Source organism: Brassica napus, chromosome C3, assembly GCF_020379485.1.
Source record: "Brassica napus cultivar Da-Ae chromosome C3, Da-Ae, whole genome shotgun sequence".
Taxonomy (NCBI): Eukaryota; Viridiplantae; Streptophyta; class Magnoliopsida; order Brassicales; family Brassicaceae; genus Brassica; species Brassica napus.
The window spans coordinates 31588975-31730828 of NC_063446.1; the positions used below are offsets into that span (position 1 = coordinate 31588975).

Genomic DNA, 141854 nt, shown 5'->3' on the forward strand with positions numbered 1-141854 from the left:
GCCTTGGTATTAAAGTCTGGTTTCTCTACTTTATGGACTTAAGGTACTTTGTATTTTCCATAACTCATATTGTTTATATGAAACACTGAAATTTTTAATCTAAACGTTCTAATGTGTTCTTTGTTCATATGAACATAGTATAAATATCAATATGTAACATCAAATCTTTCATATTAACCAAATACATGTAACATAAGTATTATATAGTTGTAAATATGTAATTATCAATTTAATATTAATGTTAATGCCCGTACATGCGTGCGGACGGTCCACCTAGTATAAATTAAACTAGGATAAGACCTGCGCCTTGCGCATGGTAAATTTATATGAAAATTATTTAATAAATATCGTATGGAAAATAAAATTTATATTATTGACCGAATTAATATTTTTGGCCCTTAAACAATTTTTTAACACGTTTTTGTTAATTACATAATTTGTTTGCTAATGAAATGATCCCATTTTTAAAAATATTTTAGGTCAAAAAATTATTTATCACATAAAAACCTAACATTTAGGCCGAAGAATCTCATGCCTACTGTTTGGTTACAATGAAACTATGTCAGCTCGATTTTGTATCATGATTTAGCAATTTAAAAGTTGATTATGGTTATGAGAAGTTTACATTCACGTGCCAATCCTATCTATCTACGATATTTTTTTCTTTTTTTTGTGTCATTTTGGTTATTGCCCGATATAAATATTGATTTTTGAGTTCATTCTCATTTCTTTCTTTTATTTTGGCCTGAAATTTAGAAAATGTTTAAGATTCAAAATTATTAAAGAGATACATACTTAGGTTAAGATCTGCGCCTTGTGCAGAATAAATATTTTATATTTATTACTTATTTTTTTTTATTTTTATGCATATTATAAAATAATAAATAATAATTATATATTAAATAACTAAGAAATCATTTACTATTATTTAATAAAGGGTTTTCTGCAAAAAAAACCATCAATGTGGTTTTTTTTTGCAAATTAATCCGCGAACTCAAAAACCCACGGGTCAACCCTCCAAGTGCCAGTCAAACCGCAATATAACCCTCGGCCGTATTTATGTGTATTTGACTGTGTATAATTTTAACATTTTTTTCAATACTAGGTCGTTTTGGCGTTAATTTTTTAATGAAAAAAATTTGTTGAACTCATGGTTTGAAATTTGAACCTTAAATACCATGTGCATGCTATATAACCATCTCGGGCAACAAATATATTTGTTTACTTAACAAACGCAATTATATAGATTTCTAAAACGAAATGACCTTGTTTTTCTCGGACATGGGAGCTTGCGTAAATGCACAATGAAGGTGGGGTTCAACAAATTTTTTTCATTAAAAAAATAGCGCCAAAACGACCTAGTATTGAAAAAATGTTAAAATTATACACAGTCAAATACACATAAATATGGCCGAGGGTTATATTGCGGTTTGACTGGCACTTGGAGGGTTGACCCGTGGATTTTTGAGTTCGCGGATTAATTTGCAAAAAAAAACCACATTGAGGGTTTTTTTGCAGAAAACCCTTTAATAAATTGGCTTGCACATATAAATCAAATGACCGTTCTTATTTATTCGCAATCATTTTAGGATAAATAAATCAAAACAATCAATCTTATCTATAGTATATGATATATAATTAAATTTAAACGATATGAAGTATATATATATATATATATATTAATATAAACACCCATTAAAATAAAATTATTTATTTCTATGATTTTATTATCATTGTATCTTATTATAGAAAAAAATTTAAACATTGATCACAAAAGTTTATGTGAGACTTTTAACAGTTTTAGTAATTTATACTCGTTTTGAAAAATTCAAAATACAACATATACAAAAAAATCTAAATTTTTAATATATGATTAATGTAATCGTGTAGTTTATTTTAATAATAAATAATTAAACAAAAATGATAGAAAGTATACAGATTATTCCGTAGGTTTTATTTAAGAAAATAATATATAATAAATTTCAATTTGTTAAATGAATGGTCCATAATGGACATACTATATAATATAACATTCCCTCGCAATTTAATTTTAGACTAACAAAATTCTCGATTGATTTTCAAGCCGTCACGTAAACAAATTAACATTACAATTACGTGACAACTCAGCATGACATTTTTTTAGTTAGTACAAATTACAGGTTCTAAGCTTTTTAAATGTTCCTCTATTAATATATATGGGATGTTAAACCATTGATCATTAATTTTTAACATAATAATTTTAACAGTTTTAGTAATTTTGTCGTTTTTTAAAATTCAAAATATAACATATACGAAAAAAATATATATTTTAATTATATAGCTAATTTGATTGTTTAATTTATTTTAATAATATAAAATTAAACAAAAACGATGGATGAGATATAAATTGTTATCAAATCTTTATTATTAAAATCATTAATTATCATATATATATATTAGTCATATTTGGTAATTCCGTAGCTTTTATTCAAAGAAAGAAAAGAAAATAATAATTGTACATTTTAATTAATTTTATGATTAATTTAATAAAAAATATAATATATACTTAATTGGACCAACATATGTTTTAAAGATTCTGAATTTTATTCTGGTAATGACACGTGGCTAAACTTAAAAGGTTAATGTTTCTTAGTTAATATATAAGAGATAAATGACTTCAAATATATATAGAAATTCTCAAACAAGACAATTTACTTTTCTAAAATCAAAAACATGCGCGTAACGCACACATATATATTCATCTAGTAAAAAAGATAGCTCAAGTTTCAAAAAAAAAAAAAAAAGATAGCTCATATACCAATTTTGTTTCAAATACATCCTATTATTTAATATAAGGGCAAATCTCCAAAATAACACATTTCTAAGTTTATATCACAAAAATAGCACTCAAAAACTAAAATGACCAAAATAGCATTATATCTTTTAAAAATTTTAATTTTTTTATTTTTCAAAATTTGAAATCTTATCCCAAAACCTCGTTTCTCAACCCTAAACCCTAAACCCTAAACTCTAAACCCTAAACCCTAAACCCTAAACCCTAAACTCTAAACTCTAAACCCTAAACTCTAAACCCTAAACCCTAAACCCTAAATTCTAAACTCCACCCTTTAACTCTAAACCCTAAATTTGTGACTTTTGATAAAACATTAAGTGTTATTTTTGTGACTTTTGACCTTGAGTGCTAGTTTGGGAACAAAAACTTGATTTAGTGCTATTTTTGTTTTTTTCTCTTAATATAACTGCCAAATATTTGAATTTAAATGCCAAAAATGCTTCTTTGTATTTTAGCCAAAAAAAAAAGAGGTTTATTTTGGACAAGAAAGTGTTGAAACAACCCAACACGACAGCATTCAATTCTACCAATGAGTTGTCACTTTTGGCCACCACGCAAACTTCTTGGTCTCCAAGAAAAATATACACCCTTTGCTAATTTACATATATACCCTCAAAGAAAAGTACAAACCTTTCTAGAGACCCCCTCATCATAATAAAGAGCGTGTGACAGACACGACTGCAAAGTAAAAAAGAAAAGTTTCTCTTACAACATTCCTATATTCTTGGATTTCTTGATTCTTTCGATCTTCTCTTTTTTGCGATCTCTATAACGATGATGAGTCGCGGTGGAGCCAAGGTGGTGGCGTCGCTGCTAAAGTCTGCTCGACCACGGTTGTTCTCAACCGCCACTACGAGTACGATCCGATCCATGTCTCACGAGACAAGCCATCTCTTGAAACCTGCGGCTGCAGATCTAGCTGGCGTGAACACTTGGATCTGGAGTGGAGCTGGAGGCGTGAGATTCGCGAGCACGGCTAGTTTAGGAGAGAAAACACCGAGTCAGGATGAGAATCCGAAGAAAACAGAGGACGAATCATCCACCGGAGGTAACAAAGGAATCGCTAGCTATTGGGGTGTTGAACCGAATAAGATCACCAAAGAAGACGGTACTGAATGGAAGTGGAACTGCTTCAGGGTACGTTTTTATATATACAATCGTTACATCTTCATGAATTACTATATGATTTGAGATTTGTTGGGATTATTGGCAGCCATGGGAGACGTATAAAGCTGACTTGACGATAGATCTGTCGAAGCATCATGTACCAACGACGTTTCTTGACAGATTAGCTTATTGGACTGTCAAATCTCTTCGTTGGCCGACCGATCTCTTCTTCCAGGTACAGATTCTTCCTCTCCCATCTTTTTGAAAATGGAGAACATTCCAATCTGATGTCGTCATTGATTGCGTATAGCTTCAAATATTTTATTTGATTTTCTTTATGGCAACTATCAATATTTCATTTCTCTTTTGGAATATTTTTTTAACATTATATCGTGCACTCTGTTAGTGCGTCCATAATGCTTGATTGTAGTAATAAGAAATTAGCGTTGTCATGATCTGTCAGGTGGGTATCGTACCTTTCAAATATTAGTATAATTTTATTATTATATAATTAATTTCAAAACCATTCATAGAGTGAATACATATAATTTGGGTTTGTAACATTTTTGTTCTTCAAAGGGAGGGCGTTTCTCCTTTTTAGAAAAAAATTAGTTTAATCCTTAGTAATTTTGCAAAATACCTTAATGTTTCTCATGTGGAATTTCTCATTTTCTCTAAAAAAATTAATAAATCGTTGAGAAACTCTTTTAATGTTAGTCAGTTTTTCCATAGTTAATATTCTGATATTTAAAAAAAATTGTGAGAAACTTAATAAAAAATTAACTCGTTGATGGTCTAACTTGAATTTTTTTTGGAAGAAATTAGAATAACTGAGAGTAAAATGAAAAAAAAAATATTTAATTTATTTATGTTTTTCCTCTAGTTTTAGCTTTAAATTAATTAAAAAAAAAGTTTTACTTTAAAAGAAGAACAACTTATTAGAGTAAAATGTAGAAACTACTTTTTTCAACTCTGATTTTACTCTTAATTCAAACAAACAATCCAACTCCCACACCGTATATCTTATGCCCACTCGATCCTTCAATTGTGTTGGAGCTCTCATTTCAAATGATATAATCTAATATGATTTTTTTTTCTTTTTTGATAAATCTAATATGAATTGTTGCATTAACATTTGCATCCATTTACGCAGAGGAGATACGGGTGCAGAGCTATGATGCTCGAAACTGTAGCAGCAGTGCCCGGAATGGTTGGAGGAATGTTACTCCATTTCAAATCTCTCAGACGCTTTGAGCAAAGCGGAGGATGGATCAAAGCTCTTCTAGAAGAAGCAGAGAACGAGAGGATGCATCTCATGACATTCATGGAAGTCGCTAAACCCAAATGGTACGAGAGAGCTCTTGTCATCACTGTCCAAGGAGTTTTCTTCAACGCTTATTTCCTCGGTTACCTAATCTCTCCCAAGTTTGCTCACCGTATGGTTGGTTACCTCGAGGAAGAAGCAATCCATTCTTACACTGAGTTCCTCAAGGAGCTTGATAAAGGTAACATTGATAATGTTCCTGCTCCGGCTATTGCTATTGATTACTGGAGGCTTCCTGCTGATGCAACCCTTCGTGACGTTGTTATGGTGGTCCGTGCTGACGAGGCGCATCACCGTGATGTTAACCATTTTGCCTCTGTAAGTGTGGAGTTTTTCTATTCTTTCTTTTTGAAACGTTATATGTTATGTACTGACTGATGATGAAAATTGTCGACTTGCAGGATATTCACTACCAAGGTCGTGAGCTAAAGGAAGCTCCAGCTCCAGTTGGATATCATTGAGTTTAGCTATATCTCGTTGAATAAGAAGACATTGTTTTTCACAAGTTTTAAACTTTGTTATAAAGAAATTTGAAAGGATATATATGGCCTCTTCTTTCACTTGTATATAAGACCACCTCTACTAAAGCCATACTTTGGAATCGATGCATGAATGTTATATTTGCTACAGTGTTCTGTTTTTTTTTTTCACTTGAAAGTTATATTATTGCACGACTTGAGATTTAGTTTATTCGTTTGTAACGTTACATAATGTCTCCGTCCACATTCATGCCCGCAATAGTTATATATTCATCAGCGATAAATTTAATCTTTGCAAGTTGTAATATCCTAGAAATTCTCTATACCTATGAATGTCTTCCGATGAACAATCATTCAGTTCAAGTACTGAGCTGACGCCGCCATGTTGTTCACCACCGTCTTCGTCGTCTTCAACAATAGCTTTCTTATATCTGACCTAGACGTAATGTATGGTTTTACTGTAAACTAGCTGGAAACATCTAAGAAAGCTATTTTAAGATGGTTAGGTATAGTAGTTTCTTGCCAAACTGATGTGGAAATACAGATACTGAAGTATAGGAACACTAACGAATATTTTAGAGTATACGTCTCTGTTTTTTTCCGGACCCCATGCCTCTCAAATATAAAGCAAAATTAAGAGTCTTTATCAAATAGCGGTAAAGAAAAAAACAGTCAGTTATAATAGAGACATTGATCAAACAATTATATTTGGGTGATTATGTGCACTTAACCACTTTCTTTCAAACTTATCATCGACTTTTTCTCTAATGCCACCAAATTAAATATATTGATCTGTCCACTGGAACAAGAGCACCTATCAGGCAGCTCTTTTCGACTGGCAGTTTACGTCAGTATAATAGCAATCACGATAGCCAGTAACCTTAATTGTTTGTTTTCTCCATCAGCAAACACTACAAGAAAACAGCGGTATTCTGACGGACATACCGACGGAAAATGAAATCCTCGGAATTTCCCAAAGAATTTCCGAGGAAACCCAAAATTTGGTTTCCTCGGAATTTCCTCGGAATATACCGACGGAATTCCGAGGAAATATCAATCCGTCGGAATATTCTTATGAAATACCGAAGAAAAATGTGTTCCTCGGAAAAAACCGATGAATTCCGAGGAAATATTATAGCTGTTGGAGAGCCGTTGGGGGATTTTACAAAATTCCGAGGAAATTCCGACGATGATGACTCGGAAACAGACTACAATTGATTTTTTTTTTTTAAAGAAATACCGAGGAAATTCCGAGGAACACTTGATATACTCGATCGATCGATGTGTTTTTGAACATATATCCATCGATCGATCCGTTTATAAAAAAACGTTCGAGATTTTGTTCATTCGATCTATTGAATATCCACATCGATCGATCGGATAATCTAATCGATCGATCACATTGTTACGCTTTGGTCCATCTTAGTGATCGATCGATGCGTTTTTGGACATATATCCATCGATCGATCCGTTTATAAAAAAACGTTCGAGATTTTGTTCATTCGATCTATTGGATATCCACATCGATCGATCACATTGTTACGCTTTGGTCCATCTTAGTGATCGATCGATCCATTTTCATTTTACCGGGCAAATATTTTGCGAAAATTGAAATTAGAATTCCGACGGAATTCCGACGGATAGTATCCGTCGGACCCTAGGTTTTATAACCAGTATCCGTCGGACCCTAGGTTTTATAACCACGAGCCGCTTCTTCTTCCCCATTTCTCTCCTCTTCCTCTGCGCGACTCCTCTCTCCTCTCTAGCGATTTTCCCCTGAATTCTGACGATATCTCCGGCGATCTCCCCCTTCTCTTACACAAATCATGTAAGGACCCTATCCCACTCTCTTAGGTTCTATTTGTTAGGTTTTTGTGTAGTTTTGATAGATTTTTGTTAGGGTGATTGGTTAGGATTGTGATTTGGTTGTATAATAGGTTTAGAATTGTGATTTGGTTGAATAATTTGTTTTGTTGAATTGGTTTAGAATTTTTTTATTATTTTTTTATTTTTTTTGTATTTATAAAATCGATTTTTGTATATAAAATCGATTTTTGTATTTTACAAAACGATTTTTGTATATAAATTCGATTTTTTGGATTTTACAAAATGTTTTTTGTATATAAATTTGATTTTTTGGATTTTACAAAACATTTTTAATATCTATAAAAGTTTTTTTGTGATTAAAAACTATTATTTGAGATTTTTTTTTTAAAAAAAATATATATATATTTATATTATATAAATTTTTTACTTATTAAAACTATTTTTTGTATATTAGAACTATTTTTATATATTTATTAAACATTTTTAATATCTATAAATCTTTTTAGAATGATTAAAAACTATTATTTGAGATTTTTTTATATAAAAAAAATAATTTATATATTTCTATATTTATTAAATATATTTTTTTTAATTTACAGGTCTCATGATGATCAGACCCGGCCTCGACAGCGTCGTGGTCGTGGTGGTACGGGGTCAAACATGGTAAGGATGATCGAATATCTTTGTTGGAGACCCAGATGGCGGCTCAACAGACGGGCTATGAGGCACAGAGGAGGGCTGAACCAGCAAATGATGGAGATGATGCAGAGGATGTACCCGAACGAGGTGTTCCCGGAAGTGCCAGACCCGTAGTTTTTTTTTTCCAAAAACTCGGAATGTTTTATTTTTATTTGTGAAACTTTGAATATTAATTAATATGATTTCAATTTTAATTTTAATTTTATATTTTCGAATTTAAATTTCAAAAATTTTATTTTTTAAAAAAAAATAATATTTTTTACATTCCGAGGAAATGAAATACCGAGGAAATTCCGAGGAACACTTGATATACCGATCGATCGATGCGTTTTTGGACATATAACCATCGATCGATCCGTTTATACCGAGGGACATGTTCCTCGGAATATTCCGAACGTTTTTTTATAAACAGATCGATCAATGGATATATGTCCAAAAACGCATCGATCGACGAAGTTCCGAGGAAATATCCTAACGACGTTCTTCCTTGGTATATTCCGAGGAGTTTCCGACGAACTAGTGGTCTTCGGAATGTCCTCGGAAATTTGTTTCCTCGGAATTCCGTCGGAAAATTCTGAGGGATTTCCGAGGAAAGAAGAAATTCCGAGGAGTTATTTCCGAGGACTTGTTAAGTCGGTATGTCGTCGGAATAACGTTATTCCGACGATATACCGACGATTTTTTCCCTCAATATGTCGCTGTTGAAAATGGTAGAGGAAAAACTAAAGGACTTCCACATACCTATTCCATCATACATTATTAAAACAAATATAATTAATTATAACTAACATCAAACGTTGGCATAAAATATTTTGAATATTTTTGTCTTTTCTTTATCTAGCTCTCCAATTATATGAATAACAAGTTACAAACACGTCTTAATCAGTTGCGTAGCCTCTATCTATCGGCGGTTTCTAATATAAAGTATGTTTTAATACTTCAAAGACTAATCTAGTCTCATAGTATAAACTATAAAGTATCATTATGTGTGACAATGTGTATTCTAGATTTGAATGATATGTAATTATTATATGAAAAAATAGTAATGGTGCCATGTTAGTTGTACATTGTTTTTAAATGCCTCTAATCCTCTATCAATATAATATCCCAAAATATTATAATTACCATTACTATATAGTTTAAGTATATGGTGATATTAAAATACAAAGAGCTGGCATTTTTCAATATAGCCGTCTATTCAACTAAAAATTTTAGATGATTTGTATTAAAATGACAAATTCACTGTTATTCAAACGAATATTTAAAAAATACTTTAAAATCTAGTGTTATTGAACTTGTCATTTTATAAAACATTCCGAAATCTGTTGTTATTTAACAAAATTTAAATTGAATATTTTAAAGTGTTTTAAATGTTTTAAGAGTATTTGAGAGGAGTTTTTTTAGTTATAAAAATAAAAATTAAATCTCATGGTTTTAGATGAGATTCTAGAGTTGTTTAACAAAAATCATATCAAATTATAGTATTAACCTAAAATAATCTAAAAACTCAATACAATCAAATAACTTCAAATTTCAAATTCAGTACATCCTCGTAGTACCTTGATTAAGAGATTTTTTTTACATATATTTTTATATTCGCATACGACACAGATAATAAAATATACTATAATGTACCAAAATTTTGAATATGCTTTTTACGTTAAACCGCTAAATGTTTCTTTTTACTGAAAAACCTAAGAAAAAAGTTTTCAATCCAAGTCTTAAGCATTGGTGGCCGGTGGCCTTTGCCGCTGGTAACCATCTTCTATTTTGTTTTTTGATTTGTAAATTTCTTGTTTTATAGATCGGATAAGTCTTCGCATAGGCGATTCTCTCTTCGCAAGGCGATGTTTTTTGTTGTGTTCTTCAACTCATATCAGAGCAACAGTTCATGTTTTCTTCATCTATCTCTGTTATGAGTTGATCATCCACTCTTTCGCGATCTAATTCAAATCCCGTTTAGCTTGTGATGGGGGATCTACTTTGAAGGATAAACTTTGAATCCTTTTTCATAGAAATCAGACTCAACCGTTTGAATTTCGCCGGAAAATCGGCTATGGTTGAGCTTTCTTGATGGAAAGGAGGAGAAGATGTTGGATTTATCTCAACCGCTCCAAAGTGATTCAGTAGAGTTTGGCGCTCGTGTTGAGCGGTCCAACGAAGAATCTATTTTTGGTCTGTCTGAGCAATCCCAGAAGCAAACATCCGGAGATGTATGTGTTTCCAGTAACTGGCGACGGCGAAAGGCGGAAGAGTTTCTATGGTACCGGCGAAGTGCTCCAAGAAACAATGACGGAAAAAAGATGTGGAGGCGAGATTCTCGCGGCGGAGAAGTTTCATTGACGGCCGAGCTTGCTGTCTCTAGGGTAAAGGACACGTGTGTTCTATGTGTCTCATGATATCACCTTCTTGTGACGTGTGTGCAACCAAATCCGTCTCCTTTGTGCTTTTTTTTTATTAATTTCTTTATGTAATTTTCTATTGTCTGGGTTTGTATTTTTAGAAAATACCATGTAAATGCCCTTTGGGCTTTAATTTGCTTATGAAAGCAAAAGTTGACACACACAAAAAAAAAAAACCTAAGAAAATAATCGCTTTACGTAGTCTAATATTAAGCCGTTTGTCAAAAAAAAATGTTTAATATTCTGATTGAGAAATCTTCCCCTGACGGCCAGGGTTAAGCGAACGATCAAAATAGATGCCACGTTGGCAAAAGGCAATGAAGTCACCACGCACACACTTGTCAATAGTACGAATTTTCTATCTGATATTTTCATCAATGATTTTATCTTTTTTTGGTTCCTTTATATATTTATGTTATCATTCATGATTTTAAAGTGAAATCAATAACTCGAAAAACCGACTAACTTATTTGGCAGGACCAATATTCCAACGTGGCATTTTCAATGCTTTCTATTATTTTTATATTTTCACTCCTAAACTGCTGCATACCACCGGGAATGGTCGTGAGGTTAGCATTTTCTTTTAACTATGTTCTTGATTGTTCTGTAACTACAGGGAGATATTTAAGCGAAAGAGTAACGACAGAAACAAGATCCAAGCCCACGAATATAAGAAAGCGATTTGTCGTGTTTATACTTAATCACGAGGATTTGATCCTAAACAGGTGCTGAATCTGTTATTCACGCGCTTTTAAATGGGTAATTGTAAAATTATGTGAATCTACTGCTTTAGTATAGTTATACTGTTATTAATTAAAAGCATGAATCCTGACCATTGACCAAAAACTTGGTGGTGTTCACTGTTCTTATTACAAAATCTAATATTTTACGTGGGCCCTAATAGACAACAACATTCAATTTAGCTTTTTAAAATATCGGTGAATTTAATACTGGCTAATAAGTACAGATAATATTGTAATTTGAAAATCACGTTATTAGATTGTCAAGTAAAAAGTAAACATTTTCTGTAATTTTAGGCTCATTTTTATTTCCATGTTACTGTATTTTCTGAGAAAATGTCAAAAAGGAGAAAATGTCAAAATATAAACAATGAAAAAAGCTAAATTACGGAATACTTTTTGGTTAGATCCACCAAATAATTCAGTATGCTAAATTAATAATAATATAAATGAAAATTACAAAATAATTAGTATTTTATATTTTAATATCTTGGATAAAATTATCTAAAATCCAAAGTTGTTTTGTATATTTGTAAAAATTATAATTGAGTTTATTTATTTTTAAAATTAAATAGGAAAAATTAAAAATGAAAGTAATTTTAAATCAGTAAAAGAGAAAAAAAAAACTGAGAGTAGCAGGGAAAGAAAATTTGATAAAAAAGAAAAAAGAGGAGCATGCAGTTCAACATTGGCAGCTAACTACGGGCCCTACACTTCTAGGAAGTTCCGTGACCGCGACTTGAGTGAAGAATGTCCCACATGCATTTCTATCTCTTCTCATCTTAACCGTTGAGCGTTTCTCCAATGAACGGATCGGATCAACCGATTGGTGCCAAGTGCCAAGTCAGATTGCGAAAAATATTAAAATAATAAAACAGAACAAATCTAACGACTGAGTGACGACCATTTTGCTATGGCAAGAAATGATCTCAGCCGTCGATTCTCATTAATGGGTTGAATTATATTAGATTTGTGGACCCACTGATTAGTTTATAGTTTATAGTTTATCGTTTTTTGACATGATAGGTTTATTGCTTAAATAACAAATCTAGTGATTACTATACGTTAGCTCGGAGATTTTTATCCGAGATTCGGATTCGATACAAAATTCGATCCGGATTCGATCCAAAATTCGATCCAGATCCGATCTGAAAATCCGGATATCCGGATAGTAAAATATTGGATCCGTCCAGATGCGGATATCTTAATTTTTAAATCCGGATATCCGGAACCGTAAATTTTATTAATAAATATTTCAAAATAGTAATATCTATATATAAAAATTAATTTTATTTAATATATTTTCATTTTTATAATAGTATATATAAATTTTATGTAAATTTTGTAATATTATACATAGAAATAATTAAAGACATTATATATATTTTTATTTTTAAATTATTGTTAATATTTTATATATATATTAATAATATTTTTTATTTATTTAAGGATCCAAATCCGGATCCAGATATCCGCCGGATATTACAATTTTTAGAAAGATATCTGACACTCGGAAATCCGAGAACCCTGGATCCGGATAATGATAGTAAAATTATAGAACCGCCGGATAAAGATCTGAATCCGGATACCTTAAAATTGTCCGGATATCCAATCTGTCCCAAGTCTATTATACGTGACCATATATTTAATTTTTTTGAGATATTTGCAGCAGTTGTCCAAAAAAGAGAGAGAAATTTGCAGTTATGTCATTTTGACTATTTTTTCCATCTAACCTTGGAATGATCAATATATGATTGATATGTTTCTCAACTGGATTTGATTTATGATTGCAAAATATGATAAATAAGATTGTTAGTAATTAAATGAGATATATATTTCCACAAAATGAGATATATGTTAGTATAATTTATTTGAATTTTTTTCATTGATGATCAGGTTCTAAGAATTTAAAGTTCTAAATATAAAACTTAAGCATTTAGTATAGTCTGGTAAATTTATATAGTTAGAATAAAGTCAATTAATTAAGTATTAACAAAACATTTATAATTTGCTTTTTTTTCTAAAATTGTTTTTTTCTCAAACAAAACCAAAACAATTAACAAAAGCAATTTCTAACATTTAATTTGTTATAAGGGCAATTTCTAAAAGTGTTTCAAAAAAAAAAAAGGAACATGATATGATTATTTTTACCGGTTGGATCGGTGTGTGTTGGTGGTCACAGTCTCACAGATAGACGTGGGCATATTAACCGAAATCCGAATTTGAATCTGAACTGATCCGAAAAACCCGAACCGAAAACTGAACCAAAATTAAAAAAAACCCGAACGGGTTAAGGATTCAACCAGTCTGGATATCCGTACCCGATTGATTATATCCGATACCCAAAACAATTACCCGAAGTACCTGAATATATATATTAATAACTCTAAACTTATGAATAGATGGATTTTTTTTACTATTTTCTATTCAAGATAATACAAATAGAAATTACACGAAGAAAAAAAGTACAGACTCGTGTTCCTCAACGTAATAAAAAATCGGAAAAATCATAAATCTTATATTAGGTTGTTCAATCTTCTAACTTCAACAATATTGTTTCTGGTCTCACAAAGTCAAATCAAGGATACATAGATTTTTTTTATTATTTGTTACACAGTTCGGTTATACCCAAAATAACTTGAACCTTAAAAATCCGAACCTGATCCGAAGTATAAAATAATCCGACATGTTCAGTACCTCTCCATCCGAAAACTCAAAAACCCGAAACAACCGATCCGAACCCGATCATGATCCGAATGTCCATGCCTACTCACAGATATAAGATTCCATTATGATAGTAAAATTTGCCTTTACCATGGTCTTTGTCTACCCGGTAATAACCGGTGATACATCTTCTCAGCACATATTTTGGATAAAATTATCATCTTTGTGCGTGTATATGTCAGTATTTTGTTTTTTCTTTTTCTTTTCACACGAGTTATCGCCATTAAACAAAGTAACAAACATTTAATCGAATTATTTTGCTTTTAGTATTAATCTCATCTTTTGTTTGAGACTTTTAAAATATTTCTCGATTCTTTTCATTTTCTAATTGTTGACACAATATAAAGTCACACGGAAGCATGTGATGTCAAACTCTTGACACGTGGCAACTTAATTAGTTTAATACTACTCATTTTGGGTGGGTACTACATTGGATGCTGACAATTAAAATAATAAAAGAATACATTTTCTGCCAATATTAAAATATTTCGGTGGTAAGAAAAACAATAAAAGAGGAAACAATCGGTTATTGATGTGAGATCTTTAAAACGGAGGGCCAAGATGTTGTCACGCTGGCAAAAAGCGAATCGAGACCGTTGGATGTGTACACACCGACGGTGAAGATTACGAGAAGAGTTACACGACAGGAGATATGAGCCGTGGATTTATTCGCTTACTGCTTTTATTATGAGGAGCACAAAAAAAGGATGAGATAATGGGAAGCAAGTAGAGAGAGATAGAAGAAAGAAAGAGAGAGAGAGAGAGAGAGATGGATAGAAATAGAGAAGCTAGAAGAGTACCCTTGGCGGCTGCCGGAAACGGCTTGTCACGGCGGAGGCATAGACCCGGAAGCTTCAGAGATTCTCCAGGTTTTTTTTAAAATTTCTTTCATTTTCTTCAGATCTGGGAGACACCGTTTGGATTCTGATGGTTTTTTTCTTTCAGAGGAGGAAGGTCCGGTGGAGTTACCGGAGGCGGCGAGGCTGAGAGATCGTACGAAGAAGGAACGAGATCGGGAACGTGATAGAGAACGGGAACACAGGGAGAGAGATCGGTTACATAGCCGGAGCAAAAGGAGACGAGGCGAACGTTTGATAATGGTTCACGACGGTGGCGACGACAGCTCGGAAGAGAGTGTCAACGACGATGAAGAATATGACGACGTGAAGACGATTCCTCCGGCGAATAATATCTTCTCTTCGCCTCTTTCAAATCACCACCACCAGAGGAAGAACTTTCCTCCGCCGTCAAAAAATTTCAGATCGCCACCATCTCCGGCGCTGCCGGTGCCGTCGTGGAAGGCGGCGGCGGATGAGATGATCGGCGTAGCCGTTCCTAGAAAAGCACGGTCAGGTAGAGAGGTGGAAACTACGATAATAAGCACATCCTCTCGCCGTGATTCAAATCTCTTTTTCATTTGGTGAATCTAATTCTCTTCATTTCGCAGCTTGTACAAAGAGACCTCATGAATCACGGACGTCAAATGCTTCTCCAGCTAGAGTTGTAGCGTCTCCGGCTCCTACATCTCCTTCTTCATCCAACGTTTCGGCTAGGAAAAAGATTGTTAGTCTTTCTCTAAATCCTACTCGTTTCGTTCTCTTCTCCTCCGTCTTCTCTTTTACTAAAAAGAAAGTTTGCTTCTGATTTTGAAGCCGTTGGGGACAAAACAGAAGCCTCTTCCTCAGAAGGTATCATCTCCCGTTGCTGTTCAAGATGAGATAGAGATTGAAATCGCGGAGGTGTTGTACGGGATGATGAGGATGCCAACATCATCAAAACAAGAAGAGAAAACAACTGTAGATATCAAAGCCAGAGTATCTTCACCAATCTCCATCACACTAGCTGCAAATTCGAGCTCGACTAATGTCTCTGCCATTGGTAAAGTCTTCTCCGCTCACAACGATCTGCTCTCTTGTTGTTGTTTTCTTTTGTTTGCTCATTTCCTCTTTATCTTTATTTGGTCTTAGCTCCTAAGAGAAAGAAGCAGAGGCATGTCAAATACGAAGAGGACGAGAACAGTTCAGGTTTACCATCACGCGTCACTAAATTGGAAGCCGAAGCTCCATTGAAAAGTCAAGTTCCGTTAGGTGGTGAGCTAAAGAGATCAGGATCCGCTGAAGATAACAGCTCAGTTTTGGATTCGACTAGAGAAAGCACCGCAGGGTTAGATTCGAGATCAGCCGAGAAGATTGAAAATAAAGAGGATACGGTATTGCCGAAAGTGGAATCTTCTCCAGGAGTTAGATCCGATGGTGATGGAGCTAAACCGTAAGCACTCAATCTATACATCTTTTTGGTACTTTCTTGCCTTAATTCTGGTGCTGAGAGAAGTTTCTTTGTAATCATGCAGAAGCTCGCCGGAGATGGACAAGTTTGAGATAGATCTGATGGTAAGTTTCTGCTTTTCTTTTTGTTTTAATTGTAAGGTTTTCTTTTCCGCCATTTTAAAAATATTATCTTAATTTTCTTTGTTTTTTTTTATCCTTTTAAAAAAATTATCCCACTTCATTGCTTTCTTCTATTTTTTTTTTTAAAAAATATTATATTAATTTAATTTTTAAAACCGGTTTAGGCGCCACCGCCGGGAAGGTCTTCTTCATCGGAGAGAGTCGGTGAGATGGAATGTGTGGCAGCAGAAGCGGAACCTAAAGTCACGGAAGTGGAAACGGTGAGTGGGACCTACTTTGTGTTTAGTAATATTGTGTCATCCATGATTGCTTTCCCCTTTTCTTTTGCTCTCTTTTCTTTATCTTGTTCCCTTTTGACCCTTTTTAAATTATCTCATGAATCAGGAACCTAAGCCTCTGCTAAAGGAAGATGGAGGTAGTGCTGCGATTGTTGAGTCTGAGGAGAATAAAAAACCTAGGACGGTGGATGAAGCCGAACCTCATACGTCCGAGAGGAGTTGTGAACTTAAACTCGACTTGGATAAATCTGGTCATGCGGGTGTAATGAACAATCAACATGTTCAGAAACAGCCACCACCGCAACAACAACAACATTTTGTTCCGGATAAAATTGGTAAATAAGCTCTTTCATATTTCTTGAGTTCCATTTGTCTTACTCTTGAGCAAGTTTTGGTTTCCTTAATTCTTTTGTTTTTTTCCTCATATTTTCAGCTCAAGCTAACTCTTTGCCTCTACATATGTCAATGCCTGGCTGGCCTGGAGGTCTTCCAACAATGGGGTATGCGTTTTTGTAATTTTATCAAGTCAAACTTTGTAAAGTCTCTTTTTGTTTCAGTTGAATTAATTCTGTGTGGTTAATAAACACTAAACAGATACATGCCGTCTACACAAGGAGTTGTCCCTACAGATACTAGTTCCTTATCATCGGCGGCAATGCAGGTAATTTTGATTGCTTCCTGATCCATTCAAACAATCCTCTCTTCCTTTCTTAACTGGTTTAAAATTTTTTTTTTTCTCTTGTAGCCTCCTCCTCATTTACTTTTTAACCAACCGAGGCCTAAGAGATGTGCAACACACTGCTACATCGCCCGAAATATTCAGTCACATCAGCAATTCACCAAGATGAATCCTTTCTGGCCTGCAGCAATTGGCTCAGCTCCATTGTATGGGACCAGGGACTGCAATCTCAGTCTCATGCCTCCCACAGAACTGCAGGGGACTGTTTTAGGAAGAAGTTCCAATCAAATTCAAGATGAAAACTCTAAATCTACTTCCAAAAGCTCAGATACAGCTCAGAGAAAACAAATATTGCTCCAACAAGCTCTGCCTCCCGGAGCAGCAGCTAATAACATCATGGTTAGTTTGTTTTTTGTCGTCTGTCTAAGCATGCTTCCCATATCAAGATTTTGTCGTCCTTATTACAAGCTGATTGTATGTGTTTTTTTTCTTGTTTCGTTTATTGTAGCATGGTCCTACATTTATTTTCCCGATGGGCCAACAGCCTACAATGGCTGCAGCATCTGTCAGACCTCCTAATAGTGGCAACACAGCTTCTTCTGGTGCGACAGCGTTTGCAAACTCAATGAACGGTTCTGCATCAGCTACTCCAGCTGGTGCTCCAACAATGACCTTCAGTTATCCAGGCATGCCGGGCAATGAAACCCAATACCTGGCCATCATGCAGAACAATGGCTATCCGTTTCAAGTCCCAGCACATGTTGGTGCACCACCTGCTTATAGAGGAGCTCCCGGGCAGCCAATACCATTTTTCAATGGTTCGTTCTATTCCTCCCAAATGATCCAGTCTCCATTTTCCCAGCCACAGAAGCAGCAACAGCAATCTGGTCAAATACTCCAGAGCCATGCTCCGAACAACCAGAATGGAAGTGTCTCCTCGGGTTCCTCAGCAGCACAAAAGCATCTGCAGAACCATCAGCTGAGACCACACGGGAACTCCGACGGATATCCAACTCATAAGGTCCAATCTCAGGTTTTGACTTTTCAGCAGAGGCAGCAACCAAGAGAGAATGCGACTCAACATAGCGACACTGTAGGAGAAAATAGCCCATCAGCCGCTGATAGCCGGGGTTCTCGTTCCAACGTTGCCTATGGCCAAAACTATGGTATGCAGATGCAACCAACGAACTTGGGTTTGATGAGTTCAGCAGCCCCAGGTGGTGGAGTGGTAGTATCGTCCAGCAATCATGGCGAAAAGAAATCGCAACAGCAGGTTTCAAAGGCTGGTGCGGAATCGTTTCAGTCCCAGGGTTATGATATGACCTTTGCTACATTCAATGGAGTGTCATCAATTGCTCAGAATGGCGCTACGTTCCAGAGCCTACCAGAAGCAGCAAGGCAAGGTTATCAAATGATGGCTGCGAATGTTGCAGCCCAGCAGAAAATGAACTACAGTGCTCCTTCAGAAGGAAAATCCGGCTCTAATGCTACTGCTAAGACGATGGAAGAACAAAGAAAAACAGAAGGAGCATCAGGGAAAGCGAGTGGTGTGAATGGTGGACAGTCGATTGCTTTCTCTAGCAAACACGATTTGGGTGATGCATCTGTATCTGCTGTTACGAGTGGTAGCATCGTCGACACGTCCCGTTTGCTCAACCTAGGTTCTGCTCAGCAACAGAGTACCAGTTCTATGCCTCATCATAATCTGCAACAGAAGATGAAGCAGCATATGCAACAGCAGAATCACCACCTGCAGCAGCATATGCAACAGCAGAATCAGCACCTTCAGCAGCATATGCAACGGAGTCAATCTCAGCAACCTTATACCATGTATCTCCAGAAGCAGCAACAGTATGCAACTTCAGTCGCTGCTTCTGCTGCTAAAAACAAAGGGCCTGTGGTGAGTAATGGTACTGGTGTCGCTGATCACAGTATCAGCATATCCCCAGTGGGAACCGCTAAGTTCCCAAATGCCAATTCAGGGTTTCCTCAAAACCTTGTCGAGTCTCCTCAGTGGAAAAGCAATTCACCCAGGACAACAAACACTTCCCAGGCTCAGTCTCCTTCCATACTTTCGCCATCATCATCTGTTGCTGCTTCGTCATCCCCAAGAAACGTATCGCATAAACAGCAAAGCCGCCCCCAGCAGTCGCAGATATCTTTTGCAGCAAACTCAAAGCCTACAGCAACTGCTTCACCAATGCAGCAGGTGCAAGGAGGTACCAACAATCAGGCTCCGTCTTCTCCAATGTTAGTTGGGTCACCCTCTACGTCTTCGGTCTCCAAAACCACCGGCGGGAGTCCAAGAACGTCTTCCTCAGCGGTGAATAAAGCTGGACAAGCTTCCTCTACTACTCACTCGTCATCTCAGCCGTCCAAGAACTTGCAGCCTGCATCCGTGGCTTCTTCTGCCGCCGTTGGAAGGAATAACGGTCCTTCAGTTCTCGGAAACCAAACCACGAGCTCTGGATCCAAGTCTCAACAACAACAGCAACAGTTGCCAAAGCATGGGTTGCAGCAGCAAGCGCAGCTTTTCTTTTCCAATCCTTATATGCAATCTCAACGTCAACAGCAGCAGATCACTATGTCTTCTTCTGGTGGTTATTACATTCAAAGACATCAGCAACAACCGGGTTCTGCAGCTTGTCCTCCAGTTGTTAGCACCACGGGATCCGTTACGGCCACTTCAGATCCAGCGAAAGTCATGGTTGCAGCAGGCAATAACATAAAAGGAGGAGGGAAGACGCAGCAACATCAGCTGGGGCCTCCGGGGTTCGGGCTACCGTATGTTCATGCGGTTCCCTCTGCAGTTCAAGTTAAACCTGTAGATCAGAAGCAACAATCGGGTGAGTGAAAAAGACCCCTAAAAACCATTTATTAACTCAAAAGAAGAAGCTCTGAATGGTTTTGAGAAGTTCGGGTGTATAGCTTGTGCTGGCGAGACGGAAGAGAAGAAACAGACGGAACAGATCACTCTCTAGGGATAGACTAGTGTTGATATTTTCCTGACAGGCGTTTCGATTCCTAGAAAGAAAGAAAAGATTTATTCATTCTTCTTGTGGAGGTTTGAGTGGTGTTGGTGATGATTTTAGTTAGTAAAAAGAAAAGAACAAGAGCTAACGAACGTTGTACTGATGTGTTATTGATTGGCCTGTTTCGTCGGATCATCAGTTAGTTGATTATGTAGTTAGTTATTTACTTTAGTTGATTTTGTATTTATGAAGCATGAAACCGTGTGATGAATTTATTGATTGTTGTTATCTGTGTGACCCAGTAGGGCAACGTAATTATTACGAATGTAACATCTCAAAAGTTGTTAAAATACAGGTTGAAGAAACATTATTTAAAATTACTTTTTTTAATAAGAAAGTATCCATCTAAACATTATTTAAAATTAGACTAGTTTTCTTTATATGTATGTAAAAGTATATTTATGAAAATCAGTGTTAAATCAAGTGCATTTATAACTTTACATTTAGATGGATACTTTCTTATATTTTAAATTCTTTTGGAAAACCAAGATATGCATAAGTTCTCATATTTATAGTGTTGTGAGTTACAAAGCAAGTTTAACAGATTGCGGATGTTTTTGTTATGAGTTTTTTTTTGAGCCGTTGTGACGAGGAGGGATCTTCTCCGTATTGCTTATATTTTCTCTCCACAATGTATAAATTGTAATTAGGAAAGTGTATCTCGTGAACAGCATAACATGATGATTGGCTGGTTTGTGCCTGAACTGGGTACAAAAGAACACACTGAGCTGGAGGAAGACGGGAAAGTGGCGTTCTTGAGACGATCATGCCGCAGTTACAGACTCTGCTTGCTAAAGGGCTGGACATGATTATTTATTAATTGGCTTGTACTCGCTTTAAAAATAAAATTGTCAAGTCAATTTTTTATTATTTTCAAGTTTGAATCAAGTATAAGGTATCATTATTTTTCTTATTATTACACATTACTTATTCCAGAAAATACTTTTTTCTCGCTAGAAAATACTTATAATTCGTTCAAATGTGTTTTTTACTCATCAAAAATTACATATCACTCATTAAGAAACGTAGATCTTAAAATCTACACTAAGTATTTAATAGTGATCAAAAGTTTAATCTGGCGAAGAGATAATGATGTGGGCAACAATATCTTTAGAAGACAACGATGTAATCAGATTCCAGTAGGCAAAGATAGATTTTATTGATGAATAAGACTGAATACAATGAGAGAAACGAGATCCAATATTACAAAGGAGATCGATAAGAGAAAAGACTTAAAGCAAAGTGAAATGAGGTCGGTGTGTGTTAGGCTCTTTCTAGGGTTTTCTCCGTGTCCTTCTTTGTTTCTGACGTTCTCCTTTGATAATCGATCGATCTCGGATTTCACTCAACTTCCCCGCGGTCTTCGGCTCTTCAAATCGATCCGAACTCGCCAGCATGGATTGGACTTTTTCGTAGGTCGCACGACCCGACTCATTCATGCCCAATCAAAGTGTTGACCGAAATTGGGTCCAACAAGAAATACTTGTTTCTCTTCTAGTTAAGAAATATTTGTTTCATGTATTTTTATTTCAAGTACTTGCAAGTAACTAAGTCTTTATAGACAAATATTTGATTTTGGCAAGTAAACAACAAGACATTAATTTTACTTTTAGTTTTTTGCTTAAAATGTAAATGTGATTAGAATGAAACTTAACCTATGAACTTGGCTTGGCAGAAAAAAAAAGGAATAGACTCTCAATATATATTAAGATAAATTCTGTAACATCCTGATTATTGGTATAGAAAGAAAGGGTAAAAATAATTGATTTGACTATCTATGTCACCAAAGTGCATTTACCTTTTAGGCACATATACGTTTAGAACTCTAGAGTTAAGTGTGCTTGAGCTGGAGCAGTGAAAAGATAGGTGACCTATCGGGAAGTGAATCACGATATTGTGCGAATGAGGGCAAAGCACATGGAAATATCATGTGATGATTGTAGGGTTAGTAAATAAGATTATTGAGCCTCTGAAAAGTTAGTGTACCGTCTGTCGAAAGGGATGGAGTCCACGGACCGAGAGAGCGGGCGTGGATCGTCCATTAGCCGCGGTGGGACTTTAAAAATTCATACAAAAATGAAAAATGAACCCTGGCTTTTTTGTCGGCCATATATGGATTAAACAAAGTAAAATTAGTTAAACGTCTCTAAGGAAAATAAAATCTACTCGTGCTAAAATATTACAAATTTACAATATTAAACAAGCGTATATGCACAAAAGGAATGAAGCACAACAATGAAAACTTATAAGGTGGCAATTTCATTCATACAATGTATATATAGAAGTGTGAAGAAAAAACATGAGAGGTGAAATGGGGTTGTTTTTCATGCAAAAGTAAGCTTAAAAAGATAGAGAGAGAAAATGTTTGATAAACGCTTAATACCAAAGAGACCCCATCACAATAAAAAATCAAGTCACAGTCATCATTCTTCCTCGTTATATACTTCATCAAATCTCATGAACAGAAATCTAATAAGATACTACAGTTTATCAAGCTGGGATCCATGGATTCCATGTGTTATGGTTAAAAGTAATGTGCAACTTTTTTTATATAAATTTGTATAGTGAAATATAAAGAAAAGGAGAAAAAGAAAGGAAAGAAAGATGGAGATGGTGCCTTGGGCCATACTTAAAAAAGGAACATACAAAACACGTTGATGTGGCTGCCTTCAGTCTCGATTATCCAAGGTGGAGCACTGTGGTTGGTTGGTGTCTTGATTTGGGTCCATAACTCCATATATGCTATTTAGTAGATCTAACGTCTATATATAAAGATAGTGTAATTAATATTTCATATTTGCAAGAGGCCAAGAGCCTCAGACACTGTAAGAGAAATGGGGTGGCTCAATTCCTTCTTCTCTCCCTTGAAGAAACTATGGTATCGCGTCAATTCTGCTCAAAAGAAGAGTATGCTCTCTCTTTCCCTCTCGCTCTATATACATTAGTTCTATATCTATCTTTGAGCATCATCTATTTATTAATTTGATAACCGAGTAGATCACTTACTCTATTTTTTTTTGTTTGATATATATACTCTTTCTGAAGGAAACTATATATAATAAATAAGTTACGTTTGCGCTATCAACAGATGTCTATATGTGTGTGCGCGCGTTTTGTGTTAACGTAGAAATATGGATAATGATGTGCAGGAAGAGGAATATACGTATTATACGAGGACGTGAAGTCATGTCCATGCGAAGATGTGCATGTTTTGTGGTCTATACTCGTGGAGTCTCACCCACATACTTTGCAACCCAAACAATAAAAATTTCATTTCTTTTGATGTTTAACTCTCTTTTGGTTCAGATGGTTCATATATGTATCGACTGTATATGCGCAAGGACGAGACAAAGGAGAAACTTGTAAGCGACATCATTCATACATATGTTTTCTCTCACTTGTACATAATAATATAAATACACAGAGATATTATCTTTCCCATTGAGGTTCATATTCTCTCTCGCGACTCTATATATGTATGTACGGTTCTCTCTTGAGGTCGTATGTCTATATACTTTATAAATATCGGTATATATAGATTGCATTATTAGGAAAATTATTTAGATATGAGCATGATTGTGAATATGAAAATGTTATATATATGATATGATATGTCAGCGTAACAAAAAAGGAAGTAAATTAAAGATGACCATATGTTTTTATAATTGATAGACATAAAAGTTAAAGATTGATGGGGAAAGGAGAGTGAACAGAAGTTGAACTGTCGTGGGGATTGTTGGCTTGTGTCGGCTGGGTTATGTTGACGTTATTTGGACTTTGGAAAGTTGCGGTTGGTTTCATTTTGCGTTTCTTATTCATTTATACATATAAGCTGAATGTTGAACTAGCATTCTTTAAAGAAAATAATTAAGGACAAGCCCAAAAAGAATGTTATGATCTAGACATTATAGTTTTTGTTTGTTTGGTTGATAACCAAATGAAACCAAACCACTCTTCTGGCAGAAAAGGCCAACATATTAAATGTCTAAGGTGTCGATTACATCAAAACATTCATTCCGGTGGCTAAAATGTCTACGGTTGGAGAATATCTTAAAATTGTTAGTAGTCGCTAACACCGTTTAATGTTTTTTCTTTAAAACAATGCAGCGACAAAACTAGCAAGAATTAGATGTACTTAAGAGAGGTACAATTTAGCAGCCGAGAGATAAATCCGTTTCTAAGAAATAAACACTTAATATATGTAATTATGTGACGATAGAAATTAGATTTAGCTGAGACTTACTTTATGGTTAGAGGCATGCTTTGGTAAATTAATATTCAAAAAAAAGTTTCTAGGATGAGTTTTTTTACACCAAAAACGAGCATGCTTTGGCAGGAGCGTGAAGTCGTTAATTAAAGTTTCCGTATTATCCAAAACTACCCAAAAAATTGAAACCGAACTGGACTTATTTTTTAGATAATAGTCGGTTCTCAACTTTATTACTCAAACTGAACTAAAAAACCAAAATAACCGTACCAAACCGAACCAATATCTATAAATATCTAAACATTTCTCAAATCTCTAGAAACTAAAAACTAAAGTACCCGAACTAGTACCGAACTGAAAACAGAACGCCAGATCTAATACAAACATGAAGATTCTACAAGAACATTCGTTAGCATGTTAATACCAAACATGTGAAAATGTGATATATATATATAAATCTACTCATCCTCTTTCTGGATATTAGATCTTTCTACTAGTTATGATGTCTCTTTCTGATTTGAGTGTGAGTTTTTGGGAGGATAACTCTTATTTCTATATATTTCCTTTCATTTTTACATCATATACGTTCTAAGATTATAACGTACTGTTATGTGTTAAGCTTACACATAAACGAAAGTTTATTTTTAGGAAGATATAAACTTTTAACTTAAGGAATTTTTGCTAACTATAAAATCTGTAAGCATCAAGTACTTATGAAACCAGATGGATTGAAAAACATTACCAGTGTGATATATAGCTTGTATATGGTTCTAACTTTTAAGATATCTTAACCTATATTGATTGTTCAATTTAAAATTGTGTTAGTACCAAGAAAGCAAGATTAGGTCTTAAGTTGGAAAAGATGTATATCTCTAAGACTCTAACTCAGTTGTTGAATTAAGATTTTTTTCCTTTGGTCTTAGAAGATCAAGTTTCCTATAGATTATTTCATTTTTCTGCCAAGAGATCATCCTGACCAATTTTGTTCTTATCGTTGTTTGACTCCGGATGAATTCATAAATTAATATGTATATTTAAAATGTACGTAAATACCGGTAGGCTAATTGATTTGTAATTGTAAATTAAGCTCTCTAGTATGTCTATGGAGTCCTCTTTTCTCACTTTCCTTTTGAAGAATATGGACGATCTTGGTCTGTGAAGTTATTATCTTCAATCGACTGTATTTCACTTTTTATATATTCTTTTTACCAAAGAACTTTATGAATCTAAATTAACGTCCCTTATAAATTACTATGATAAAAGAAAATTTTAGAAGAAACAATAGTTAAAATGACTCGCGGGGGACCAAACTCCAATCTCTTTTAGCGACTATCTTAATGTTATTATTATACTAGCTTTCTTTTTGTTTGTCGGGAACGCACCTCGATGTACTGTTATAACTTTGAATCGACCTAGTTTTTTTTTAATTACTTTCTTATTTAAGGATGATGTACCGTTTGTTTGTCCATGTAATATATGACTGGCGTGACTCACACCGCGAGTTGTATTCATATTTAAGCAGCATTTCATTTACTTGCTGAGGCTCTGTTTCATAATTAGTCAAACGCTTGGTCAAAAAGTGTTTGGTGAATCAGTATGGAATTTGATAGATTTGAAAAAGGCAAGAAAAAGAGAAGCATTCCCAAAGTGTTTTGAAATTCTCCAAAAGATGAATCTGGTTGGAAGAACAGATCCGAACCAAATTTTTTTGGTGAGACATATATGAAGAAAAATGTTGCCTCCAGCATAAGGCCGGATCATCTACTTTGCGTGAGACGTACTGAGTATACTCATGCATGAGTCATTCATCATCCATGTTCAAATCTATAAGAGAACCCTTCACTGGATGCAATGAAGGGGTTGAAGCAGAGTCGTACAAACTTAAAAACAATATCTGCTAGGATGTAGTTAACTTCGCCAAAAACACAACAAAAAATATATGCAAACCTAGCTCTCGTGGACTAAAGAACAACAAATGCACCCGTCCAGAATTTGTGCAATGAGATGCAGTCTATAATATGTTTGACACTGGTAGAATTGGTAGTTTGGTACGTAGTAGCACATGTATTTCTCCGCTAGACATATAGCCGTACCTAATCTTGATTACTTATTTACTTGGTACGAACACAATTTTAAAAGACTATTGAACAAGCAATACAGATTACAACGTCTTCAAAGTTTGAACAATCTAGCTACAACTAACAAGTCATATAATCGTTAAGCTTTTCAATCCATCCGGTTTCATAAGTTGATGATTACAAAGTTCTATATATGCAAAAGAAAATTTCTTTATCAACTCTTTGACGAAAAATGTTTTTATCTTTCTTAAAAGCATTGTTTTAATCATCGGTACTCGTTTATCTTTTCTTCTTAGTTTTAACTAGAAAAACTAAAAATCGTTTTTAAAGTCTTTATTTAAGAACGATTTTTAGTTTTTCTAGTTAAAACTAAGAAGAAAAGATAAACGAGTACCGATGATTAAAACAATGCTTTTTTTTACTTAAAGTCTTTATTTAAGAACCGATTCTTAGTTTTTTTAGTTAAAAATTTTTGCTAAGAACTTTATCATAAGAACCCAGGTTAATAATGCTTTCACTTTAAAAACAATATATTAGGAGCATGTTACGTGAATGTGAAAAATTAATACAAAAAGTAAGTGTTATCATTGGTCCAAATGTATTGTCTTATAAACCATCACAAAAAAAAGGAGACTTGTTTGGGTTGCCGTGATTCACTCCCATGTGCTTCTCTTTCCCCTTTCTCATAATCCGTGACATTAACTGCTCTACTATACGACAGAATCCCTTTACACACAACACAAGGTGTCGATAAACCAACGACTTTATGTTTTTGGCAATTTACTTCCGGTTATTGACCTACCGGTCCGGTTCGTCTATTTTGGAATCATCCGGTTCTTTAAATTTAGCTTATGTGGTCTTAAATTCTCTGTTTAGATTCTTTTTCGTTCACACCTCTCAGGTTGAATAATCTTCCCAAGTTCAAACAAGTTTGAATTTTTTGTTTCTTTCTTTCAACTAGCTGACCAAAAAAACATTAAAGTTCGCCAAATATTTGGATTGAATTGACGAATATTGTATGGTTCGTACTAACGGCTGAGTGCCGTTTTCATAATATTTTCTAACAGTAGTACGATTTGGTACTTGTTAGTTTGTTAAACCGATTTGGAAACTGGATAAAACCGGTTTACTAAAACGTAAACCGAGTCGTGGTGTTGGTAAAAGGTGATTGGGCAAGAAGCCTAACCTGTTGTCTCGGCTCTGTCACTAGGTGGGCAAAAAAAACCACTTGTTTCATTATATTCTTCTTTTAAAAATCAAAATCTTTTCTTCTTCTACCATCTCCACAAACTTCAATATCTCTCGCTCAAGAATAAATAAAACCCACAAAACTAAATTAAATTTGCAGAAAAAAATAAGAAGAAGAAGAGGCATGAATGGTGAAGAAAGCTTCGTTGAAGATTGCTCTGAGTATGTTGAAATTGATCCTTCTGGAAGATATGGAAGAGTATGATTCTTCTGAACTCAAAATGTTCTTTCTTTGTTTGTTTCGATCTTGATTTTGTTTCTTTTTGTTTTTGGTATGGACAGTACGATGAAGTACTTGGCAAAGGTGCTTCGAAGACAGTGTAATCTCATTCATCTTCACTCTTTGTCTTTTCTAACGTCACAACTATTTTAAAAAGTCGTTTTTAATTGTTTAATTAATTATTATTTGTGGTGTTTATTCAGGTACAGAGCGTTTGATGAGTACGAAGGTATAGAAGTGGCATGGAACCAAGTCAAGCTTAGGAACTTCACTAGGAATCCTGAGGAACTAGAGAAATTCTTCAGAGAGATTCATCTGCTCAAGACTTTAAATCATCAAAATATCATGAAGTTCTACACTTCTTGGGTCGATACCAACAATCTTGCAATCAACTTTGTAACTGAACTCTTCACCTCTGGTACTCTCAGACAGTAAGCAACATCTCCCACTATAATTTCACAAATGGTTGAAACTTTAAATTTCAAATCTTTAAAACATATGATGATGTTTTTTGTAATAGGTATAGGTTGAGACATAGGAGAGTGAATATTAAAGCAGTGAAGCAATGGTGCAAACAGATTCTAAAAGGGCTTCTCTATCTCCACAGCTGTTCTCCTCCAATCATCCATAGAGATCTCAAATGTGACAACATCTTCATCAATGGTAACCAAGGTGAAGTCAAGATAGGTGACCTTGGACTCGCTGCCATTCTTCGTAAATCACATGCCGTTCGCTGTGTTGGTTGGTTCCCTCTTTTTAAAAACTTTATTAACAACTTAATAATAATAATAATGTTTTGAAACACTTTGGACCTACACATGTGGTTGTATGTTTATAGGAACCCCTGAGTTCATGGCTCCTGAAGTGTACGATGAAGAATATAATGAGCTGGTTGATGTATATGCTTTTGGAATGTGTGTACTAGAGATGGTCACATTTGATTACCCTTACAGTGAATGCACTCACCCTGCTCAAATCTACAAGAAAGTTACCTCGGTAAATTATTTTGACTCGATATCTTTTGTGAAGTCATGTTTTGTTTTTTTATTAACGTTGGTTACTATACAGGGGAAGAAGCCTGAAGCGTTTTACTTAGTGAAAGACCCTGAGGTACGCGAGTTTGTTGAGAAGTGTTTAGCTACTGTGACGTCTAGACTCACTGCTTTAGAGCTCTTACAAGACCCTTTCTTACAAGATGATGTGGATGAGTTCTACATGAGACCAACTGATTACTACAATGGTTATGATGAGTTCCTTAGACAGCCTCTCATCGACCACCCTCCTCTTTACCATGATGAGTCACAGATATGTGAGATCGATCTTTTCGCTCAAGATGATGAGGAAGAGTCCGACCATGTTGACATTTCGATTAAAGGGAAGAGAAACGGTAGTGATGGGATCTTCTTGAGGCTAAGAATCTCTGATGCAGAAGGTAATAAACGTTCCATGTTTTCGAATAGTTCTAGCTTGTAAGGTCTTGAAAGGGTTTGAACTTTGATGTTGTTCCAGGAAGGGTGAGGAACATTTACTTCCCGTTTGAGACAGATACCGACACTGCGTGGAGTGTAGCAGCTGAGATGGTGTCTGAACTCGACATAACGAATCAAGATGTTGCGAAAATCGCGGAGACGATCGATGCGGAGATTGCTGCATTGGTTCCTGACTGGAAAGTTAATAACAACGTGCGCAACAGCAACAACGAGGCAGGAGAGAAGTCTCACCATTACCATCATCAGTTCGAATGTTCTGACGACAGAAGCTGTTCTTCGGTTCACGGTAGGTTCGAGGAGATAAGTTACCAAGCGGAAGGACAAGAACAAGGAAGTGGTGATGTTGTTGTTGTCTCTGGAGAAGGTAATAACAACAGGATTCATTGCGCGGATATATGGGGTCTGAGAGATTCACGTTCTGATGGTGGAGGAGAAGAAGAGAGCTCGTTGAAGCCAAGGAGGAAGGTGGAAGGGGAGTGGTGGCCGGAGAATGAAATAAGGAGAGAGTTGAGATGGCTTAAGGCAAGGCATAAGAGGGTTAGAGATCATCAAACCATCTGTGAGAAACCAAGTTCAGCTTCGCCGCCTCTTCTTTATAGGGCGTTCTCACTTCCCGTTGACGCCGTGGATATATGAGATTGTAAATTCTAGTTACTATATTTTTATCTTGTAACACTTTTAAATTTTGTTATTAATCTTTGGTTAAATATCCTTCAAACATTGCCTGAACTGGAGGCAGATCAGGAGTCTCTTCATGTTATTAAATCTTCGTTAATATGTGTGGTTTGGGGAAAATCCGGTTCGAAAACCATATTATATAAAACCGGTTCACTGATTGTCCTAAAACCGGATCAATTTTATGTTGTTAAACCCAACCTTGGCTTCTTCTTCCTCACTCTCTGCGCCGCGGTCTCTCTCGAGAAATCCATCTTCGTCTTTAGATCTTTTCCTCCCCCAAGCAAAGCTTCTTCGATCTTCCTCGTGTCTCTAAAAAAGTAAGTTTCCTGTTTTTTTTTTTTTGGTAATTATCTATCCAGTGTCGACAAGTTCTGTGTCTGAATATCGATCTCAAAAGTAAAACATGATCTATAGTTCTAGATTTGTCGGAAAAATTCCAAATCGAACACCTTTTGTCCGGATCAAGCTTCTTCGATGTTCTTTCAGAAAATCAAAGTAGATCATAGTCGACGAAACATCTCATAGTTATTGAATCGTTTCACCTCGGAGTTGAAATCAGTAACATCGAAAACCCTAATTACATCTGCGTTTTGATTTGATTCATTCCAGAAGCAATGGCGAGCTTGAGAGAACCGCCGAACGAGCAAGCCATCCTCAACATCTACGAATCCATGAGATCAGAGCTGAGCCAAATCTACTCCAACATAACCGACCTCGAGATGCAAGTCAGCGAGCACTCTCTCGTCGTCAACGCCATCCAGCCTCTCGACCAGTCCAGGAAATGCTTCCGCATGATCGGAGGCGTTCTGGTGGAGAGAACCATCAAAGAGGTGCTCCCAGCTGTCCACCGCAACAAGGAAGGTCTCGAAGAGGTCGTCAGGAAGCTGTACGAGACGTTGGAGAAGAAGAAGAAAGATATGACGGAGTTTGAAGGTAAGTATAAGATCAGGCTTAGGAAACAGGACGAGTCCAAGGATGAAGGTAGTAATAAAAAGGAAGGTAATGCTCAAGGTGTTCTCGTTGGAGCTGCTAGTGCGAGCCAGTAAACACTCTTTCTTCTGTCGTTTTGCTTGCATCTTTTTTTGCTGGTGATGGTGTTACAATATCAGTAGATTGGAGAACCAAAACATTATCTTTATATTCAACATGAGAGTCTTACATCTTTTGCATCTTTTAACATTATCTTTATACTAAACAAGAAGAAAATAAAACTTAGACGATTGATTCCACATCATAAGTTCCATAGCTTGCAGGATTTGTTTTATATATCCCCTTTAGCGTTAAGCCTAGCTGCGGCGGTAACAGAATCCGCCACACCACCTGGATAAGTTGACAGATTAGGGTTGTTCCTCAGCTCGGCGCTCACCACACCCTCTGCGTCCTGCTTTGTCACGGCTTTATCCTCCTGTAAGCGAGCTTGATTTTATTCTCGTCAAACTCTATAGGAGCGTTGTAATCAGCTGCGGACTGAGCTGAAGCGGCTACTCCACCAGGAGCGATGACGTTGTTGCTAGAAGCTCTAACTTCCGCCGCTTGAATCGCTGCTGCGTCGCTCTGATCCACTGGCTTCTTTCCAGCGGTGTGTACAGTTGCCTCCAACGCTTGTCCTATTGTTATCTTACTTTGCACACTCACCCCCGTTGCCGCTGTCGACACTGGCCTAGGTTCAACATATTGTCCAACGTCCTACACCATAAACAATCTTCATCGTTACAAAAAAAAAAGATGATTATATTGGGGAAATAAATTATGTTGGAAATGACTTGTAACCTGTACACCGATGGTTTCTTTAGTGACGCGTGCACCGGCGACGTCGGTTTGCTCCACAGAGACGCCTCGGTCCGGGTCGAGGTAGGTTGCGACACCTGGTTCGACGAAGCCAGCGCGTCTGTTGGCAGTGGCTGCAGACTGCATAGTGGCGGCTATACCGCCTTTTTGAGTGTGTCCCAAGACACTTGTCTCCTTTGCTTGCATCATCCTAGCATCCTCAGGCGCTATGGGCCTATCGGCGAGTTCGCCGGATACCTCAAAAACGTCGCCGTATTTGACCGGCTCTTGTGGCCTCTTTGGTTGCTCTTGTTGGCTCATATCTCTGTGTTATGGACTGTAGTGTGTGGAGAGATCGAAGTATAAAGAGAGGGACAAGGACTGTGGGACCAACGTTGTGAGATTATGACAGTTGTCAGTGAGAGTGACAGTGACACACGTGGTAGTTTCTAAGTTTAGAGCACGATGAGAAAGCTCGAAGAATGCGACCGACTGAGATGGATCTAATTTTATCCATTTATAAATTTGGTTGCTGTTCTCATGAGTTTTGCCAAGTGTGCCGTGGCAGCACAGGACATGTTTTAAGTTAAAGACGAAAAAAAAAAAATATATATATATATATATAAACTTTGGTTGCTGTTCTCATGAGTTTTGCGATGGGTCGTGCTTCAGGTGGCCGTGAAGAATCAGTGGGGAGGCCACGATTCTCTCAAAAATCTCGAGAACTTGCTCATCTTCTTTTTCATCTCGTCTCTCAGTCAAATGGTTCGGTTTGCCTTGATTTCCCTTGAGAACTTCTTTAGGATCCGGAGAAACTAATATGATATCAGTTAATGTTACATAGTAGTGATCACGGTGGAGGAGATCTTCTACATGAAAGCTTGCCTCTTTCTTTCAACACATAGATTGAAGATTGGCAGCATGGAAGAGGCACTAGTTCATATTCACTATATATGAAATATAGATGGGTTTCTTGTAACCTAAGCTTTGATAATTGGGTAATTTGTTAGGTAGCTGAACGTTTGATGATTGTCCACGAAGAACATTTGCGTGTTTTACCAAAAAGAAAAACATTGTTTGTGTGCTAGTCATTTTCATTTGTCTTTTTCTAAAGAAATGGTATCCATGTACTTGTACCAAGTGCTAACCCAGACTGACCCATATTCAGTAAAAAGTGTTTTTATTTTATTTTCAGTGAAGCTTTAAAGTTATTTTTGTTATGAACATGTCAAAATTTGCCGAATTTGACATGTTACGTAAATATAAATCATGTGGAGCCTACTGTTACTATGCATGCACAATAACTTTACTTTTTCATTTTTATATAAATGGTTTGTAACACACCATCTCTTCTCCTTCTAATAACACATTCTCTCTTGTTATCAGTGTTATCTTTTCTCTACGGGTATAAAATTTAGTCTTATTTAAATTCATGCGATACCATAAAATTCCGGTTTTTTTTATAACACGTTATCAGCACAATCGTTCTTCAATTTGAAATACAAATGGCAAACATCGAGAAACTCCAGTTCCCGGCCCTGAAAATAACTAGCGAAAATTACGTCGGATAGGTCACAAACGTGAAACCATATCTGGTGATGAAAAAGATAACCGAAACAATTGTAATCGGTAACAAATCACCACCCGAACATATAGCCGAAGCGATAATCTTCTTGAAGAAACATTTAGATGAAAATCTAACGCACGACTATGCAAGCATAGAAGACCCAGCTGAATTGTGGCAAGCTTTAAAAGAAAGGTTTGATAACCAGAGACAAGTCAACCTCCCTTACGCTCTAGAAGAGTGGAAAAATCTGAGGTTCCAAGATTTTCAAAAGGTTGAGGATCACAATTCCGCTGTCCTGGGGATAGTTTCACTCCTGAAATATTGTGGTAATCTTATCTCTGAGGCATAAATGATGAATAAAACATACAACACTTTTCACAAACAGCTTCACTTCTTGCCCGAAATTTACAGAAAATGTAGGTACACGAGATTTTCTGAATTGATGGTTGCGCTCATGTTGGCTGAAAAGAACAATGAGCTCTTAATTAAAAACCACAATTCCCAACCTACGGGAGCCAAAGCATTTCCTGAAGTGAATGCTACTGCGGTAAAAAATTCAGAAAGAAGGAACCAGACCAACCGAGGTTATGGTCGCCGTTTCAATAATAAACGTGGAAAAACTTACAATCCCAAATGGAAGGGATCTAACAAGTGGGTTAGATCCGAACAAGTTTCTAAGGGTAAAGAAACTCAAGAGGATACCACCCAGAAGCGTGGGACAGTGTGTTTCAGATGTGGATGTAAAAGACATTGGTCCCGTACCTGTCGTACTCCTCCACATCTCTGTAAGTTATATCAAGAGTCCACGAAAGGCAAAGCTAAAGAAGTGAACCTCACTGAAAACTTTGAAGGGACATCGTACTTCGATGCCTCCGACTTCGCAAATGAGCTGGACTAGATTACTCCTGAAGAGAGCCAAAATGTGTATAATAAGTAGGGCTGTTCAATATGGCAAAACCGAACCGTACCGAACCGAACCAAACCGAAATAGATAATATGGTTTAGATTTGGTATATACCATACAAACCGAATGGATATGATTTTTAAAAAACCGTAGGATTTGGATATGGTTCGGTATATAACCGATAAAACCGAATAAACCGAATAAAACCGATCAAAAAATAGAAACATGTAAATATGTATATATTTTATAACAACATATGAAAATCATAAGTTACTTTTTTTGCTAATAACTATTACCATTTTTTTACAGTAATAAAATAGTCCTGATTTGTAAAACACTTGAACTATAATTAAATAACAATTCATCGCAAACATGCTTCTTATTTTCTTAATCTTCTTTTGATTTTTTTGCTTTAATTTAGCATTGACTAAATTGAAATAAAGATTATAAATTTGATGATAACAATTAGTGGAAATTCTTCACAATTTTTTTTATCTATAAACGAATAGAGTTTCGTGTTTAATAGAAGAAACATGACTTTGATGAACGCTAAATATGAAAGAATATAATAACTTATTTTTTGTGCTTCGTGCTTCTGTTTTATTTTTTGTTTTTTTTTTTATTTTTATTATCAAAATTTTGAGCTTTGATTTTAATTATAGATTTGATTATTTTATTAGATGATAGAAATATTTTTTATTTTTGTTATTTTATTTAAACTTATAATATTTTTTAATAAAATGAATGTATTGACAACAAGACTCTAAAATTCATATAATATGATCCCAAAATAAAGAATTATGTTTTTTTGGTATAAAACTGAATAAACCGAAAACCGATGGTATATAAACCGAACCGAACCGAAGTAAATATGGATTTAGAATGGTAGTTATATTTTACTAACCGAAAAACCGAAACCGAAAAAACCGAACCGAAACCGAACCGATATCCGGATTGAACACCCCTAATAATAAGACTATTGGATAGTTTTCAGTATTGTCATGTATAATTATTACATTTCCTGTTTTAAACAAGTAATGATGTTTTTAACGTCACCTTAATGTATACTTATTGTGTGTTTCCTTATATGATTATTATATGAATGAATTTTATGTTTTTCTTTTATTAATATTTACGACAATTTCAGAAATGGATCAGAATGCTAATGAAGCAAAATTCAAGAAACTGATTCGTGAAATATGCATACCAGATAGTGGAACAACGCACATTATTCTGAGACAAAAGATATATTTCTCCGATATAAAACCGACAAGAATTATCGTCAATACAATATCAGGTCCTGCAGACGTGATTGAAGAAACTGGTAAAGCAAACTTTACGTTGCCGAATAGAACAAAATTTTCTATAAATAATGCTCTATATTCTCTGAGTTCTAAAAGGAATTTGTTGAGTTTTAAAGACATATATCTTCACGGATATGATACTCAGTCTGCAACTGAGGATGAAAAGAAATACATGTATGTAACTTCTGAGAAATGTGGCAGAAAACACATACTGGAAAAGTTTCCAGAACTTCTTTCGGGGCTACATCATACTTATATCGATGAGATCGAATCAAATCTTGTAGTAAAACGGAACCCAGAAGAGTTCACATTATGGCATGACCGCCTTGGCCATCCAGACACTACAATGATGCGTAAAATCATAGAAAGTTCACATGGTCATTCACTGAAAATCATAGAAAGTTCACATGGTCATTCACTGAAAATCCAGGAGATTTCTCAAGGGAATAAAATGACATTTGTTGCATGTTCTCTAGAAAAATTGATCGTAAGGCCATCGCCAACCAAAATCGATAAAGAATCACCAAAGTTCCTTGAAAGAATTCAATGCGATATATGTGGACCTATACATCCACCTTGTGGACCATTCCACTATTTTATGGTATTAATTGACGCATCCAGTAGATGGTCACACGTTTGTCTATTATCATCTCGAAATGTGGCATTTGCGAGATTTCTAACTCAGATAATCAAACTGCGAGCACAGTTTCCTGATTATATTATTAAAAGAGTTAGACTAGACAACGCTGGTGAATTCACATCCCAAACATTCAATGACTATTGTATGGTGATGGGAATTGAAGTTTAACATTCGGTTGCTTATGTTCATACGCAAAATGGTTTGGTTGAATCTTTAATTAAGCGTTTGCAATTGATTGCAAGACCATTGATCATGAGATCAAAACTTCCAACCTCTGTATGAGGACATGCCATTTTGCATGCAGAAGCACTCATTCGGATCAGATCGAGTGCATACCATAAGTATTCCCCACTACAGTTAGCGTTTGGTCGAGAACCAAACATTTCCCACTTTAGAATCTTTGGTTGTGCGGTATATGTGCCTGTAGCATCACCACAACGTAAAAGATGGGACCACAAAGAAGATTGGAAATATATGTTGGTTGTGATTCTCCATCAATTATACGATATCTAGAACCACAGACTGGTGACGTTTTTACGGCACGTTTCGCCGATTGTCATTTTGATGAAAAAGTATTCCCAGTTCTAGGGAGAGAAAACAAAAATGTAGAAAATGATATCAAATGAAGTGTACCTTCGTTACTATATCTTGATCCTCCTACTAAAGAGTCTGAACTATAAGTTCGACGAATCATGCATTTACAGAGTATAGCTAATCAGCTACCTGATGCATTTGCGGATACCAAGACGGTAACTAAATCCCATATACCAGCCGTGAGTGCTCCTGCTTGTATCAAAATATTTAATTAGAAAGGAAAAGTAGACAATACACGGGAGTCTAAAACACGCTTGCAGCGTGGCAGACCTGCTAGTTCTAAGAATAAAAATCCTAGAAAACAGAAGGTTGTCAAGATTGATGACACATCCAAAATAGAAGAAAGTATTTTGGAAGAAACAAATAATGAGGATGCTGAGAAAGTTGAGCATCATGAGTCAGAAAGTAATCATGAAATTTCTATCAACTACATCCATAATAAGAAGATATGAAATAGAAATGAACAAGATGATCTTGATGATGATTTCTCATATATTGTGTCAAGCGAAATAAATGAAGAAATCGATGATCCAGAACCAAAATCTGTCTATGAATGTCAAAAGAGACATGATTGGGAAATATGGAAAGATGCAATACAAGCCAAACTTGATTCGCTTAATAAACGAGAAGTATTTGGATCTATTGTACTCACACCTGAAGATGTGAGACTAGTTGGGTACAAATGGGTTTTCGTTCGAAAGCGAAATTAGAAAAATGAGGTTACGAGATACAAAGCTCGTCTAGTGGCTCAAGGTTTTTCTCAAAGACCTGGAATCTATTATGAAGAAACATATTCTCCAGTTATGGATGCAATCACGTTTAGATTCCTGATGAGTCTAGAGCTGATAAAAATCTAGAGATGCGTCTCATGGATGTTATTACAGCCTATCTATATGGATCATTAGATACTGATATCTACATGAAAGTTCCTGATGGATTTAAAATTCCAGAAGCATTAAGTTCCAAACCTAAAGAGTTATGTGCAATAAAATTGCAAAGATCACTATATTGGTTAAAGCAATCTGGACGTATGTGGTATAATCGTCCAGTGATCATTTAACAAAAGAAGGATATGTGAATGATCCTATATGCCCATGTGTTTTCATCAAGAAAACGATATCCGGATTTGTAATAATCGCGGTATATGTTGATGATCTTAACATTATCGGAACTCAAAAGGAAATACAAAAGACATCAGACTATCTCAAATGAGAATTTGAGATGAAAGATCTTGGACAGACACAGTATTGTCTTGGCCTACAAATAGAACATTCACAAAATGGTATATTTGTGCATCAATCCACATACACTAAAAGAGTGTTGAAACGATTTAACATGGATAAATCAACTCCTCTTAGCACTCCGATGGTCGTTAGGTCACTTAATATTGAAAGTGATCCATTTCGACCACCTGAGGAGAAAGAAGAGATACTTGGTCTGAAAGTACCATATCTAAGTGCAATTAGAGCACTGATGTACCTTGCAAATTGTACACGGCCTGATATATCATTTGCTGTGAATCTTTTGGCAAGATTCAGCTCATCTCCAACTCGAAGACATTGGAATGGGATTAACCATGTTTTTCGTTACCTCCAAGGGACCATTGATTTAGGCTTGTTTTATCCTAAAAGTTCAAAAGGTCAAATGGTTGGTTTTGCAGATGCAGGATATCTTTCAGATCCACACAAAGCCCGATCGCAAACATGATACGTTTTCACGATCGGAGGCACTGCTATATCTTGGCGTTCTCAGAAACAAACGCTCGTGGCTACTTCTTCAAATCATGCTGAGATCATTGCACTCCATGAAGCAAGTAGAGAATGTGTATGGCTAAGATCAATAAGCCGACACATCTGTTCAAGCAGCGGGATTGACGAAAATACAGAGCCAACTATTCTATATGAAGATAATGCAGCATGTGTTGCTCAAACAAAGGACATATATATTAAAAGCGATAGAACAAAGCATATTCATCCGAAGTTCTTCTCATACACTCAAGAGCTCGTGAAAAAGAAAGAGATTGAAGTAAGATATGTCCAATCATGCGACAATGCAACTGACCTCTTCACAAAATCACTTCCGACTTCGGTATTCAGAAAACATGTTCGTAACATTGGAATGCGTCATCAGAAGGATCTATGACTGCTCATTCGAGGGGGAGCTTACGTAGTTGTACTCTTTTTACCTTACTATGGTTTTTTCCATTGGGTTTTTCTTAAAAATGTTTTTAACGAGGCAACATAGACGTTACGCAAGAAGCGATAGTGACACTGGTCTCCAAGGAGGAGTGTTATGAATATGTCAAAATTTTCGGCACCGAATTTGACTTGTTACGTAAATATAAATCATGTGGAGCCCATTGTCACTATGCATGTACAGTAACTTTACTTTTTCATTTCTATATAAACGATCGTTTCGATCGTTTGTAACACACCATCCATTCTTCTTCTAATAACACATTCTCTTTTGTTATTAGTGTTATCTTCTCCCTACGGATATAAAATTTTGCTTTATTTAAATTTCTGTGATACCATAAAATTCCGGTTCTTTTTATAACAATTTTCATTTTCTTTGTGACAAATAAAATAATTGAGCTTCTGTAGAAATGGTTGAAAGGGAAAGACTGATTCGCGTGACAGTAAAAGAAGTAAATCGGTAAACAAAAACTTGAAACTTAACTAAAAACTGGGGGTGCGATTACTCCGATGCCGTTAGATTACATGAAAAGAGCATAGAATAAGTTTTTTTTCTTTTACTTCCCAAAACAGAACAGGGCCACATCAAAGGACATAATGGTCAATTATACTCCTTTGATTCGTTCCACATCAGCTTCAAGAGTAACAACATCTCTCCAGCCAGAGAGTAGTTTGTAGGGTTAAAAAATGAATCAAAGAGGAAACGGAGAAAAGAGATTGAAAAGCCTTTAAGATCTGCCTCTGAAACCGTTCGTTCTGCTTCTCGATCACACAAAGCTTACACTTTTCATGTTCACCCTCGTTGGTTGATTTTCGTTTATGTATTTTAAACATTTTTCTGAACATTTTTGCTGTAATGGGTTGGTGTCTATCTTGTGCAGGTGAATAAGGGTTTGAGACTCAAACTTTGAGTAGAGAGCATGTCATCTCCGTTCTATTCTCCGATCGACATGCAACAAGGGATCAGTCATACTCCTCCTGGGTAAATCATCACTCTGTTAATCTCGTGCTTGTGTGTGGGAATCTTTGCTCTGTATCCTTGCAACAAGTAAATTACTTTTGTGTTATGTCGGAAAAAAATGAGACCACTGTCTTTCTCTTAGATTTGGATTGTAATGTGAGTCATTTAGAGAAGAACAATGTTGTCTTTTTAAAAGGGAACAAGCATGTGGTTTAGGGAGGCTGTGTTTGTTGACAAGGCAAATGTAGTTTTTGTTTGTTTTTGATTCATGTTTTTCTTTTTTTTTAAGTTCTATCACACTTCTCTTCAGCTTTTTAGTGCTAATTTGCATGTCAGGTTTGATAGCGAACCAGTCCCAATCAGTACTTACCGAGACACTGAACCTGTCCCACTCTCAACTTACCGAGAAAACGACAACTTCTGGGAAAAAGGTTTCAACAGGGAACAACAGACCATTGAAGAGCCAGAGCCCAAGGAGAATGGGAAGAGAAGTGTTGACAAGAGCTCCTTCACTCACGGCGAAACCGATCTCAACCAACTCCCAGCGATCCCACCCGCTTCAACTGGTCAAGGCCTGCCGTACGCCCCTGTTGACTGGCCGAGTTTCGGTGATGTCTGGACTTGGAGAGTCGGGAAGAGAGTGACAGCCACTGGCTACCATCACGATAGGTTTCTCATTCTCCCTCAAAGACTTCAGCGAAAGAATGTCCCCAAATCTTTCGCGAGCAAACAAACTCTTCTCCGTTACTTCCAGTCTAACTTCCCCGGCATGGATGCTGACGCCTTCTTCACGTCGTTTAGCTGGAAGGTCCCTGCTCTCTTCCAGCCTGCTAACAAAGGTAAGATATGGTGTAATGATGACTCTGGTGTTTTGGTTTGAGCATTGATGGTTCCTTTTCTTTTGTAGTTGATGCTGCCTCTCTCTTTGAGGAGACACCAAAGGAAGTAAAGACAGAAGGAAACTCCAGATACAGCCAGAGGAAAAGGACACCAATGCCAACACAGACGAATGAGTCTGTTGAAGCTAACGCTAAAGCAACTCAAAGAGGTGGTAGCAGTAGCAACAAGAAGAAGAAAGGAGGAGCCACTGGACCTAAATCATCTAGGCAATCTACTAGAAGAGCTTCGAACCAGCAGAGAGGTGGCGCTGTGGACTTAAACCACCTCAACGAGGAGGAAGGTGAGCCTACCACTGGACCAAACACTAGCGGCAGGAGGAAGAAACGCAGAGTTAACCTTAAGGAAGAAGAAGAAGAAGAAGAAGAAGATGTTTCTATTCCTCACATCTACGTCTCTCCAATGAACGGCGTCCTCGCTGTCTCCCACGAGCCTGTCGATGTTGATCCGGTAGAGTTCGACAGCTACCTGAACTCTCTTGATAGCCTTCTTCACCAAGGTCCAGAAGATGCTTCAGTTCTCGTCACTGCAAGCTCTCCAATGAGAGAGTACGAATGGGCTGAAGCTCGTATGAATATCTCCTCTCTTCTCGAGAAAGACTTCCCTACCTTGTTTACCTCCAAGAACGCTGGAGAGATAGCAGCGTTAGCGACTAAACTGAGGAAAGATCCGAACCTCTCCGCTGAAGAGATGGTGAGGTTGAAGCTTATGGGAGAGATTCCAACGTTCAGCGAAGTGTTTCAGGAGAACAAAGCGGTGATTGAAGAAGCAAACAGGTTCTTCTCTGCGCTGGAGCTTAACAAAGCTAAAGTAGCTTCGCTTAAATACGAATACAGCGACCTGAGGCACAAACTCGGGAGTATTCAGATGGAAGTAGACGAGAAGTCTGAGGGTATACGCCGGATTGATGACCAGATCGCTCAGCTTCAAGCTAGGAGGAATGAGTTGAAGAGGTGCATTGGGAGCAAGGAGAAAGAGAAGGTTGATCTGAGCTATGGACAGAAGATGGTGGCGAATTCGATACCTAAAGTGGTGCAGGACGTTCAGGGAGCTAACTCGAAGAAGCCAGAATGGGAGGGTAAGAAAGAGAATGCTCTTAAGCGTGAAGAAGAGATCCTCTCTAAGTTCACCCCCCTCAGAGGCTTCTTCCTCTGATGAAACCTGGCCTCGTCCTTTAATCCCTTCGACTATTTTACCTTTTAGTCAGTCTTGATGTATTAAGCATAAAAGCAGAGATCCTCTCTGTGTTGCAGATTCATCATGGCTTGGAGTTTTATCTTTAATGGAATGCTTATTAGACTCTTTTAGGTCGGTGGAATACATGAAATGTATTTTTAAAGGAGAACAGACATAACCCCAATGACTCCAACATTACTTTTTTTTTTCTTTCTGTCAAGTGGGTATTTTATCAAAAGGCTAAAGCCCACACGGAACCAAAGCCCAACATACAGAAAAAAAAAACGAAAGACCTAAACAACAGGCCAACTGTACATAAAACTTCTTGGATTGTCAGTCCAAAGAAGCAAAACCCGTTGAGGAAGAAACCGCATCCATTCCACATGTGTTTGATTGCGTCAGCAAGCCAGAGACACGCGTCCAAGCGAGAAGCCGTTTTCTTCCTCCGGAACCAGCAAGGAGACACGACGGATCACCGTCGACGGCGACCTGAGATGAACCGTTCAACATAACAGCTTATTCGAAAGCTCGAGCCGAGAAGTCAAGACTCCAACATTACTAACCCATTATGAGATATTACTTAGTTATTGTTCTAGAGTTTTGCATATAAATTAAAACAACTAGTTAAATATAAATTTCATCTCCTCACAGAGAATCTTCGCCAAAGCTTTCCGACTAAGCTCGCTTCATACTGAACGGCGGAAGCTAAGATCTTCAACCTCCATGTGGTTTGTATTGAGCCAACAGTAGATAAGACTAGCGATTATAAGCAATCCAAAATGTTTATCAACAAATCTTGCGGAGATGAAAGAGAAAGACAAAACGACAAACAAAATCCACAGTTTGATAAACACAACGGCCTGGTAGAACAACATATTACTTTACAATCAAAGAGGAAGCCAGATGATGGAGCCATTATAGTGAAAATAAGATTTATCTCATATACTATTAGGTAATGTAAAGATGATGTTCAAGGGATGAATACTTACCTTTTTATAGGTGAGAATCACCGACTGGAAGTTGGACAAGATTCATTGAATTCTTGATCGTGGTCGTAGTGGTGAGGAATAGTTAAGTTTGGGTTAATGATGCCAATCTATGCGACTTGTAACGATTCTGAGGTAAAGGATAGAAGACAAAACAATCTGAACATAAACCAGCGTTGAGATTACTGAAAGAGCGTCTACGAAAACACAATCTCAGAACTGCCATTGTTAACAGACATAATCGAAGAGTCCTAAAGCGGATGCCCTAAATTTATGACTCGGGAAGAAGATGCAGGTGTCACAGGCAAGCCCATAAACATAATACAAAACAATAGCTAAGCCCGTATAAATTGCGTACTCAAAATTAAATGATACGTTTTGGTTAAGGGGATAGGTGTCGTGTCCAGGATGCTCGAATTGATAATGTGTCGCCTTTAGGTATGAAGAAACTGTATTTTATATATATAGATTTACTAGGTATTTTTCTGCATTATGTACATAAATAAAAGTTTTTAAAATTTAAATTATATTTAAAAATAAAATTCTGTTATATTTTAAATTTTATTATTTACTTACAATATTTAATCTTAAATTTTAATTTAATTATATTGAAAGATTAAGATAAAATAATAATTTTTGTTTAAATTTACATTTAATAATATATATGTATATATTTAAAATTATAATCTTGGAATTTTTTTTACAAAACTCTATTAAATCAAATTCTACAGAAATAAGAGATAATTTTGTTAGTTATATAACTATGAAAACGTAAAACAAATAATATTTTAAAAATTTTGTAGATATTAAAAAGAAACTAATGGTATTGGGATTAGAAAATTATAATTCTAAAAAACTGCATAAAATTTGAAGAATGTTTGGTGACAAAAACATATAATTATAAAAATAGAATTAAATAATATTTCAAAATTTGTAAAATAATATTATATTTCTATTTTTACTATTATATTAGTTATTATTATATTAATGATGATATATGAGTGCTTACCATATTTGAAAAAAAACTTACCAACAAAATAAATCAACAATAAATGTAATTGTCCATATCACAAATTAGCTTCAAATCATGTCATCATTTTTAGTGTACCATGTCATCATTTTTTTTCAAAATAATAGTGGTGATGACTGATGACACATGACAAATCACTTCTCAAATAATTTCTAGGAGATGTTTATCTTAATTTAATTGAGGGTACACGAGATAAATTAGTAAACAAATTGTATTGAAACCATAGAACGACATTTATTTTAGAACGGAAATTTTATGATACAACGATACTTAATATGTAACGGAATGAGTATACTTTTGGGTCGATGAAATCTATGCATTTAAAATAACCCTTGATTCATCTTAAATATTACAAGTTTTGCCACTAGCTTTTCTTTTTCAAAAAATAAATAAATTAGGAAATATTCCATAGAAAAATAAACATATCCTGCACATTTATAAGTAATTCATTAATCTATATCTAACTTATATGCACCATATGTATGGCAACAGAGTATCCCGAATAAATTTTCATGAAATAATACATACTATTATATATTTTCGTGAGATTGTAAACATTTCAATAACTTTTATTTTAAATTTAAATGTATATTTCATTTTATATAAAACCATTACATAAATACATACATACTATTAATCAAATGTATATCTAACTTTATACTTTAATAAATTTCATTTTAATCAAATAAATACATACTATTATATATTTTCGTGAGACTGTAAACATTTCAATAACTTTTATTTTAAATTTAAATGTATATTTCATTTTATATAAAACCATTACATAATTTCAAAAAAAAATTCAGAGTTATCACTAAAAAGTTATTATAATATATATTAATGTAATTTTGGTTTATATAATGAATAAAGATTGGTAAAGCTGAAATTTTAAAATATATAATTAGGTAATATTTATATCATCTTACTATACATGGTCAGGTTATTACAAATATTTTAGATTTATATTTTTGCGGGTTATTCCATCAAACATACAAAATATTTATCAAAGGTGTTGAAAGTATTTAGAGTATCAAAAATATCTTCATATTTTAATAACAAATCTGTTTTCTAATCATATATACTAAAATCCATAAAATTAATGAAAAAAATTAACATAGATATGGTTCTTAGTATAAAATCAAATAAACCAAAAAAACAAAACAAATTAGTAACATGGTTTTCATATGGTAACTAATTCTACAAAGTAAAAAAACTGAAAATGAACCAAAAGCTGAATTTAACGCCCCCAACTCAAACGATGAACATATTTTATATCCCAAAATAAAATTATAGCTTTTATTTAAAAAATTAAGATATAAAAACTAAAATTCTATAATCCAAACATGTATCCTATTTAAGAAAATAATTAAAATAAACCAGATACAAAACATAAATATAAGTTATGTATAAAACTTAAAATCTATAAATTATATATAAAATTATAATTCTTATTAAATAAATTTTTTGACAATAAAAATAATTTTTCGTTTTTAAAACGCGGATCAAAATCTAGTACATTTTAAAATAATATACTCTTTTAGATTTACTTTACTATAGAGTAAACACTGATGAATATTTTTTAATTTTTACTTTGGAAAATGTTACTATTGCGGTATTGGAGATAGTTAAAGGAGTCTTTCATGACTATATCGAAAGATTCAAAAATACAAATTGCTTTACCCAATCGAAAATGCCCAATAGAGTTAGCCCAAGAGGAAGTAAAACTGTATAGATATCGCATAGCCTTGAGTAGTCGAAGAGTCTTCTTCGTTATTAGACCATCTCGAATGGAATATCCATGAGGGTTTTATGTGATGGTTGTAAGTAAATATATGTTGAAAATTAAATCAAAATGAGAGAAAATAGATAGATATGGTTATAAAGATGGAAATTTTAAAACCAATTCTAAATAATATGTATCACTTTGTCATAGGGTAATATTTTAAAGGAAACAAATAAATAAATCAAATTGTTCTTTCTTTCTCTCTCTTTCGCGGATTGAAAGCAACTCTTTTTTTTGTAGACGAAACATAGATCTTCTTTAACAATTTGGTGACTCAGCGGTCAATCCTCTCCATCCTCTATCTACTTCGCTTCTTTCAATCAAGATAACAGGTGAGTTTCACAACAAAAATTCGAATCCTTTTCCTGGATTTTCCATGAAAATTTACTGCCCTTTTGTTGTTCTTGTGGTTGACTGCTCTACAGGAAAGAGTAATAAAAACCTGACGATGTGGGGATCGCGACCGAGCATGCGGAGGATGGAGATCTCGCGGAGAGTGGTGGGAGGAACGCCTTATTCGTCTTCGTGGAGACGAGTCTTCTTCAAAGCGACGATGAGACCAATAGCTTTCTCTCTCGCTCTGTACACTTTGCCGTAAGTGCCTCCCCCTACTTTCTCTAGCTTGTCGAAGGCTTCCATGGCCAATTGATGTGCCTTTTGCTTGTTCAACAAGATTCTGTTGAATCTGTCCAAAAACCTGCAACTTGAACCCATGAAATAATGTACAGGTAAGCTACTTTAGGAGAGGATTATGGTCAGAATAAAAGGTAGTGAATCACGACCAAGTAATATATAGAAAGTTCTACTTGCAGAGAGTTCATAGAATCAATCGGAGTACGCATCAGAGCTATGATCAATTCGTAAATCACCTTCAAAACTGGCCCAAAATCATTTAAATCTGCAGAAACTGTTCTATTGCTGCATTGTTAGGACTCAGTTTGACAAGGTAAATTAATTTTTATTGAGTTGGTATTTGGTATAGATAATCATGAAATATCCGACTTCATAATTAACCGTGATATTTTGAAGTAGACGGTTGGATTAGTAGTTATTCATGTCTTTCTGAATCAGTTTGATGCACTGTAAAACAGAGTGATATGTTTGATGAATTGTCTTGTTTGGTTGGAAAATGAGCTCAGACAGAGTGGTATGTTTAATGTCTTATTCAATAATTACAAGTTTTTTTTTATTATAGAATGAGATGCAAGTAATCTATTATTACAAGTTTTCTAATTTTTGAAACTTAGAACTTTTAATTGGTTCTACCATTGTAGGGGTTAAAACTAAACAAGTATCTAAATTTTTTAATTTGATTATTTTCAATTAAAAAATTGATTTAGAACTCTAACATCATATCTATTGTTAGAGATGGTCTTAACTACGCATGCAGCAGAGAGAGTTCTTTTTTTTTCTTTTTTTTTTGAAAAATGCAGCAGAGAGAGTTGAGAACTTTTGTCAACTATCATCCACTAGCTTCTTCTTCAAAGAACAATTACTGTTATAAGTTCAAATCTCTTTTTGTAAACGATGCAATTTTCTAGCGTAATTAAGATAAATTCCCAACGGATAGTTGAATGTATAAACTGTTCTTTTTAATTTTCATTTTCCCTGTTGCATTGCTTAGGAAACTGGATAAATGGGTACAGTTCATTAGATTTCATATGAAGTTTTTTTTTTGAACACAAATTTCATATAAAGTTATATTTTGCTTTTTTGGTTGAAATTTGGAATGATTTTTTTTTTTTGTTTAAGATTTTATATTTTGCAATGAATAGACGTTTTAACGTAACTTTCACTATGTTTCTGGAAATCACTTGTAACGTTTTATTTCAACTTTTGCTATTAGTCAGCGGCATCGTTTTATTTTATTTTCTCTTGATATGCTTGTTATTTTTCCTTTTTGTTTTTCCTTTGATGACAGTGTTCTTATTTATCTGGAAGAAATCCGACAGAGCCACAGATTTTTACCAAGTGAGCTTTTGTAATTTTTCTTTGTTAATTTATTTGTGAAAAAGCATATCCATCGAAGATGTCGTACATGCAAACCGTCCGTGGTTTCAAGTGTTTCGGGGAGAACTTCATCGTGGAATCATTATTTGTGGAGCTGTTCATCAATATCACATATGTTGCAGGTAGTTGATCATCATATGCAATTAGAAATTATACGATGATGTAATGTGTTACCCAGCGTTAAAAAAATTTATTTGTGAAAAGATGTTGATATATAGGACTTATTTGTTTTTTTATTAATGTTAATGCTTTAATTAGTCTGAGAATCCGGTGAAACACGCCAGTGAATTAGAAGAAAAGGTTTACGAACTTCAGCATCGGCTGATATTTGAACTAAGACGAAATGTGGAAATGCAGCTCAAGAGAAACGTACTAGTGGAAACTCTGCCTAAATTGGCAGATAAGGAAGTTGCAAAACATAATAAGCTTGAAAATGTAAGAGATGGTGTCCGGGGAATTTTATGTCGATAATAAAAAGCTTACTTCTTTTTTTTTGTGTTCAGATCGATGGGAAGTAGTTCTTGTCTAAGCTTGGTCTTAAGTCTTAACTTGATTAAAAATCAGGTAATTCTTAAAGAACGCACAAATATGATAATATTGCAAAATCCTAGTGATTAATTTTCTAAATAATTCTGCATGGTTGCAGACATATCTAATGAATCTATGGCAACATCTTAGCCTAACTCTTGAAAAGGTTGGGATTCACTATTTACCTTGAAAGTTTTCGAAGTCCCTTAAAAGAGACTTCCTTTGTGCTTTTTTCAGATTCTTACTATTATTCATTTACTTCACTTGATACTGATATCTGAGAATTATCCCCCTTGATTTAACAGAAACTAGATACGAACCCGCGCTGTGCGCGGATATTATTTTCGTTGTGTCTTCATAATTTTTTTAATATATAATATTATATGATTATGAAATTTTTGGTTTATACTTTTAAAAATATATTTATTTGGAATATAAACTCGTCTAATCTTGGTGTGTGTTTTAATTTTATAGATAGATTATACATCGTGTTAGTTTTTAAATGTAATGCTCGTATATGTAGTAATTTAGTGGTTTGACTTGGTTTTTAACTGTGAAATTATCTTACTTAAACTAAGGAATTATTCTTTTAAAAAATATATATCTTTTAATTTAATTTATATTAAATAATTTATTTTAATTTTTTGTATATTTAATAATACTAACCATTTTATCTAATTATTAATAATTCGGCTATACATAGGTTTTTAAAATATTTTAATTATTTATGTACATTTTAAAAATACAATAAACCCAAAAAGATATTTGATAAATTGGTAAGATCCGTAAATATTCAATCTAAATTAAATTTATGTGTTTATGGTTCACGTCCGATATAATCATATTTTGATTTGTCCAAAAAAGACTTTAAAGCCCAATAGTAGAACATATTAATTATAAGAAGATTTGTGTATTATATTGATCTTCTAATAATAAATACATAATCGAAGTAGAAGCACTGATGGGCGATGGAGAATATGTTTCAACATTCGACATACCAGATCTTTGGAATATACTGTAAGGATCAGATTGCAGATATGCTTCCCAGACTTCAAGATCACTTATGTTCCACGAGCGCAAAATCAGATTTCTGATTCTTTAGCTAGGACCGCAAAGTCTTTCTGTAGAGAGCTTTGTTTTATTGGTTGTTATATTTCGGTCTAGTTACCCAAACAACCTCAAATTTGAGTAATATAATATTTGTTCATTTAAAAAAAAAATACATAACTGAAGGTTTAGTATAAATCTTCATAAAAATATATTATAAGAAGATATGTGTATTATATTGATATTTACTATAAATTTAATTTGTTATGTTCATAATAAAATGGTCCTACTATCGATCATCATAAATTATTGTACATCTTCACTATATTAAAAATGTTCGTGGTTATTTTGAAAGTGAAACTGAACCGAGTGATCAAAACAACATGTCGATATCAAGGCAACAACATACAGGTTAAATTTAATTATATGGATCGTCATAATTATTGTATAAGAAGAGCGTGTATGTTAAAGGGACCGTATATTAAGGAGAAAACCACCAAAAAAACTCTAAACTTAAAAAAAAAGCCAAAAAAATATCAACTCATAAATGAGCAATTTAAATCCCCAACTTTTGAATATTGGCCTTTTTAATCTTGTTTTTATGTTGACTTGGCCATTTTAACTTAAAAATAGTCCATGTTAACTTTGATTAATAAAAAATAAACATCTGTTAAGTTATGAAACTACGTAGTTTTAGTAATTAAAAGAAATAGTGCAATACGTAAGAAAAAAAGCCGTCGAACCCTAACTCCTTCATCCCCAACTCTTGTGGCGACGGTGACTGTTGTTTTTGGTACAACGAAACTTCTTCGGGACGCAATTGTAAAAGATGGCTAAGATTAGGCAACTTGGTAGTGTTCGTCACACTGGTGGATCGGGTGATGGCGAGGAGAGAGTTGTCGAAAGTGTAAAACAACATGTCAGAGATGATGATCGAGCTGTGGGACAGAATGATGATTGTGAGGTTGTTGAAGACGAGGCTGAAGCTGGTTTTGAGAATGAGGTTGATGAGAATGGAATAGGTGTCGAAGAGGAAATTGTCGGAGACTTACGAGACCAGTTCGGAGATGTTGTCCAAGATGAGGTGGATAATTATGATGGGGACAGTGGAGATAACATTTGGAATGATGATACTATTCCTGATCCATTGTCGTCTGATGATGATGAAGAAGAGTTGGAGCATAGGGAAGAGGTCGCAAATACACAAGGCTGTGAAGAGCTTTTGTATTTGGGGAAAATGTATGGTTGTGCATCTGACTTCAAAGTGGCTCTCCTAAGGTATTCACTAAGAACAAGGTACGATATCAAATTGTACAAATCATGTGCTAGGCAACTTGGTGCAAAGTGCTCTGATGTAGAGTCTAAGTGTCCTTGGAGAATATATTGCTCTTATGAAAGGAGAAGACATAAGATGCAGATTAAAGTTTATGTGAATGAGCATACTTGCTTAAGATCAGGATACTCGAAGATGTTGAAGACATCTTCAATTGCTATGTTGTTTGAAGAAAGGCTAAGACTGAATCCGAAGCTCACAAGGACTGAGATGGCTGATGAGATAAAGAGAGAATATAATCTAATTGTCACAGAGGAACAATGTGGTAAAGCTAAGTCTAAACTTTATAGACAAAGAAAAGCAAGCCATGAAGCTCATTTTTCTCGTATTTGGGACTACCAAGCAGAGATTCTTCACACAAATCCTTACTCGACGATGGAGATTGAAACTGTCCCAGGACCAGTTTTACAGAGCAAACAGAGGTTTGACCGTCTGTACATGTGTTTCGCAGCTCAGAGAGAGACTTGGATTGAGACATGTAGGCCAATCATAGGTTTAGATGGGGCATTTCTGAAATGGGATATCAAAGGACAGTTGTTGGCTGCGATAGGACGAGATGGTGACAACAGGATTGTTCCAATAGCTTGGGCTGTGGTGGAAGTCGAGAACAACATCAATTGGGAGTGGTTTGTTAAGCACTTGAAGGAAGACCTTGGACTACAAGTTGGGGCTAGATTCACCATCATATCAGACAAACAAAAGGTTAATAGTTAATGCTTAGAAGTATTTCGTTCTGTTTTCATTGTTAATATAACTAAAATACTTAATGATATGCAGGGTTTGGTGAATGCTGTTAAAAATGAATTACCTGAAGCTGAACATCGTATGTGTGCAAAACACATTCTATCTAATTGGAAGAGAGATAGTAAGGATCCAGAGTTAGAGCGTATGTTCTGGATCATAGCACACTGCTACACTAAAGGAGAGTATGATGATGCTTTAGAAGCACTTAAGAAGTACAACAAAGGTGCGCATGACACTCTTCTTCTCCAAAATCCTCCAACATGGTCTAGAGCATTCTTTAGACAAGGATCATGCTGCAATGACAACTTGAACAATCTCTGTGAGTCATTCAATAAAACCATAAGGGAAGCAAGGAAAAAACCACTACTCGACATGTTAGAGGATATTAGGAAGTAGTGTATGGTTCGTAATGCGAAGAGGGCTATTATTGCTGGTAGACTGAAGATTAAGTTTACTAAGAGGGCGCATACTGAGATTGAACTGACAAAGGAGAAGGCAAAAGATTGCAGAAGGTACTTAGCGTGTGGAAATTTCCATGAGATTGATCATCATAGTGTTACATATAGTGTGGACATGAACTTGCGAACATGCGGCTGTATGAAATGGCAGGTGACAGGAATTCCTTGTATACATGCTGCATGTGTCATAATTTCAAAGAAGATTAGGTTTGATGATTATGTGGTTGATTACTACACAACAGAAAAGTGGCGACAAACATATAGTCGAGGAATCAAACCTGTCCAAGGCATGAAGTTATGGCCTAGATTAAGTAGGATAGGAGTTCTGCCACCACCATTTAGAGTAGGGAATCGTGGAAGACCAAGTAATCATAATAGGAAGAAAGGTCTTAATGAATTTTCATCTTTGCCCAACAAGAACAAGTTAAGTAGGGACAAACGTATCATGACTTGCTCAAACTGTCGAGAAGAAGGTCATAACATACAGACTTGTGCTAATGAGAGGGTCGAGAATGCGCCCAAAAGACCAAGAGGTCGACCAAGAAAAGAGATTTCGGTATGATGCTCATTGTTTAAATACTAATTAAAAGGATTCTGTTTCGATCAGTTTTAACCACTATGTTATATTTTGCAGGGAGATGTATCTCAAGCACAAGCACCATCTCAGCCCCAAGGGTGATTGTTCCTTTGTTTATTTATTTCACGTGTGTTTGAAATTATTTGTGTGTTTGAACTTAGCTTTGTTTTTCAGTGTTTTAACTCATCTACGGGTATCCATGTTTTAAACTTAATTCTTTTTACTTTTTTGAATGTGTTAAATTTGATATTACTTTTTTGTATCGTCCACCACCCTTTCCACAAAGTAAAAATATACGGTTGCGTGTCTGTGCAAAGACTACACGATGCATCAACTTGAGAGTTCCATCTTAACCCGCTCTCCCGTTGCCATACGTTCATGGACTACAATCCATGTGATGACATAGAATTACGGTATAGCTGCTGAGAACGAGATCGGAAGACCATGGAACCTTTGCTGACCTAGAGTCGTGTTAAGTTCCATGTCTGATTCGAGTTAAAGACTGTTTTGAAACTATCCCTTGTTCCCTTCCACAGGCTCAAGTCAGTCTATGTAGTTAAAAGTCATTAGTTAGCAGGCTCAGCATTTTGTTGTTCTAAATTAACCGTAAAGAGTATATTCTCGTGTTAACAGAGTTTTGCAGAGTGAGAAGAAAATGGCACAGATGCAGTGAGAAGATGATGAATCCACCAGGGCGGATAATAAAGTTTTAGACGGAGGAGAAGAGGTCGGATCTACTGGAGCTCAGGCGTCATGACATCCTTTTTTTTTCATTTTTTTTCATGACATCATATTTACAGAAACTAAAAAAAAATATTGTGTTGATTAATTGATGTAGCTGCACATAATGACGACACAAATAAGACAAACCGACAATGTTTTAGTCTTACGATTCAATTTCTTGACTCACAAGAAACTAACTATTGGTTTCAAATTATATGTTTAGTACCAGCCGAATAAAGACAAGTACGAGTTTATGTGAATGATCAATTTTCGTTAAAGGCATATAAAGTCATTATATCCATATGAAAGTTACGCCATAGATCTTAGTTTTTCTTATTCCTCTGTTTTTAATTACTTAAAACTACGTAACTTTACATATTTTACAGACGTTAAGTGTTTTTTAATTAAAGTTAACAGTTGACTATTGCTAAGTTAAAATGGCTGAGTCAACATAAGAACAAGATTAAAATGGCCAATATTCAAAAATTGGAGATTTAAATTGCTCATATATGAGTTGGAGCTTTTTTTGGCTTTTTTTTTAAAGTTCAGAGTTATTTTGGTGATTTTCCCGTATATTAAGTGATAACATGTTGAATAAGTCCAAAATTAAATATCACATGGTAGAGTTCAATTAGGACTCTATTTTAATAGAGTAGATGGATTCCAAGCATCAAAGACAAAAGTTTGACGTTAACCACTTATCTCGAACCAAAAATTCATTATTTAACAGATAAGTCCATTGAGGTGCTATATACGCCTAAGCAGGTTTTGACACCTGCTCTCATTACAGGATTCGACGTTTCATACTACTATCTTGAGGTTAATATATGGTTCTGCTCTTTTCATTCATTTGTAAGAGATGGTGTCCCGAGAATTTTATGTAGCTAATCAAAAGCTTTGTTACTTTTTTCTTATTGTGTTCAGATCTATGGGAAGTGGTACTTGTCTAAGCTTGGTCATAACCTGAATAAAACTCAGGTAATTCTTAAAGATGGCACAAATATGATATTAACACAATCCTAGTGATTAATTTTCTAAATAAATCCCTTTTTGGATGGTTGCAGACATATCTAATGACTGTATGGCAACATCTTAGTCTAACTTTTGAAAAGGTTGAGATTCACTATTTACCTTGAAAGTTTTCATATTCCCAAAAAGAGACGTCCTAACTCTTATCCTTTCTACTTGAAAGTTTTATTTCAAACTATTGTTCTTTTACTTGATACTGATATCTGAGGATCCTCCCCCTTGATTTAACCGAAATGGATTCCAAGCATCAAAGACGCAAGTGTAACGTTAACCACTTATCTCGAACCAAAATTTCATTATTTAACTGGTAAGTCCATTGAGGTGTTATATTCGGCTAAGCAGGTTTTGACACCTGATCTCATTCAAAGATTCGACGCTTCATACTACTATCTTGATCAGGTTAATATATGTTTCTACTCTCTTTATTCATTTGTATGCTTCCCTTGATTTCACAGAATGGGATTCCAAAAAGACGCAAGTGTAACGTTAACCACTTATCTGGAACCAAAATTTCGTTATCTAACTGACAAGTCCATTGAGGGGTTATATACGGCTAAGCAGGTTTTGACACCTGATCTCATTCAAGGATTCGACGTTTCAAACTACTATCTTGAGGTTAGTATATGTTTCTACTCTCTTTATTCATTTGTATGCTTCTCTTTCGACATTATATAAACCATTGTGGCCACGCATTGTCTTGCTTTTGTAGGTAAACCGAATTATGACCATAGCGAAACTACATCTAAAGAAGAAGGTACAAATTTCCTTTGAGTCTTGTACAAAAAACGTATGGCATGGCTTCAAGAAGTTGGTTAACTTGGGAAGGAAGAAAATAAGGAAAGTCACGCAGAGAGCATTCAGCAGCGGCTAGGGTTTTCTATATTAACTTAGTGTGGAACTCGGAATTGCATCGACTTTTTCTTATGATTTTTCAAGACATTTTAAAATATGATCTTTAATCATAAGTCTCTGAAAAAGAATCATATTTTCTCAAGACATTATTAAAGTATGATCTTTTACTTCATTATCATTTCATGTAGTTCATCATCAGTTCGAAAAATGAACACCGACAGTGATTAGAGATTGCTTACAAAAAAATAGAGAATCAGTTATTTCATCACCCAGGAAAAATTTGCATCATCCAATTTTTCATATTCATTATGGATTTAACATTTTCTCTAAAATCATCAAAAATGTTTGAAGAAAACAATCACATTAAAATAAACGCAAAATGAATTAAAATATGTTTTCTTGTGAAATTGGAGGCCGCAGGCTCACACTTGCTTTGCTTGGCCTTAAGGCCGTCTCTGCGTACACAATGTATTTGATGTAGACCGCAAGAGATGTTGGTACGTAGAATACAATGAACCAGTGCTTTAAAAAGTCGATTGTTAACGAAGCAGAATTAAACCTCAGTTTAATTCGAAGTCTTTTGTCTATTTGAGCAAGAGACGGCTCCAAGAACTTACAAATGAGTTTAAAATCGTTGTCCAACATGATTAATGTGACTTGAATTCAACCCGGCGTTAATAGCTGACCAAAGGTTACGAGTATTCAAAGCCATTAGCTCTTGGTTAATCGGCAACAGAAAAAACTAAAGTAACATGTGCAAAAGAACTAACATGGTTTCCTTTCCAACCTGAAGCGATGAATGAACCTCTAAGGCTCAAAACTTGTTAGATGATGAATTATATTATAGATGTCAGTTTTATTTCAAAAGTATGCATTTATAATAGAGGTTTAATCTTTGAAGAAGAACATAGATGAATAGTACTTTTCTTTAAATATAGAGGTTACACAACATTTTTAATATTTTTTCCTCAAAATTAGCATTTGCCTATTATATAAACACGCGTACCCTAAAGGATAATACAATTTCTCTATTTTAGAAGAAAACTAGATTTTAACCCGCACGTCTGTGCGGATAATTTTTCATTTTATAAATATATTTGATATTATTACAAATGTTTTAAATATACAAATTTCATTTTATTATTATATATTGTGTAACTCATAATTTATTTTTATATTTCTTATTCGACATTATTAACATATAGTGATTTGTTTCATACATTTTACTTTGTTATTTACTAATATATTTTCGAGTTAGGTCCAATAAAATAATAATATAAAATAATCAAATAGATTATCTCTTTTAAAATACGTTTTTTTCTTTTATTTATACATTTTCTATAATATATTTTAAAATTTTATTTATTTATATTATAGAAAAGAAATATGTTTAAGATAATTTATATTTACATGTTGTGTTTAAAAAATGTACTTTAACATATATTATTTTAGTATTTAGCGGGATTTATAAGGAAAAACACTATTTTGTTTAAATAATATAGACCTATTATTTTAGTATATTTTATATATAGTAGCATATAACACATTATTTTAGTAAATTTTATTGATATATGATATTTTGGATGTTATGATATTGAGTTTTCTTTTTATTTTTAATTAAGATTTCAAATTATTAGATTGCTTTAATTTTTACAACATATATAGTTTTTTTTTCTTGTTGCATTTCAAAAAGTTATTCTTTATTATCTATGATTTCATCTTCTGTAAAATTTAAAATATATCATTTTGTGTTTGAATATTTATTTTCAAAATTTTATATTTTGTCAAGAAAATTTTAAAAAATTACACAACTATTTTTCAGTTTGGAAGATTACATGAATTTTGAATTTGTTTTTGTTACTACGTTACTACACTATCTTATAAAAAAATATTTGAATTTTGGTAATATTTTCTATTTTTTTTTCAACATATTTCTTTATAATTAAAATAAAAAATATAATTAAAATTTGATTTGTCATTAATATTTTAAATGAATTACTAAAATTTAATAGTTTTCTAATAACATATTTTTTAAATAGTATACGAACTAAAGATTATTATATACTATTATATTTTTATATAAACATTTTAAACAATATATTGTTGAAAGTTTCAAAATAAATAAAAAGATAATATATAGTTGTAGATATTAAAATTTAACATATTTTAATTTATTTATTTGTATAAAAATATTATATAGTTTACAAATTTTAACCCACTTTAATGATGAGTGATAATTTATTCAGATGATTTTTTAAATTGTTTTTGTTAATTTACCTATTTAATAGAATTTTGTCATATTTAATTCATATAGCACTTCTATTTTTATATAATACAGAATATAATTATAGAATTTATAAAGAATAGTATATAATTTTTATTTTCTTGTTTTATAATAAAAGTATAGTTAACATTGATTTATAACAATATTATATTACTAATTACTAAATTAATTAATATGTTATTGTATAAAAATATTAAAATTTTTAGTAAAAATTTTGTTAGATTTTTTCTCAACAGATTTTGTTATAATTGAAAAAAAATTCAAATTTATAGTTGGTTTATTATTATTGTAAATAATCAAATATGTTATATTATCTAATTCTTTAAGTGGTTCTACTATGACTTGTTAATAGTAGATAAAATAAGATCCTAAATTAATAGATTAGATTATAGATGTGGGCTGGAGATGATTTTGGTAACTGGAAAAGAACTTTCGCATTCTCATGAAAATGTTGAGCTCAATTTAGTAGTTGAAGAGAAGAAATAAAAAGACCTTTGCGATGAATTCAAGATTACGCATTAGTTACGGTTGCCACTTGCCTCACGGATCTCTTAACCAAATTGTTAATAGTTAAAGAGAAGAATCAATGTTTATATAGAGATTAAACTAAATGATTTGACAGGTCTGAATATAATCAATTGATTAGTTATAAGCCTCATCGACCATCGGTTATGACATTAAACAAAAACAAAAAGCATCAAATATTTATTATGCATTAATTAATTAACAAAACAAAAAAAAAGATAATTAACTAGTACAGCTTGGTGGAGTTAGATCTGCCAACTTTCTTGGAAGCAGAGGAAGTCAAGTCGCTGGATCTCCTCCTTAGCATCTGCCTCATACCGTCGGCGACAAGAACCGCCGGATTATCTTTAAACTTCCCACAAAAGGACATGTGAGCCCTAACAGCTTCATCAATGGTAGTCATCTTCCGGCGACTCACTTCCTCTCTCACGGCCTCTGAGCAGAGACCACAGAGCCATTTGTTGTCAAAGTTAGATTTGACTTCACTAATGTACGCTTGTGTGCAGTCTTCCATCAATCCGCAACACTCGCATCTCACAGATTCTATCTCCATAAAAGAAATAAAAAAAAGCTTCAATATAAGAAGCAAGCAACACAATTGTTTTTGGGGTTGATGGTGAATGGTTTGTGTCTACTGAAAGCACCAAAGCTAATTGCTTTATAGTATTATACTTTGTTGCATTCTGTGGCCGGCTCTCAACACTTTCAACCAACCATTAATAATATTTATACTATTTTATTACACCCTAGCGATGTATATTATTGGGCAAATGTAGTAAAAGCAGTCTTACGGTTACATTGGATTTGTATTACTTAATGCACGTATTTTAGTCTAAATCACGTAATTTAGTCTAAATCATTGAATTTCTTTGTAGATTTCTAATCAATCACCGTTGTTGTCAGAGACATTAATCGTGGATTCAGTAACCAGTTACGTAGCCATGTTTTGACATTATAGTATTGTAATAGAGAAAAAACTATTTGGCAAGCAAAGAAATCTGTGGGCGTTCTTTTAAAATAATAAAAGTTCAAAAGCAGCCGACCACCATTTTGTTTTTCTCTAGTAAAAATATAGATTGGTGTTGTGGACTGTGGAGTGTCAGGAGACCAGGAAAATAATTTGTTTCCTGGAAGAACTTTCTTTTTGTAACTTCCATTCTGTGCTTTGGCAGATTATTCGACTAAAAACTACATTACAAACATTATATAATTATAATGTAGCATATTAATTTCGCTATATTGTAACATTTATATAGGAGTTGATTACACTAAGAAACATTTTTTTTACTTTCTATTACTTCTTGAGACAATTCTTACATGTGACACATTTTGTTGTGGGTCAGCTACAGATGGTGGACAATTTTGTCCTTAATAGAAACAATACTTGTGGATGAGTGATTTGTGGACGAGTATGCGTGGTTGGGTGATTTGTGGATGGATGATTTGTGGATGGGTGATGAGTAATGTATGGACATGTAATGTTAATATGTTGATAGTAGATAACGTGGACAAACTCTCTGTTTTGATTCTATAAAATTATACAACAATATGTGGACATGGTCTCATGTTACTAAAATTATACCATAAAATGTGGACACGGACTATATTATCTCCAACACAAGCACTTGGCTTCTTCATCCCAATTGATAAATTATCTGCAATTAAACTTCAATCAAGATGAGAAAGAGACGATATTGTGAGTATAAGCAGAGAAAAATCAAAGAAGCGTTTACCTTATGTCGGAGAGTAATAGATCTTGCATGTCAGAGATTTTTGATCTAAGGAATTTGCGCTTTGTCATGATGTGGATGGATGTAAATTTGATTAGAGTTGAATTTAGATCCTGAGATGATGAATGAAATCGAAGAAATATTGTCCATGTCCACAACTAGTTTATAATTTTGTTAAGATATCAATGTCCACGACTAATTTAGAATTCTGTTATCCACGCTTTGGTGTCCACGTCCACATTTAGTTTTGTTTACACATTAATATATATATATTATATATATATAATATATATAAATATATATAATATGAAAATGGATCTTAAAAGATAGAAAATTTTATATATAGTTTATTATGACAATTATTTTTGTTTAATATATTTTAGAACTTGAAATAAAAGTAAATATAAACATAAAGTAGAATAAGAAAAATAATAAATGAAATAAGAAGAGGAGAGAGGTTTTCTTTAGTTTAGGGTCATAAGAGTCTTTTTGACAAAAGAAAGTGTGTCTCAAGTGATATGTGTTTTGTAGTGTAATTTGAATGTGAGAAAATGTCTCTAGATGTAAAAAATTCTTTATATAGATGTTAGGATTTTTGTTTAACTTTTATTTTTGTGCTGTAGAAAACTATTAGGGTCTAACTGGTGACCATTAAAGGAACATTATGAATGAGTAGGAAAAAAAAATGCAGATGAATAATATTAGAGGAATGAAAAAGAAAATGATTCCTTATTAATTTTACTGAGGAACAATTTTTTTCTATATTCCTCTAAAATAAAAGAAATGAGAAGGAATGCAATGGAAAAACAATTCCGTTTTAGCAAAAAAAAAAAACAATTTCTTGTAAATGGTAATTTTTTTTTAGGAATTGTAAGGAATGCATTATTCTCTTTCATTCCTTTCCTTGGTCACCAATTACACCCTTATATTCCTGGTCGAATAAATAACTAATAATACTTTATATTTAAAGTTCATTTTAGAGCACACAAAAAAACAAGAGAGAGAGAGAGAGAAACTTTTTTCTCGAGAGAGTCTCTCATCACCACCACTCAAACCTTAGCACCGCCGTCATTTTTCTTTCTCCTTCGGTGACTGGCGGTTCCCTACCTCCGGTCGCCCCACTGTCCGTTCTGATGTTTTACTAGGCCTTTCCCCTTAGCTTCCCCTTAGCTTCTCCTTCTCTATCCTCTCCTTCTTGTTGGGTTTTCTGGATTTTCTTTGTATCGAATCTAACCAGAGACACATGTGTATGTCATCTCTCTGGAGCACCTATGAGGAGTGGATCTGTTGGTGAGGCTAAAGAGCCTTCGATTCAGCTTCTACCGGTCTATCAGAGCAGATCTGGGTCAGATCTGATCTTGCCTCCGCCGGCGAGGATGGACTTGCGCCGCGGCCTCTTCCTTTCTCTGTTGGCTCTGTCCTGTACCCGTGTGATTTGGTTCGGCTTGGCTCAAGGTTTCTGTGAGCTTCTCCTCTCCGTCTGGAGAAAAGGCGGTGTCTAGGCCCATCGCTCGGAGGACCTCTTCTATAGTTCAATCGACGATTTCCATGGTGTCAACGGTGGTGCTTTGGTGGCTCATCACTTCGCTTCTTGACATCGGAGACTAGGGTTTTAAGGACGACCCAGTGCGCCGTGTCTTCTGCTGGGAACAGAGTCGTCAAATCGTTATCGTTGTGCCAGCTTTGAGGTGACTCGTGTCTCCTCCTATGCTTCAATCCCTTTTTTTAACTCCGACGAAGTTACCTCGAGTTCCCTTGATGTCGCCTCCGTATGTTTGTGTCGCGTGGCTGGTTTGGGGAGCTATTTACTGACTGCGCTTGACCTGAGTTTGTTCTTCATCATCATCGGGGTCATGTCGGGAATTTTTGGTTTGTCTTCAGTCGAGCTAGCTCTTGTCGGTCTGTTTGTCCTCCTCCTCCTAAGGAGCTCCGGAGCCATTTTCCTGCCATCTCCGTCGATGCCCAAGGGAGCCACTTTCGGGTGAGTGTTCCACTGGAACTTCAAACAACCTGTATGAGCTATACTCTTGATTAACTGGTTCACTGGGAGATCGAGAAGTGTTATATGGGGGAAATATTGTTGTCGTTTGTTTCCAAGTTCTTCATTAGACTAGGACTAATTTGCTTGTTTTTTAAAGACTTTTTTTAATTTTTTTGTGGTCACTAGAAACAGAATGGCTTTCTAGCATATTCTGGTTTCAATATCATTGTAACCAAACCTTCGTTCCAGACATTTGCAATTTAGGAAAAGAAAAAAAGTTGGGAATTTTGATTTACAAAAGGATATCATTTTGTAAATTATCAAAAACAAATTTACAAAAGATCTCTAACATATTATATGTAGAACCATTTGTGAAACTAGTACAATTATCAGTTGACGGATTTTATTTATATTTTTCTCATAATTTATATAACAAAACAAGAATAAAAATTTAAGCAATATAAAAAAAAATTCATTGTTAGATGTTTCAGAACTTATTTGTAAGCAAACATACGTTTGATACTTTCAAGTTTGAACAAAAAATTCAAATATAATATTTTTTTAAAAGTCACGAATAATTAGTAATTAAATTCATGATACTTTCAAGTTTGATAGTTATTAAGTACACAAATAAATTAGATAATTTTACTTTCTGATCATAGTTCTATTGATATAAAATATTCTATTCATTTTAATATGCATAAAAATAGAAACCACATAATATGTTTTGTTTAATGATGCAATTTTTGTTATCATATAGTTAGTGCAAGAACGAGGTCTTTTTAAGTCTATAATAATCAAGTCCTTCAGAATTGACAAGTTACATACTTTGCAAATTTCAAATCATAAACTATGAACGTATTAGTATTACAACTTTGATTAGCATATACATATACACTCAATTATAAGTCTAAATACTTCAAGTTCATGCAGTATATAGCCTCTATGTTTTTTAAGAAAAATATTTTATAATTTTACATTTGTCATTGCATATTAATTATTTCGAAGGAGTAATATTATTGGTTAAAAGTTAAAGTAGTCATTACCAGAAATATATAAAAATAAGGAAAGCTATAAATAATTAAAAGGGAAATAAGAGGGAGGGTACAAAGGAGTCGCCATAATCTGCTCCATGTTCTAAGGGACATGTGAAGGTGAAAATAGAGACAAAGGTGGTTTGGTTTAGGAGGGTCCATCCATCACCTACCAAACTATACCACATTTCTCTATATCTCCCCTAAAGTTGTTACATCCACACAAATATATGCAAACTTATATTTATCTATATATGTATGATAAAAAGAACACAATACATGAAAACAATATCATTGATGCATTAAACCATTTCCAATATATATATATTGAACAGAAACCATTTCCAATATATTTTTCTATCTTATATATTAAAACAGAAGTCACAACCTTGATTCATGTGTGATTTTTTTTAAAAATACACATATTCCTAGAAAGTCGTGTTACATTTAATCTCTAATTTTATCATTTAAATTTTGGACCTACTAGAAATTTTTATTGGGCTATCAATAATTAGATTTAAACAATAGATTGTCCATTGAATTTATAGATAGTATAAATTAAATAGATATAATTTAATGTTGTAATACTATACCTCCATATGTTAATTATTTAAATATTTGTCGATGTTAATTTTTCAAATTATAAAGATTTTTCTCTAAATAAAAAAATCATATTATCTAACAATAGTTAATCTTTACTACCTTAAAACAATGAAAACAAATTTTAAACTATATAGTTTATTTTAAAAATTAAACTAACACTAAATGTTTAATTATTTACTCGATAATATAAATCTATGAAGCGAAAAGTTTAATTTTTTAAAAAATTTCTAAATTTGTGAAATGTTACAATATCTTTGAATATGACAATAAAATAATATTTTACTAATCTTTATATATATAGTTATGATTTTAATAATGAAATAATAATTAAAAAAATATATATATAGAAGAAGATACAAATACATGTGAAAGTTTGAAACAATCTATTTAATGAAAAAAATATACCGTAAACTTATTATGTTTTAAAAATTGATAGACACATATATATTATAATATATACCAATCAAAAATTGAAAAAAATGTTTATATAAAAATAAATGAAAACAAAAATCCGCGCGGTTGCGCGGATCGAGATCTAGTTTTTACTTTAAAATAGAATTTTTTTTATAGTAGAGAAGTGATTTCATTCAATGTATTTCTTTAAAATATGAATCTACAAATATAGAGTAAAAATAGCAATTTCTATTTTAAATGAAAAATACAAGTGGGATGGAGTAGTTTTGCTTTAAAATGATATTATAGATCAGGCAAATATTGAGTTTGTTTCATTATTTATTATTCAAGATAGTATTCATCATGAGCTGGCTCATTCCTATTGAAAGAAAAAGAAATTGTTACATTTATTTTGAAATCTTACAATAGTAAGCTTTATACTAGATAAGTCTCTTAAACCTTAAAAGATGAGTCGAGTTGAGGAGCCAAACACACTCGTCCCCGACCAAATAAACTATAATTAAGGCCTAGTATTCTATAGCCACACAGATATATATGCTAAAATCTATGTACTAGCTAGTATAATTCCTATATCAAAGAAAAGTTAGATAAACTTAATCTGCCTATTTTCTCCCACTTTCCCGAGTTATTATATAAGGCCTGAAAACGTGGGAGCCTACTTTATAATTGTTTTGATGTTTGATCTTTTTTTTGGAACAATAATGTTAAATGAAATTTCCAATCTTAAATTATACTGTGTGATTATTTAAAAATAGAGAAGATGGTCTGCAGTTAAATATTTTGTCTTGGTGTTAATAAAATACTATCTCCGTTTCTAAATAAGTGTCATTTTGATATTTTTCACACAGATTAAGAAAATGACTGAAATATATGTAAATTATTATTAATTATAAATCTCTCACCAATAGTATTTGAGATAAATAAAATTATTTATAAAATCAATGCAAGTTGTAATTAATTTTCAGCTAAAATAAATATAATTTGCATTGAAATTGTAAAGTGACATTTTTTGTGTAACAAGAAAAAAATATTAGAATGATTCTTATTGTAAAACAGAGGGAGTAAAAAATAAGGAAGTAAAAAATAAGGAAACTAATTCTTTTTTTAAAAGCAAAATAATTCAGTTCGATACACTCGAGGCATAAAATATGCGGGGAGTTATAGTTTTTCTGAAGTAGATAAAAAAGAAAAAAAAAAGAAGAGAAATTGCATGCAATGCATTGTAGGTAGGGTTAGTTAATTTCAGTTACTCTATTTGTCATGTCTTTTCTCGACAGTTGCTTGACTTCGCCTGCGACTTATCTTTCAGCCATATAATTCACTAAATTTGCCACGTCATTTATGCATTATTCTTATTATAAGGTACATTTATACACACATCACATATAAGTATCCATATGTTAAATTTTGTTAATTTGCATGGTAATATTAGTAGTAATTCTTAACCTTAAACCTAAAAATCTACTAAGCTACACTGGTATTGTGGGATTGATTAAGCAATTTCATAACAAAAGAGAGTGTTGAATAATTATTTAGGTTCCATGTCAAGTGGGATTTATAAGAACAGGTATATTATATTACATGTTCTTACAAATAATATATTTTCAACTTGGGCAGTTTTTATTCATAAAAAATAAAGCAAATTTGTGAATATGATGCAACAAGCAGAGCTACCCAAACATGAGCATGAGCGTTACTTCCAGTAGTGTCTTGTAACAGTGCTGACAACCTTTCTCCACTGACTGCTTTTCTAAATTTTAGTTCCATAAATGCTTTGTTTCGTTATAAATTATTCTCCTTTTATTTGGAAAATTTTAGTTCCATAAATGCTTTGTCTTGTTATAAATTACTATATTCGTTTCGTGTCGTTTTGGGTTTGTGCACACGGATTAAGAAAATAATTAATTTTTTATATTTTCTATATAAAAACATAATTACATATACATCTAACCATATTTCAACCAAGAGAAAAATAAATTACTTGTTGAAAATGGAAAACGACATTTATTTTGTTACGAAAAAATTTCTCTAGAATGACACTTAATATGAAACGGAAGGAGTATTTGTTCAAACTAAATTTATTTATTTATTATTTTATTTTTCTTTTTCTGAATATATATTGAACCAGTCATATTTTTACATTTTAAATTCTATTTTAATTTTAAAATAAAATGCATTAATTACAATTTCCAACATCAATTTTAAATATAAGGAAAAAGTCTAGAAAATGATTTTTTCTTATAAACAGATCAAATGTGTTTTATAAGTCAAAATCCGTGATATGATTTTCTTTGCTTCTACAAACTTACATTATAAATTTTACTAATTGATTAGATTTTGCACCATGTAATCATTGTTTGCTCCATGCTTAGACTTTCCCGTTTTTCATTGCTTTTTGACAATGATGTTTTCTTACATCACTAAAAGAAAATTATGCCACCATGATTATGAGGATGAACATATTTTACATATTTATAGCCTTGCTTGTGTGGGTTTTGTATCGAGTTATTTTCAAGAATCAAGTCACCAATTGTATTCCAATTTACATAATCATATCGGCTTATAGGAGTTTTACTTCACACGCATTCATTGTTTCATTGTTAAACCAATCATGTATTTCTAATGGTATACGGAGTTTGGGAAACTAAGCGATCCAGGTTTGAAACAACATAAAGACATTAAACATATGTAGTCAAGTAGAAATAAAATCATGCTTTGAGCTTCGTTTAAATATTTGGAGAAAAAATATATCCTGGCAGATGCACGTGGGCCAGAGAGGTGGTAAGTGCCCCCATGAAAATTTTAAAATTTATACAATATATCTAAATTTTAATTATTTTCCTCTACTAAAAATCATTTTTCTAGCTATAACTTTTAAGTTTAGTATGATTTGCCCCCAACAAATTCTCATGAATAATCTACATCTGCCACTGTCCGTAACTCAGTAAGATTTCTTCAAAATCCTTGTATAGTATTTTTTTTAATGACGCCGTAAAAATATCTACGACGGAGGCTTAGTTACAACACTTCTAAGAGAGTATCATTTTCTTTGAAAAAATCTGATTTTTCCTATTCCTACATAAGTAGTACATACAACACGTTTATAGTTTCTTAAAAAAAAACTAGAAGTTAACAATTGAAGAAAATACGTAAGCAGTACCAAATTGTTGTTTTAGTCATTTTATTTAGAAACGCTGAAATACCCTATCCTTGTTGAGAGTACTCTGAACACCATGGTATCATAACATTTAGTTTTGAGTTTTAATATAAGCGGCAGCTATAGATTAAGGAGAACTGAAGTTTAATTAAAGTGTGGGTTTATTCAGCTTTTATGCTAGTCAGAAACGTATAATTATATATAGTTAAATATGACAAGTCAGTCAAATGCACATAACAATTTCAAGATGAAAAGCGTTGGATATATAATCAAAGCAATCTATAATGGGATTGGTTGTAGTGGCAACATAATTCAACTTGGTTGGATCGAGAGTATCTGCCATACAATTTTCTGTATTCCAAAATGCCCCCAACTTTTAATCAGTACATAATTAGGAACATCATTAGTGTTCAGTTGACTAATTAAACCTAATTCAAACTTGACGTATTTAATCAACCACTCAACGTGAGTCATATAGTGATTCTGATCCACTACATTTAATATAGTTGATAGCCTGCATTGGCCAAGTTGTATTTTTGTACATATTAATTCCCCCAAATAATCTCAAACTTAATTATTATTAATTTAAGTAATGAAAATTTTGCAAATGATTATGACTTTGGTCGTTATAGGAAATGATGATCTAGTAAAGTCATACTATTAGTTACATTAACATACAAAAATCAAAATCAGCTCGTAGTATAAGGATTTTACACGCCAAATTATTTTTCAGAAATGAAATCAAGCCAGTGCAAACGTTATCAACATTTAAATCACATAGTCGAGCTAATGTATTTTCATTGTGAATAGATTATGTGCATAGAGTTAGGAGATCGAATATACAAGATTGGAATTTGATTAGAGGGGAAAGCCGGATGATAAATATATCTTGAAATGGATTAGATATGAAATATTGTGACATAAAAGTGAAATATACCATGAATCACAAATATTTCATAAACGACATGGATCTTGTGAATGTGCATTCGGCAATTGTGGCCATGTGCATATGAGACGAACGATATTGTAGTATAAGGGCCATACCTATCTGAATGTGGGGCTGTCTGTTAAATAACCCAAATAAATAAAATAATAATAGAGGATCACCAAAGAGCTGCTAGGGGGAATTATATTGATTCATATTTCGGATATTATGTTCGTGAGATATAACAACAAACTTGGTATACGTAGAAAGTTTGATTTGTAGATAGAAGAACAGGTTTCATATGTCCAAAATGATTGTTTGGTTCAACACCTCTGCTTATGTAGCAATGTGGAAATGCTTTTCCTGCCCATCACATGTCTCATTCATGTGTGTCCTAAAATGATAATAATAAAATTGTGGGATATCTTTATAAAAACGGTAAAGTTATATACTATTTTCTTTTTGTTACATAATTATTACATGTTTAGTCCGAATAAAAAAATAGCTGCGGTGATGAAATTCGGTTATAATTTTTTTTAAAATAGTACTGTGACTACTTTACTAGATAGTATATACCTGCGTATCCCCAAATTTTACAAAAAGTCTATAATAATTTCTTAGTTCGCTTCGGATAATCAGTCAATACGACAACGAAATTTTCGTAAGCAAACAACATGTTTAGTCATTTTCGACACCCAACAACAATAACATTTAAAGAATGCCATGCACATATATAATCCTGAATCGTTAACTTTTTTTTTTCTTTTACGACAAAAGACTGAATCGTTAACTTTGTTATCACCAACAAGTTGCCACAGAACATGTCCAAATTCATAAAAATAAAATGTAAATAAGGAATGCACAATGCTGGCTCTCCCCTGTCATATACATGTTTTGACTGTTTTCCATCACCACATGCAAGGCAGATTAAATTTCAAATCAGTGTTTTCTAGTACAATAAGTTGGAAAAATACACGAAAAGATGAACATCGCTTGCTAGTCTAATCCTCCTCAACGAGGTATGTTTATTTAGGTTTAATAGTTGCGTATAAATGGTAACATCAAATTTGACCCCCCAAAAAGTGGTCAACATCAAACTGTTCAGGCATGCATGCTGTGATTTGATTAATACAATGAACTAATGAAGCTTTGATTGTGACAAAATTACCGGAGTATTAGAGAAGCCTTACTAATTGATAGAGATTGTGTTCATTTTCGTTGATTAAAGTAGTTTTAATTTGTTCCTTTTTGTGAAGATAAATTGAGATAAATTGAGTCACATGTCAAGTAATAGCCAAAAAGTTAATAATTGGTCCTTTTTTTTTATAGAAAATAAAAAGTGAGTAAATCTATATATAATAGCAAACCTTTATTTGATGATTGATGATGTCACCAATTTTTTGTAGGAAAAAAAATTTAAATCCAACCGTCATATTTACTCCTTATTTTTGATCTACGGACACATCTGGCTCTGAATAGCTTAGGTCATAAAAAATTGTAGCATTTAACCGTCTTTCCTCGAATCTGTTTCATCATCAAACAACGGGACCCTTAAATCACACCTCTCTGATGCAATATATGCACTGTATATAGCGTCTTTACCTGAGTCGTTTTATCCTCAAACATCATAACCCTTAAATCACATCTCTCTCTATACATATATATATATGTATATATAGGCTCCTGTTTTACAGATAATGCAAGGTAGTCACTCAGCAGACGTCTCTTCTATGGGACACCTCGCAAACGCCGTCTTCATTTCGTGCAGTTAAGGTAAAGGTAGGAATTTATGGGCAAGTTTTGGGACGTGCGAGTTTACAATCTGACGCCAGAGGACCTAGAATTGTTATGCTTCTATATACCAAATTCGCTGAAGTAGACATCATCAATTAGAGTCTAAGGAAGCAACCTAGGTTTCCTTTATGGAGTGTCTTCTTTTAGTTTTTGTTTAGACGTTTGGTTCGGACAGAAATCGTTTAAATCTTCTTCCTTAAGTATTTTTTTCTTAGTATCAAGCCATACTGTTTGCCTGAGATCTTACGTAGTTTCTTGATTTTGCAAAACCTTGTTCAGGTTAATATAGGAATCCCTGGCAGTGATTACAAAAAGCAGTCAGTCGTGGGTGAGTTTTTTCAAAACAAAACTCAAAGTTTTCTTTAGGTCATTGGCAAGGGCAAGATACTGCAAATTCCCTTAACATCCACGATTTAGTTTTGATCTCATCCGATCCGATCGGATTATCCTTTTTTCATGTATGGGAGCAGCGTACAAGACAGCAAAGACCGGGGTTGGTATGGCATCGATGGGTGTGACGAGACCAGAGCTTGTAATGAAGTCAATTGTTCTGGTGGTTATGGTTGGTGTCTTAGGTATTTACGGTTTTGATCATAGCTGTGATCATCAGTATTGGAATCAACCCAAAGGCAAGTCTTACTATCTATTCGATGGCTATGACCATCTCTCTTCCGGTCTCGCTTGTGGTCTCGTCGGTCTCTCCACCGGTATGGCTATCGGAATCATCGGCGAAGCCGGTGTCAGGTAATTGAGAAAATCCATGTTCTCTTAATGATCATGTTTATGAAGTTGAACAGAAACATTGTTGTGATGTGTGTTGCTTGTCATATGCCACTTAGAGATATGCGTTTGGCTTTGTAATAATGTGATGTGATTTTTGTGTGGTTGGAATGATTCTGATTCCCATCTTTGCTGAAACACTTTTGCTGTACGGTCTTATTGTTGGTATCATCCTCTCTTTTCGTGCTGGTCAGTCTAGAGCCGAGAGAACTCTGAAAGTCTCTTGATGTTTTTGATATTTTTCACTTTCAATATTCGTGGAATTGTGAGCATTGAGTTCTCATGGATAGCAAGCAAAAATATCATTTGATTTTGGTTATAATTGTTTTTAGAAAAATTTGTACACTATATGGAAAACATCAAGTAAGTGATGAAATAAAATGCTTTAGTGATTTGATTCCTTAGACAGAAACAATGGTTTGTTGTTTTTGATGATTCTTCTCTTTCTTGCAAGCTCTCGTAGCTTTGACAAAAAATGGATGGTATTTGTGTGAGAAACTCTTTCAGAAGTAAATGGTGATGACGTTTCAAAAGTATATTGATAGTCAGTGCTCCTGAAACTATTGTGTATTTGTGTGTATCTAATTCGGATATTAAAGAATTAATTTTAGATTTACAGTCTCTAGCTACTAGGTGTTACTTGAATTTGATCACACATATGTGTTTATATACATTTCTATCTTATGTGCAATTCAAGCAAAATGCGTGTAGGACAAAAATCAACATATGAAGAAAATATAAATTTTGTAATTTAATTTGCAGATTTAATATTTTTTGGAGACTTTGGAAGTGTATCAATGCAACCATTTTAAAGTACAAGTGTAAAATGTAAAAGAATATTTGCAACTGATCAAGTGAACCATTGAATTCTTTAATAGCTACTGTAGCCTTTGATGATCAGTTTTTGCAACAGTTGGTAATTAACCATTGCAATAGCATTGTACTTGTGTGTTATTCATAATTTCCAAACCGCTTTTTAGTTATTGCTGAACCACAACTTTATTGTAATAAGCCTTTTTTGTCCACGTCGCCTATTGATTCCTAGATCGGTTCGTGAAAGGTGAACTAACCAAATATTATATCGAACTTAACTTTATTTCAGGTTAACTCAGTAAGATTTATGTTGAACTAAACTACCCGAACCGAATAACCCTAACTAACCAAACTCACATGCCTATTTTCGAACTTATGATTATTTAGACATCTACTAGATAATCTAAGAGTTTTATCCATTAGGTCAACTCCGCATATAAACATGACCGACTTTTCTTATATGTGCATCTGTAGAGGGCGAGCACTTCACAGCTAAAGGCATCAGGATGGAGAACACGGTTGGACCAGAAGGAGGACAGGTGGTGGCATTGAGAACACATCTCTAGACAATAATGTGTCTAGGAACCGGAAAATACCCGCAAAATTTTTTGGTTCTTATTCGGGTTTTTCCGGTTAGTTCGGATAATTCATGTTAAATATCGGATATTTTGGAAAACATATCAAATAATTATAATGATTCAGATAAAATTTTAGGTTATTTAGGAATACTTTGAATATTTTGGATAAAAATATCATGATCCTTTCGGATAGTTTGAATATTTTATAATAAACTAACTTTAAAAAATATTTTTAGATACTTTTAATAGATTTTTAAATTACAAAATATATAGTTATGTTATTTTTAATTGAATACTTCGTTCTCGATTTGGTTCTGGTTCGGTTCAGTAAATTTTGGATATATAAATATATGAACTGTTTGGGTATTTGAGAGTTTTGGTCCAGTTTTGGTTTCGGGTACTTTGGTTTGGTTCCGGTTCGGTTCTCCAGTTCTGTTTTTTATACACCCTAAGGAACACCATAAGATTTTGATTGATAACCAATCAGAGCCTAGAAGAAAAGGAAGAATAGTGTTCGAGAAGTTAGAGTTAGTGAGTCTTCCTCTTAGATCTAACCAAATCGTAGATCTGACTAAATTGTAATAGAAGTAGTGCAATGAAAGAGGTGATTTCTCTTTTCATCATGCTTCTCGTACAACAAATTATTTTGCCCAATCTTGCAGTTTTACATCGCTTCATAACGATAACAATTATTCACATAAAATAATCTCAAATATCATATGATCAAAATCATGAACAAATCATGTGTGGTATATTTTCAATATATAGTATCTATTTTTGGTTGGAGAATTATTCTTTACAAAACTTTATACATTTATGTATTATCTTTGTATTTTCCAAATACACAGGTAAAAACTAAAAGTTAAAAAACTAAGCATAAAATTGAAAAATATATCTCTAAATTGAAAATATATATATTTAGAATTGACCGGTTGTAAGTTGTACTTCTATGCATGCAAATACACGAAATTGATTCTTACAAAAGTCTAATTTAATGGTTTAAATTAATATTACAAATATGATTTTTTTGGTGTAACTATAAATGTGAATTACTTATGTAGGGTTCATACTGGAAATAAAAGTCATCCATTCATTGAAATAATTTTATCTCTTCCAATTGTCAATTTATTTTTTGTTATTCTATAATATAATGTTCTTAAAAACATCTTTTATCTTGGAGAGCTTTATACAACATATATTTGGCACCTCTATTTTCATTACATAATATTTCAATATTTTATGCACCTATCCTTTTTTTATCTGATCTTAATTCAATTTTCTTTATAATTTTTAAGTTAGAATATGGAAGAAGCTCACTTTTTAATTTTCTTAGATCAACATTCTCTATACGAAATTTATAACTAAATGTTTTAGATTAATTGTTTAAATATGAATTACTGACATAGGGTTGAGATTAGAAGGCATCCATTCATTTAAATAGTTACATCTCTTAGGGTATTCATTTCATTCCATTAATTTTTTTTAACAGTTATGTCTTCTGAAATTGATATTTGTTTTGGTATATCTTGATAAACCTAATAACTTGAATAGAAACTCTATACAATTGGTAAGACATTCAGTTATTTGCATTAGACATCTGCTATTTTCTAAAACAAATATGAATATCAATTGATTCGATCCAAAAATGGACAATCGGAACCATGCTTATTGGTTACCCAGAAAGACATTAATAGCTAGGTTACAAATATTTAGACATTATTGGTCAGCTATTTAATATCCGATCAATCTTATATTATAAAGGTAAAGATATATGTTGTAATAAAAAATCTTCATATCTAAGAAGCTTTTTACCCCAGTAATAATAATGTTAAGATTAATTTTATTTATAATTGTAAACTAGGTATTTTGTCCGCACATACGGGCATGACCGTTTTACTAATAATTATTAATATATGTATTATGAATTAAACATCATGATAACTTATTCTTTATATTATTAATTATTTTAATTCTCTTCGATTTTTATTTCGATCTACGTCTTCTTAACACAAAAGAAAGCTATAAAACTATAAGACCAAAAAAGCATAATTACATATCAAATATTTCACACAATAAAGTAAAGTAAGAATGTGAACTTTTAGTCTCTCTTAATCTACTTTGTATTTTTGAACCATAAACATGAATTAACTTACCAAGAAAACATTAAAACACAAAAATCCAAATAAGAACAAAATAAATAAAAGTAAATAAAAATTAAAGTTCGATGATAATTTTGAAGAATGTTTTTGAAAAAAAAAACGAATTGAGATAATGACAATATTTCATTGGTTACTTGATCAATATATGCATTGACTTATCTTAATATTTCATAAGTTTACTTTTAATAAAAGAAACAATATATAATGATAGTTTTATTATTAAAGTTAATTTATTGTTAATTATATAATGATAAATCTAATTATTCTTTAAAAATATATTTACTTTTAGCCATTTTAGAAACTAAACCATTAAAGACATGTTCATAACATGATTACATAGGCAATTCTCTAAATTTAATATCAAAGCATATTTTTCTTATAGATTAAACATAAATAAAACATACACGTGAAATAACTACTGAAGTAATTCAGAATACCTAATTCATAATTCAAAATTCCATGTAACAAAACCGATTTGTTCCTAGTATTTCAGACTCAAAGAAAGAAGAGAAACATAGAACTCCAACTATAAAAAACAAATATCAAAAGTACATAAATATAGATGTCAAAAACTATAATCAAGACAACTTGGAATGAATAAGAAAATTTAAACTATATAGTTTAAAACATCTAACATCATATGATGAAAATAAGAATTGGTCCTAACTTTTTTAAAATAATTATAATTGTAATTCCAATTAGAAAGTTTGAAATAGTTATGTTATTTAAATTAATGATTTAAGCTAAAAACTAATAAAAATCTAGTGAAAGTTAAAATAATTATAATCATAATTCCAATTAGAAATTTCGAAATATTTATATTATTTAAATTAATAAATTAATTAGAAATCTAAATATTTATATTATTTAAATTAATAAATTGATGATTTAATCTAAAAACTAATAAGAATATGACAAATAAGAAAAAAATTAGCTAAAATCACGGAGAATGTGACAAATCAGCAAAATCACTTCATAAATAATAGTATAGATAGTTTGGCTTATAAACTGCTTTTTGTTCTAAATTTTGTTTTGGTATATTATTGAAACAATTCAACGAATTTTTTTTTGTTATTATTTTGAGTTTCTAACATTGTCAATATTTTATCTTAACTGTTCATAAATTCTTTAATTGATAAGTATTTTAATATAAAACAATTTTAAAATAACACAAACTAATCTTGCATATGTGTATAGTATATTTCACAAACTTGTGTATAACAAAAAAAACATAGTTAATAAATGTTGGAGAAAAATGTAACACAAGTAATAATTTTTTTTAAAAAAATACAAAATTGTAAGTAAATATATTTATTAAATAAAATCAAATTTTAGTAAAGAATTCAACGCGCGGGTTTTGTTTCCTAGTTATTATAATAATAATAATTTTTTTCTAAGAAACTTTTATGAGCTCTTTCTGTTAGAGGTCCTCTTATTGGGTCCATTTCTATGAGTGAAGGAGTCTTAATTACCCAAGTGCTTTTTTGTATCTGTGTAATGTGTTAAAGTAATTTTTTTTTCAGCTATTGAAATGCATAATGAAATTACAAACTATTAATTTGAGGTCATGCAGTTCAGTAAAACAGTAGAAGCAATAAAATTAGCTTACAATGAAGCTAATCATAGCTATTGAACTTAATCAAGAAATCAATAAAAGAGCTAGTGAGAATTCTTAAGAGAATCCTAGTTGATATATAGTTCCATGTCTACCGCGGCCTCTTTGATCTCAACTGCGTCGACCATTTACCATAGTCCACTGCATTTCCTGGACTTTTTGAGTTGGTCTTATTGATCTTTCTCCACGAGTCATTTGGACTATTGTAGCACAACTAAGTCAAAACCGGAAAAAACCTCAATGTCAGCAAGAGTTTCTCCACTTCCAATCCCATCTACATCTTCAGCACCCAAAAAAAAGTATGACAATGTCTCTTTTGCTTCCGCCACACTCATGGACGAGGTTTCAACACTGAGATGGTTGATCTCATTAGTGGTTAAAGAAAGTACAGCCTCTTCGGCTATAATTAATGCTGTAACACATTGACAGAAGTTGTGACTTCTTTAGTAATTGGAATATGGCTTGAGTCTAGTATAACATTACTTGTAGTGGAGAAGATAGCAGTTATAGAAGAAGGCTTTGAAAAAGCTGAAACAAGTGGAGAGGCAACCTCATCAATTGCAGTGTCTTCTAAGCTGTGAGAGGAGCATCAACTGAGACAGATTTAGCAAAGGCGGCATGGATTACAATTGTCTTCTACGATTGTACAAAAATATTCGCTTGAGCAGATTTTTGTAGACAACCTGATTCTCTGTGTCCCAAATGGCCACAATTACCACATTTTCTAGGGATCCAAGAATACGCCACATGACCATGGTTGATGGTTGTAGAACCCATTTTATCAATCAAAATGATCTTTTGAGGGAGTGATTTGTCTAAATCATTCTCAACCATAATCTTAGCTTCTCCTAAGAGGGTTGGATCTAGCCATGGTTTGTTTGTGGGCATATAGCCAAACCAGAAGCAATCCGACATATTCTTGACCTTGGATAGAAAAAAATTAGGATATTAATTTTTAAGTCACCCAAGCAAGAACGGTTGCAATCTTTGGAAAAGAAAAACAAGAATTTTTTTTTTTGGGGCGCAAAAAAGATAAATAACTTTCATGACTCCACTCAACAACAAACATTAAGCAATCATCAACATGCCATAAACCTCTCTAAAGTATCAAGAATGTGTTAAGTAACACACACAATACAAAATAATCTATACGTGAGAGTGATACACTAACCCGAAACAAAACTGACGTGCTACCAAACTTGTTAGCGAACCACGTACGTAGCCATTTGATTTGATCGATTTTATGCTCGTTAAACCAAACCGTTTAATATTTGGCCATTTTAGTTTAATGAACAGTTCTACCCAGCATTAGATCAGTTCCAAACTGTAATAATAGTATTTCTAATCTATCTATTTGCCACAACTACATTTATATTTATCAGTTGTTGGTGTTGAGCCCCAAAACATCTATATAGGGTTTAAAACATGAAATGGATTACTTTTGAAGGAGATATGAGATATGTTCACATTTGTGTCTTCTTCTTTTTTCTTGAAACTATGTTTTTACATTTCTGTCTTGAACATCGCAAATCGAATTGCTGCATTAAATATTATTGTGCCCTCTACTAATATCACAGATTTAAGGTAAAAAGTAAAAGATGAAGTATATGATTATGCATGTAGACACATAATACACATAGATACCAGCTCTGCCTCGAGCAAAAAAGCAACTAAGCAAAATTTATTATCTAACATTTTCATCTTAATACTACAGTTATTTATTTTAGTCATTATCATAACATTTTATAATCTCAAAAAAGCTTATTCCTCTAAATGTCATTTTCCTCCGACATCATCTCCAGAGACCTGCATTCGCTGCTACAGAAAGCTCTGTCTCCCCTGCAAATCAACATCATAAATTGCTAATAAGCTATTCAAATTTTTAGTTACAGAAATATCGGATAGTTTTAAATTCATATGTTATATATGATTTACCTATATATGAAAATGTCATCACGAGGACCAAGATTCTTCTTACAGTTACAGCAGGTACTGAGAAAGCTGTCGGGTGGTAAATAATCCGATTCGTGAACCGGGTCGGACCTCCGGAAGAAAACGACGCCGGGTGGACTCTCAACGATACAGTTATCGAATATATGGATCGTTCTCGGGTTAGGCCCATGACACGTCACGCACGTGTAGTCCTCCGATAGTTCCATATCGCTGGTCGGGAAATAGGTCGTGACGATTCGGGCCGACCCGAGACCCGACCCGGTAACCAATTTCTTCGTCTCTTCCGGCGGAGGGGAGATCGGGGAATTCTTCGTTTTGGTCCCGAAATCCGCCGATGATCGTGGATAGTCCGGGACCCGGATCCGGAGCTGTGACCCGAATAGAATGGAGCCGGATCTTGGTCGTGAGAATCCGGGTTCTTCTTGGATGAGAGTATCGACAAGGGCGAGTCCGATTCTTTTGGGTTCGAGCTTGAGCCGGATCTCGGGTTCGTGGATTTTCGGGCTGTCGGGTCCGAAAGGGTTTTTCAAAACAGAGAAAGGTTTGGTGTCGAGGATAGAGGTTGGGCTGGCGACGGCGTCGTTTTCGGTGAAGCTTTTGAAGCTGGTGAAAGCTGTGAATAGCCGCGGAAACGGCGTCGGTTTACTCTGTTTCTGGTTCGTATTCGCCATTAATGTTTGTTTGCTTCTCGATCTCTTCTTCAGCATAATTCACTGAAAAAATCAATACTTTATAACTAAACTGTCTTCATAGTTTCCGTAACTGAGAAGTAACAAGAGAAAATACATCAAAACTAACCTCAACGATCAGAAAGTTTCATTATCTTTGAAAAGACTAACCTTAACGATCAGAAAGTTTCATTATCTTTGAAAAGACGAGAGCTTTATTTGAAGCAGAGAAGAAAAAAAAATCCTTTTTTTTCACTCGCGACTTACTTGCACTTTGTTCGTCAGTGAAACACAAAACGTTATGCTTGAGAGTGAAGGAGGAAGAAAGAAACAAAAACAGGAAAATAATAAAGAAAAATTGATCCGTTTGTTTTTGTTTTCTTTTGCTTTTGAGACTTAGTGGGTTATAGTTTCAATGGACCTGAGAGAACAAAACAGCCCCACCCGATTCTCTCCCATATTCTCAAAAATCGCCATTGTATAGCCGAAACCGAGCATTGAAGAGTAGTAAAGAGCCACTTACTCTCTATGCATGTATCTGTATAATATCTATAACTCTCTGTATAGTATAGTATAAATATATAGAGAGAGGTACAATGGAATCGGTGGGTGGAGAACACAAAGAATCGAAAACCACTCAGAGCTTTAACTTCAGCAGTGGAACTTGCCAAATTCGTTTCATTATGTTTTTTTTTAAAATAATTATATTGTCTTTTAATCTTTTATAAATTTATGATATTTTCATTTAGGTGTGGTAAGGAACCACTCACGTCGTTTTCTACTTACCCTTTTGTCTTTTATCATTTCTTTTAAGGGTTGTATTCAATTTAAAATTTGAGGTGATTTGATTTTTAATGAAGTTTTATATGATTTTAAGGAATTGCAGAGAATAAAATGATTTTTGTTAAACCACTCTGGAATATTACCTAAAACTATGGAATTTGAGTTTTAATTTTTTTAACTAAGAAACTCCACTCAAACACTCTAAAATCACTTGAAAACTTTAAAATTCTACAACTTAAAATATTTTCAATAACAGTGGATTTCAGAGTACTTTATAAAATGTCAAGTTCAATAACACTGGATTTTAAATGAGTTTTTAAAATTCATGTTTCAATAACAATGGATTTGTCATTTTAACACAAATCACCTAAAACTCTCGGTTGAATAGACACAAATCACCTAAAACTCTTAGTTCTCTTTCCATATTCTTTTCTGTTTTTAAATTTGTAAAAGTGAACTTTAAGAAATTAATAAAAAGAAGTTGGAATTGTCGTGTTCCATACTTCGTAGGAGTTACGAGTAATCCATCGATGGAATATACGTTCCAAGGGATGGTATAAGAAAACAGATATGAAAATATAAGTATTAACTTTGATTAGGGATTTCACTATATTCACTACAAGAAAACATCAAGGATTCTGAGGGAAAAAATCGTCGGAATTTCGTCGGAATATCGTTATTCCGACGCAATTCCGACGAAACACGTCGTCGGAAATAATTCCTCGGAATTTCTTTTTTCCTCTGAAATTCCTCGGAATTTTCCGACGGAATTCCGAGGATCCCTTGTTTGTCGGAAAAGTCCTCGGAATATACCGAGGTAGAACTTCGTCGGGATAATTCCTCGGAAGTTCATCGATCGATGCGTGTTTGGACATATATACATCGATCGATAGGAGTATACCGACAGACTTTTTCCTCGGTTTATTCCGAGGAACTGTTCCCTCGGTATATTCCGAGGGATCCGTTCCTCGGAATTTTCCGAGGGAGTTGTCCCTCGGAAAATTCCGAGGGAAATGTCCCTCGCTATATTTTAAAAAAAAAACGGATCGATCGATGCGTTTTTGTTCAAAAACGCATCGATCGATGTAGTGAAAAATATAATTAATTTCCTCGGAATGTAAAAAATATTAATTTTTTTGAAAAAATAAAATTTCTGAAATTTAAATTCGAAAATATGAAATTAAAAGTAAAATTGAAATCATACTAATTAATATTCAAAGTTTCACAAATAAAAATAAAACATTCCGAGATTGGGGAAAAAAAAAACTACGGGTCTGGCACGTCCGGGAACACCTCGTTCGGGTACATCCTCTGCATCATCTCCATCATTTGCTGGTTCAGCCTTCTCTGTGCCTCATAGCCCGCCTGTTGAGCCGCCATCTGGGTCTCCAACAAAGATATTCGATCATCTTTGTCCTTCAACTGAGCCGTAAGTACTTCTGGATCAACAAAGGGCGGTGGTGCAGAAGAAGGAGGAACCGACCGGGTGCGACGACCCAAACCGAACAAACGTCCCTTCTTCTTTGGAACCGACTGAATAGAAAAAAGCCAAATTTAGAAATTTAAACCAAGAAATAAATGAATTGAACTTAAAAAAAAAAGAACTTACGGATTCAACGATTTCGTTGATTCGAAACCGGGACAAGTTGGTCGAAGCCGTCGAAGCGTCATCCTCGGTTTGAAGCTAAGACACTTCGTCTACCACCTGAGTTTGGACCAGGTCGACCACGTCCCTCACAAGACCGTCATCAATCTGGCCGGTCTTCTTGTTGGTATAAGCCCTCCTCATTAGGGCGAGATCATCGACCGGCTCGCCATCATTTTCTTCCGCCTTGAAAAAAAACATAAAATTAAAGAAACATTAGAAATTAGAAGAAATGCACAATAAATTTAAATTCTGAAACTCAAATAATTGAAGAAAAAGCGGTTGAACTTACCATGCGATCTCCGAGAGTGGCAATAGATTGAGCACCCAAGTTATGCTTGTAGATGCCCTTCCCTTTACGGTCGCTCCTGCGGTTGGTGGAGTTGGTGGAAGAAGTTTCTTTCGTCTCCTCCTTATCCCAATGCGCACACAACTCCTTCCAGACCGTGTCGTTCATCGACTTTGGGACCTTTTAATTACAAAAAAAAGAAAAAGTTTAATAAATTAAAAATAGTTTAATAAATTAAAAAATTGTTTAATAAATTAAATCGAACCTTATTGATTTCCCACTTCTTCTTCCACTCGTGGATCTGCTTCCCATAGTTGTCCATTACTTTATGGACGAAGTGGTGATAGATAAAGAGCGTCTCATCGGAATTCCAGTTGAACTCTTGCTGAAAAAAAAACACAATTAGTAGAAAATTTATATTAAAGATTAAAAATATAAGTAAAAAATTAGAATACTTACCGCAAACTGACGAAACCACAGAACCTGCTTGTCGGTTGGGAAGTGAGTGAAAGTCGGATGTCCACTGTCGAGGGCCGAGTACATCATACGGTTGATCCATGCGCTGATCCCGTTCCCGGATCGGTTGAACCTTATTAAAAGAACAAACGGTTAATAATGAATCCAAATTTAAAGAAAAAAAATGTTTAATTACCATGTTTGACCCCGTCCATGTGGATACGGAGTGAGATACGGAAGATGGTCACGACCGGGCTGTTGAACCAACTCCGCAACCCTCATCACTCCCGGAGGACCCGGAGGAACAGGAGCGGATGCAGCAGCGGGAGCGAGAGGAGCATGAGCGGGTGCAGCAGAGGGAGATGTATGGTTGGAGCTGTGGGGCGAAGGGGAATCCTGAAAATGGCTGGAATCCCGAGACTGGCTCCCCGTACCACCACGACCACGACGCTGTCGAGGCCGGGTCTGATCATCATGAGACCTGTAAATTAAAAAAATATATTTAATAAATACAGAAATATATAAATTAATTTTTTTATTAAAAAAAATCCCAAATAATTTAATCACAGAAAAAGATTTATATATATTAAATTTTTTTAATAAATATATAAAAATAGTTCTAATAAACAAAAAATAGTTTTAATAAATAAAAATTGTTTAATAATTAAAATGTTTTGTAAAATCCAAAAAATCGAATTTATATAGAAATTTTTTTTTGTAAAATCCAAAAAATCGAATTTATATAGAAAAATCGTTTTGTAAAATACAAAAATCGATTTTATATACAAAAATCGATTTTATAAATACAAAAAATAAAAAAATTATAAAAAAATTCTAAATCAATTCAACAAAACAAATTATTCAACCAAATCACAATTCTAAACCTATTATACAACCAAATCACAATCCTAACCAATCACCCTAACAAAAATCTATCAAAACTACACAAAAACCTAACAAATAGAACCTAAGAGAGTGGGATAGGGTCCTTACATGATTTGTGTAAGAGAAGAGGGAGATCGCCGGAGATATCGTCGGATTTCAGGGGGAAATCGCCGGAGAGAAAGAGAGGAGTCGCGCAGAGGAAGAAGAGAGAAATGGGGAAGAAGAAGGGGCTCGTGGTTATAAAACCTAGGGTCCGACGGACATTATCCGTCGGAATTCCGTCGGAATTCTAATTTCAATTTTCGCGAAATATTTGCCCGGTAAAATGAAAATATTCCGAGGAAATTCCGACAGATAGTAAAATATCCGTCGGAATTTCCTCGGAATATTCCGAGGAAATACCGAGGAAATACCGAGGAACTAGTGTTTGGGGTTTCAAAACATCAATTTTTTTTGCCGTATTTCATTTCTTATACAATTGTAATGCATACCATTGAGGATTCTTTGTATACATGAGCATAAACCATGAAATAACAAATTTCAAAACTAATTGAAAGTATTCCCTTTACCGTTCGTTAAAAGGTATAAGTGTTTCTCTTATGTTGCGAGATTTCGTTCATACAATCGGAAAAGTGTTAATTATACGGTAAGGAACAAATTTTTGACTTCATAATGAACGTAAGACACTTAATAAGGGTTATATAGGTGTTATTCAAACGGCAAAACGTTGTTTTCGGTTTAAAAACCCTATTTCCTCGGAATTTCCTCGGATTATTCCGAGGGAACTCCGACGAAACCCTCTTCTTCCTCGAAATTTCCTCGGAATATTCCGAGGAAATTCCGACGAACTAGTGTTTGGGGTTTCAAAACGTAATTTTTTTTAAAAAAACGCATCGATCGATGCGTTTTTGAACAAAAACAAATCGATCGATTACTAAGATGGCCCGGGCCGTAAGATTGTGATCGATCGATGAGAGTATCCCATCGATCTATCGACAATCTGAATTGTTCCTCGGAATTTCCTCGGAAAATCTTGTATGTTTTTTTAAAAATGCATCGATCGATGCGTTATAGAACAAAAACGCATCGATCGATTACTAGGATGGACCGGGCCGTAAGATTGTGATCGATCGATGAGATTAACCCATCGATCTATCGACAATCTGAATTGTTCCTCGGAATTTCATCGGAAAATCTTGTATGTTTTTTTTAAAATGCATCGATCGATGCGTTATAGAACAAAAACGCATCGATCGATTACTAGGATGGACGGGGCCGTAAGATTGTGATCGATCGATGAGAGTAACCCATCGATCTATCGACAATCTGAATTGTTCCTCGGAATTTCCTCGGAAAATCTTGTATGTTTTTTTAAAAATGCATCGATCGATGCGTTATAGAACAAAAACGCATCGATCGATTACTAGGATGGACCGGGCCGTAAGATTGTGATCGATCGATGAGAGTATCCCATCGATCGATCGACAATCTGAATTGTTCCTCGGAATTTCCTCGGAAAATCTTGTATGTTTTTTTAAAAACGCATCGATCGATGCGTTATAGAACAAAAACGCATCGATCGATTACCAAGATGGCCCGGGCCGTAAGAATGTGATCGATCGATGCGTTATAGAAACAAAACGCATCGATCGATGCGTGTTCGAAAACAGAATTATAAGGCAAAACCCGACCTTTTTTGGATCTAAACCTTAGAACTCTCATCCCCTCCGATTTCCCCTATAATTCGCCCCCCCCTTTCTCTCTCTATAATCATCCGATTTGAACAATTTTGGGCTCTATTCCACTTGATTTTTCGAGCTCTACCTGATTCCTACACTCGTCTTCACCCTAAGACAGGTATACTCCGCGAATCTCCACATTCTGAAATCGTGTTCTTGAGCAATTTTTTGGGTTTTGTGAATTTCTTATTTCCGTGTTGATTCCTTGATCAAATATGCATGAAACAGATGTTTAAACATGGAATAGAACACAATTGTCTGTGATCAACGAGTTTGGAACATGATTTGAGATGATTTAGGGATAGAGAATTTTTTTCAATTTCGTTTTTTTTTATCACAACTCGATTTCGCTTTTCATTTTCATGTTCAGCTTTGCCTTCTTAATTGATTATAACCATGTTGAGAGCAATGATTCTATTTTGTAGAGAATGAAGCGCACGAAAACATCAGCAAAGAAAAACACACAAGAAGCGGGTTCGTCACAGCTGGAGAAGCAAAGGCCAAAGAAGTGGGATAAGTCTGATACCACCCACTACAACAACATGAAGAAGGTAGCCGTTCCGGCTACACAACTAGCATGTCCTGAGACGATGACAATATTGGGAATCAAAGCAGACATTGAAGGACTGTTCCAGAACATGGGTCTAGGCCAACTATGCAACCTCAAGGAACCCACTTATCCGGAGTTGGTACGCCAGTTCATAGCATCCGCATACGTCACCCGTCCCGATGATAGCCATCAGGAAGGTTTTCTGGCATTCGTAGTGCAGAAAGTATACTATGAGGTATCTTTCACAGACCTCTGCGGACTATTTGGATTGAGTGCGGGGGAGAGGACATATGGTCTTTATTGGACTTCAGAGCTGTTGAACTTCTGGGAAACGATTGGCACAGGGGTTTATAGATCTTCTCAGGCAAAGGAGTCACTTATCCGGAGCCCAGTACTGAGATATGCGACACGCCTCATTGGCTCATTGCTATACGGGACAACCACAGCCGCATCAGTCACGCAATGGGAGTTGTGCCTCCTGTACCAAGGTGTGAGGCATTTGCTACCGGCATTTGGAAACTCTACATTCCCACCTGCTACTGCCTTCAACATGGGAGCGGTGCTGGCCGCAAACTTAGCAGGATACAAGGGGAAAGTAACCAAATCCAAGAGCAATGCATGTGGATTTGGTGCAGTGATTACTCGGATCCTTAGACATGTGGGTGTAGACTGTGAGAACCACCAGGTAGCACTGGACAGATCGAACAACATTGCTTGGAACTACCTGGATGTCATTTCTCTAGTAAGTAAGGAGTTCATAGCTGGTCCCCACTCGAGGATCGATCGGGATGGTCCTTACGTCTACGTATTCCAGGACCGAGCGAAGAAAACACTCTACTGCCACCTGCCTCAGATCGGCCTGACTGCTCTACTTTCAGAGGCTGCAGTTGAGTTCCTACCCCCTGCTACCGCACTAGTAGACAAGCCATCCTTCTTCACGCCAAAATATCAGACCAAAGGCAAGGGCGTGGTTGATGAAGAAGGACAAGATGAGGCTGCACAAGCCATTCCAGATGATTCACAACCCCATCAGCTACTCCCATCAGACTCCAGCCAGTACAAGCTGCAAGAGCTTCCACCGAACGCCACTTCGCGCCAGCAACAACATTGGAGAGATCAGAGCATAAAGACAAACAACGACATGCTACACAAGATCTGGGCTGCCATTTCACGTATCAGGCCGTGTCGTTGCCAAAAGGATGATGTAGTTCATCGGGACAACTCTCCATCCAGCTCTGGTTCGGGTTCGAGTGGTACACACAGGGTAAGAAAGAGGTCCAAGAGACCCAACGATGCAGGAACATCTGGAGCAGGAGACGAGGAGTAGGAGCTATCACCGGCTATTTTATTTTCTTTTCTATTCTAACGTTTTATGGTCTTATTTTCTGTTAATTTTGAACTGAGTTTTTTTTTAGGTTTCTTAATTATGAGTTCGTATTTCTTTTACATGGTTTCTTTGTTTTATTTGGTTGTGTTTTGTGTAGCTTTTAATTCGTATTCAGCTTTGCCTTGCTAGATAAACCAAATAACTATTATCCGAGGAAAGAGGTTATATCAAGTGTTCCTCGGAATTTCCTCGGTATTTCTTAAAAAAAAAAAAATAAGTTCAATGGTAGTCTGTTTCCGAGTCATCATCACCAGATGAATCTGAATCTGGATCTTGGTGAAACTCTCCAATTACTGGTTCATCCTCTACGTGAACGACGGCTTCCTCTCCAAAGTCGGTTAAATCGACTACAAGGCCAACTCCAGCTAAATCTTCTGCTGCACTACAGTTGCCGGATGTGCTTGGTTGTAGTGGGTCTTCCAGCTCAGAACTTCCCTGAACTCGGCCTCTCGGGTTGAGTCTTGTAACAGTAACCCATGGATCATCTCTGTTCCTTACCCGGGGGTACTTGATATAACAAACCTGTAACATTTAGAAAAATTATAAATTAATACACATGATGATGAATCATTCTGAATAATTAACATTTAATTACCTGATCGGCCTGGGAAGCAAGAATGAAAGGATCATAATATTGCAGCTTTCGCCTCGAATTTACTGATGTAACACCAAATGCATCTGTTCTCACACCTCGATCTGGGGTGTTGTCGTGCCAATCACAATAGAAAACAGTACAGCGCAATCCAACCATGCCCAAATACTTGATTTCCAAAATCTCATGTATGTGTCCGTAGTATACATCATCTCCTGATGCAGAACAAACGCCAGCATCATAAGTCGTACTCGAACGTCTCCTCTTCTGAGTTGTGAATGCATATCCTCGAGTACAAAATCTCGGATATGACTTCACAACAAAGTTTGGTCCAACGACCATCTCACGTATCCAATCGTCAAATGTTTCACCTCTGGCCAAACCAGCAGACACCTATTAATAGCACATATATATATATTATATCAATAAATGTGAATTAGTATAAATATGTGATAAAATATATTTTAATTTGTTTAAAGCACTCACATAAGTAAACATCCATCCAGTAAATTCTCTCTGCTTCATTTCTTCTAGTTCGTCCTCTGTGGCGTATCTATACTCGAACCGCTTTTCTGCCATGAAAATCCTGTATATGATGACAATAATGTAATTAATTAAGATTTAAATTTCAACTTGTTAAAATAAAAATTTGTAAGCTCATTTATTTACCTCTCATATTGAAGAACGTCTTCGCAGTTGGTGAGCAAATATGTTTGCAAATGACTGCGCTCCTGCTCAGTAAGTCGACGGTCCTTTGGTTTTCCGCTAAGTCGTCCAACGTCTGTGAAAATGTCTGGAACCGTAACATGATATGTTGCCCGTTCGCCTCTATCATCATGCCGAGCAGGTCTTCTGTTTTTGGTCTGAACTTCTGCTGGAAAGTAGTACTCGGCAAAGTTTGAAGTTTCTTCATTGATCATCTGTGCGACTATAGAACCTTCCACCCTACTTAAATTTTTCACCATCTTCTTCAAATGGAACATATACCGCTCATACAGATACATCCATCTATACTGCACAGGACCACCAAGTTCCAATTCTCTTGCCAGGTGAATAACAAGATGCTCCATAACATCAAAAAATGAGGGAGGAAATATCTTCTCAAGGTTGCACTGAATCACGGCTATGTTAGTCTTCAAATTTTCAATACCTTCAAGAGTCACTGATCTCGTGCATAAATCGCGGAAGAAACCACTTATCCCTGCAATTGCTTCATGAACATTTCGTGGTAATATTTCCTTGAAGGCGAACGGAAGGAGGCGCTGCATCATTACATGGCAATCGTGGCTTTTCAAGCCAGTAAACTTTCCTTCCTTTCTGTCGATACAGTTACGCAAATTTGATGCGTAACCGTCTGGAAATTCCACATCGTTTGAAATCCAATCAAAGAACGCATCTTTTCCCGCTGCATCAAGTCGGTATATGGGAAAAGGAGCCCTACCATTCTCATCAACATGAAGTTCTGAACGAGCACATATATCGACTAAATCCAGTCTTGACTTCAAATTATCCTTTGTTTTACCTTGAACATTAAGGATCGTGTTCATGAGATTGTCAAAAAAGTTCTTCTCAATATGCATGACATCTAAATTATGCCTTAGCAGATGATCCTCCCAGTATGGCAGATCCCAGAAAATACTTTTTTTGTGCCAGTTATGTAGTTCTCCAACAGCATCTACCGGAAAACGCTCATGTCCACCGACTTCTGGCGTCCTTTCTGCACCAAAATCTCTTAGTTGTATCTTCAAATCTTTCCCACAAATTTCCGGAGGTGGACTGTCAAACACCCTCTTGTTCTTCGTAAACAAATTCCTACTCCTACGATATGGATGATCAGGTGGTAGGAATCTCCTGTGACAGTCAAACCAACACGTTTTCCTTCCGTGCTTTAGTTGGAAAGCATCAGTGTTATCTTGACAATATGGACATGATAGCCTTCCATGCGTTGTCCATCCAGACAACATACCATATGCTGGAAAATCACTTATTGTCCACATTAGTACTGCCCGCATTTGAAAGTTTTCTTTACACGAAACATCGTATGTTTCAGCACCTTGAGCCCATAGTTGTTGCAACTCATATATTAGTGGCTGAAGAAACACATCAAGTGATCTCTTAGGATGCTCTGGTCCGGGAACGAGAATCGAGAGAAACAAAAACTCTCGTCGCAAGCACAAGTTTGGGGGGAGGTTGTATGGTGTAAGAATGACGGGCCATAGAGAATACTGTCTTCCACTCTTGCCAAACGGACTGAAACCATCAGTACATAATCCAAGGTAGACATTTCTTCTCTCATACGCAAAGTCGGGATACTTTGATTGGAAATGCTTCCACGCTTTTGCATCTGAAGGATGTCTGATCTCACCATCTGTTGAGTGCTCCGCATGCCATCTCATTGGTTGCGCTGTGCGTTCAGACAGATACAACCTCTGCAACCTTTCCGTCAAAGGTAAATACCACATCCTTTTATATGGCACTGGAACTCTTCCAATTGTATCTTTATAACGAGGCTTTCCACAAAATTTGCATGTAACCCGCTGTTCATCCACCCTCCAATAAATCATGCAGTTGTCGCTGCATACATCTATTACCTGATACGATAAACCAAGACCAGCTACGAGTTTCTGAACCTCGTAGTATGAACCAGGAGCTACATTATCCTCGGGTAGAATACCTTTTACAAAATCAGCAATCGCATCCACACAGTCTTCAGCCAAATTATAATCTGTTTTAATGCCCATCAATCTTGTAGCAGATGATAAAGCTGAATGACCATCTCTGCAACCTTCGTACAATGGTTGCTTTCCAGCATCCAACATATCATAAAATCTCCTAGCTTCTGCATTGGGTAAATCTTCCCCTCTAAAATGATCATTTACCATCTGCTCAGTACCTACACCATAATCTACATCCGTTCTAATTGGTTCTTCTAATCTAACCGCTGGCTGAGGTTCACTAGTACTACCATGTTCATAATCAGTTTCCCCATGATGATACCAAATTTTGTAACTTCGTGTAAACCCACTCAAATATAGATGAGTCCAAACATCCCACTCTTTAATAACCTTTCTATTTTTACAATTAGAGCAAGGACATCTTAACATACCTGTTTTTGCTTCCGGTTGTCGGTGAACTAACCCCATGAATTCAGTTATACCTCGTTGGTATTCTTCCGTAAGCAATCTCGTGTTCGGATCCAAATGAGGTCGATCGATCCAAGAACGAAAATAATTTGAAGAAGACATATTTTTTATGAATCAAATTCGTGTGTAAATAGAGTAAGAGGGAGGATGAAGATATGAAGTGAATGAAGAGGAAGAGGAGTGCTTGTATTTATAGTTTAAATCCTGCCGACATACCGAGGAAATTCCGACGGAATTCCGACGGACAAAACTAGTTCGTCGGAATTTCCTCGGAATTTTGTAAAATCCCCCAACGGCTCTCCAACGGCTATAATATTTCCTCGGAATTCATCGGTTTTTTCCGAGGAACAGAGTTTTCCTCGGAATTTCCTCGGAATATTCCGACGGACTGTAGTTTCCTCGGAATTCCGTCGGTATATTCCGAGGAAATTCCGAGGAAACCTAATTTTGTGTTTCCTCGGAATTTCCTCGGAAATTCCTCGGTATATTCCGAGGATTTCATTTTCCGTCGGAATGTCCGTCAGAATATCGCTGTTTTCTTGTAGTGATTGTACTAGTTTAACCCTTAATCCAGTCGTGGAGTTTCAAAAGCGGGCCAACACTGACTATTTTTGGAGGTGAACATGATCAAGAAAGGTGTAGTCCCCTTCGCATAGATCCTGATCCAACTACATACCATTATGTTGTTATTTTTTTTTGTAGCTTGAGTTTATTGATGAATTATTATAGAGGCCAGTACCGGCTCTAGGGGAGTGCACAGAGTGCAACAGAAACAGAAATTATTATAGAGGTCAGTACCCACTATTTTTTGAGCCGGCCCTGATAGAGGTAATGTACTTAATTAATCGTGATTAGATGATTGTCTACGTATGATGTGGAAATCCTACATAGTAAAGGGTGGAAAGAAAACAAGGAAATTCAAGCCGGCGTTTATCAGAAACAGAAATGAACTCTCTTATTTTCATTTTCACCGCCATATTACATTGTTTTGAGGTAGTTTTTTTTTTTAAGTGATACAAAAATATGTGTTTCATTAACCTAAATAGATCTATTATAATCGTAACCATAAAAGGGAGTAGCTAACTCATAGAAAGACGCACGTAGTTTTCTCAACGGGAGACAAATCAAGATGATGACGACGAGAGCTTTTAGTTACGTTCATTTCGTAAAATCAAATCATCTAAACAAAAAATCACCCATGCGTAATGATTTATGGTACGTTTTTGGTGATGATGGTGATTTGTTTAGCATGGGAGTGTGGGTGGACTTAGTCACTCAGGACTCAGCATCTGAATGGAATGAGATACGATCATAAGTACGAATATATTTCACAATCTTAACTGATCTCTTTCGCTTTCATCGCTGGCTAGTCTCTTTTGGGTGGACATTGTACACACACACTGTCACTAATAAGTAATATATAGTCTATCACACACTTGCTGTTTATAACGTAAACTTTTTGACATATACTGTATCATTCTAGAGTAGAACTTTTAATTACATAATTAACAATAAAAAAAAATTTGATTACATACGTGCTGTGTTCTGCAATATTAAACTAATGGAACAAAATTAATAAAAATAATTGAATTACTAATCCCAGTTCACGGACAAAAAATCTTGAATCGCTTTTAGCAGTGTTTTGTTTTTGCAAAGCTTGGTAATCATCCATTTTGACTCTAATAGTGTGAAGTAAACAGTATGCAGTTCAGCTTTTGGTGTATTCAGGTTATATTCTCTTCCTTTGTGGCGGTTTGAAGGTTTCATGTCTGATATTACCATCTACCATATTAGTTGTTTATGTGTTATGTATGCTTACATTTATATATGTTTTTCTATGTGCTCAGCTTTTGTTATAGCTGTTTCTTTTGCCAGGATGGTTTTATTGTCAAGTATCGTGAAAATTTCCTCTTTTAATGGAGAACAAGAATCTATAAAATCTTGTTTGATCAGGAAAAAAAAAAAAAAACAATAGGGAATAATTAAGGAAGCACATGAGTCGTGTCATCCTGTCATGGCTCGTGAACACAATCCATCATATCATCGTGACCGTCCATGAGATCAGAATCTAATCGTTCTTTTGTTGTCCGGATAAAGGAGCCCACACTTTTAAGAATTGTAGATGGCGGTCCCAACACTAATCCTCAGCACTAAGAGTTGGGGACCACATAAGCTCATATCAGTATGTCGCATCATCTATCTTTTACACACAGAAAGTAAAAAAAAAAAAAAAAAAACAATGAGAGAGGGCCAGGACAGAATAGCCTAGTGGTAACACTAGAGTGAACTGGATCCCAAGGCACCTGGGTTCGAGTCCTCTGGGATTCCGGAGACCGCCCGTGACAAAAAAAAGAAAAAAAAAAAAAAAACAATGAGAGAGGTAATAATGGTTCAAAGAGGCGGAACCAGACGACTAAGAGCATAATTATCACTAAAATCTCTAATGAGGTTCTTAATAATTTTTTTTAGTAATAAATGTAACCTAAAATTTTTTGTTAAGAAACTTTCACTACAAAAAAACAGCAGTATTCTGACGGACATTCCGACGGAAAATGAAATCCTCGGAATATCCCGAGGAATTTCCGAGGAAACACAAAATTTGGTTTCCTCGGAATTTCCTCGGAATATACCGACGGAATTCCGAGGAAATATCAATCCGTCGGAATATTCCGAGGAAATTCCGAGGAAAAATGTGTTCCTCGGAAAAAACCGATGAATTCCGAGGAAATATTATAGCCGTTGGAGAGCCGTTGGGGGATTTTACAAAATTCCGACGGAATTCCGAGGAACACTTGGTATTCTCGATCGATCGATGGGATAATCTAATCGATCGATCACATTGTTACGCTTTGGTCCATCTTAGTGATCGATCGATGTGTTTTCGGACATATATCCATCGATCGATCCGTTTATAAAAAAACTTACAAGATTTTCCGAGGACATTCCGAGGAACGCTTGAGATTCTCGATCGATCGATGGGATAATCTAATCGATCGATCACATTGTTACGCTTTGGTCCATCTTAGTGATCGATCGATGCGTTTTCGGACATATATCCATCGATCGATCCGTTTATAAAAAAACTTACAAGATTTTCCCAGGACATTCCGAGGAACGCTTGAGATTCTCGATCGATCGATGGGATAATCTAATCGATCGATCACATTGTTACGCTTTGGTCCATCTTAGTGATCGATCGATGCGTTTTCGGACATATATCCATCGATCGATCCGTTTATAAAAAAACTTACAAGATTTTCCCAGGACATTCCGAGGAACGCTTGAGATTCTCGATCGATCGATGGGATAATCTAATCGATCGATCACATTGTTACGCTTTGGTCTATCTTAGTGATCGATAGATGCGTTTTTGGATATATATACATCGATCGATCCGTTTATAAAAAAACGTACGAGATTTTGTTCTCGATCGATCACATTGTTACCCTAAACCCTGTTTCCTCGGAAAAGCCTCGGAATATTCCGAGGAAATTCCGAGGAACACCTGATATACTCTATCGATCGATGGGCTTTTGTACATATATCCATCGATCGATCCGTTTAAAAAAAAATTGACGTATTGAAACCCCAAACACTAGTTCCTCGGAATTTCCTCGGAATATTCCGACAGAATTCCGAGGAAGAAAAGGGTTTCCTCGAAATTCCCTCGGAATAATCCGAGGAAATTCCGAGGAAATAGGGTTTTTAAACCAAAAACAACGTTTTGCGGTTTGAATAACACCTATATAACCCTTATTAAGTGTCTTACGTTCATTATGAAGTCAAAAATTTGCTCCTTACCGTATAATTAAGACTTTTCCGATTGTATGAATGAAATCCCACAACATAAGAGAAACACTTATACCTTTTAATGAACGGTAAAGGGAATACTTTCAATTAGTTTTGAAATTTGTTATTTCATGGTTTATGCTCATCTATACAAAGAATCCTCAATGGTATGCATTACAATTGTATAAGAAATGAAATACGGCAAAAAAAATTGATGTTTTGAAACCCCAAACACTAGTTCCTCGGTATTTCCTCGGAATATTTTCATTTTACCGGGCAAATATTTCGCGAAAATTGAAATTAGAATTCCGACGGAATTCCGACGGATAATATCCGTCGGACCCTAGGTTTTATAACCACGAGCCCCTTCTTCTTCCCCATTTCTCTCTTCTTCCTCTGCGCGACTCCTCTCTTCTCTCCGGCGATTTCCCCCTGAAATCCGACGATATCTCCGGCGATCTCCCCCTTCTCTTACACAAATCATGTAAGGACCCTATCCCACTCTCTTAGGTTTTATTTGTTAGGTTTTTGTGTAGTTTTGATAGATTTTTGTTAGGGTGATTGGTTAGGATTGTGATTTGGTTGAATAATAGGTTTAGAATTGTGATTTGGTTGAATAATTTGTTTTGTTGAATTGATTTAGAATTTTTTTATAATTTTTTATTTTTTTGTATTTATAAAATTGAGTTTTGTATATAAAATCGATTTTTGTATTGTACAAAACGATTTTTCTATATAAATTCGATTTTTTGGATTTTAAAAAAAAAAATTTGTATATAAATTCGATTTTTTGGATTTTACAAAACATTTTTAATATCTATAAAACTTTTTTGTGATTAAAAACTATTATTTGGGATTTAAAAATATTTTTAATATGTATATATATTATTAAAACTATTTTTTGTAATTATTAAACTATTTTTTATTTATTAAAACTATTTTTTGTTTATTAGAACTATTTTTATATATTTATTAAATATTTTTAATATCTATAAATCTTTTTTTGTGATTAAAAACTATTATTTGGGATTTTTTTAAAAAAAAATTAATTTATATATTTCTGTATTTATTAAATATTCTGTATTTATTAAATATATTTTTTTAATTTACAGGTCTCATGATGATCAGACCCGGCTTCGACAGCGTCGTGGTCGTGGTGGTACGGGGAGCCAGTCTCGGGATTCCAGCCATTTTCAGGATTCCCCTTCGCCCCACAGCTCCAACCATACATTTCCCTCTGCTGCACCCGCTCCTGCTCCTCTCGCTCCCGCTGCTGCATCCGCTCCTGCTCCTCCGGGTCCTCCGGGAGTGATGAGTGTTGCGGAGTTGGTTCAACAGCCCGGTCGTGACCATCTTCCGTATCTCACTCCGTATCCACATGGACGGGGTCAAACATGGTAATTAAACATTTTTTTTCTTTAAATTTGAATTCATTATTAACCGTTTGTTCTTTTTATTAGGTTCAACCGATCCGGGAACGGGATCAGCGCATGGATCAACCGTATGATGTACTCGGCCCTCGACAGGGGACATCCGACTTTCGCTCACTTCCCTACCGACAAGCAGGTTCTGTGGTTTCGTCAGTTTGCGGTAAGTATTCTAATTTTTTACTTATATTTTTAATCTTTAATATAAATTTTCTATTAATTGTGTTTTTTTTTTCAGCAAGAGTTCAACTGGAATTCCGATGAGACGCTCTTTATCTATCCCCACTTCGTCCATAAAGTTATGGACAACTATGGGAAGCAGATCCACGAGTGGAAGAAGAAGTGGGAAATCAATAAGGTTCGATTTAATTTATTAAACAATTTTTTAATTTATTAAACTATTTTTAATTTATTAAACTATTTTTTTTTTTTATTAAAAGGTCCCAAAGTCGATGAACGACACGGTCTGGAAGGAGTTGTGTGCGCATTGGGATAAGGAAGAGACGAAAGAAACTTCTTCCACCAACTCCACCAACCGCAGGAGCGACTGTAAAGGGAAGGGCATCTACAAGCATAACTTGGGTGCTCAATCTATTGCCACTCTGGGAGATCGCATGGTAAGTTCAACCGCTTTTTCTTCAATTATTTGAGTTTTAGAATTTTAATTTATTGTGCAATTCTTCTAATTTCTAATGTTTCTTTAATTTATGTTTTTTTTCAAGGCGGAAGAAAATGATGGCGAGCCGGTTGATGATCTCGCCCTAATGAGGAGGGCGTATACCAACAAGAAGACCGGCCAGATTGATGACGGTCTTATGAGGGACGTGGTCAACCTGGTCCAAACTCAAGTGGTAGACGAAGTGTCTCAGCTTCAAACCGAGGATGACGCTTCGACGGCTTCGACCAACTTGTCCCGGTTTCGAATCAACGAAATCGTTGAATCCGTAAGTTCTTTTTTTTTAAAGTTCAATTCAATTATTTCTTGGTTTAAATTTGTAAATTTGGCTATTTTCTATTCAGTCGGTTCCAAAGAAGAAGGGACGTTTGGTCGGTTTGGGTCGTCGCACCCGGTCGGTTTCTCCTTCTTCTGCACCACCGCCCTTTGTTGATCCAGAAGTACTTACGGCTCAGTTGAAGGACAAGGATGATCGCATATCTTTGTTGGAGACCCAGATGGCGGCTCAACAGGCGGGCTATGAGGCACAGAGGAGGCTGAACCAGCAAATGATGGAGATGATGCAGAGGATGTACCCGAACGAGGTGTTCCCGGACGTGCCAGACCCATAGTTTTTTTTTTCCAAAAACTCGGAATGTTTTATTTTTATTTGTGAAACTTTGAATATTAATTAATATGATTTCAATTTTAATTTTAATTTTATATTTTCGAATTTAAATTTCAAAAATTTTATTTAAAAAAAAAATTAATATTTTTTACATTCCGAGGAAATTAATTATATTTTTTACTCGATCGATCGATGCGTTTTTGGACATATATCCATCGATCGATCTGTTTATAAAAAAATGTTCGGAATATACCGAGGGACATCTTCCTCGGAATATACCGAGGGACAACTTTCCTCGGAATATACCGAGGGACATGTTCCTCGGAATATACCGAGGGACATGTTCCTCGGAATATTCCGAGGAAGATGTCCCTCGGTATATTCCGAACGTTTTTTTATAAACGGATCGATCGATGGATATATGTCCAAAAAACGCATCGATCGATGAACTTCCGAGGAAATATCCCGACGAAGTTCTCCCTCGGTATATTCCGAGGAGATTTCCGACAAACTAGTGATCCTCGGAATTTCCTCAGAAATTTGTTTCCTCGGAATTCCGTCGGAAAATTCCGAGGGATTTCCGAGGAAAGAAGAAATTCCAAGGAATTATTTTCGAGGACTTGTTTCGTCGGTATGTCGTCGGAATAACGTTATTCCGACGATATTCCGACAATTTTTTCCCTCAGTATCCTTGCTGTTTTCTTGTAGTGTTTCATTTTGAATGGTGCAATGGGAGTTTCTTAGTTAAGGGTTTTTAAAAAAAATTATTAAACTTTTTTTATAAGATAAAATTTATTTATTAAATAAAACATATTAAAAGATAACATTTAAAACAGAGATTAAAAAAACATAAAAACAAAGATTAATACAATAATCGAGAATAATTCGAAAAATGACATCCGAGTTTGAATGGAAAAATTCTCAAAAGTAATGAATGGAAAAATTCTCAAAGATTTGATCAAAATGTTGATCAAAATTTTCATCAAGTGATCCCTAAAAAGTGTTTTGAAAAAAAGAAACCATGAGATGCAATTTTTTTATAAAACTTGTTTACAAGTCGAAGGAAACTTGTTTTCAAGAAAGAACTTGAGAAGGAACTTGAGAGAAGATGCGTGATGAGAGAAGATGCGTGATGAATGAAGAAGAGTGTTGTGTTGTGTTGTGAATAAAAGTTTGGTATACAAAGTTTATATAGACAAGACTACAAGAGTTCACAAGTTTATATAGACACAAAACTTTATAAGTCCGTGATTGATGACTACAAGAGTTTGCAAGCGAGTTCATGTGAGTTCTGATGTGACCTCCTAGTGATTCGCCTACGATGACAAATACAAATTGAACAATTGAAATTACCTCTCCTAGTATTGCAGGTCCTGGTAGCTTAATCCGATAAATGACCTGCAGGAACAAGAATATAAACTCAATTCTCCAAAACTAGAACAACGATGAATAATAAATTTTGACAAGAGCTGTGGAGAATCCATAGGTTTGGTCTGTGGAGCAGCTTTGACAAGAGAAACCAAAAGTCACGAGCTTTTCATCACTTAAAGAACTACAACAGGACAAGAACAACAACAACACACACCTAAACCACTAAAACAAAATATGAAACATAAATATGAAACAAGAACAACAACAGCACATAGACACTCGTTTTAAGAGCAGTGGAGTGATCGTACCATCACCAGCATCGTCATTAGTAGCAGTAGCAAAACTCCATATGTGTTGACAAACCGAAAAAGAATCAAGCTTTACTCACACTTACAAAAAAAAGAAAAAAAAACAGATATGCCTTCTGAGAAAAAGATTCCTCTTTGATAATCTTAACTTAGTGACACCACACAACCTAATGAAGAAGAATATAAAGAACTTGATAATAATAACAGACCTTTCATTTTGGCAAAGTATATGACAAAATGGGAACCCATTACAGGTGTGATCAAATACGCCCCTAATGTGTTTGTCCTGTCAATTGAAGCAACAATTAAGCTCAAGGACTAGTAGTCTTGTGCAGCAATCAAAACAAAGAAAAGAGATGTACGTACCAGTCAGGTAAAGGGCTGTAAACATGACTTTCCGGTGTTATTAACGCATGATTTCGTTTGTATACACTTCTTGTATAACCCGGCAAGTCTACAAAAATCAGAAACTTTCTGCTAAAACACTTTACAAACATCCAAATGCAGAATGCTCGGTATCAAATTTAAATTAGAAAACTAATCTAAATATACAGAAAGCGACAACTTTTTATAAAAGAGACGAATCTGTATCCAAAAGAATTGAACTTTAAGCTTCCATATCTACTATGTCAGCACCAATATGATCTTCTAGAAGTTAAGAGCTATTTTGCAATACAAGAGCTTGAAATTCTCTCGGACTAAGCACTAAACCAATCTCTAACAAGAAATAGAAGTTAAGCGACAAAAGTATCAAACTTTCAATGACACGAAGCTAGAGACTACGGTCGTTGTAAAGAAAAACATTTCGAACCTTGGAGGTGTGAGAGAGTGTTGGATTCGTGACTTTCCAGTAAATGGGTTTTGGCTTCTCGTCTGATTCAGTGATCGAAGGAGCTGAACAAAACCCATCGTCGCTTTTCGAAGCTTTAACGAAAAGACCTTCGCGAAGGTAACGATAACAAATGAGAGAACTTGATTAAGTTATGAATAAAAAAACTTGTGACGAAGCGTGTGTCGACAGAGTCGTCGATCGTCAGAGTCGTCGATCGTCAGAGACGGAGAAGCCGAGAAGACTGTGGCGGAGAAGACCAGAAGACGATTAGCAGAAGACGATCGTCGCAAAAGAAAATACAAAAACATTCTACTTTACCTCATGTGCTGACACGTGGGTGAAAAACCCTTCTAATAATCGGTCACAAAACATGTTAGTTAAAGATCGGTAATCTGTATTTTCTTTTCTTTTCATTTAATTAAATCACTTATTATTCTTAAAAATCCAACTAAGGATCCCGAACAATCTTGGTCTAACACAATGAACTTACTCATTTTTGGATGTATTATGTATTTAATTACGCCAATAGATCCGATATTTTTGCAATTGAGAGGTGGTTTACTTGGTCCCAATCTATTCAAATTGTTATAATTAAAAACAAAACAAGTGTGTAACAAACACAATTAAAGGCAATGTTTTGAAAACCGGACCGGATATTGACTCGGCATTGTAACTGGATCAATGGTCGGACCGGTCTAACCGGTTCAACCGGGTTTTAAATTATAATCAAATTTAAATAATTAAATATCTATATATATACAATTATTTTTATAAAAATTTATATCATTTCTAGAATCTAACTAAAATTGATACATGAATAAATAAAAACTTAAAAATATATAAAAATATAATGAAAACTAATTTATTTGGAAATATACTTTTAAAAATATGATTTTAAATGAAATATTTATAAATTTGCAATTTTTTTTATTTTTTTTAATTTTAATTGAGAAAACCGGATTTTAATATTGAACCGGGTCACCGGTTTTACTGAGTTTGGCCTGTTTAACTCAAACCCGGTTTTTAGTACAACCCGGAATCAGTTAAATTGTTCAAAACAACCTTTTCAATTCCAATCCCAAATTCAACAACGGATGATAGATGTGTCGTATACGCCGACAATATCAAATAGGTTGCCTATGGATCTTGTGGTCACCGAAAAAATTGCTCAAAATACATCGTTCATCTCTGTTTTGTCCTCTGCGATCCTCGCTGATGTATATGCAAATCTGAGTCCTCTGTCATCTGGGTCACGAAGGTTATTATTAGCTTTTCCATCTTCTTAAATGCATCTATGTTTCCATAAATAATCAAATAGATTTTGTAATTAGCCCTCTTGGTAATTTGTTTTCATATTATCTCTTTCTTGTATCATGATTTAAAATTTAAAACTTATATATATGAGAATCAAACAAGTTAAGAAAAAAAAAACAGATTATTTGTAAGAGTCTATGTTAACGAGATAGTTATGGACAAGATACTTGTGGACAAGAGAATTATGTTAATATTTCATAAAGAATTATGTTAATATTTTATAAAGAAGCTATGCAATTGGCTATTTGTGTTCTTACGAACCATGTATGAGAGCATGTGTACTGATTCAAAGATATCTGAAAACTTTCCTATCATCTATAAGACTCATGGATGGGTGATTTGTGGACAGTGTTTTATGGATGAATGTATAGTGGATGGGTTTTTCGTTGATAGTGTGTCGTGGATGGTGTCTCATGAATATGTATGTGAGTATTTCATGGATGAATGTATCGTGGAGAGTATAAACATAGGCTGAAGAGAAACAAGTTACTCACGACAAATTTTTTTTTAAAACAGAGGATAATAAGAATAATGAACTTCTGTAATCGACGTTGAATGTATCTAAATGATGTTATGAGCGTATGAATCTTATTCAAGAAATACTTTCTCCGTCCATATATTGCTCCACTAAATATTCAGAGAATGAATGATGTGGCATGACTCGTTCTACCATATTTTGAATGAAGAAGAACTTGCTAGAGTTCACGAATACAACTTTGACCATCCAGATGAGATTCTCTTTGATATATTGTATGCAATGCCGCCTAATTAAACTCATGTGTGTTCATCAAATGACGTCCACACAATTGATATAAACAGTGTCCACTAAATTGCGTACACATAGACATAAACCTAATCACCACTGATTTATCTACTACAAACACATCCGCAACATTTTTGTCTCACATAAACATGAACCTAACCACCAATGTCTTATCCACCACGGACACATCCACGACATTCCACTATGTTAACTAAAGTTAAATTTTTAATATAAATATTAATATACACATATGAATATCAAAATAAAGAGAATTTTTTTTTTTTAGTTGTATATACTTATATATATACATATTTCAAAATTAGAAAATGATTATGGATTAAATATGTTGGGTTATGAAAAATTGATTTTAACTAAAAAATTATTTGTTGCTAAAAAATAAAGAATTACGTAGAAAAACACACTAAACAGTCAACATCAGAATAAATGTTACAGCTGGAACCAACTCTCAAAACTAAGTTACCTAATGGTTGCTTCTTTAAAAAAAATCAAGGATATTTTCGTCACAAATTTACACAACAGTACAACTAAAGTACTCTAAAATAAGAATGTGCCTTTACGCGTAAAGATAACTCATAATGTGTTCTTTTACGTAATGTTCTCTACTTTTATTATCTTCAGACTGCGGTATTTGGTTCAAACAATAAGGCTTCTAAACCTTTGATATGTGACGGTACATATACAAGGTTCTTAGGTAGATACTTTTTGCCTTCTGTAGGTTTCTTCTCATCGCATACATTGCCTTGAATTCTTATATCCAGCTCTTTGAGCTTATCTCACACTAGGCCTCATATCTTATATATTAAAACAGAAATCACAACCTTGATTCATGTGTGATTTTTTTTTAAAATGGAACTAATGGACCTAATCCTAAATAGTAATATTACATTTAATCTCTAATCTTATCATTTAAATTTTGGACCTACCAGAAATTTTTATTGGGCTATCAATAATTGGATTTAAACAATAGATGATCCATTTGATTTATATATAGTATAAATAGATATAATTTAATGTTGTAATATTATACCTCCATATGTTAATTATTTAAATATTTGTCGATGTTAACTGTTAAATTATAAAGATTTTTTTTTAAATAACAAAAATCATATTATCTAACAATGATTAATCTTTACTACCTTAAACCAATGAAAACAAATTTTAAACTATATAGTTTATTTTAAAAATTAAACAAAAACTAAATGTTTAATTATTTACTCAATAATATAAAACTATAAAGCGAAAAGTTTAATTTTTACAAAAATTTCTAAATTTGTGAAATGTTAATATGACAATAAAACAATATTTTATTAATCTTTATATATATAGTTATGATTTTAATAATAAAATAATAATCCGAAAATATATATATAGAAAAAGATACAAATACATGTGAAAGTTTGAACCAATCTATTCAATTAAAAAAATATACCGTAAACTTATTATGTTTTAAAAATTGATAGACACGTATATATTATAATATATACCAATTTTGAATTGAAAACAAAATGTTTATATAAAAATAAATGAAAATAAAAAATTGAGCGGTTGCGCGGATCGAGATCTAGTTAGTAAATTAAATAACTATACTTGCCGCTTAAAATGGCCTATTTGGAAGTATGTTCTCTTTCATGTTAAACTGGCACAAGATCTTAGGTCCCTTTAGGATATCTTTTTGTTTATACCATTTCTTGTTCTTGAGTTTAAACCCAAAACATTTTGATTTCTACCATGCCTAATAGGTGTTCGGATATCCGTTTGGGTCAGAGTCAGAGTTTCTAGAGTTTTTGGATTTCTTGATCTAGCCGCTTAGGTCCCATTTGGATATTATTTAAACTAGGTCGTCTTCCGCGCTACGCGCGGATAATTATTTCTTTAAAGTTTACTACTGATTTTGTTGTATGAATATCTTGTACAATCTTTCCAAACTTAAAAACTCTAATGTCTAAAATATAGTATAAAAAGTCATGTAAATGCTGCTTATAGCTTTATTTTGTCCCATTTTTGAAGTGTAATAAAAATGTTTTTATTAGTTTGCCAAAATACCAAGATTTAGTTTAGAATACATAAACAATTAAGAATTAGTTTATATAATAAATTACCAATTATTCTTTAAAATTTGGTATTATATATTATGAAAATCTATAACATTTTTGTAAATGTACCATGTTCGACTATTAATACATAATGTTGTTAAACGTAGTGCAATTTTTCAAATGACAGTTTGTTAATGAATATCACAATCTATTTGTATGATTTGTACAATGGTTATAATTAGTGTATTTATGAATGATTAATTATGAGATGCGGTAGTGCTTTAATAATAAATTATCACTATTAACACATTATAACATTGTAAAAATATCAAAAACCATACTATTATGATAAAATATAATGATTATTAATATAATATAACTAATAACAACATTTATTTGTTTTAGTTAAGATGAAAGTTATAGTTTCAATTTTAAAATTTTAAAATTCATATTATAACTTTAAAAAAAATTGTTTGGTTTATATGTATATATATTAATGTTTAAAAATTATAGTGAAATATTCTTGGTTTACATTTTTATAATATAAATTATGATACTGGTAGTGAACATAAATTAAACTATGAAATGTATTTATATTTTTATTTATAATATTAAAATTTAAAATATTTTTATATTTTATTTATCCATTCACATCCATTCGTAACTGCAAACGCTAGTGAGAACCGATTTTTAGTTTTAAGAGATTTGAAGCGGCTTAAAACGGTTTATAGAGTTATCTTATACAATAAAATAGAGTTTTTTCTCTAGGAGGAGAAAATGACACATGTTCCATCATTAAAACTATTTTCTTTTAATTATTTTTTTTTGAAATATCATGAGATTTAGAAAAGCATTAATAGCTCTAACCAGCTTCAAGCTGGAAAAAATCTTGCTCCTCCTTGTGATAAACATCTTGAATACATAAGGAAAAACTAATGTTAACAGGACACAGTTTTCATTTTAGCAAAGCTTTTGTTATAGCAAAATCAATATGAGACGTAACTGAAGTCACCATACTGGATTTAGCAAAACTAATGATAAGCTTTGTCTCAAATATCATCTTATCCCATTCCAGTTCCCTTTCAATCTCCTAAAAGCTAGAAGGACCTGTAATAATGAACCTGAGTTAGCTTAAGTGTGTGATGTATGCATAATCAACAATGCTAAACTAAAACTAATATTTCCAACTAATTCAATCCGTGTTTCATGTTCTAAAACAATTACTTGTTATGACCATAAATGAGTCACCTTTTCTACAGGGTCAAAGAGTTTAGAAATACACATCTTTATGAGTCTGATATTATCTTGAGAAAGTTCATCCGATGGCTTTACGGTCCCACTATCTTCATGCTTCTTAGTATCATTTGCAGCACAGCTTCCCATGTACATTGGATTAATGTCAATACTCTCAGGACATGCATCCTAAAAACAAAACAAACGATGTAAGACAAAAAAACACATCGGGTATATGTTTACAATGAGAGATGAGTACTTAGAACCTTGACTTCCTTGTCTCTAAAGTATTCTACAAAGTTCCCATCAGCATCAAAGTATTCTTCGTCTTTCTCTCTGCCCTAAATAAAAGCTTCAATCTGGGTACTCTCTCTTTTGTGTAGTTCCCATCATTCTACAATGAGAAAATTGCATCAGCGTGATACTTCTTCGAGGAACAGTCACAAAAGAAACAAAGTAAAAACAAGAAAAAAATATTGCGAGAATATTACCTGATAAGCCTTGAGCTGCTCGTATACTCATTGGCAACTTTTCAGTTTTCACACTTACTGAAGACTAAGAGATCAGCACCGGCTATAACCCTTGGCCGAATCCGGTTTACAATCGAAGGTCGTGAGAGAAGGATTCGTTGTAGTGATGAAGCGAAGCGTGAGCAAAGGAACGGTTCGAGAATAGGACGTGATTGGTTGTGTATATATTGATTACATGGTGATCAACAGCGGCGGTGAAGTAACAGGAGGAAGAAGTTGAGTTTTCTTTAGCTTTTGCTTGGTCTCTGATGGTTGAATCTTTGAATTTGTGTTTTTTTTTGTTTCAATAAGTAGAGCTACTTTTAAATCAACTGAATCAAAAAGTAAAGTGAAAGGTCATGAATGTTGAATAATTGCTTTATGCAATTAACGTGTGAAAAACGAATTTGCAGGGAGAGAAAGAGATAAGAGAATATTGATGGTAGAGAATAAAAAGAAGAGATTCACGGAGGTAAAAATTAATGGCTCGATTTTTATAATAAAATTGTTATAAAAAGAACTGGAATTTTATTGTATCGCGAGAATTTAAATAAAGGCAAAATTTATACCCGTAGAATTTTTAACACTGATAGAAATAATTTATTATAGAGAGAAGAGAAGGTTGAGGGATATGATTTATACAACGAACGAAACGTTCGTATATATAGAAAAAAAATCACTGTGCAAATAGTGCAGCGGGCCCCACATCTTTATATTTTCAACAATTGCGGTGGCTGTGTTATTTGACTTTCATAACACTCCCCCTTGGGGGCCGGTGTCACTATCCGCTCCCGCTTAACGTCTTTGTTGCCTCGTTAAAAACCTTTCCAGGAAAACCCAATGGGAAAAACCATAGTAAGGTAAAAAGAGTACAACCACGTAAGCTCCCCCTCGAATAATCAGTCATAGATCCTTCTGATGACGCATTCCAATGTCATGGATGTGTTTTCTGAATACCGAGGTAGGGAGTGATTTTGTGAAGAGGTCGGCTGGATTGTCGCATGATCGAACATATCTTACTTCAATCTCTTTATTCTTCTCGAGCTCTTGCGTGTACGAGAAGAACTTCGGAGGTATATGTTTGGTTCTATCGCTTTTGATATATCCTTCCTTCGTTTGAGCAACACATGCCGCGTTATCTTCATATAGAATAGTTGGCTCCGTATTTTCGTCAATCCCACTACTTGAACGGATGTCTCGGCTTATTGATCTTAGCCATACACATTCTCTACTTGCTTCATGGAGTGCAATGATCTCAGCGTGATTTGAAGAAGTAGCAACAAGTGTCTGCTTCTGAGAACGCCAAGATATGGCAGTGCCTCCAATTATAAAAACATATTCTGTCTGGGATCGAGCTTTGTGTGGATCTGACAAATAACCTGCATCTGCAAAACCAATCATTTGACCTTTTGAAGTTTTAGGATAAAACAAGCCTAAATCAGTTGTTCCTTGAAGGTAACGAAAGACATGTTTAATTCCATTCCAATGTCTTCGCGTAGGAGACGAACTGAATCTCGCTAAAAGATTAATGGCAAAAGATATGTCAGGTCGAGTACAATTTGCAAGATACATAAGAGCTCCAATTGCACTTAAATATGGAGTTTTAGGACCAAGTATGTCTTCATTTTCCTCAGATGGTCGAAACGGATCATTTTCAACATTAAGTGATCTAACGACCATCGGGGTGCTAAGAGGAGTTGCTTTATCCATGTTAAAGCGTTTCAATACTCGTTTGGTATATGTAGACTGGTGTACAAATATACCCTTTCGAGAATGCTCAATTTGTAATCCTAGACAATATTTTGTCTGCCCGAGATCTTTCATCTCAAATTCTCCTTTCAGATAGTTTGATGTCTTTTGGATTTCGTTTTGAGTTCCAATAATATTAAGATCATCAACGTACACCGCGATTATCGCAAATCCGGATGTTGTTTTCTTTATGAAAACACAAGGACATATAGGATCATTTGTGTATCCTTCTTTTGTTAAGTGTTCACTGAGACGATTATACTACATTTGTCCAGATTGTTTTAACCCATATAATGATCTTTGCAATTTTATTGCACATAACTCTTTAGGTTTGGAACTTAACGTTTCTGGCATTTTAAATCCATCTGGGATTCTCATATAGATATCAGTATCTAATGATCCATATAAATATGCCGTAACGACATCCATGAGACGCATTTCTAAATTTTCATTGGCCGCTAGGCTCATCAGGAATCTAAATGTGATTGCGTCCATAACAGGAGAATAAGTTTCCTCATAATCAATTTCTGGCCTTTGAGAGAAACCTTGGGCTACGAGACGAGCTTTGTATCTTGTAATCTCGTTTTTCTCATTTCTTTTTCGGACAAACACCCATTTGTACCCAACAGGTTTTATATCTTTGGGTGTGAGCACAATCGGTTCGAATACGTTTCGTTTGTTAAGCGAATCTAGTTCGACTTGAATTGCATCTTTCCATTTTATCCAGTCATGTCTCTTTTGACATTCATATACAGACTTTGGTTCTGGATCTTCGTTTTCTTCATTAATTTCCTTTGCTAAAAGGTATGAGAAAACGTCATCAATATCATCCATCTCATTTCGTTTCCATATCTTTCCATTATGGATGTAATTGATAGAAATCTCGTGATTTCCTTCAGATTCATGATGCTCTATATTGTCGTTAGATTCACAATTCGCTTCTTCCAAAATATTTTCCGCTATTTTGGGAGTATCATGCTTTTCACCTTCCTTACGTTTTCTAGGAAGTTTATCCTTTGAACCAATAGGTCTACCGCGCTTTAAACGTATTCCTGATTCACGTGTATCAACTGCCGTTCCACCATTTTGTGGTATTTCAATACGAGCAGGAGTATTTGCAGCGAGTATATGTGATTTAGTTACCATTTTGGTATCAGCAAATGCATCAGGTAGCTGATTTGCTATATTTTGTAAATGCATGATACGTCGAACTTCTAGTTCTGACTGTTTTGTAGGAGGATCAAGGTGTAATAAAGATGGTACTCTCCATTTGATCTCTTTTCCTACTTTTTTATTGTGTCCCCCTAGAGTTGGGAATTCTTTCTCATTGAAATGACAATCGGCAAATCGTGCCGTAAACACATCACCAGTTTGTGGTTCTAGGTATCTTATTATTGATGGAGAATCATAGCCAATATATATTCCCAACCGTCTTTGCGGTCCCATCTTTGTACGTTGTGGTGGTGCTATTGGAATATAAACCGCACACCCAAAGATTTTTAGATGAGAAATATTTGGTTCTTTTCCAAATGCTAACTGTAATGGGAAATATCTAAGATATGCACTTGGTCTTATCCGAATTAGTGCTTCTGCATGCAAAATAACATGTCCCCATACAGATGTTGGGAGTTTTGATCTCATGATCAATGGCCTTGCAATTAGTTGTAGCCGTTTAATTAATGATTCTGCCAAACCATTTTGTGTATGAACATGAGCGACATAATGCTCTACTTCAATCCCTGATACCATACAATAATCATTAAAAGCTTGGGATGTGAATTCACCAGCGTTATCTAATCTAACTCTTTTAATTGGATAATCCGAGAACTGTGCTCTTAATTTGATTATCTGATTTAGAAATCTCGCAAATGCCATATTTCGAGATGATAACAAACAAACATGTGACCATCTACTCGATGCATCGATTAATACCATAAAGTAGTAGAATGGTCCACACGGTGGATGTATTGGTCCACAAATATCACCTTGGATTCTTTCCAAAAACTTTGGTAATTCTTTGTCAATTTTGGTTGGTGATGGTCTTATGATTAATTTCCTAAGAGCACACGCATCACATGTCATTTTATTACTTTGGTATATATCTTGGGTTTTTATTGAATGACCATGTGAGCTTTCAATGATTTTTCGCATCATTGTAGTACCTGGGTGAACAAGACGATCATGCCATAATGTAACATCTTCTGGATTTCTTTTCATCACAAGATGTGATTCTATAGCATCAATATAAGTGTGATGCAATCCAGAAGGAAGTTCTGGAAATTTTTCCAGTACAAGGCCTTTGCCTGATTTTTCAGAAGTTATATACAAATACTTCTTTCCATTCTCAGTTGCAGACTGAGTGTTATACCCTTGACGGTATATATCTTTGAAACTCAACAAACTTCTCTTAGAATTTGAAGAATATAAGGCATTATCTACGGAAAACTTTGTTCCATTAGGCAACATAAAGTTTGCCTTGCCAATTCCTTCGATCAGGTCTGTAGGACCTGATATTGTGTTTACAGTCATTTTTACTGACTTTAAAGTAGAGAAATATCTCTTATCCTTCAGTATAGTGTGCGTTGTGCCACTATCTGGTATGCAAACTTCTCTACCAATTTGTTTAGTTGTTGTTCCATTTGCTTTCTTATCTATTTCTGTAACACACAATTAATATTAATAAAGAAAATAAACTTTCATAAGTAAAAATATTATGCATCAATAACAAGTACACAATAATTATACATTAGATATTTTGAAATACAACATTATTTTGAAAGTGAAATACATAATATTTTATGGCATCACTAGGCATTATTAAGCTTGATCAGTACAAGCACTTCAATTATTTTGATGAGTGGCCTCGTCGAAATCTCCCATAAAGTCAGAGGATTCGAGGTATGTTGATGTTGTACCCACAAGGTGTTCATTGAGATTTACTTCTTTTACCTTGCCTTTAATAGATTCTTGGTACAATTGGCATAGATGCCGAGGAGTTCGACATACTTGAGACCAGTGTCCCTTCGATCCACATCTGTAACAGACGTTCTCATTTTTATGAGTAGGGTTTTCTTGGGTTTCTTTCCCTTTTACCCGATCAGATCGATTCCATGTGTTGGATCCCCTTCCTCTTGGGTTGTTACTCCTATCATGGTTGCGGTTAAATCGATAACCACGACCACGACCAAAACCACGATTGTGACCACGGCCACGACCACGCCCACGATAGGACTAATTTCCTTTTTCCGGATTTTTTATATTCGTTGCATTTCTGCATTTACCTCAGGAAATGCTTTGGTTCCCATGGGTCGGGCATTGTGGTTTTTAATGAGGATTTTATTATTTCTCTCTGCTTGCCACAACGAGTTCAGAGAAATGATTTTTTATAGAACATAATGATTTTTGTGGAACGTTTGGTAAGTTTTCTCGAGCATTTCTGCTTCCGAGACAGGCTTACCGCAATAATCTAATTGCGCCGCTATTCTCAATATAGCGGAATTGTACGTTTCCACTTTTTCAAAATATTGAAATCGTAGATTTTTCCACTCATCAAGTGCATGGGGAAGAGTAATTTTTCTTTGGTTATCAAACCTCTCCTTCAGAGCTTTCCAAAGATCTAAGGGATCTTTGGTTCTCGCATAATCATGCGTAAGATTTTCATCTAGATGCCTTCTCAGAAATATCACGGCCTTAGCCTTTTCATGAGAGGTTGATATATTGCCGTCTTTTATTGTTCCGAGTATTTCCTCGGAATCTAGATGAAACTCCATGTTTGTAACCCATGCCATGTAGTTTGTCCCAGTTACTTCCAATGCCGGAAACTGAAGTTTCTCGATTTTTGCCATTTGTATTTCTAAAGCACATAAATAAAAATTATTAGAATATTATTCATATTAAAAAGGAACCGTTTACATTAATCATGCAAGCAATTACAAGGAGAAGCGATGTAAAGAAAATTAAACCGATATTCATCTTAAATTCACTCGGAGTAAATTCTCCAACGAATAAACCATAAATAGAAACACAAATAAAAATGGCACATAAAAACAAAAGTGCGCGAATCATCTTTCTTGAAATGAAAAATCGGAGGAGAGCGATTTGAATTTTTTTTTTTTTTTTTGAGAGAAGATGAAATGTTTGGATGATGAAATGGAGTGAAAATGAGTTGTATTTATAGATGAAAATTACTGTTCATGACCGTTGGAGAAAGGGTAAATTTATTTGAAAAATTTTCTTTGTGACCGTTGAGGGTTAAATCGAGTGCACCAAAAATCAGTCTGAAAATATCGTATTAAACAGGCAATCAAATCTATAAAATTTCATAAAAGTAAAAAAAATTATGGCAATGAAATATTTATGTTATGACAACAAATCATGCGACGGCTCAGCCGATCAATGCAGAGTAATAAATTATATGGCTGCTCGGCCGACCAATTAATAATAAACAGAATATAAGGCGGCTCGGCCGACCAATAAATAATAAACAGGATATAAGGCGGCTCGGCCGACCAATAAATAATAAACAGAATATAAGGCGGCTCGGCCGACCAATAAATAAATTAAATTATTAGTAAATTATATAGGCGGTATTCCGGCCATTATAACATGATATAAATAATAGTATAGGCGGTATACCGACCATTATAACAGAGTATAAATGATACAAATAAATTTTACCGAATCGCAGAGTGATCGTGCTGATAACGTGTTATAAAAAGAACTGGAATTTTATTGTATCGCGAGAATTTGAATAAGGACAAAATTTATACCCGTAGAATTTTTAACACTGATAGAAAGAGTTTATTATAGAGAGAAGAGAAGGTTGAGGGATATGATTTATACAACGAACGTTAACGTTCGTATATATAGAAAGAAAATCACTGTATAAATAGTGCAGCGGCCCCACATCTTTATATTTTCAACAATTGCGGTGGCTGTGTTATTTGACTTTCATAACAAAAATCAATTTTTTTTTTTAATCTTTAGTCGACAGAAGCCAACATGGAAAATTGAAGCCTTATGATTGGTGGATTTTTACGTCCAGGTGGACATCTTAACTGATGAGTATATTTTCCTTTTAATATTGTTAGATATGGGTCGGATTCGGTTAACAACACTTCACGTTCATATAATTTTTGTAACTCATGCCAAACCATGTTTTGTAACGGTACTTATTTCAGATTCAGGTTATAACACTTCTAGTATTTTTTTTTTTGTTATCATTAACAAGAAATTGAGTATTTGAGGTATCTATTAGGTTTTCAATAAACAAAAAATCAAATATTTGAGGTATTTATTTAGGTTTTGAATATTTTTGGATAGTATTAGGACGTTTGGTTCGGTTTTTGTTTTTTGTTTTGGGTTTCTTAGATTTTTTTGGGGTACCTATTCGGGCGGTTAATAACATCTGGGTTCGAATATATTATGTGCACCTATAAAATTCATACGGCTATTTTTACATCTCAGATATGGATTCAGGTCTTTCAGTTCATATCTCGGGTTTCATATTTTTTACCCATAATCTACCATCTAAACCAATATTTATTCAGAGAGCTGATGTTCAGTTCTTTAGAATGTGTTCGAAAAAAATAATATTTATTGTAAAAGGTAAAGAGATCCAACATGTTCTCCGTTGCTACAAACAATATCACCGGAGAGTAGTAGGGATTGAGAGAACATAAAATAATAGATCATACTTAATCACAACAAAATGTGAACAAATAGGAACAAATAAAGAATGCAATCTAAGTGGCATAAAAGCTTAATCGGTTTCAGGAGAAACGTGGATAGGATAGGGGAAATTCGGGAAAATCAGTATTTCAAGAAGACTGCCATGTAGGAAGCCGCAATAAGGAAGGCAAGAAGAGGATATGAGAACTTGATAGAGCTTCCATCAGACGATGATCCATCTCCTTCTCCTACTGGTACGGTTTTCGATCCATTTCCTGGTCCTAACAAAGACCCCCAAGATGGATTCATTAGATAACAAAGAGTTTATTCTTTGTTTGAATGACTAAGAACGTCTAGACTCAAAAGCATAATAAATTAATATAATGAGTTTGATGTTTTTTTCATTACATCTGTTTAAAGTCATTTACCTGAGGATTTTGGTGAATCTGCAGGAGAGTCAGCATTAGAACCACCACCTGCAAAAAGGTGTAATCATACTCCATAAGATTCACCAGTGTTTGGTTTGGAACAATCTTCATAAGTGATTTTCTTTTGAAAATTCTTACCGTTACAGCGACTGATAGGAGGAGTCTGAACATTACAAGCCCTTGGCAAAGCAAGAGCCTGTGTTTGGTTAATGTTGAGCCCAAGCTGAGATCCTCCACCGTTGAGGGCTTGACACAAACAGTCAGGAGAAGACTGAACTACGCTACGCAACTGGCTGCAGCATTGCTGAGAAGGAGAGGTAGTGTTTCCGGTTATGTAGTTGAGACATGGTGCCATGCTGATCAACGCGCTCGTGCAACTTGACTGAGCAGAGACTCTTGTAGAAGACATCACAGCCATGAAAACTGTAAGCAACATTAAACCCATTCCTGTTTTCATGTTTTCTTGAGAGATGTTTTTGAAAAGAATCCTTTTGAGATTTTTTTTTAATTTTTGTTGGGTTTTTTTTGTTTGTTTGATTGGATTTGTGGAGTCTTGATGATGGATATAAATAGGGAATTGAAGGAGTTGAAACTTGAAAATGACAAGAGGTGATGACTTGATTTTGGTGGCCAACTTTTTCTTACTTTTCTAACGGTTTCTGTTGAGTATTTGATCTGTTCGGATACAAAGTGTTGTGTTGTGAACATAGCTGGTTCCGTTTGTCCTGGGTCAGTGGTATTTGGTGACGGTCTTAGGCTGCCGCTGGGTTGTTGAACTACTTCCCTGATTATTTGATTTAAGGTGTAATACAGTGATTGTTATAAAATCTTTTAATTCCAAATTTCTTTTGGAGACCATTTCTTGTAGTTTTGTTTGACTTGGCTTAATAGGTATCGGAAAGTCAGTTTAGGACATCATCTTTTTACAAGTCTTCGGACGTTCTAGTCTCTAGATTAACATATGTTTCAAAGTCGTGAACTATTTTAGTCTTAAGGTTGCCGTGTTCAAGTTAAAGGAAAGTTCCATTGGTCGACCGTATAGAATAATACTAAGAAGATCAGAATAAAATTAACTGAAATAAGAAAAAAATTAGTAGGCATGAATGAATGACAAGTGTTCAATCGTTCACATTTTTTCCAAAATGAATGTAAAATTTATTCAAAACCAAAAAAATTGTTTAAATTGTTTTTTACATCAAGTGTAAAATTTATCTAATGATTAATGTACCAAAACCTTTTGCTAAGAACATGTGTCTGTGTTGTTTTGTTACTTTTGTAAGCTGAACATTTTGTCTCGACTCAAGAGAATGTTATTGGCAGTGTTTTGAAACCCGACCCGGATCCGCGGTTGAACCGGTAAATCCGGTGACCCAGAAAAAATCCGGTTTGGGTTTTATGAAAAACTAAATATTTAGAAACCCGCAAAAACACGTGAAAATTCAGTAAAACCCGGAACCCGATACCGGTTGAACCACCGGTTGAACCAATAAATAACTTTTACTTCTTTTTTAGTTTTTAATTATGTTTTTAGATTATGTTTTATATTCTAAGTTTATAATTAAGAAGTTAGGTGCTGACAAAAAAAACAAGTTAGGCTTTTTTTTTAGTTTTATATTTGTGATTTTTATATTTTGATGAAGATTTCACTATGTCACCGGAAGAAAATAAAGTGAACAATGGTAGAGAGAACCAAAATTAGTTGATGTGATTTGTTGTTAGTTTATTTCTGTTATTGACAATTTATTACAATGATCTTTTGCTTTTGGTTTATTTTGGATTTTGAAGTTTAATTTTTTATTCACGTTAGACATTTAAATATTTATGAATTTTATGTCTTGATTTTTTTAGATGCCATAACTCTTACCTTGTTACATAAAAATTTTAAATAGTCTAAACTATTTTTGATATTTTATATGTGAAATGAAAATAAAATTATAAAAACTAAAGTTAAGTAATTTCTAAAAAAATTTAAACATAAAATATATACATATCTAAACTATTATTTTATGTTTTAAAAAAATATTTAGAAAATATAAAACTTTAGTTTCTATTATTTTTATTTACATAGCTAATATATTATTATATAATAAAATTATTTAATTTATCAACCCGTGATTCATCCGCAGTGACCCAGCGACCAAGTAAGTCGTCCGATTCCGCATCCGGTCGGTTTAAAAACATTGGTTATTGGGCTTAAAGTTAAATGGAATTTCATTTGAGGTCTTGCTTACTTACCGAAACAGAACCAACCGTGGGGGAGAGTGGTTTGTTCATCTAATACAATCCCGAGACGAATTAGGCAGCTACCTACTACACGCTACACACGTGTACGCATCCCATTTGCCATCTCACTAACTAACGAATATAATAAAGAAAAAAAAACATAGTTAGTTAAAGTAGTTGACCTATACACACTTCCTTCGTTCCCTCCACTTTTGTCTATCTATATAACAAATCCCACTTCTTCATCACAATCCACTTCAAACCCAAACCTCAAAAGAACAACAAACAAAGCTTTTATCGATCAACAATGTCGAAGATCCCGGTTGTAACCATTGTCGTGGCCTTACTCGCAGTGCTAGCTTTGCCGGCTCGCAGCCAGCAACCGCCGCTTAGCCAATGTACGCCGTCTATGATGACCACCGTTGGACCTTGTATGAGCATTTTAACCAACAGCAGTACCAACGGAACTTCACCTTCCTCTGATTGTTGTAACTCGTTGAGGTCTTTAACTACGGGAGGAATGGGATGTCTCTGTCTTATTGTCACAGGAAATGTTCCTTTTAATATTCCGATTAACCGTACAACCGCCGTCTCTCTTCCACGTGCTTGTAACATGCCTAGAGTTCCTCTTCAATGAACGCCAACATTGCTCCAGCTGCTGCTCCTGGTAAAGAATCAATAACATCATAACGTAATTAGTTGGCTTGGACTATAAATTGATAAGAGTTTTTTTCTTTTTTTTTTGGAATAGGACCTGCTGGTACATTTGGACCGGCCATGTCTCCAAGTCCAGCAACAACTCCAATTGTTCCAGAGCCAACGCCAGCAGCTCAGACACCACAGTCTGATACAACCAGACCTTTTACACCAACCGTGGACGGCGCTGCTCCTACGTCTGATGACGGAGGAAGCACCAGTCGACCATCTGTTACTCCTTCGTCCTCCTACGCTCTCTCACCATCCCTTCTCTTCCTTGTTGTCAGCCTCGTAGCTCTCGAATTCTACTGATTTCATTGTTTTTTTAATTTCCTCTGTCTTCATCCTCATGTGATTTGATTTATGCATCTCTCAAACCATTTATTGGTCATTTCTTTGTGGAATAAGCTTGTGTATATTTTGTTTTTGTGTGAGAATTTTTACTTTGTATACTGTCTGAAGTAATGTATCATTTGCTTGATGCTCAATGTTCATTCTCAGACTAAATAAGAATGTAAAAGAAAAGGGGAATACCGACAACACTATCTGTCTTATGAAGACCTACGCCTAACTGCATCACTTGAGTCATCCTATTAAGATCCACGTCTGACGAGATTTACTTGCACCATGTTGAAGATCCCTTGTAAGTCTTTCTTCCGTAGTCTATAACATTTTTACTTTCTTTATTTTCCTCTTCTAGTGTTCACAACAATCTAAAATTGTTAATTATCAATTAAATTCTAAACATATTTCCTACCATTTTCCAAATTTACCCCATATATACTTCCTTGCTGAATATAAACCTCAAATTAAACTCGAAATAAAAGGGGAAACTTGTCAGCCACCTTAAATAATTTATTGCAAAAAGTAGTGGTAATGCTTAATTTGTTTACTTAAAAAAAAATTGTCTATTATTATCCATGATGTAGAATTATTATAGAAGGGATCGAGACTGCTAGTTTTTATGTCATAAGATTCAGTTTTCTTTCTTACAAATATTCATAATGGCTTCCCCAGAGACTTCATTGCTCCCTATTGATATAATAGAGGAGATATTTTGTAGGATTCCAATAGAATATTTGACACAATTCAAATTGACGTACTGCAAACAATGGCACGCTCTCTTGAAGGACAAGAGATTCATCTACAAGTACTTGGATCTTGTCCAAGAAAGATTCATAAGAATCGACCATACGGTTCAGATCATCAATCCTTTGCAAGGAGCTCGTTCATCTTCACCAATACCAGAAGAGTTTCACAATATCTCCGAGATTTCAACTACCGTTCATTGCGATGGATTATTAGTATGTAGATGCAATGAAACAAGAACAAGAAGATGTAAACTCGCGGTTTGGAACCCGTTCTTGAAACACATCAAATGGATCAAACCATTGGGTTTTTACTCGGTTAATGATTTCTACGGTATAGGATACAACAATGTATCACGTGATGAATACAAAATTCTAAGGATTTTCGAAGGAGAGCTTGAAGATGACGAGATAGCAGTGATTGGACCTTGTGAGCCAGTGATTCAGATTTATGACTTCAAAACTAATGCATGGAGAATAATCGTTGATGTTGCTACTTTGGATTGGTCTATTGATCCACCATGCAAAGGAGTTTCCATAAAAGGAAACATGTATTGGGTCGCACATTGGAACAAGAAACCCGAACTTTTCATCCTATGTTTTGATTTCTCGACAGAAACATTCAAAGTCGTATGCAATGTTCCGTTCCAATGCAGTGTGTTAGATACAGCGTCGTTGTCGAGTTTTAGAGGAGATAGGCTTTCTTTGTTGCATCAACGTGAAGAAACAACGAAGATTGAAGTGTGGGTCACAAACACATTGAATGGGGATGATGTTGTCTCGTGGGAAAAGTACTTAAACGTGACTAATCCTGACCTTCCGACGTTACATACCGATCATGATCTCGCTCATCCTAGTTACTTTGTTGACAAGAATGATAGTATCATCGTGTGGTGCGAAGAAGTGATGGAAGATGAAGCAGCAGATGATTATGTTTGTGTTAGCGTTTACGAGATTAGTAAATATGGGACTGCTAAGAAAGTAGTTGAGACAGGACGATGTAATTTGGGGAACTATGATAGGTCTTTTGTATGTGGACATGTGTACCTTCCAAGTCTTGTTCCGGTTCCCGAATAAAACTTGTGTGGGTTGTTTTGTTGTTTGTTTCAAGATATTTTATGTTCTAAGCTTTGTATTGTTTATTTATTTCATGTTATGTTTCATTTTTCTAAATATGAGATTTGTGGATTTACTTTTACTATATACAAGGAGTCAAGGACCATCCTCGTGGTTTCAAGTTAAGTTAAGCACTCGAAACAAATTCTATCTGAGATTTGTATGTTATTTTGGAAACCTCATGTTTTTTTTTTTTTGAAACCTCATGGTTACCGTGACATGATGACCAATAAAGATGTTGCTCTTCTCTGGTTACCGATAAAGCAAAGACATAATAAGAAAGATGACCACCGTGAAAACACACATTTACAAAGCTCTCTGGTGAAGTTTTAACTGACTTTTTAGGTTTACTATAATTTCAACAATGAAACTTTATAGCGCACACGTGTGGTCAATGTGATGAATATGAAATTGTATGAGAATCTTTGAGGGTTTAGAAACTAGAACCCTATGGTTATAAAACTCTCTTCCAAGTTCTCCTGGAAATGATCTGTGGTCTGGTGTTTACACTCCCCCTTTCACCATTATCAGATTCCAATTCAAAGGACATAACGGCAAACTGGATGCGGAGACAGAGTAGACTTAAATAGCTTAGAAATCAAAACCAGGTCTGGATAAGCGAGCTAGCTCAGGTATCAGCCTGGTTCATGCAAACAGGCCTTTGGGTTGCCCATAAGGATTAATGTTGCACAGAAAGAACATGAACCAAGAACTGGAAGCTGCTTGCCAGTGAACTCCAAACATAATCTATCATTCCTCAGAGAAAGAGGAAGAAACGATAGAGACAGCTTGTGCAATGATAAAGTTAAGACTTAAGAGATTGTTTAATTAAAAAAATGAAACACGGAGGACTCCGTTAATTCAAGAAATCATTAGTACAACATTGTAACTAAAGATATCGGTCCTGAACCCATTAAAAAACAAAAAGCATTCTCTAAAAACAGAATCCAAGATAACAAATAAGTTTATAGTGTTGAAGTTGCCGATGGGTTTAGATAATCAGATCAAAACATTCTTTTCAATCTATCTCTTCTGTCTCTTATTGCCACCACCAGCTTTGCCTCCACGAAACCCGCCTTTGAAATCATAAGTCGTCTCCGCAGTGTTCTGCTTACTCAACCCTTTCCTACCACCATGACCAAACTTAGAATCCCTAAACTCCCTCTTCTTATTACCCATCCTCGAAGCAGCCTTCCCTTTCCCTCCCGACCGATCACCAGGAGACACACCCGGTCTCTTCTTAGCACCACCACCACCTCTCTGAAAACTCTTCCCATTACCAAACTCAAGATCAAGCTCCCCCACCCCACCACCTTTCTCGCTAAACCCGCTCTGCTGCCTCTGCTTCCTCCACTTCTTCACAGACTCAATCTCATCCTTCTTCTGCTTAGCCCTCTCCTTCATCTTCTGAGACTGCACTTCCTTAGCCATCTTCTTGTTATCCCTCGCTTTCCTCCTCTCCTCCGCCTCCTCCATCTGCTTCTTCTCGTACAGAAGCTTGGACTTGACTTTCTCCATGTGCGTGTCGGACTTCACCATCTCCGCGTAGTAATCCGCGGGTCTTAAGAAAGGCAGCCCCATCTCCTGGAGCTTCGAGAAAGACTGTCTTGTTCCTTCGAGGGCTTGTGTGTAGAACGCCATCTCTCTGGCGAGGTCGTCGTTGACGTCGACGGCTTGTGGGCCTTGATCGACCTCGACGGTGAGCTTGTGAGTCCAGTCGACGTCTTCGGGCCAGCTAATGTCTTGGAGTTTGTCGAGAAGTCCGTCTCTGTTGTAGACGGCAGTCTTTGTCGGCTCGGCTAGCTTCTCAGTGATCTCGTTGTCTGAATCTGAATCTGAATCTGAAAGTGATTCTGCTTCGGAGTCGGATGCTGCTTCGTCTTCGTCAATCATGTTCATCTCATCGTCTTCCACGTAATCATCTTCAAGTGACATCTGCTCCGAAATTAATTAAAAACAACAATCAGGTTCAGAATCGAGACAGGAGATTAATATATGTAATAACAACATAAACTAGGAGTTTATATAACTGGTTCTGTTACCATGGATATCACAAGCTATGGACGGAAGGTTATAGCTATACTAATCTAGGTAAGGTGTTTTAGAGTATAACGTGAACGAAATTAGGGAATGTCAATTTGAGATTACTACTCAGAAATTGACATAAAGCTTTCAAGGAATAGAAGAAAACTTACGGTTGATTACGAAAACCAAACGAAGAAGATTGAAGATGATTGCTTGCTTGAGACAGGTTTTAGAGACGACGGAGATGGAGAATGTGAACAACGGCGCTGAGACGATGGAGAAAAAGAAACCAAGTTTTCAAAATAAGGGTTTTGGCTTCGTAAACCCTTTTCTTCTTTATACTCTAAAAAAAACAAATATACGGGAATAATACATGTATTTTTACCAAATACCTTATAATTTATAGTATCGAAAAATTTAAATAAGAGTAGAATTTAATATACCCGTAGGAAGCAAATAACACTAATATAAAAGAGAGAGTTTATTATAAAAAAGAAGAAGGAAGATGTAATGATATCTTACAAATGATCGAAAAACTTCGTATTTACAGAAGAAAAATCACTGTGCAAATAGTGACAGTGGGACCCACATCTTTTATTATTTCAACATATGTGTGCGCCTCTTTGTTTGAAATTAAGTTTCGTAACACTCCCCTTTGGGGACCGGTGTCACTCTCCGCTCTCGCTTAACGTCTTTGTTGCCTCGTTAAAAACCTTTCTAAGAAAACCCAATGGGAAAAACCATAGTTAAGTAAAAAGAGTACAACTACGTAAGCTCCCCCTCGATTGAGCAGTCATAGATCCTTCTGATGACGCATTCCAATGTTATGGACATGTTTTCTGAATACCGAAGTAGGAAGTGCTTTTGTGAAGAGGTCGGCTGCATTGTCGCATGATCGGACATATCTTACTTCAATCTCTTTCTTCTTCTCGAGCTCTTGAGTGTATGAGAAGAACTTTGGATGAATATGCTTTGTTTTATCGGTTTTGATATATCATTCCTTCGTTTGAGCAACACATGCTGCATTGTCTTCATATAGAATAGTTGGCCCCGTACTTTTGTCAATCCCATTACTTGAACAAATGTGTTGGCTTATTGATCTTAGCCATACACATTCTTTACTTGCTTCATGGAGTGCGATGATCTCAGCATGATTTGAAGAGGTAGCCACAAGCGTTTGTTTCTGAGAACGCCAAGATATAGCAGTGCCTCCGATCGTAAAAACATATCCTGTTTGCTATCGGGCTTTGTGTGGATCTGAAAGATATCTTGCATCTGCAAAACCAACCATTTGACCATTTGAATCTTTAGGGTAAAATAAGCCTAAATCAATAGTCCCTTGTAGGTAACGAAATACATGTTTAATTTCATTCCAATGTCTTCGTGTTGGAGATGAACTAAATCTTGCTAGAAGATTAACAGCGAATGATATATCAGGCCGTGTACAATTTGCAAGGTACATCAACGCTCCACTTGCACTTAGATATGGTACTTCCGGAAAAAATATCTCTTCTTTTTCCTCAGGTGGTCGAAATGGATCACTTTCAATGTTAAGTGATCTGACGACCATCGGAGTACTAAGGGGATTAGATTTATCCATATTAAAGCGTTTCAACACTCTTTTGGTGTATGTAGAATGATGTACAAATATACCATTTTGAAAATGTTCTATTTGAAGGCCAAGACAATACTGTGTCTTTCCGAGATCTTTCATCTCAAATTCTCCTTTTAGATATTCTGATGCCTTTTGTATTTCCTTCTGAGTTCCAATAATATTTAGATCATCAACATATACCGCGATTATCACAAATCCGGATGTTGTTTTCTTGATGAAAACACATGGGCATATATGATCATTCACATATCCTTCTTTTGTTAAATGTTCACTGAGGCGATTGTACCACATACGTCCAGATTGTTTTAACCCATATAATGATCTTTGCAATTTTATTGCACATAACTCTTTAGGTTTGGAACTTAATGCTTCTGGCATTTTAAATCCATCAGGGATTTTCATGTAGATATCAGTGTCTAATGATCCGTATAGATAAGCTGTAACTACATCCATGAGACGCATCTCAAGATTTTTATCAGCGGCTAGACTCATCAGGAATCTAAATGTGATTGCATCCATTACAGGAGAATATGTTTCCTCATAATCAATACCAGGTCTTTGAGAAAATCCTTGGGCTACAAGGCGGGCTTTATACCTTGTAATCTCATTTTTCTCATTTCGTTTTCGAACGAAAATCCATCTGTACCCAACTGGTCTCACATCTTCAGGTGTGAGTACAATAGATCCAAACACTTTTCGTTTGTTAAGCGAATCAAGTTCGATTTGTATTGTTTCTTTCCATTTATTCCAATCATGTCTCTTTTGACATTCATATATGGATTTCGGTTCTGGATCATCGGTATCTTTTTTTTTTTTTTTTTTTTCAGCAAGAAATTTACAAACTCATGTTGACTCTGTAAACCATATTGGTAACTCCGCATCCATGTGAACGACAAAGGACAATTGCTTGCGTGCACTACGTGCTAAGCTATCCGCCCGAAGATTCACCGTCCGAGGTACATGTACGATGTGTGAGTTGAGGAAGCTTCCTTTGAGAAGCTTGATATCTTCCAAATAGCTTTCAAATGCTGGCCATTCTTCTGGTTCCGAAACCATCTTCACCAATTGAGAACAATCCGTAGCAAACGTAACCTGGACCTGTCTTAAATTCTTCATACATTCCATTGCCCAAATCAAAGCCTCTATCTCCGAATGAAGGGGAGAGAGGCATGCCCGTACATTCCTTGCCCCTAGTAGACTATCAAATCCTGGTAAAGTACTATACCAGCCTTGCCCTGACATTAATTCTTTATCCTTCCATGAACCATCATTAAAACACCATCGACCTGATGTCTCTAAAGGAGGAATGGTTTGTACCGAGAGCTCCCTCCTTGGCTCATTTCCCACCTGTGCTTCTGTCCAGAGTGATGATTCCACTTCAGCTAATTTAAGAGTGTCCCGCGGATCAATATCCAAATTACTATAAACTTTGTTATTTCGGGCTTTCCAAATATACCATAAAATCCATGCAAACTGATGGTCATCCATTTTCGGTTGCACTCTCCAAAAAAGATGATCCATATTAACAAATAAAGAGCTGATAGGAAAGATATTATGCGCTGAAGGGATCTTGGATAGTGCCCACACTTGACGTGCAGGAGGACATTCAAAAAATACATGATTTATTGATTCTTCCGGATCTCCACAACGAGCACAACATATATCTCCTCTTATCCCTCGTGCCTTTAAATTTTTCATTACCGATATACATCCTGATACCATTTGCCACAAGAAATGCCTTATCTTCGGTGGACACCGCACTTTCCAGCAGAAAGCTTTAAGAATATCCACTGTGGGGCCATAAAAATCAGGAGGTTTTACCCTGTCAGGATAAACACGTTCAACCTGATAACCTGATTGGACCGAATATTTTCCATTATTAGTAAAATGCCATCCATTCTTATCCTCAACATGGTTCCTACTTAAAGGGATACTTTCAATAATTCTTGCGTCCTTCGGATCCACTAGAGCCCTGATCGCCTGTACATTCCATGAGCGAGATTCCTGATTGATGAGGGAATCCACTGTAAGTTCCAGATAAAAATTGTGAGAATTTTTGTTTGCTGGTCTCGGGCGAGTGGCTGGGATCCAAGGATCATTCCATACAGAGATAGATGATCCTGTTCCCACCCTTTTAATTAGTCCTTTACAAACCAGAGATCTAGCAGAAGTAAAACTCCTCCAGCCATATGACGGGGAGTAAGATCGGATCGGTTCCAGGGGTGAAGCATTCCTATAATACCGTCCTTTGAAAACTCTTGAGAAAAGAGTATTTGGCTTCTCAATTAGCCTCCATAGTTGTTTACCAAGCATTGCTGTATTAAAATCCATGAGATCCTTAAAGCCCAACCCACCATTATCTTTAGTTTCACACAATTTATCCCATGATTTCCAATGCATACCTCTTGCACTACCTCCTGGGCTCCACCAAAATTGGGATACGGCGCCCTTTAGCTTCTTAACTGTAGCTTTCGGTAGCCTATACACAGACATCACATGGTTTGGTAAAGCCGTAATCACCGATTTAATAATCACCTCCTTTCCACCTTTTGTAAAAAAACGAAAGGTCCATCCATTAACCCTTTTATTCAGCCGCTCTTGAACAAATCCAAACACTTGTACCTTAGAGCTGCCCAGACTTTCCGGCAAGCCTAAATAAGATCCCATTCCTCCTAGATTATGAATTCCCAAGATATCTCTCAACTCTTGCCGAATAGCTTCATCAACCTTGTGTCCAAATTGAATTGACGATTTCTGGAAATTAATCTGTTGCCCTGAAACAGTCTCATATTCCTTTAGAATCTTAAGAATAGTTTGACACTCTTCCTTGTTTGCCTTACAGAAAAACAAACTGTCATCTGTAAATAGTAGATGAGAGATTGCAGGACAAGCCCTTGCCACTTTCATCCCGGTTAATAGTTTGACCCTTTCTGCCTTTTTAATATTTGAAATCAAAGCCTCCGTGCACATAATAAACAAGTAAGGAGATAAAGGATCTCCTTGACGTAATCCTCTCTGAGGGATTATAAGTCCCCGAGGCTGCCCATTTAGAAGAACTCTATACTGGACTGAGGAGACACACTCTCGCATCAATTTGATCCAGTGAGAATCAAAACTCATTTTGTACAGGAGAACCTCAATAAAATTCCACTCTATCCGATCATATGCCTTACTCATATTGGTTTTTATAGCCATAAACTTATTCTGACAAGACTTATTAGTTCGTAGGCCATGAAACATTTCCTGCGCAATAAGAATATTATCTGAAATTAACCTTCCTGCCACAAAACCCGATTGTGTTTCCGAAATTAACCCGGGAAGACACCTTTTCAATCTTTGGCACAAAACCTTCGAAATTATCTTGTACCCAACATTACAAAGACTTATCGGCCTTAGTTCCGTCATCCTTGTAGGTCTCTCCACCTTTGGAATCATACAAATATTTGTTAAATTTAGCCTTGGATCCAGATGTCCTGTGACCAAAAAATTATTCACCAACTCCACCACATCTGCTTTAATTACATGCCAAGAATGTTGATAAAAAAGAGCCGTCATTCCATCCGGTCCTGGGGCTTTCTCCGGGTGCATCATGAATAACGCTTGTCGGACCTCTTCTTCTGTTGCTACCCGTAGTAGCATATGATTCATCTGTGGGGTGATTGATGTCCCTATCTCTTCCAGAAAACTATCAAACTCAGTAGGGGTGGTAGATGTGAACAAATCCTCAAAGTAATCTACCGCCACCTTTTCCACACCAGTCTCATCTGTGACCCAATTACCCCTTTCATCATGGAGGCCCACTATTTTATTTCGAATCCGACGTTGCTTTGTTAAAGCATGATAAAACTTTGTATTAAGATCCCCAGATGAATACCACATATTGCGGCTCTTCTGATGCCAATATTCCTCCTCGTCCTTATAGGCCTCTTGTAATTTCTTAGAAATCTCAATAATATTCTCATGTGATCTATTGTTATCCATTTGAACCTCTTCTAAAGCTTGTTGAAGATATCGAATCTTTTCCTTTCCATATGGTTGGTTGTCTTTCCGCCATGAGGATATTTCATGACGGCAATTACTAATTTTAGAGATAAAATCCTCTGGTTGACCTGCACGAGTTTCTGTCCAGCCCGACACTATTGATTCCATAAGCCCCTCTTGGCCTATCCATCTTTTATCAAACTTGAATTGTCCCTTTCTTCTCTTTGGCGGTTTCTCATCCAAAAAAGCCACCACAGGACGATGATCCGAACCTACCATCCTCAAATATTCTGTATAAGAGCATGGAAAGAGTGTATGCCATTCCTCATTAGCCAAAGCTCTATCTAGTCTGCAACGGACCATTACCGCACCCTTTCCTTTACCTCTCCGTCCTTGCCATGACATTTTATTTCCACGAGCCGGAAATTCTAATAATCCACTATTTCGGATCATATTATTGAAGGGAATAAACGATGTCGCACTTCTCAGAGAACCACCATCCTTTTCATGATTCCCAGTGATCTCATTTAGATCTCCTATAATAAACCAAGGTTCCGATCTGGCTAAACCATACCAGGTTAATCTCTCCCAAACCTGATCCCTTAGTGTCTGATCTGGCTCTCCATATACGAAAGTAAGGAAAGCTTGTTTCCCATTTACCACTGCCTCTACATCTATCATTCTATTGCTAGAATATAAGACTTTAACTTGATACTCATTATTGTAATAAAGAGCCAACCCGCCACTTCTCCCAATTGGATCCACCGTAACCAGACATTCAAAACCAAAATGTGATTGAAATCGTTGTACAAATCCAAACTCCTGCTTCGTCTCAGATAAAAATAAAAAATCTGGTTTGTGTTTATGTCATATCTCCGTAAGGTAACTTATCGTCCAGTGACTTCCCATACCTCTGCAGTTCCAACTTAATATTTTCATATATAAATATACTTATGTTGCTCCTTCGAGCCGGAAGATCTGAGTTTAATGATACTCAGCAATCTTCTAATCCCAAAGTCTCTCAAACCATGAAAAATACGCTTAAGCCCCATAAAATTACCGTCGATCTCTTTTGAATCCTGAGTACACCAGTTAGGTCCATTCTTCCAACATTCAGCCATCATATTACCAACATCCCTAGAGCCCGTAATACCAATAAACATATACTTATTATTAACTGAGCACCTACGGTTCACTCTAAAATATGCATGAGGATTATGTAATTGAAATGAAATTCTCAAAATCTTAGGATCTTGACTATGTTTATAATATGTACCATCTAGTCCATAGAACCATTTTAAAATATTGCGCCAATATTTGCTAACCAAACTCCCGCTATTACTGTAAAACCATATTGAATCATGTCGGGAACCTTTGCAAAGCAGGTGATCTCTATATAAAACAAAACCGATAAGTTGCCAACAAACCCAACTCAAGTAAATGGGCCAACAAAAGGACAGCCTACGTACATTTGGATATCTTGATAATTTTCCATGAATTTTCCATTGAACCCAACCCAAGAATTTACAATATGAACCAAACAGCCATTTCTTAATAAGTAGCACCAAAAAATACCAAACCATCTCATATCTTGGCATGTCCATTGCCTTGTTAGGTAAGCAATAATGCACCCATACCAGTACCAAATGATTCAGAGATAAAGTGATACCACGACCAGACATTATTAACCTCATGTTAGGCCAGATCAAAATCAACTCATCCATCTCATCTTCCCACCATAAGTGATTAAGGCGACAAGCACCCATATCAAAAAAACAACTATATAGTTGCAGAACACCTGTTACAAACTTGATTCGAGAGTCCCCAAACCCCCACAAAATCACACACCACCATACATATTGCATACATAATTCTATCAACCGTAATTTATATCTAGCAAATATTGTTATTCCCTGCATCCAGAAAACCCAAAAGCTCCATTCTTTTGTTCCTATAAGAATCCTGAAACCTGAGAAAGTGCCAACGTAAATGCAACCCTTTAAACTCCAGCCATATTTTGTGTCAACCACACAATCAATAAGTCCTATATAGACCCCCATATATTTCCGTTGTGACCTCCTTGTACTGGCCATAACTACAATATCACAACCCCATTCCTTCCTTGGTGAGTATTGCGGCCTGAGATGAGAATAAATATAAATAAAACTGCTCTGCGTAAGGATTAAAACTCCCAGCCCATTCCATCGTTCCCAAGCCTTATGCAATTCTAGATTACACAGTCTCCTGATAACAAATTCTAATCGAACCTGTGAATCAACTGTGGTAATCATCTCCACCATTCCTATGGAAATCGTACTCCATTTTATTACCCAAACCGGCCAAAAGATCCCAAAGTTCCCTATTCCTGAAACCCAATCAAATCGCGTGAGATTTGAAGAAAATCTCCCTTCCGATAACTCCTGATTTTTTCCTTGCTGACCTTCTGCTCCAATCCGTATCTCATCTCCGATTCCAGGATCCCATCGTCGTGTAGGCATCGAAACCCTAGATCGCCTCTCCGAATCAGTTATCCAGTGATCCAAAAATAATTTTTTAATGTCTACTTGATCATCGGTATCTTCATTTACCTCATTTGACATAAAATATGAGAAAACATCACCAATGTCATCATTTTCATTCCTTTTCCATATCTTTTTATTATGGATGTAATTAATAGAAATCTCATGATTATCTTTCGATTCATGATGCTCTGATTCATCAGAGTCCTTATCATTTATTTCTTCCAAAATATTTTCTGCTATTTTGGGTGCATCATATATTTCAGCTTTCTTCTGTTTCCTAGGATTCTTATCCTTAGAACCAACAGGTCTACCACGCTTCAGGCGTGTTTTTGGCTCTCGTGTGTCATCCTCCTTTTCTTGTTCATTTGGCATTTTGATACGAGCAGGAGCATTTGCAGCTGGTATATGAGATTTAGTTACCGTCTTGGTATCTGCAAATGCATCAGGTAGCTGGTTAGCTATACTCTGTAAATGCATAATTCGTCGAACTTCTAGTTATGACTCTTTAGTAGGAGGATCAAGATATAACAATGATGGTACACTCCATTTTATATCACTTCCAACATTTTTGTTTTCTCCCCCTAGAACTGGGAATACATTTTCGTCAAAATGACAATCAGCAAAACGTGCTGTAAAGACGTCACCAGTCTGTGGTTCTAGGTATCTTATAATTGATGGAGAGTCACAACCAACATATATTCCCAACCTTCTTTGTGGTCCCATCTTTGTTCGTTGTGGTGGTGCTACAGGCACATATACTGCACAACCAAAGATTCTTAAATGAGAAATATTTGGTTCTCGACCAAACGCTAATTGTAGTGGGGAATACTTGTGGTATGCACTCGGTCTGATTCAAATGAGTGTTTCTGCGTGCAAAATAGCATGTCCCCATACAGAGGTTGGAAGTTTTGATCTCATGATCAATGATCTTGCAATCAGTTGCAGACGCTTAATTAAAGATTCAGCCAAACCATTTTGCGTATGAACATGAGCCACAGAATGTTCAACTTCAATTCCCGTTACCATACAATAATCATTGAATGCTTGGGATGTGAATTCACCAGCGTTGTCTAATCTAACTTTTTTAATATTATAATCAGGGAACTGTGTCCGCAGTTTGATTATCTGAGTTAGAAATCTCGCAAATGCCATGTTTCGAGATGATAATTGACAAACGTGTGACCATCTACTGGATGCGTCAATTAATACCATAAAATAGTGGAATGGTCCACATGGTGGATGTATCGGTCCACATATATCACCTTGAATTCTTTCAAGGAATTTTGGTGATTCTTTATCAATTTTGGTTGGCGATGGCCTTACGATCAATTTTTCTAGAGAACATGCAACACATGTCATTTTATTCCCTTGAGAAATCTCCTGGATTTTCAGTGAATGACCATGTGAGCTCTCTATGATTCTACGCATCATTGTGGTGCCCGGGTGACCGAGGCGATCATGCCATAAATCTTCTGGATTTTGTTTTACCATAAAATTTGATTCGATTGCATTGATATAAGTATGGTGTAATCCCGAAGGAAGTTCTGGAAACTTTTCCAATATGTGTCTTTTGCCAAATTTATCAGAAGTTATATATATACACTTCTTTCCATTTTCAGTTACAGACTGAGTATCATATCCTTGACGATATATGTCTTTAAAACACAACAAATTTCTTCTAGAATTTGGAGCATATAGTGCATTATTTATGGAATTTTTTGTTCCATTTGGCAATGTATTAGCTTTACCATTTCCTTCAATCACGTCTGCAGGACCTGATATTGTATTGACAATAATTCTTTTTGGTTTTATATCTGAGAAATATATATTTTTTCTCAAGATAGTGTGCGTTTTTCCACTATCTAGTATACATATCTCTTGAATCTCTTTCTTAGATTTTGTTCCATTTGCGTTTTGATCTATTTCTGAAATTATCATAAACATTAAACAAAAAGTGAAACGTGAAATTTATTCATTGATTATATAAAGAAAACACACAATAATTATACATATATTGTTCACTACAAGAAAATGATCTTATTGTGACGAAATTTTGATGCAAAAATTATTTGTCACAAATTTGTTACTTTTTAAATACGTTATTGTGACTTAAGTTTTTTGTCAGAAATGAGTAGCTTTTTCGTCGCAGTATTCTGACGATTTTAAATCGTATCTACTTTTGTCACAGCCAGTGACAAAATTGAGACAAAACTAACAGTCGTAACAATTGTGACAATATTATGACAATACACATCGTCGCAAATCAGTTACGAACCTGTGATGGAATACATAGTCTCACTATGTGACAATATATGACAAAAGAAATAGTAATAAAATGTAACAGAAAAATATAACAAATCCGTCATATTATTAAATCTATTTACAAATGTTTTTTATCTTCCTTTTACAAAAACATTTCTAATTTGATTTAATTATATTTTTATTAAGTCAGTGATTTTAAAAATATATATATATATATATATTTTGATACTTTTTACTTGATATGTATATATTTTTATATACTTGAATATTTTTAAACTTACTTCATTTCATACTAATTTAAAATATGGTTATTTACTATCTATTTTAGATGTCACTATTTTTTAGATGTGTGTTTAAAATGATATGAACAGCATACACTTTTCTTATTAGATATCGATCATATGTCAAAATGAAAAGAGATAGAAAATAATATCTTCAAAGCTGAAACATATTGAAAATAAATGATGCTATGTACGATCGATCCATTAAGCCGAACTCAAAACTAATTACAGCCCATTAACCTATAACCCTAATCAATAATGAGGATACGTGTGTCGGTGTGTGCATATATAAATATATATATCTTTCAAGAGAATAGCCGCAGCCACCACCTTAGAGGGAATGAGAGATAGAAAAAAAGTGAGAGATGTGCGTTTCCGATGTTGAGCACCCTCGTTTCTGGTTTTGTGGTGGTATGTGTGTCTCGCCGTTGGGTTTTAATAAGGAGAGGAAGAGACCGATCTTGAAAGAACTAGGCAATCAGCTGGAGGTCAGACAGAGGCAGAGAATATTTGAGGCATTGGTGAGAAAACCATTGTTTTGAGATGGACACCAATCGAGAACACATCATGGAGTTGTGTCATTGCAAGAGTTTGTATGCCTTAGCCGCCATAACTTTCGATTCCTGTGCAAGAATCAACCGAAGATAAAAATTCAGGAAACCCTAACTGTTTTCTCTCGACCGCAGCCCATTACCGGAAGCTGAATGTAGTAGCATATATTATATTTTTTGTCGATATTATAATATTCTTTTAAAGTTGTTTATACTAATTTAGTTTCAAATACTAGTTACTTTTGTATTCTTTCACTATTATTACAAATCTTAACTATAAAAATAAAGCAATATTTTAGTGAATTCTGAATTTATCGTGATGAAAAATTGTTAACTAATTAAGTCCAAAGTTTATCGATGGGGTATAACAAATTTAATTTGAATCTGTGATATATTAGTTATAAAGTATTACAAAATTAAAGCAATTAAAAGAGTCGCAAATGAAGATGGATTAGTGATGATTCTTTACTATTAGTTTGTGACGGTTAGAGACTCTATTTCAGTGGTAATCAGAGACGAAATTAGCACGTTGTGATAGTCACAAAATGTGACAAATTTGTTATGTTAATTGTAGTTGGTAATTGTAACATTTTTATTACTTTTATATATGGTTGCTATTTGTGACGGAATAGTTACTATATGTAATGGTCATAACATTGTAACGGTTTTTGTTACCAACAAAATTTGTGACGACGGTATTGTAACCACTATGAAATTGTCACAAATATGTCACAATATTTTTATTGTGACGAATTGTGTTTTATTGTGACAAATAATTTGGTCACAATATAACTATTTTTTGTAGTGGTTGTTAAAACAACATTATTCTTTGAAAACATAATTATTATACATTACAAATGAGGACTATTCAGTAGTCTTATTAGAAACATTTCTGTACTCTTCAAGAGTATTCTAGTCCAGCTCATTTGCGAAATCAGAGGATTCAAGGTATAAGGTCCCTTCAACGTTTTCCGTGAGGTTCACCTCTTTAGTCTTTCCTTTTATGGACTCTTGATATAACTTGCACAAATGTGGGGGAGTACGACAAGTACGGGACCAATGTCCTTTACATCCACATCTGTAACATACAGTCTCACTTTTCTTTGTGGTATCCTCTTCGGTTTCTTTGCCTTTAGGAGGTTGTTCAGATCTAACCCATTTGTTAGATCTAATACTTTTAGGATAGTAAGGCTTTTCACGTTTATTGTTGAAACGCCGACCACGACCTCGGTTGGTCTGGTTTCTCCTTCCCGAATATTCTACCGCCGTAGCATTCACTTCGGGAAATGCCTTGGCTCCCGTAGGTCGGGAATTATGGTTTTTGATTAGTAACTCATCGTTCTTTTCAGCCAACATGAGTGTTACCATCAATTCAGAAAATTTGGTGTACCCACATTTTCTGTATATTCGGGATAAGACGTTGTGTTCTTTGTGGAAAGTATTGTATGTCTTGTCAAGCATTTCTGCTTCGGTGACAGGGTTACCACAATATTTTAATTGTGCAACTATCCTCAAGATAGTGGAATTGTAATCTCTAACCCTTTGGAAATCCTGAAACCTCAGGGTTTTCCACTCTTCAAGAGCGTGAGGGAGATTGATTTCCTTTTGATTATCGAATCTGTCTTTCAAGGCTTGCCATAGTACGGCTGGGTCCTCAACGTCTCCATAGTCGTGAGTTAGATTCTCATCTAAATGCTTCTTCAGGAAGATTATTGCTTCGGCTATATGCTCGGGTGGCGATTTGTTACCGACTTTTATCGTTTCGGTTATCTTTTTTATTACAAGATAAGGTTTCACATTTGTGACTCATCTGACATAATTTTCGCCGGTTATTTTCAGAGCCGGGAACTGGAGTTTCTCGATGTTTGCCATTTGTATTTCTAAAACACAAAATAATAATTTTATTAGAACTTCATAATTTAAAAACCGTTTACATTAATCATACAAGCAATAACAAGTAAATATAATGTAAACAAACATAAGGCGATGTTAATGCCAAAATATTCATCAGTGGTTCCTCCAACAAAAATAAAATACATAGCCGAAAAAAATATAAATCGCACATAAAATTAAAGCTAAGCGACTCATCTTCATTGCGATTGAAAAACTGAAATATGGCGATTTGAAAATTTTGAGAGGAGATGAAATGTTTTGGATGAGTGAATGAAGTGAAGAATGAGTTGTATTTATAGATGAAATTCACTGTTCATGACCGTTGAAAAAGGGTAAAAATTTGAAAATTTTTCTTTGTGACCGTTGGGGTTAAATCGAGTGCACCGAAAATCAGTCTGAAAATATCGTATTAAACGATCAATCAAATCTATTAAATTTCATAAAATTTTGATAAAAATAAAAATTATGGTGAATAAATATTTTTTGTTATGATAATAAATTATGTGACGGCTCAGCCGGTCAATGCAGAATAATAAATAAATTATACGGCGGCTCGGCCGACCAATTAGCAATAAACAAAATATAAGGCGGCTCAGCCGACCAGTTAACAACAAACAGAAAATAAAGGCGGCTCAGTCGTCCAGTTAACAATAAATAGAATATAAGGCGGCTCGGCCGACCAATAAATTAATTAAAATATTAATAAATAATATAGGCGGTATTCCGGCCATTATAACATAATATAAATAATAGTACATGCGGTATACCGACCATTATTTCAGGGTATATATGATACAATAAATTTTACCGAATTGCAGAAGGATCGTGCTGATAACGTGTTATGAAATAACTTATAATTTATAGTATCGAGAAATTTAAATAAGAGTAGAGTTTAATACCCGTAGAAAGCAAATAACACTAATATAAGAGAGAGAGTTTATTACAAGAAAGAAGAAGAAGATGTAATGGTATCTTAAAAATGATCGAAAAACTTCGTATTTATAGAAGAAAAATCACTGTGTAAATAGTGACAGTGGACCCACATCTTTTATTATTTCAACATATGTGTGCGCCTCTTTGTTTAACATGTATAAAATTAGAGGATAAATATACAAAATGATGTATTTAAGTATAATATTTTGAAAACTTGGTTTTAATTAAAGAAAACGTATTCAATTTGAGATTTGAAATGAATAATGTTAAAATGAAAAAAAAATCTATTATTCAAATATGAAGTTTAAAGATTATTTAAAATTTATTTTATTAAATTTTCATTTTAAAATCCATTAATTTGAATAGTGAATTTTAGTACATGATGTTGTGATTTTAAGGTGCCTACTTAATAGAATTTCTTACCGAAAAATATAAAAATCGAAATTTTATGTTTTAGATATGATTTTTAGAGTTGAATTCAAAACACTTCAAATCATCCCGAATACTATATTGAATAAATTCAAACCTTAAAAGTTTTTGTAACAAAATTGCTAAAGAATGTGAAAGTTCATGTTTTGATAATGTGAGTTGTGAGACATCATTCAAAACTTAACATCCATTGATTCGCGTCATCCAAAATTACAAAACAATGTGGTTTCATTTCAGTAAAAATAAAAAGTAAGAAAGAAAAAAACATGCCTTGAGACCTAACAAGGTATATAAGAATTTAACATTCCGCCAGAAACAAAACTTTTTGAGCCATTAACTCCAAACTCCTAAAACTCTACGCAACAGGTAAAGGACTTTGCGACTTGGTCATCACTTTGGATTGAACCAAACTCTGAATCTTGAGTTTTGCTTCTCCCATACCTTTCTTCTCCAGCTCCTCCACCAGCATCTTACAAGTGCTATCTCTAGGAACCATTCCTTTCCGCATCGCCTCCTCAAAGAACAAGCAAGCTACTTCAACTTTCCCGCTCATACACAACCCTCTAATGAGAAGAATATATGTGGCCACATCGATACTAACATCGTTTCTCACCATGTGATGCAACAAAGCTCCAAGCAGCTTCATCTTCTTCTTCTGGCAACACATCTTCAGCAACGGAGCATAAGTCTCAACGTTCGGACTACATGATCCCCCCTCCTCCTCTTCCTCTTCCATCCTTTTAAGCAAACGTAGAGCCATCTCATCTCGCGAGTGATGAACCGCAGCGGAGATCATCGTATTGTACACCAAAACATCACGAGAAACTCCTTGTTTCGTCATGTCCTCGAATATCTCCACCGCATCCTTAAACCTACCGGTCTTAGACAAAATATGTGTCAACGAACTATAAAACTTAGCATCAGGAACACACCCGTCTTCTTTCATCTTCTCATACACTCCCAAAGCTTCAGCTACTTGTCTAGCCTTACCCAAAGAATGCATCACAATGGTATAGGTCACCACATTAGGCTTAACCCCGCTCTCTCGCATCTCCTCCAAGACCTCATCAACTCTCCTAAAATCCCCTTCCTTACAATAACCCTCTACAAAGCTAGTGTAGGTAACAACATCAGGACCAAACCCAGCAACCTTCATCAGATCCATCATCGTCCTAGCGTCATCAAACCTCCTAGCCTTACAAAACCCATGAATCAAAATGTTGAATGTCCTCGAATCCGGTTTAACAGTATCAAACAACTTCAAAAACGCCTCATGAGCATGCTCTATGCTGTTCTCCTTCACAAGTGCATCCATCAAACTGTTGATAGCATTAGTATCTATCCCCACACCATACTTCCTCTCCATCTCTAGAAACGCGTCAACAGCTTCACTGTACTTCCCTGACTTGGCTAACCTCCTCATAACTTTACTCATGGTATCGAGCGTGACGAGCTCGGACATCTCATCGACTAGTGCCCACATCAAATCGAAGTTCCTGCACTTCCCCAACACGTCAACCATCGAGTTGTAAGCGTGAGGGGAATGCGTATAACCTGTTTGCGATTTTGCCCAAGTGAAAAAGGCGTAAGCTTGGTTCCATCCATTGCTGAATCTCCTCAGAACTTGGAGTACCAGAGTCTCCGATACAACGACGTCGCATTTACTCAACGCGTTGAGGATCTCTTCGTGAGAAGCTTCCTTCTTGTTGAGAAAGTCGCTGACTTTATCGATATCTTCGATTGGTTTCTTCGCGACGTTTCCTGTTGAGGAGGCTTCTTCACGGCCTAGCTTCTGGGTCTCGACCCAGCTCGCTAAGGAAGGGATGACGAAGTCTTCGTCGTCGGAGATTGGGTTTGAAGAGGAAGGTTTGTTTGAGAGGAAGTCTTTGATCCAAGACGGAAGCTCCGGCGACTCTGCGGCGACAACCGGAGACTCATCGGTGTTAGAGAAAGCATTGTGGGTTGCGAGAAACCGCCGTTCATAGATTCTCCGGGGTAAGGAAGATGAGAGAAGCTTACTAATACGGAGCTTCGCGAGCATTTTTGTTGTCTGATTGATTTGCCTCTGTTTTGTCCGATGAAAGGTCGAGAGAGTTGGGTCAAAACCTAAAGTTTGCTGCTTTACGCCGGGTCGGATTGTTAATGGGTACGGGTCTCGATCTAATCTCTGCCGGGTTTAACAATCTTTATTTATTTAGATTTCAGTTTTAGATTTTTTCCAGTTACCTCATGCAACTGACAAGTGACGACACGTGTACAAGTCATCCTCAAGAAAACCTCTAATTTGCTGCTTCACGCGGGTCGGGTCGTTAATAGATACTGATCCAGGTCCAATATCGGGGGGGGGGGGGGGGGGGGTTTCCCGGTTTAAATTGATGCTTATTATGAATTCCGGTTCAATTTCAGCGGGCTAACGGTTTAATTTTAGTTACCTCAGCTAACAAGTGACGTTTTAACTGACACGTGTACAAGTCATCATCTTCGTCTTCTTCCTCTTAAAAGCCCTAATTTCTGGAGGCGCGCCGTCGTACGTTCCGCACCTGCAGTCAGAGAAGAGAATCTAACTGCTCGCCTAGGAGACTGAAACCATGCAAAACCCACGAGCATCAGATGACTCCAGTTCTTCCGACGTCGAAGCTGAGATCAGCGACGGCCTTCCTCCGCTTGACAGATCTCACAGAGCCGTCGAAGATGAAGGTAATTAATGTGATTAAATGGGTCACTTGTTTCTTTCCTTCTCCACCATTTTTACCACAAAAGTTTCAATCTTTTTTTTGTGTGATCAGCTTCGTTGGTGATGAGAGCAGAGATGTATCAATGTTACATGAAGGAGCTTCCTCTTCCGACAAACCGCGGTTCGGTTATTCCCTTCACAAGTTGGGTCGGTTTAGGCTTCTCAATCAAACAGCTTTATGGTCAACCTTTGCACTACCTCACGAACGTGCTGTTACAACGTTGGGATCAAGCTAGATTCGGGTCTGATTCTGAGTACCAGAGTTTGGATTTCATCATCCATCCTTGTAAAGCTGAAGCTACCGTCTGGCTCGTTGAGGAAATCCATCGTCTCACTTCTTCTCATCTTCAGATCGCTCAGCTTTGGGGATCTGATCCGATGTATCACTCGTTGGTTGATCCCATCGTTCCTGAGCTACCACGATCATGAAACAAGTTCTTCAACCCCTTTTCAAGAATCTTACTTTCTAAGATTTTAAGTTTAGATAATGAAATGTGAATGCTCTTTTATCCTTTTTACTATTTGTGCTTCTGTAATTAGCATAAGTCATTCCAAGAATCATCTTTTCAAGTATTGAAGTTTCTGTAATAATCTCTTTGAACACTTACCTTTGAGTAATGAAATGAAACCGGTTGTTGTTCTTTGTACAAACTCTCGGTTATAAACTTTTGATGCTAAACTTTGCAAACAAATGACAAACAGAGCATGTATTCTTGACTAGTCGGATTGATGTGCCTTGAGAGCCAAATGCCATTGCAAGTTTCTCGCTGTGTCTACTAGGCATTAATCTCTTCTATTCTTCACCAGAACATTACCAAGATCAGGTACATGGCCTAACTCACTTGCTCTTCGGCTAACATCGTCGAGCACTGCTTCTATTTGTGGCATTTCAGGGTGACTCATGGGTCTAACATGCTTGCTCGCACAAAAATGCAGATTATATTAGGAACAAATCTTGCATTCAAATTTGGAAATATTTAAGTAATACATAAGAGAATCAAAGTTATCACCAATTGATTTTAATTAATTTTATGTTGGTAGCAAAACAATATTTTTCTCTGGAGATGGTTTTGTTTGTTTCCCAGGAGCCCTAGGTTGATCATTGTTTATATGTATGTTAATTACATAGCGCAAGGAGATAATCAAATCTAGAATATAGCTTGGTACAATGCAAGTGATTTATGTGGCAACCACTTGGCAAGAATCTAACACTTCTGCACGTTCTATAACTGACTGTCCGCGTGCAAAGTGACTCCGTCCTTGGAAGTCAACGAGAGAACCATGTTGGAACATTGCCATTGTTGGCTCACTTGGCTGATTTACTGATTCAGTAAAGAGCACAATGAAAAAAAAAAGCTTTTCGCTTTCTTATCAAAGCCCTCAAATAAAATCAAACACAGAGCACAAAGAAGAAAGGAATAATAATGTAACAAACTTACAGGTGGTGTACCAAAAAAAGGGTAAAAATAATAGATCAGTTTCATTATATATTGTTCCAAACAAAAACAAATAAAAAAGTAGCTGGAAGTTCCCTAATTTGATCGACTAGTATTATTAGTTTCATTGCTCCCACCTTGCTGCAAACTTGGAACATAACTGAAAATAAATGGAGACAATGTTTTGCTCTTAGATCCTACAGAAGTGATTTCTGTGTAATATTCATTGTCCTCTCCAATAGTGTAGAGTTTCTTGCTATCTCTGAAAGCCGAATTACAAACCAAGACCACTTTCTTCTCCTCGTCAGCTAAGAAACTCTTAAAGCACGGAATAAAATTATTGGGATTTTTCACTGTAAATGATTTGCTCCACAAAACAGGTTGAGTATCATCAATTTCATGGGTCACCCACACCTCCATGTATGATACATGACGGGACCAATTTAACAATGAGAGTTTTTCTTCTCTCACAACTGATAGCATCAGATTCCTAGGATTCGGAACTGGAGGAAGACAAAAACGTCTAAAACTGTCGCTCGTAAAATCAAAGCCAAGCAAAAGGTAACCTGTTTTTTCCAAGACAAGCCAATAAGCATTTCCCTTGAAAGACACACCACGATTTGGTAGCGTAGAGCAGTTGAGGACGAAGTCATCCTCCAAAACCCTCCAAGAATCAGAGCTGAGGTCATCTCCTTGGTCTAGGGAGTAACTAGTCGACCAATAGCTCAAGATTTTGTAGCTACGGAAGGATTTGTTGTTTTGGTATCCTAGAGCAAGGCTACGCGTAGAGAAGCTCTCGCTATTAAGTGTGGTTTGGATCCACCTAGTTTCCCCTGAACACGGATTCCAAACCATGAGTCTGTACTTGTTGTCGTTCCTAATGGTCCATAACAACAAACCATCGCAGTGAAAAACCTCGACTACATGGACTTGCTGGGAACAAGGATGGAAATCCTTAAATTCTATAGGTGGAGGAGCAACGTTGAGATTGACTTTCACTGAACAGATCCTATAGTCGTTTGATATGAGAATCCGAGACTGCTTTGGAGCTTTACGAAAGTGCTTCTCTGTGAATCTTTGATCTTTGAATAAATGGTTCCATCGTTTGCAAGTGGATCGTAGTCGTTTCAGAGATGCGGCTGGAACCCTTGAGAGTATTTCCTCCTCTATCAAATCCTGCGGAATATCGTACATCATCATCGTTGGTTTCTCTTGTGATTTCGCAAGGTCAAAGGAAAAAGACTTGAGACTTTCGAGGTAGAAATTAGGGTTTTAATTGTTTTTACTGAACCAGTTTGGTTTATAAACTTTATATATATACACGCAAAAAACACTTCCGGTTTCAACTATTTTAGTTACCTCACAACTGACAAGGGACGTTTTAACCGGCACATGTACAAGTCATCCCCTATATATTAATTGAGGAACATTTGAAAAGATGTAACCTCAATTTTGTATTAATTAAAATAGGCCCCAATGCATAGGTGACACTCAATTAGGTAGTCAATTACATTCAATTGAAAAATAAGTAGGTCCACATTCGATTTTTATATGTTGTTAGATACATAAGTTGGTCAAACTATATGATATAATGATATGATATGTTATTTTCTTTCCTTAAATCAAACCTACGGAATTACCATAAATGACTAATATATATATGACAATTAATGATTTTAATAATAAAGATTTGATAACAATTTATATCTCCTCCATCATTTTTTTGTTTAATTTTATATTATTAAAATAAATTAAACAATCAAATTAGCTATAAAAGTAAAATTTAGATTTTTTCGTATATGTTATATTTTGAATTTTTAAAAACGACAATAAATGACTAAAACTATTAAAATTATTATGTTAAAAATTAATGATCAATGGTTTAACATTTTTATTATAAGAAGATACACATGATTTTAAAACCATATGAGTAAAAAATATCATTTAATAATAAAATAAATATATATATAGATTAAACACTATATACCATAGGATTACATAAATATTTTAATATTAAAAGTTTCAATGAATTTTCAAGAACATTTATAAATTATAAACTTATTAAAGATTTCAGATTGAAAATTTTGTTATCGATGATTTAAATATTTTGTTATAAAATGATATGAATGATCATAGAACCGTATGATTATAAATTCTTATCTAATAAATAACTATATAAAATATACTATTCTTAGAAAAATAGGTTGGTCCATCTTAACTTATATTACACTTTTTATTAAACTAACTATCGAATTGATAAATAACGTACCAAAAAATGTTTTGCACTTTCCTTAAATAAAAGCTACAAAATTACCTAATATGATTAACATATATGTGAAAATTAATTATTATGAATAATAAATATTTGATAACAATTTTTGTATCTTAGTTCTTTTTAAAATTTTTATATTATTAAAAGATATTAAAAATCACATTAAATATATAATAAAAAACATTATATTTTTTATATGTTATATTTTGAATTTTTCAAAACGTCTATAAATTATTAGAAATTTGAAGATCACCACTCTTAAATTTTGTGATCAATAGATTATTTTTTTTGTCATAATAAGTTACAAATGATCATAAAATTGTATTAATATGAACTTTTATTTAATATTATAAGAAGATACACATGATTTTAAAACCATATGTGTAAAAAATATCATTTAATAATAAAATATATATATATATATATATATAGATTAAACTATATACCATAAGATTACATAAATATTTTAATATTAAAACTTTCAATGAATTTTCAAAAACATTTATAAATTATAAACTTATTAAAGATTTCACATTGAAAATTTTGTTATCGATGATTTAAATATTCAGTTATAAAACGATATGAATGATCATAGAAGTATATGATTATAAATTCTCATTTAATAAATGACTATATAAAATATACTATTCTTAAAAAAAATAGGTTGGTCCATCTTAACTTACATTATATTTTTTATTAAACTAACTATCGAATATTCAAATTGATAAATAATCTACCAAATATTGTTTTTGCACTTTCCTTAATTAGAAGCTACGAAATTACCTAATATGATTAACGTATATATGAAAATTAATTATTATGAATAATAAATATTTGATAACAATTTTGGTATCTTAGTTCTTTTTTTAATTTTATATTATTAAAAGATATTAAAAAAATCACATTAAATATATAATAAAAACATTTATATTTTTTTCTTATATGTTATATTTTGAATTTTTCAAAACGTCTATATATTATTAAAAATTTGAAGATTCTCACTCTGAAAATTTTGTGATCAATAGAT

General features: G+C 34.9%; 18 protein-coding genes, 4 long non-coding RNA genes and 2 pseudogenes across 43 annotated transcripts; 14 read left to right on the plus strand and 10 right to left on the minus strand.

The window, feature by feature from the left end:
- The first annotated feature begins 3472 nt into the window (after positions 1–3472).
- Positions 3473–5893, plus strand: LOC106366938 (ubiquinol oxidase 1a, mitochondrial). Its single transcript, XM_013806620.3, has 4 exons — positions 3473–3970; positions 4047–4175; positions 5094–5582; positions 5666–5893. The coding sequence occupies exons 1-4, from the start codon at positions 3608–3610 to the stop codon at positions 5723–5725; spliced, it is 1041 nt and encodes a 346-aa protein (XP_013662074.1). The 5' UTR covers positions 3473–3607; the 3' UTR covers positions 5726–5893.
- Positions 5894–14808: 8915 nt separating this feature from the next.
- Positions 14809–20842, plus strand: LOC106389396 (protein TIME FOR COFFEE-like). Of its 2 annotated transcripts, XM_013829627.3 has the most exons (12): positions 14809–15004; positions 15081–15488; positions 15583–15698; positions 15788–16013; positions 16103–16403; positions 16486–16525; positions 16708–16803; positions 16928–17156; positions 17255–17321; positions 17416–17482; positions 17567–17899; positions 18009–20842. In XM_013829627.3, the coding sequence occupies exons 1-12, from the start codon at positions 14905–14907 to the stop codon at positions 20352–20354; spliced, it is 4329 nt and encodes a 1442-aa protein (XP_013685081.2). In that variant the 5' UTR covers positions 14809–14904; the 3' UTR covers positions 20355–20842. The 2 variants fall into 2 exon arrangements, with proteins under 2 accessions (XP_013685081.2, XP_022555350.2); XM_022699629.2 differs by lacking the exon at positions 14809–15004 and having other exon boundaries at positions 15251–15496.
- Positions 20843–22485: 1643 nt separating this feature from the next.
- On the plus strand, positions 22486–24079 carry LOC106385869. The gene is made up of 2 exons (XR_001277304.3): positions 22486–23439; positions 23682–24079. It is a non-coding gene; the product is annotated as an uncharacterized LOC106385869 (long non-coding RNA).
- A 3917-nt stretch (positions 24080–27996) lies between these two features.
- On the plus strand, positions 27997–30552 carry LOC106389397 (serine/threonine-protein kinase WNK2-like). Of its 2 annotated transcripts, none has more exons than XM_048753246.1 (7): positions 27997–28264; positions 28348–28385; positions 28495–28716; positions 28806–29026; positions 29124–29281; positions 29354–29717; positions 29795–30552. In XM_048753246.1, exons 1-7 carry the CDS (start codon positions 28190–28192, stop codon positions 30409–30411), a joined length of 1695 nt encoding a protein of 564 aa, XP_048609203.1. In that variant the 5' UTR covers positions 27997–28189; the 3' UTR covers positions 30412–30552. The 2 variants fall into 2 exon arrangements, with proteins under 2 accessions (XP_048609203.1, XP_022555352.2); XM_022699631.2 differs by having other exon boundaries at positions 28009–28264; positions 28489–28716.
- A 23-nt stretch (positions 30553–30575) lies between these two features.
- On the plus strand, positions 30576–31615 carry LOC106389399 (probable prefoldin subunit 2). Its single transcript, XM_022699632.2, has 2 exons — positions 30576–30770; positions 31063–31615. The coding sequence occupies exon 2, from the start codon at positions 31068–31070 to the stop codon at positions 31497–31499; it is 432 nt and encodes a 143-aa protein (XP_022555353.1). The 5' UTR covers positions 30576–30770; positions 31063–31067; the 3' UTR covers positions 31500–31615.
- LOC106389398 lies at positions 31567–32580 on the minus strand (annotated as a pseudogene). The gene is made up of 2 exons (XR_001278049.3): positions 32224–32580; positions 31567–32139 (listed from the first exon to the last, which is right to left on the minus strand). The product of XR_001278049.3 is annotated as a late embryogenesis abundant protein 31-like (transcript).
- Positions 32581–32625: 45 nt separating this feature from the next.
- Positions 32626–33408, plus strand: LOC125583009 (annotated as a pseudogene).
- Positions 33409–40029: 6621 nt separating this feature from the next.
- On the plus strand, positions 40030–42584 carry LOC106389400. 8 transcript variants are annotated; one of them, XM_013829632.3, is made up of 4 exons: positions 40030–40173; positions 40306–40406; positions 40722–41224; positions 41293–42584. In XM_013829632.3, the coding sequence occupies exons 2-4, from the start codon at positions 40345–40347 to the stop codon at positions 42435–42437; spliced, it is 1710 nt and encodes a 569-aa protein (XP_013685086.1). In that variant the 5' UTR covers positions 40030–40173; positions 40306–40344; the 3' UTR covers positions 42438–42584. The 8 variants fall into 8 exon arrangements, with proteins under 8 accessions (XP_013685086.1, XP_013685089.1, XP_048609204.1 ...); XM_013829635.3 differs by having other exon boundaries at positions 40731–41224; XM_013829633.3 differs by having other exon boundaries at positions 40086–40229.
- A 59-nt stretch (positions 42585–42643) lies between these two features.
- On the minus strand, positions 42644–43558 carry LOC111204567. Its single transcript, XR_002657053.2, has 2 exons — positions 43448–43558; positions 42644–43214 (listed from the first exon to the last, which is right to left on the minus strand). It is a non-coding gene; the product is annotated as an uncharacterized LOC111204567 (long non-coding RNA).
- Positions 43559–46408: 2850 nt separating this feature from the next.
- LOC106384424 lies at positions 46409–53020 on the plus strand. The gene is made up of 3 exons (XM_048753249.1): positions 46409–46589; positions 46683–46851; positions 46986–53020. Exon 3 carries the CDS (start codon positions 50672–50674, stop codon positions 51887–51889), a length of 1218 nt encoding a protein of 405 aa, XP_048609206.1. The 5' UTR covers positions 46409–46589; positions 46683–46851; positions 46986–50671; the 3' UTR covers positions 51890–53020.
- On the plus strand, positions 52319–53056 carry LOC125583010. Its single transcript, XM_048749538.1, has 2 exons — positions 52319–52933; positions 53012–53056. The coding sequence occupies exons 1-2, from the start codon at positions 52319–52321 to the stop codon at positions 53054–53056; spliced, it is 660 nt and encodes a 219-aa protein (XP_048605495.1).
- Positions 53057–53127: 71 nt separating this feature from the next.
- On the plus strand, positions 53128–55730 carry LOC125584559. 2 transcript variants are annotated; one of them, XR_007321475.1, is made up of 5 exons: positions 53128–54496; positions 54602–54655; positions 54742–55013; positions 55162–55321; positions 55416–55730. It is a non-coding gene; the product is annotated as an uncharacterized LOC125584559 (long non-coding RNA). The 2 variants fall into 2 exon arrangements; XR_007321474.1 differs by having other exon boundaries at positions 54742–55321.
- A 2741-nt stretch (positions 55731–58471) lies between these two features.
- BNAC03G42880D lies at positions 58472–59372 on the minus strand. The gene has a single exon (XM_013896863.3). It carries the CDS (start codon positions 58918–58920, stop codon positions 58594–58596), a length of 327 nt encoding a protein of 108 aa, XP_013752317.1. The 5' UTR covers positions 58921–59372; the 3' UTR covers positions 58472–58593.
- Positions 59373–68845: 9473 nt separating this feature from the next.
- On the plus strand, positions 68846–72368 carry LOC106454754 (V-type proton ATPase 16 kDa proteolipid subunit). 7 transcript variants are annotated; one of them, XR_007321476.1, is made up of 4 exons: positions 68904–69984; positions 70285–70333; positions 70476–70749; positions 72073–72368. XR_007321476.1 is itself a non-coding variant. In XM_048753251.1 (3 exons), exons 2-3 carry the CDS (start codon positions 70466–70468, stop codon positions 72092–72094), a joined length of 306 nt encoding a protein of 101 aa, XP_048609208.1. In that variant the 5' UTR covers positions 70056–70124; positions 70285–70465; the 3' UTR covers positions 72095–72368. The 7 variants fall into 7 exon arrangements, 2 of the variants coding, with proteins under 2 accessions (XP_048609208.1, XP_048609207.1); XR_001290010.3 differs by lacking the exon at positions 72073–72368 and having other exon boundaries at positions 68846–69990; positions 70476–70978; XR_001290011.3 differs by lacking the exon at positions 72073–72368 and having other exon boundaries at positions 68849–69984; positions 70476–70978.
- A 5160-nt stretch (positions 72369–77528) lies between these two features.
- On the minus strand, positions 77529–79250 carry BNAA03G36700D (FCS-Like Zinc finger 8). 5 transcript variants are annotated; one of them, XM_013881113.3, is made up of 3 exons: positions 78993–79250; positions 77886–78616; positions 77529–77789 (listed from the first exon to the last, which is right to left on the minus strand). In XM_013881113.3, exons 2-3 carry the CDS (start codon positions 78608–78610, stop codon positions 77720–77722), a joined length of 795 nt encoding a protein of 264 aa, XP_013736567.3. In that variant the 5' UTR covers positions 78611–78616; positions 78993–79250; the 3' UTR covers positions 77529–77719. The 5 variants fall into 5 exon arrangements, with proteins under 5 accessions (XP_013736567.3, XP_022556237.2, XP_022556236.2 ...); XM_022700516.2 differs by having other exon boundaries at positions 78743–79218; XM_022700515.2 differs by having other exon boundaries at positions 77886–78665; positions 78743–79218.
- Positions 79251–103958: 24708 nt separating this feature from the next.
- On the minus strand, positions 103959–105279 carry LOC106423519. The gene is made up of 4 exons (XR_001284676.3): positions 104906–105279; positions 104681–104808; positions 104430–104603; positions 103959–104288 (listed from the first exon to the last, which is right to left on the minus strand). It is a non-coding gene; the product is annotated as an uncharacterized LOC106423519 (long non-coding RNA).
- A 6969-nt stretch (positions 105280–112248) lies between these two features.
- On the minus strand, positions 112249–113319 carry LOC106439625 (non-specific lipid transfer protein GPI-anchored 5-like). The gene is made up of 3 exons (XM_013881111.3): positions 112909–113319; positions 112771–112818; positions 112249–112623 (listed from the first exon to the last, which is right to left on the minus strand). The coding sequence occupies exons 1-3, from the start codon at positions 113225–113227 to the stop codon at positions 112484–112486; spliced, it is 507 nt and encodes a 168-aa protein (XP_013736565.2). The 5' UTR covers positions 113228–113319; the 3' UTR covers positions 112249–112483.
- A 1701-nt stretch (positions 113320–115020) lies between these two features.
- On the plus strand, positions 115021–116183 carry LOC106444161 (non-specific lipid transfer protein GPI-anchored 20). The gene is given in 3 exon segments (XM_013885671.3): positions 115021–115625; positions 115628–115660; positions 115745–116183. Coding segments are annotated over 3 exon segments (615 nt in total). The 5' UTR covers positions 115021–115300; the 3' UTR covers positions 116002–116183.
- Positions 116184–116645: 462 nt separating this feature from the next.
- Positions 116646–118473, plus strand: LOC106444160 (putative F-box protein At3g22650). The gene has a single exon (XM_013885670.3). The coding sequence runs from the start codon at positions 116694–116696 to the stop codon at positions 117852–117854; it is 1161 nt and encodes a 386-aa protein (XP_013741124.2). The 5' UTR covers positions 116646–116693; the 3' UTR covers positions 117855–118473.
- A 225-nt stretch (positions 118474–118698) lies between these two features.
- LOC106423449 (probable rRNA-processing protein EBP2 homolog) lies at positions 118699–120244 on the minus strand. Its single transcript, XM_013864229.3, has 2 exons — positions 120089–120244; positions 118699–119828 (listed from the first exon to the last, which is right to left on the minus strand). The coding sequence occupies exon 2, from the start codon at positions 119826–119828 to the stop codon at positions 118917–118919; it is 912 nt and encodes a 303-aa protein (XP_013719683.1). The 5' UTR covers positions 120089–120244; the 3' UTR covers positions 118699–118916.
- Positions 120245–123469: 3225 nt separating this feature from the next.
- LOC125583011 lies at positions 123470–126195 on the minus strand. The gene is made up of 4 exons (XM_048749539.1): positions 125056–126195; positions 123936–124776; positions 123776–123848; positions 123470–123557 (listed from the first exon to the last, which is right to left on the minus strand). Exons 1-4 carry the CDS (start codon positions 126193–126195, stop codon positions 123470–123472), a joined length of 2142 nt encoding a protein of 713 aa, XP_048605496.1.
- Positions 126196–134554: 8359 nt separating this feature from the next.
- LOC106439623 (pentatricopeptide repeat-containing protein At3g22670, mitochondrial-like) lies at positions 134555–136426 on the minus strand. The gene has a single exon (XM_013881109.3). It carries the CDS (start codon positions 136424–136426, stop codon positions 134741–134743), a length of 1686 nt encoding a protein of 561 aa, XP_013736563.2. The 3' UTR covers positions 134555–134740.
- Positions 136427–136691: 265 nt separating this feature from the next.
- Positions 136692–137770, plus strand: LOC106444158 (protein RDM1-like). The gene is made up of 2 exons (XM_013885669.3): positions 136692–137082; positions 137172–137770. Exons 1-2 carry the CDS (start codon positions 136974–136976, stop codon positions 137546–137548), a joined length of 486 nt encoding a protein of 161 aa, XP_013741123.2. The 5' UTR covers positions 136692–136973; the 3' UTR covers positions 137549–137770.
- A 755-nt stretch (positions 137771–138525) lies between these two features.
- LOC106444157 (putative F-box only protein 9) lies at positions 138526–139989 on the minus strand. Its single transcript, XM_013885668.3, has one exon. It carries the CDS (start codon positions 139753–139755, stop codon positions 138652–138654), a length of 1104 nt encoding a protein of 367 aa, XP_013741122.2. The 5' UTR covers positions 139756–139989; the 3' UTR covers positions 138526–138651.
- Positions 139990–141854: the final 1865 nt, after the last annotated feature.

Coding starts and splice junctions, on each gene's coding strand:
- LOC106444157 (XM_013885668.3), bottom strand. CDS start 139,755: ATGATGATGTACGATATTCCGCAGGATTTGATAGAGGAGGAAATACTC.
- LOC106366938 (XM_013806620.3), top strand. CDS start 3,608: ATGATGAGTCGCGGTGGAGCCAAGGTGGTGGCGTCGCTGCTAAAGTCT. Junction 4,176..5,093: donor CGACCGATCTCTTCTTCCAG/GTACAGATTCTT, acceptor CCATTTACGCAG/AGGAGATACGGGTGCAGAGC. Junction 5,583..5,665: donor ATGTTAACCATTTTGCCTCT/GTAAGTGTGGAG, acceptor GTCGACTTGCAG/GATATTCACTACCAAGGTCG.
- LOC106389399 (XM_022699632.2), top strand. CDS start 31,068: ATGGCGAGCTTGAGAGAACCGCCGAACGAGCAAGCCATCCTCAACATC.
- LOC106439625 (XM_013881111.3), bottom strand. CDS start 113,227: ATGAAAACAGGAATGGGTTTAATGTTGCTTACAGTTTTCATGGCTGTG. Junction 112,819..112,908: donor TCCTATCAGTCGCTGTAACG/GTAAGAATTTTC, acceptor ACCTTTTTGCAG/GTGGTGGTTCTAATGCTGAC. Junction 112,624..112,770: donor AGATTCACCAAAATCCTCAG/GTAAATGACTTT, acceptor GGTCTTTGTTAG/GACCAGGAAATGGATCGAAA.
- LOC106389396 (XM_013829627.3), top strand. CDS start 14,905: ATGGATAGAAATAGAGAAGCTAGAAGAGTACCCTTGGCGGCTGCCGGA. Junction 15,005..15,080: donor AAGCTTCAGAGATTCTCCAG/GTTTTTTTTAAA, acceptor TTTTTCTTTCAG/AGGAGGAAGGTCCGGTGGAG. Junction 17,900..18,008: donor CAGCAGCTAATAACATCATG/GTTAGTTTGTTT, acceptor CGTTTATTGTAG/CATGGTCCTACATTTATTTT.
- BNAC03G42880D (XM_013896863.3), bottom strand. CDS start 58,920: ATGGAGATAGAATCTGTGAGATGCGAGTGTTGCGGATTGATGGAAGAC.
- LOC106423449 (XM_013864229.3), bottom strand. CDS start 119,828: ATGTCACTTGAAGATGATTACGTGGAAGACGATGAGATGAACATGATT.
- LOC125583011 (XM_048749539.1), bottom strand. CDS start 126,195: ATGATAGATGTAGAGGCAGTGGTAAATGGGAAACAAGCTTTCCTTACT. Junction 124,777..125,055: donor TTTATCAACATTCTTGGCAT/GTAATTAAAGCA, acceptor CTTATTGCGCAG/GAAATGTTTCATGGCCTACG. Junction 123,558..123,775: donor TCAAGAGTTTTCAAAGGACG/GTATTATAGGAA, acceptor TGGAACTTACAG/TGGATTCCCTCATCAATCAG.
- LOC106389397 (XM_022699631.2), top strand. CDS start 28,190: ATGAATGGTGAAGAAAGCTTCGTTGAAGATTGCTCTGAGTATGTTGAA. Junction 28,717..28,805: donor ACCTCTGGTACTCTCAGACA/GTAAGCAACATC, acceptor TTTTTGTAATAG/GTATAGGTTGAGACATAGGA. Junction 29,027..29,123: donor ACATGCCGTTCGCTGTGTTG/GTTGGTTCCCTC, acceptor GTATGTTTATAG/GAACCCCTGAGTTCATGGCT.
- LOC106444158 (XM_013885669.3), top strand. CDS start 136,974: ATGCAAAACCCACGAGCATCAGATGACTCCAGTTCTTCCGACGTCGAA. Junction 137,083..137,171: donor CAGAGCCGTCGAAGATGAAG/GTAATTAATGTG, acceptor TTGTGTGATCAG/CTTCGTTGGTGATGAGAGCA.
- LOC106389400 (XM_013829632.3), top strand. CDS start 40,345: ATGTCATCTCCGTTCTATTCTCCGATCGACATGCAACAAGGGATCAGT. Junction 40,407..40,721: donor ATCAGTCATACTCCTCCTGG/GTAAATCATCAC, acceptor TTTGCATGTCAG/GTTTGATAGCGAACCAGTCC. Junction 41,225..41,292: donor CTTCCAGCCTGCTAACAAAG/GTAAGATATGGT, acceptor TTTCTTTTGTAG/TTGATGCTGCCTCTCTCTTT.
- BNAA03G36700D (XM_013881113.3), bottom strand. CDS start 78,610: ATGCTGAAGAAGAGATCGAGAAGCAAACAAACATTAATGGCGAATACG. Junction 77,790..77,885: donor GATGACATTTTCATATATAG/GTAAATCATATA, acceptor GTTGATTTGCAG/GGGAGACAGAGCTTTCTGTA.
- LOC106384424 (XM_048753249.1), top strand. CDS start 50,672: ATGGCTAAGATTAGGCAACTTGGTAGTGTTCGTCACACTGGTGGATCG.
- LOC106444160 (XM_013885670.3), top strand. CDS start 116,694: ATGGCTTCCCCAGAGACTTCATTGCTCCCTATTGATATAATAGAGGAG.
- LOC106439623 (XM_013881109.3), bottom strand. CDS start 136,426: ATGCTCGCGAAGCTCCGTATTAGTAAGCTTCTCTCATCTTCCTTACCC.
- LOC125583010 (XM_048749538.1), top strand. CDS start 52,319: ATGGTTCGTAATGCGAAGAGGGCTATTATTGCTGGTAGACTGAAGATT. Junction 52,934..53,011: donor GACCAAGAAAAGAGATTTCG/GTATGATGCTCA, acceptor TATATTTTGCAG/GGAGATGTATCTCAAGCACA.
- LOC106454754 (XM_048753251.1), top strand. CDS start 70,466: ATGGGAGCAGCGTACAAGACAGCAAAGACCGGGGTTGGTATGGCATCG. Junction 70,750..72,072: donor ATCGGCGAAGCCGGTGTCAG/GTAATTGAGAAA, acceptor GTGCATCTGTAG/AGGGCGAGCACTTCACAGCT.